Genomic DNA, 144,179 nt, shown 5'->3' on the forward strand with positions numbered 1-144,179 from the left:
CGCCCCTATTTCGTCCCTTCAACATTCGGTAGGCTTCAATGAGATGGCCTCGCATTCTTCTGAATTCCAGTGAGTACAGGCGCAAAGCTGTCAAATCTCCTCATATGTTAAACAATTAATTCCGGAAATCATTCTCGTGGGTCTCCTCTGGAGTCTCTCCAACGACAACACATCGTCTCTGAGATATGGGGCCAGAAACTGTTGGCAATACTCCATTTGTGTCCTGACTAGTGCCTTATCCAGGCTCAAGATTACCTTCTTGCTTTTATATTCATAGGGCGACGTTGGACAATGTTGATCTGCAGAGGGATCTTGGAATCCGGGTTCACAACTCCCAGATACTGGTTCCACTGTCAGGCAGTTATGTTGCAGTTGTATAAATCTCTAGTTTAATCACATCTGGAGAATTGCATTTTAATATAGGGACAATGCGGAAATTTTGAATGGTGAGTGGAAGAGGCTGAACAGGATACGGCCTGGACAAATGAGACTGGATAATCTCGGGGATTTTTGTCTGGAGCGGCAGAGGCGGAGGGAGGTCTGACAGAAGATGTTAGGAACATGAGAGGCACAGATAGGTCATTCGGTATTTTCTGTCCTACAAGGAGGAACTGTCTAAGAGCAAAGGGTGGACACTAAGTCATTGGTACATTTTTGCATTGCTTATGTATTTTGCAATTTAGTGTAATTTTTATATCTTTTCACGACACTGCTGTTGTAAAAGAAACACATTATATCAGATAGTGATGTTAATCCTGATATTTTAAAAGAAATGTCCGCTGCAAGCTTTGGTTTTGTGGGTATCTGGAATGAGCTACTGGGATGGTGGTGGAGTCAGATGCGATTGACGGTATTAGATACCACATGTATGTGTGGAGAATGGAGAGATATGGATCTTGTGTTGGCGGAAGGGATGGTGGTGGAGTCTGATGCGATTGACGGTATTAGATGCCACATGTATGTGTGTAGAATGGAGATGTGGATCTTGTGTAGGCGGAAGGGATGGTGGTGGAGTCAGATGTGATTGACGGTATTAGATGCCACATGTATGTATGGAGAATGGAGGGATGCGGACGTTGTGTGGGCCGAAGGGATGGTGGTGGAGTCAGATGCGATTGACGGTATTAGATACCACATGTATGTATGGAGAATGGAGGGATGGGGACCTTGTGTAGGCGGAAGGGATGGTGGTGGAGTCAGATGCGATTGACGGTATTAGATGCCACATGTATGTGTGGAGAATGGAGGTATGCGGACCTTGTGTAGGCGGAAGGGATGGTGGTGGAGTCAGATGCGATTGACGGTATTAGATGCCACATGTATATGTGGAGAATGGAGGGATGGGGACTTTGTGTAGGCGGAAGGGATGGTGGTGGAGTCAGATGCGATTGGCGATATTAGATACCACATGTATATGTGGAGAATGGAGGGATGTAGATCTTGTGTAGGCGGAAGTGATGGTGGTGGTCTCAGATGCGATTGACGGTATTAGATACCACATGAATGTCTGGGGAATGGAGGGATGCGGACCTTGTGTAAGCAGAAGGGATGGTGGTGGATTACTGGCGTATTGCTCATGTGGTTTCATTGTTTAAAAAGGGTTCTAAGAGTAAAGCTAGAAATTATAGGCCTGTCAGTTTGACGTTAGTGGTGGGCAAAATAATGGAAAGTATTCTTAGAGATGGTATATGTATTTATCTGGATAGATAGGTTCTGATTAGGAACTGTCAACATGGATTTGTGCGTGGAAGGTCATGTTTGACAAATCTTATTGTATGTTTTGAAGAGGTTACGAAGAAAGTTGACGAGGGTAAAGCAGTGGATGTTGTCTATATAGACTTCAGTAAGGCCTTCGACAAGGTTCCGCACAGAAGGTTAATTAGGAAGGTTCAGGTTTAGGAAGCAAAATGGATTCAACAGTGGTTGGGTGGGTGATGCCAGAGAGTAGTGGTGGATAACCGTTTGTCAGTTTGACGCCGGTGACTAGTGTTGTGCCTCAGTAATCTGTACTTGGTCCAATATTGTTTGTCATATTCATTAATGATCCGGATGATGGGGTGGTAAATTGGATTAGTAAGTATGCAGATGATACTAAGTCAGGCGGCGTTGTGGATAATGAGGTTTCCAAAGCTTGCAGAGAGATTTAGACCAGTTATAAGAGTGGGCTGAAAGATGGCAGATGGAGGTTGATGCTGATAAGTGTGAGGTGCTACATTTTAGTAGGACTAATCAAAATACATCATACTTGGTAAATGGTAGGGCATTTAAGAATGCAGTAGAACAGAGTGATCTAGGAATAATGGTCATAGTTCTGTTACGTACACGTGACACGTGACAGTGGTACCCTTGTCACGTGACTGGGGTTGAAGCTATACTGGATTTGAGGTAATGGTCTTGTGATGGTGGAGTGATGTCATTTTCCCGCCAGTAGAGGTCATGTGACAGGTTTTTTTTAACAGGGTATAAAAGGAAGACCCACCCTGTCAGGTGGGGCAATTCGTGGCGGGATTTGCCAAGCTGACTTCATGTCACTGTGTGATTTAATGTGATGACGCAGTTTAGTTAAAAAATGAAGTTTTATATAATGCCTAAAGTTTAAAAGGTCATTGCCAACAGTTTCTTTGCTGGTTGAGAGTGAAGATAAGAATTTGGAAGATAAAGATCGAGGAGAATCGATTTTCGACGGTGGATTGGTTTCGACTTTATTTGATCCTCATTCGGAAGGATTCCGTTGACTATTCTTGCTGTTAATCCCTGGGTTTGACCAGAAAGGATTTGTGAATAGTGTGGAAGGAAGGTCAGTGCCTTTAAGCCGTTATATTTCATAAGATTCGACGTGGGAAAGTTCGACGCCGGGGATCGAAGGACGACGACGTGGAAGAGAATTTAAATCGCCTTTTAAAAAGTCTCTCCTTTTAAATGGACTGTGAGCTTTTGAACTTTCGGCACACCGCTTTAAAGAACTGTTTTTTTTTTCAATACCGCTTTAAAGACTGTTTGAACATGCAGCGCTATTAAGAACTGTGAATGTGTCGCACAGCAGCTGAGTTCCGGTTACGTTTGGGTTTGCTAACTTTTGAGGGGGTTTGTTTCAGTGTTTAATAAAAGTGTTATTTGTTATAAAAACCCTTGCCTAACTCATATATATTTATTGTTGCCTGAATACGTAACAGTTCCATGAAGGTGGAATTTCATGTGGATAGGGTGGTGAAGAAAGCTTTTGGTATGCTGGCCTTTATAAATCAGAGCTTTGAGTACAGGAGTTGGGATATAATGTTAAAATTGTACAAGGCATTGGTAAAGGTAAATTTGGAGTATTGTGTACAGTTCTGGTCACCGAATTGTAGGAAGGATGTCAACAAAATAGAGGGAGTTCAGAGGAGATTTATAGAATGTTAATTGGGTTTGAACACCTGAGTTACAGAGCAATGTTGAACAAGTTAGGTCTTTTATTTTGCAGCGTAGAAGGTTGACGGGGCACTTGATAGAGGTATTTAAAATTATGTGGGGAATAGATAGAGTTGACGTGGATAGGCTTTTTTTTTCCATGAGAGTTGGGGAGATTCAAACAAGAGGACATGGATTGAGAGTTAGGGGGCAAAAGTTTAGGGGTAACACGAGGGGGAACTTCAGTATTCAGAGAGTGGTAGCTGTGTGGAACGAGCTTCCACGAGAAGTGGGAGAGGCAGTTTCAATATTGTCATTTAAATTAATATTGGATAGGTATACGGATAGGAAAGGAATGGAGGGTTATGGGCTGTGTGCAGGTCGGCGGGATTAGGTGAGGGGAAGCGTTCGGCACGGACTAGAAGGGCCGAGATGGCCTGTTTCCGTGCTGTAATTGTTATATGATTGTATGATTTCTCCCTTATTTTTCGCCCAGAACAATCAAACGGTCCAGAAAGGTTGACTCTTTCATTCCCTGTTCAACCTCCTCAGAGTTAAGCCCATGATATTGCTGTATCTCTTACAAACAATGCAATGCTATATAGTTCCCCGAACCAGTGTCCGCACATCCCTCTGTTGTCCTCGCCAAGTGTTCTCAGTAGCCAAGCCGTCACGACAAAGCGCTAATGTTGTCTGCTAGCTACTCTTTGACACAAACACACCCACACAAGAAAGGGACAGGCACACACGCGAACGCATATAAACACTCGGAGATGCAGACAAACAAAGATACATTAATAATGAACACATTATGAACTTCGAACTTTTTAAGATGGAGGCAGCTGTTTGGGAGTGCAAATTTATTTCAGACACTGCAAAGAATTGTGTGTATCGGCGGATTTGAGAATGCACACAGACTGGGGTGCCTTTGTATTTAGGGGTGTGATGAATCTCAACATTGTTTCATTTATAGATACTTTAATAACAAATACACTTTGAACTGTGTTCCTGCTATTTGATTTAAGGTGGAGGCAGCTTTTTTGTGGTTTGTTTGAAGTGATTCTTGCTCTGGGATAATCTAATGAGCAGGTGGAGTTGTCAGCAGGTTTGGGGTGCGCACGGAACTGGGTATGTAGGTGGATTTGGGAGTGTCGGCAGGTTTGGGGTGCGCACGGATCTGGGTATGTAGGTGGATTTGGGAGTGTCGGCAGGTTTGGGGTGCGCACGGATCTGGGTATGTAGGTGGATTTGGGAGAGTCGGCAGGTGCGGGGTGCGCACGGATTTGGGGATACACACTGATTTGGGAGTGAACACTGAGTTGTGGTTTGCATTCGGGTTTGCGGGTGTGCACAGTTTTGGGAGAACACGCAGATTTGCAGATTACCGCAGATCTGGGAATCCCGGTGGATTCGGAGGTTTTCGAATCTCAAGGTTGTTTCATTGATACAAACTTTAGTAATAAATGCAACCAGAACCTTAACCTCAGTTCTTGCTATTTTTTAGGGTGGAGGCAGATATTTTGAGACTGTCTGAAATGATCCCTTCTTTTAGATAATGTAACTTGCATGTGGGAGCGTCAACAGGTTTGGGATGCGCACTGATCTGGGTATCTCGGTAAATTGGAGGTGTCTACTGTTTCGGCGTGGTCACGGATTTGGGGGTGCACACAGATTTGAGGAAGGCGCAGACTTAGGGATGTTTTGGTGAATATGGGGGTACACAGCGATTTGATGATGTGAGCAGATATCGGGGTTTGTCAGCGAATATGATGATCCGTGGATTTGGGAGACCCACTGCTGAAGGGATAAAGATGGGTTTGGTGAGGTGCGAAGATTTAATGGGATATAAGTGATTATACGACGAATATGCATGTGGACATGTGTTAGCAATTTAAATTTTGTTCTTCCTATTTTCAAGGCGGAAGCAGTTATTTTGTAAACTGGTTGAAGTGGATCCTGCTCGGTGAGAGTGTAATGTGTAGGTGTGCGCACGGAATTGGTTTACGCATGGATTTGCGGATGTGCGTATATTTCGGGACCTTTCGGTGAATCTGGGGTTGCATACGGATTTGGCAGCGAATGTTGCTTTGCAGATGTGCACAGATTTAGGGGTATGTCAGAGAATGTGTGAGTACACTGGAATGTTCGGTTGCCAGTTGCTTTTGGGGTGCACACTGATTTGAGGGTTGATTGAGGTTTTGACAGTGAGCACCGATTTGTGAGTGCACACTGATTTGCACAGAGTTGGGGGTGTTGGCGGATTCGGGGGTGACCACTGGCTTGGGGGAGCCGGTGGATTTGGAGGTGTGTCAGAACTCAGGGTTGTTCCGTTTTTAATGCAATAACAATTAACTCAATATGTACTTTGACCTCTGTTCTTGTTTTTTTTAATGGAGATAGATATTTTGTGAACTGTTTGATATGATTCTCGCTCCAAGATAATCTAATTTGCGTCTGCAGGTGTCTGCTGAAATGGAGTTGTGACGAGTCTCAAGGTTGTTTTATTTCTGACAGAGAAATTGAAATTTTGAAAGTTTGAAATTTGACCTGTGTTTTTGCTTTGTTACGGTTTAGCAGCCATTTTCTGAAGCGTTTGAAAGGAGTGTTCGAGAATCAGGCAGGGACAAGCAGAGACACAGACACAAAAACACACTGACGCACACTAACACACACGCACACACACACACACACACACACACACACACACACACACACACACACACACACACACACACACACACACACAGACACACTAACACTCATAGACGCACACGCGCTCACACACACACTCAAAGCTGAAAATTTCTTATTTGCTTCTCCAGCTCTCAGCCGTCTTCTTTGATACATACGTAGTGACATGATTAAAACAGACCCCTCCCCCACTAGACTGCTCAATTTCATGGCATGTGTTCGGGTTGGGGATGGGTCCTGGATGAGCATCCAAATGATCTGCGTTTGACTAAGTCACTGAAGCAATTGCAGGATTTAGTGTGTCTGAAATTGTGTTTATTCATCAACACAAACAGACATTTTCTTCTAGGCCCTCTCGGGAAGGTCCCACAAACACAAACTGCATCAAGAGTTTATACTCTGGAGGAGAATGGTAACAGTAGGTGATTCAGTAGAATTTCAGAAGCACAATTACATAATTTACTTCAATATTCTGTGCCAGACAACTGGTTCCTTTGAAGTACATATTTCCAGTGGAAGCATATTTAATTGATGAGACACCTCGGACGGTTCAGTCACCTTTGTTGTAGCAAACTAACTCCACACATGATCTAAATATTATTCATTAATTTAATCATAATCTGTCATCGCAGGGATTGTACCTGTCTGACGTAATTGGTTTGTAACTAATTTTAAAACCTTTATTTTTAAATCTGTTAAGATCTGTCCCAGTGGGATTGCTAAATGCCTTTAAAAACCCCAGACATGTGGTGCCATAACATTTCATTCCGAGAGATCGCCTGTCGCACAAAGAGACAAACTCTGGCCAGAGAAAATGTCTGCAGTGTACGATCGATACAAGAGTGTGGAGAAAATATTGTACGTGTTCATTGCCGTCATTGGAGTTCCTGGTGAGTGAGCAGAGCATATCACGTTCGTTATTCCTGGGTTTTCTGAGCCTGTTTAAGATAATGTTACAAGCTTACAACCTGATCATCACTGCACAAATATCCATCAGAGTTATCGACCCTGTCAATTTCACATTCTGAATTTTCATATTTAATAACAAGTCGAACGTACTCTATGTTTCTCCTCTAACTCACGGGATCGAATAGAACGCTGTTCATGCCTTGAATGACACCTTGTCCAGAAATGTCCCAGTGCTGGGGCTAGCGATCTCTCCGGGAAGTTGTGACTGGGAGATGTTTGCATTCTGAAGTAGACTTTTCCTAAGTTATTGACCAGAGGGAAACCCTAGTCCTGTGCTTCACATCTCCCTGTGGAGTCGGTCACAGTCGGATCCCACTGTCTGTTGGTCAATAATTGTGTCTGATCACCTGAGCCAGAGTTCACGGATCTGCTGCCGTGTGTTATCGAATTAAACTGCGCTGCAGAATTAATCCATTAACGGAGCAACTCAGCCACAGGTCACTATGTTGTTCCTTCTTTCCCTCTGAAACCCGTCATTAATCGGGGCAGCTGTTCGTCTTGAAGGAGGCTCTCGACCCGAAAGAAAGATAATTCAATTCCATGGATGCTGCCTGACCTGCTGAGTTCCTCCAGTTTAGTGTGTGTTGCTCCTCTCTGTATCCCGTCTCGGCCTCATCCGATGCTGATTTTCCAGAGTCCTGGTCAGTCACAGTTAATTCAGTAAAACCGGCCCGATCAGCGAGTGGAATGGGGATCAGCACCGATCGCTGATGTTCTTGAAGATCTTTTTTTTTATTGCCAACGATTCCCCACACATTGTCTTATCTCCACACTGTGAAAGACGGGTCAGAGACATTTCTGGTGTCAGATTAGCAGCCGTTTACAGACTCTAGCCTCCCGAGTTCTTGGCTAAAGCCCGATCCTATGTCAATTCCCGGACAATGTTTAAAGTAATGCCCAGTGTCTGTTCTCTCTCTCCAGTGAACTTACTGGCGATTGTGATCCTGTCCCGGGGAAAGTGTGGCCTCTCTACCTGCACCACTCGCTACCTGGTGGCCATGGCAGCGGCCGATCTACTGACCATTGTCACCGAGGTCATTTTGGTTCGAATAAGATTCTTTTACTTCCCGTGGTGTTTTCTGAGCATCACCCCTGTTATCGATGTTCTGAGCTTCACAGCTACACGATGTTCTGTCTGGTTCACCGTTACTTTCACCTTTGATCGGTTTGTCGCCATTTGCTGCCAGAATCTGAAAACAAGATATTGCACCGGGAAAACTGCGGCTGTGGTTCTAACAGCAACCGGCTTACTGTTCTGTCTGCAAAACGTTCCTCGATACTTCACACAAGAACCCTGGATGATCATCGACAATGTACCGTGGTTCTGTATTAACAAGGACCATTATTACAGTGAACCCTGGTGGGTGGGATATGACTGGCTCGATACGGTTTTAACTCCGTTCCTCCCTTTCGCTGTAATCCTGCTGCTGAACGCTCTGACAGTCAGACACATTTTAGTGGCCAGTCGGGTTCGTAAGGGGCTGAAGGGTCAGAACAAGGGGGAGAACCGCAGTGACCCGGAGATGGAGAGCAGGAGGAGGTCTGTGGTTTTACTCTTCACCATCTCCGGCAGCTTCATCCTCCTGTGGGTGACAACCGTTGTAAATTTCATATATTATCAGGTCTCGGGAATAGGAAGCGATTTCAACGATTCTGAATGGGTCTTTCACAACGTCGGGTATTTCCTGATGAATTGCAGCTGCTGCACGAACACATTTATTTACGCGGTGACTCAGTCGAAATTCAGGGAGCAAGCGATCAGCGCGGTGAAATATCCCGTCACTTCGATGCTTCAGTTGACAGAGTTTCCAGTGCGGGCTCCAGCTCCTCAGATTCAGCGCCTGATCTCCCAACTGTTATTCCCGGGCGGATTGTCCCATCGACCGGCAGTCCGGGACGTTAAGAAAGTGTGTGAGTCGGGAGGGGCAAAGCACCGTCCAAGAAAGTCAGAACCTCATTCTTCCTGCCAGATGCCAGAACTACTCCGGAATACCGCCCGCACATCCGTCTGCGGATATGTCCATCTATTCCCATTCCGCTCACCAACTTCACTGTCAGACATTCCCATAAGTCGGCGCGGGTCGAATCAGATGCTCATTTAATAACCCAATCTGAATCACAGCAGTCTCCGCCATCTCGTTTAATAATTGGTAAAATTTAGACAGTAGAACTTAAAGTCGTATTCCCGTTAGCAACTGGACTGGACTGGGGTCTAGAGACTGGGAAATAATAGAGAACTGCTTCTGTCTTCTAATGAAAGCTAAATTACCCCCAACCAATTTCTATAGATTATACGTAATGAAACACAATACTGCCAATTAAATTAAAGTCACCCCCATGACAGAAGAAAGTGGTTAAATGAAATCGACTAAGCCCCCCAAAATTGCAATGAAGCTTGTATGATTTCTTTCCGGATATGCTTCACCCTGAAATGGCCTGTGTTCAACCTTTCCATAATGAAAAAGTCTACACAATCCAGAAACATGTTTTGGAACAGGACAAAATGAATAATTAAGTTTAGTAAGTCATGGCGATATAATTCATTCCCTTCTTGGTTCACCCATAAACCATAAACTTACATGTTTCCAGTCTAGTTCATGTCAATATAATTCCGTCCGTTCTTGTTTTACCCCTTTCTCCCCATACACCCAACACGTTTATGTATTCTGTAAAGGTGTACCCATTTTCCCATCAGTCTTTCCATAAGCTCCTAATTCTCAACATACATAACTCTGAACTTCTGAATTGTTAAGTGAACGGTCTTTATCCACAGTTGAACTTTGGTAACTTACAGTCAACCCACTCATTCCCCTCAATACCTCTGTGTTCAGGGACCTATAAAACGAAAATATATAAACAAGTACTTGAATATGAATTAATGCCTGGTGAGTTTCCAACAGTAAATCTGACCGGCCGCTAGAATAACGTGTTTAAGTATCATCAAAACATAAAAGTAATCTGAATAATTATAACGTTACGTGCGAAGAAATTTCTCCACCAACCTTAAGCCTAAAATGATGGCAACCAAATCTGCTGTATATACTGATAAATGGTTGCAAAGTAATTTCTCTATCATTGTCTATACTTCAGGCATAAAAACGGGCTACTCCAACATGCCCAGTTAAATTTTCTTTCGTTCCATCTGTAAAAAATGTTAAAAACTTGGCATGATTTGTGTAACGCTTACGGCTATCGGCTTGTATTTGTCTCGGGGGAAAATCGGTCCACCCGCCAAATCGCGTCTCCCGTTTGCGTAGATGCTTTGTAATGCACACTGAACAAACTCGCACATACAATATCAGACAGCACACAACATACGTTTTGCAGATTGCTCTTCATCAACCTTACTGAAACTAGGTAATTAATAGTGATACAATATAAAAAAAAGAAAATGGCGCCAAAACGTTTTTAGAGTTCAATCAGTTCGAGCACAACCATTGGAGCTCAGTTATTGAAACCTTCCGTTCACCATTCGATCTTCTCCGACCTCGTCGACCCGCTGCCTGGGTCCAACCTGGGACCAAAGTGTCCAGCACGTCCTTCCTCTTCGGTTCTCCTCCCGAAAATCCCGCGCACTGACTCCAGGTTCCCACACAAACAGATAGAACAACATCGCTTCCAGTGGTTAGTTCCTCCGTTATCAATAATTATAACCCAAACATTTCAACTAAGCAGAGCATTACCAAATCAGTTACCTCCAAAAAAGCCATTTCATTATAACGTTACAGAGAAACCATTTTATATATGCAGTTAACAGTTAACATTGCATTTAATAATCTGAGAACCTTGCAGTCTCCTTCCACTGATCTCCCGGCAATAGTTGGGAGAACTTCACCTTCCTGTCAAACCTTCTCTTATTTCCCCGATTGTGCTCGGCGTCCGCCTCCCTATCCAGCTCATAAGCTCTTTGTAGTGCTTTCTTCATATCAGACACATACTTCAAGTAGGCTCAGGCGATTCTTTAGCTGTATCCGTCCCAAAAGAGAGGTCAATGGACAAACTTGCCTTGCGCTCAAACATCAAATAGTACGGCGAGTATCCAGTAGCTTCATTTCGGGTACAGTTGTAACAGTGAACCAGATGCCCAATATGTTGACTCCATCGTCTATTTTTGCTAATCTCCAGAGTTCCCAGCATGTCTAGCAGCGTCCGATTAAACCTCTCCGGCTGGGGATCGCCCTGCGGATGACAGGGCGTAGTCCTCGATTTCTCAACCCCCAAAATACCCAGTAGCTCGTAGATGAGCTTACTCTCAAAATCTCGTCCCTGGTCACTATGTATCCGCCGGAGAAGGACACAATGCACAAAATTATTCTCTCATAGCACTTTTGCCACCGCAGTCGCCCTTTGATCCTTGGTAGGGAAAGCTTGAGCATACCTGGTGTAGTGGTTTTTGAAGACTAAGATATTCGCCGTATTGCTGGCATCGGGATCTATGGCCAAGAAATCCAGACATACCAGGTCCAACTGCCCCTCACTTTGCAAGTGTGACAATGGAGCAGCCTGCACAGGCAGCGTCTTCCGCCGTATGTAGCGAATTTAAGACTGGCAATACTGTTCCACCTCCGTCTTCATTCAGGTCAGGTAAAACCAGTCTGAGCAATCCATAGATCTGCTCCACACCCAAATGTCCAGAATGATCGTGCAGGGACGTCCACACAATCTTCCGATACTTCTCAGGCAGGGGGTTGCTCCGAGGGTGACGTTACCCGATATAAAACTTGTTTTCTCAACTTCATCTGAGGCCATTGCCTCAATAACGGAGGCACTGAAGCGTGTTCCGTCTTCTCAGTCCACGCCACATCCCCCTTTTCCACCGCGCACCAAACAGCGCCAATCCCTGGGTCATCTCGCTGAGCAGATGCCACTTCCCCCGGACTTAATTCCCCCGGACAACTGCTTAGTCTGCAGTGCAGTCAGGTCACAGTAAACTGCGGTTAGAGCGTCATCAGAAGCCCCCAGTGGGTCCACTGCTCGCTCCGCCCTCTCCGTTTCCTCGGCCTTCACGGTGACAGCAAACTGACACATAGCTTTCACCCCAGGGTCGGAAATGCCCTCCCACTCCTCGTCCGTCTCCTGTTCCCCATGCTCCCGTCGTGACAAAGCATACGTATCTACATTCCTACTCCCCGGCCAGTACTTCAGGCTGAAATCATATACCGACAAAGCTGCCAACCACCGATGGCCTGTAGCATCCAGTTTCTCCAAAGTCAGGATATAAGTAAATGGGTTGTTGTCCGTTCTCACCTCAAACCTGGCTCAGGAAAGATAGTCACTCAGCTTATCCACCACTGCCCAAATCAACGCCAGGAACTCCAACTTATGTGTGGCATAATTTCTCTCGGATGGGCGACAAACTCCGGCTGACAAACGCGACAGGTCTCAAACCGGTGCCCTGGCCCTGATACAAGACGGCCCCTAACCCCTCTCGGCTGGTGTCGTGTGTGTACATAGGGTAATCGGGAGTCCGCAAAAGCCAGCACCGGTGCGTGGGTCAGCAACTCTTTCAGCGATTTAGAAGCCTCCTCACATTTTGTATCCCACCTCTGTCCGAAGGGCTCCGACAGTTCGAGATGGGTAGACCGATCATAGCATACGATCCTGTGGGAGACCCGTTTGTTCAGGAAAGATTGCGAGCAACGTTCGGAAGTTGAGGTGGGCGTTTAAGCTGACCGATGGCCTAGCGCACGAGTGACTGAGGAGTTTAAGATGAACTCCAAATCGTGCACATTCGGCTGTTTGATTAGAATAGGCCCTTCTTGGTTATCCTTCACTAACCCTTTAGTTCAGATTCATAATTATAATTAATTTAATCGTATATTTCATGGCACTAATTTGTAACAGGGCAGGATACACACTAACAGATATTTGGGGTGTGAGAGCGCCTCAATCTCTCAAGTTTGGCGGGGCTGGTGGTTGCCTTCCCCCTGGGTAAGTCAGTGCATTTCTAGCTCAGTTGCAATTTCTGTTCCGTCCACAAAAAATGGAAAGAACATGTCATAGCTGTAAATCTGCCAAGAGCAGGCTGTCCTAAAAACGGAGAGGTCGTCCAAGAATTGGACAAGTGATGGAGGACACCAAGAGACGTGTGAGAGACCTTAGGAGCAGTTACAAGCTTCGGTGGCTAGGATTTGAGAGATTGCAATTACAACTGCTGCCCGCATGCTTCTCCAATTTTCTTGCTTTTCCATAACCTTTTCACACAGTTGCTTGGAGCCTTCAGGGTTTATGGTGTAGTGTTTGCCAGAGCACTGACTGCATTTGGACCTGCCCGATACAGGTGTATTCTTACTATAGTCAATTGAAACATTCTGACTGCACATGGTGATCTCCAGCTAGCTAATGATGTGTCTTCTAAAACTGGTTTGCTGCGCCAGTGATGAACTGGTGCATCATATTAAAGGGGGTGAATACTTACACGATCAACTATTTTGTGTTTTATCGCTTTGTAGATATCAGATTTCTCTTTGAAACAAAGGAGTCTTTTCCCGTTGATCAGTGTCAAAAAAGCCAAATTAAATCCACTATGATTCAATGTTGTAAAACAATAAAACATGAAAACCCAAGGGGGGGGGGTGGGAATAAATAATTTATTAGGCTCTGTACCAGTGAATGAGAAGTTGTCCTTAATCCTGGTTGTGCATGATCTCACTCCATTTTGTCTGCTGCCTAATGAAAGTTGTGAGAAGAGAGAATGATAGGGGTGTGAGGTGCCTTTGATTATGCTAACTGCTTTCCCAAGGTATCAGGAAATGCAGACGGAGTCAAGGGACGGGAGGTACCTTTTTTGTGACAGACTAGAATGTGTTCACAAAGTCCTACTCTGATATGACTTCACAAATTGCCACACCTCACTCTTCTGGACTGAATACCATTGATCATTCCTCAGCCTACTCCCCAGACTGATCAGGAATCCCTTGTATCAGAATCAGGTTTATTACCAACGGCAGGTGTTGTGAAATTTGTTAACTTAACAGCAGCAGTTCAATTCAAAACATGATAATATAGAAAGGAGAAAAAAGTGAATCAATAACCGTAAGTATATATGCATATTGAATAGATGTAAAATAGTGCAAATATATAAATAATATGTATTTAAAAAGTGTTCATGAGTTCAATACCTATTTATGAATTGTATGGCAGAGGGGAGGAAGCTGTTCCTGAATTACTGAGTGTGTGCCTTCAGGCTTGTGTACCTCCTTCCTGACCATAACAATGAGAAGAGGACATCTCCTGGTTGATGGGGGCCCTGCATCACGGACGTCACCATTCTGAAGCATCACTCCCCGAAGATGTCTTGGGTACTGACTGATTTTACAACGTTCGACAGCTTCTTCCGGTCCTGTTCAGTAGCCTCCCTCACCCATCCCACACCCAGCAGACAGCGATGCGGCCTTGTTAGAATTCTCTCCACGGTACATTTATACAGTTTTTTGAGTGATTCAGTTCAGAATCCAAATCTCTTCAAACTCCTAATGCAAAATAAACACTGATTTGTCTTCTTTATAGCTGCATTGTTATTTTGGCAGCATGTTAGATCCTTGGACATTTTGATTCCCAGGAACTTGAAAGTGTTCACTCTCTCCAATTCTGTTCAGTCTTTCAGGACTGGTTCACGTTCCCATGTCTTACTCTTGTAATTGTTAAGGCCTTCTTCATTGTATTAGTTTGACGACTGTGATAGGAATATACGGTCAGCTCCGCAGTTTCGTGATCTGTTGTGGATAGAAGGGGAATTTTTATGGATTTGCCAGGATCTAGCAGAGGTGCAATGAGAGAGTCTTTAAAGAGCATGAACAAATGGCAAGTCGGAGTTTATTTATGTGTGATTGCAAGTGTCCAGGAGAAGCATGTTCCTGTTGGGGTGAAGGATCACCTGGGAAATTTAGGGAACCTTGACCAACAAGAGATATAAATGCCTTGGTGAAGAAATAAAGGAAGCATACACTAGTGCAGGCGATCTGGATCGGGTAAATCAATGTTTCAGTATACGCTTAAGATGGACACCAGGTTGACGAAACAATATAATGTGATATATGTGATATATATAGAACCAAGAGGTTCTATAGCTATATTAATAGTAACAGTGTGGCAAGGGAGAGAGGCCCCACAGAGATCAGCAGGGTTCCTGTGCCTTGAGCCACAGGAAATTAGTGTGATCATGAATCAATTAACGAATAATTCTACTTATTGCTTACTGAGTACAGTATCATGGTTGCTCAATGGATAATGGAAACTAGTGGAGTTGCTTTGGAGGACATTCATATTACCAGCGAGCAGTTATTTGCAGCTTACAGTGCATTAAGGTGGATAAATCCTCAGAGCCTGACCAACTGTTTTGTGGAAGTCTGGAGAAAACTGTGGAGGCTTTTCTGAAGATATTTACTTCATCATTATCTACTGTGGGTTGTCCCAATGACCGTGCAAACACAGAAAAGCTTTTGCATTGTTTACAAGACTTGTCAAGGACAAGCCACGATACTACAGGCCAGTCAGTGTGACATCTGTCGTGGGGAAGTGACTGGAGGTATTTCCGACTGGACAGGACAAGCCAGCATTTTGATAGACAGAGTCAGATTAGCGGGTGTGAGCATGGCTTTTTGGCGTAAAGTTGTAATTGATGAATCTCCCAGAGATTTCTGAAGAAATAAATAAAACTGTTTCTCAGAATGGAAGCTGGCGATTAGTGATGTGCTACAGGGGGTAGAGCTGGAAGTCTTGTTATTCATTATTGTAATAAATTATTGGTATGCAAATGCACAACTTTGTCGGCGTGGATTGTCCGGAACTACCTGCTCACACCATCCCGTCAGGCAGTATGTTCCGAATTGTAACCTTCCTCTGAGTGAAAGAGGAAAGTCTTCCTGAGGTCCCGCTTTAAAAGGTACTCCTCTTCCTAAACCTCATGTTGTACATACCTCGGTCTGAAATCAGCGAAAAAGTTTCTTCATTCCAATTGATCCATGCCTACCAAAGCTAGTAACAATTTGCATACATGTGGCCCATATCCCTCTAACCAGTCCTATCCATGAACCTGTTGGAATGTCTTTTAATCCAGTATTTGAACACACCTCTGCCTGTTTCTTTGGTATCTGTTTCCACATAACTATCACCTTCCGTGCACCAAATATTGTCCCTCATGTCACCTTAACATCTCTTTCCAGTCACCTTCATTCTCTGCTCTACACTCTCTGTTTTGCTGAAGGTTCTCTCCAGTCTTCAGTGTTCTTTCCCTACCACATGCTTCTTATTATTGCAGTGAAACCCTCTGGGTGCCTTCAGATCCAGGAATCCGTGAATCAGCCGTCCTTGCCCTTCTATGTTTCAGGAATACAGTGAACCGGAACTTTCAGAACTTCACACTGAAATGACACCCATTTCCCAAAGATGGATTTACCTGCAGGTAACATCTCCACATATACATTTGACAGATCGTGTCTATGATAATGAAATGTGCCTTAATTTCTGTACTGTTCTTAACTTTCTGTTTCTTTCCAGTTTAATGTCATTCCTCCTATAAATGGATTACCAGAACTGTGCACAATACTTTCTGGTCTGAACAATGACATACATTTACAACAAGAAGACCAGGTCCCAGACTGATTCGAAACATCCTGAATATTGTGCTGACTTATCTCAAAGTCCTCTTCCACTTACATCCACCTCCTTGTCCTATACTGACTAGGACTATCAATGTACTGTCAGTAGGCTCAACGTTCCCATGATATCTCTTTAATTTGCTATAAGAGTTGTTCCTCAGTCTCCCATTAGCTACTGAGAGATTTACTGTAAAATTCCAGCAATGTGGTTGCGATTTTATTTAATTCTAAAGTCTACTCACAAAACCTCATGTGAAGTATCATCTGAGACATCCTCCCTCAGTGATGAACTCCTTGGTTAAAAATGAAACATTCCCTCCTCCCCATATTGTTCATCCCTCCCTGTCACATGTGAGCCGTCTAAACCTGGAGTGAGGAGGTTCAAGAGTTGTCCGTCTTTCACTCAGAGTCAGAAATATGCACAGGACAGAAACTCAGCCATACTAACCAAGATGTGCATCAGTGAGTCCCATTTATCTGTGTTTGGTCCATATCTCTCTAAACCTCTCTGATCCATGTACCTGTCCGAATGTCTGTTAAACAGTGTAATTATGTTCTCCTGTACAGCTTCCTCTGACAGCTCGTAACATATACCCACCACCCTCCGTGTGGAAGAAGTTGCCCCTCGTCCCCTTTGAATCTTTTTTTCTTTCATATTACCAAACGATTCTGCCTTTATTCATTTCTTAATCACATTCTTCCTATTAGTGAGCGATCAGAATTGCATACAATACATTGTGGTCTCACCAGTGACCTGTACAGTTATCACATTAGATCCCATCTCCCGTACTCCAAACTCTGATGAATGTCTTGCTCACCAGCCTGTCTACATTTTCAGAGAACGATGCATCCTTGTTCCCTCTGTTGCCCAACACCCATGAGGACTTGACTCATTGCCACAGATACACATGTCGGTGCGCCTGGTTAAATATTTTTCTGTCACTGAGACTCACTCAGACATTGACGGTGCAGTATAGGTACAGCATAGTATATGAAGAGTACAGTATATGTCTTGGCTGAACACAACACCAAATTAAACTAAATCTCTTCTGTCTCTTCAATGCCACTATCATATCTGCTTCCACCACTCCCCATCGCAATCCATACCACGTTCCACAACACGTTAAATAAAACCAATCTAGTACTTACACTGCACATCATCTTTAAAGTATCACCCTGTCACTTTAAAGGAAAGCATTCTCGAATTTGACATGTCCACCATCGGAAAATGACTGACTGTTCACCTAATCTACACCTCACAAAGCTTTGTGAAATTCTGACAGGACATTGTAATATCATATTTAGTTTCGATCACCCTGTTACGGGAAAGATGCAGTTCAGCTGAAATCAGGACAGAGAAGCTTACAAGGTCAATGTTGGTACACAAACGAGTGAGTGATGAAGAGAAGTTGAGCAGTTTTCGGGTTGTTTTCTTCACAATTTGGGAGAATGAAGGTATGATTATTGACGTGTATGAATAATTAGGGTCACAGATAGGGTGGGTGCACTGACATATTTTAACAGGGAAAGTGGAATCTGGAATTAGAGCGCTCTAGATCGTGAGAGGACAAAGATCAAATGAAAATCTGACAGGCAATTTCTTACAGCCAGACGGCGGTCAGTATATGGAAACAACTGCCGGAGGAAGTGGTTGAGGCAGGTACATTTAGAAGATTCAAAAGCTATTAGACCTGGATACAGTTGGGAAAGGTTTATTTTAGCCAGGCATAGATGCAACTTAAATGGGAGCTTTGCTTGGCTGGATCCGATTGACTGAAAGTCCTATTTCCATGCAGCGTGATGCTACAAATCTAAACCATGAGGACTCTGGTTGATGACTTCTCTCAATGGCTTACTACTTATTTACAGATCACAGAATCCAGCATCTTACCAACAATAGATGAGACATCAGCAGTTACAGTGACAGACTCTTGCCTTCTCCCATTCTGGAACAATTGACACACATTTGAGATTTTCCACTTCATTGAAACCTTCCTCGAGCACAGTGAGCTGTGAAAAGCCTCAGCTTGGTTATTCAGTTTCTCTCCAGCAAATTCCTGTAAAACCATTGTGTGCAGGTCGTTGGGACCTGGTGACGTTTACTGTTAGTTCCATTAGTTTTTCTCTCATGACTATGATTGTAAATTATTGCACTCTGCTGAAAAGTGAACAATGTTCACAGTGTTGAGTTTAACACTGCAATTTCCATTTCAGTTTCTGACCTTGAGTCGCTTATTGTTGTTTGCTGAAGTATTCTCAGTCCACTGGGCTACCTCTAGCCCTTCGCATTTTCTGTGTTCTAGTCTTTAATATTTCCCTTAATCTCATTTTTGACCAGAGATGCTTCATTTTTCTCCTGAATCCTTCTGTCTAATTGATATTAATGTCTGATGAGCGTTTAAATATCTGCCATTGCTTATCAACTAACCTGTCCCTGACCTATTTACCCCATTCAAATACATCTGAAATGGCTTGTTCCTGGGTAAGTTCGGTAAAATAATTCTGTCTGAAACAGTCCCTGACGACTCTACATATTTCTCTTCCGCGGCATCTCTCTAGTTTGACCAGTTATATCAATACAGATCTCAAATTCAACAATGATAATCACACAGTTCCGTTCGTAACTCCCTTTGATCATTTACCCTCTCGTGCTCTGTCTCATGAAGCGGCAATGGATGAGGGTGTACAGACCACTCGCTCCCATGTTGTCTTACCCTGCTGTTCATTGTCTCTACATGCTTGTCGCCACTCACCATCCCATGGTGCACATGGCCGCCCTCCTTTTTGACTTTTACTGATTAGTGTGGATCATTGTTGGTTAGTTAGTTAAGCCCATCACTTCCATTGCAGCACAGGCCACCGACAGTAGATCACCAGAGACCTCTTTGCTGTGCCTGAATTTCAAATTGTCCCCAGGTGCAGCCCGTCTTCGTGGTGGATCGATCCTCTCCCAGGGGTGAGGTCTCAGGAGCTTCTGTAGTTCTGGGTTTTTGTGGGATTGGTTTGCTGAGGATGGGATGTCCAACTCTCCTCCATTTCCAGCCGGGATTCGGACCGTCCATGGACAGTGCTGGAACATGTAATATGTTGAAACACTGAGATCCCTCTTCCGGTCAGCCTGCAATCATCTCCCTGCAATAGTTGTACAATCAAACACGTTTCTCACAGTGCGGTTCCTGCATTCATTCAGCCTAAGTATGCTGTTTATAATTCTGTATACCTCTGTCAAATCGCCGTCATTCCCATACCAGCCATGGAATAAAATCCAGGCAATAAGGGTTAAATGAATTGAGATCATCCTTGATCTTGCTCACCAAGGAGATTTCAGGTTCGCCCTTTTTGGATTTTCTAATCACCTGTTTGAGCAATCTTCTGCTATTCAGTGCGGATCTAGTCCGATTTTAGCTTCCAGAACCTCTTTAATTGTGCTGTAGAAGGCTCCAGATGCACAGATCTGTTTGTATATTCGGCTCCGCCCCGTGACTGTATTTTCATTTTCTCCTCACTGTTTTACACTGAAACCAACTGTACGCTTGCCCAACAGTTGCCGTGTGTGAGAGAGTTTTTCTAGAGTGCAGTGTTTCAATTCTGTTGCACATATACCGGTGGAAATTAGTGGCTCTGTTAAAATGTAGGGGGAGCAGGAAGTTGAGGGGCCACTGTCTGCAGTCTGTCACTCTGACTCTGTCTCATCCTCTTCCCAAGTCGTTCTCTCTGCTCCTCAATCGGGCAGTTCGAGGTGCTGTGTGTAAAAGACGACGGCAGCAGTCAGTTTGTCACAGAGCAGCGACCTGAAACATGTAGAGCGCAAGGAGGCAAAGGACTGGGCAAGGGTGGAGCCAGGCCTCATAAAGTGCTCTGTGATAACACCGAGGGTATCGCTAAGCAGCCATCTGCCACTTGGCCCTACTGGCACATTTCAGGCTGCAGGAGTACATGCTGAGGGACACACTGAAACTTGGTTCAGCCACGGCGGGGGTGTTCTGCTACTGGAGAGGGAGGGGCCTGGTTGGGTGAGAAAGCCTCTCAATTATTTCAGTTGTAAATCGGCATAGAGTGTGACATGAGTGGCAGCAGTTCTACTGATTGATGGGTAGTAACGTAATAGAACACTACTCACAGCATTGAACTTGAATGGAAAGAATGAAATGGCTTTGCATGGTTTATTCTTGTATCATTTGTTATGAGTCAAGATCACTTGTTAATGATCTGTACCCGACTGTGCAGCTGTAGAATGATGTGAGTATAGATGTTCATAGTCCAGCTCTCTTCAGCCTCCACAGAAAGTCATATTGATCTGTGTTGTAATCCATTTGTCACTCTGTGGCCTTCTTCCCCAAATGATCAGGATCTCCCTGTAATCCAGATAACCTTCTTCACCGTCAACAGCATGTCTGAACTTACTGATCAAGTCTTGTGCATTTGCATACAAGTAATTTCTTGAAATAGGGAACAACAAGGCTTCCAGCTCTCTCCCCTGTAGCACATCACTAATCACCAGTCTCCGTTCTGAGAAACAGTTTTATTAACCTCCAAGAATCTGTGAAAGATGAAGCAACCACAACTTTCCAAACACTTGCGAATCAGACTCTTTCCATCAAAATACTGGTTGGTCCTGTCCATCAGAAACCCCTCCAGTAAGTTTCCCATAACTGATGTTAGGTTGACTGGCCTGTAGTTCCCTGGCTTGTCCTTGACACATCTTTTAAACAATGCAAAGCCATTTCTGTGGGCAACTACCAAGAAAATAGCTTCGGAAGGACCTCCACAACTTTCTCCAGACTTGCACAAAGCAATTGGTCAGGCCCTGATGATTTATCCACCTTAATGCTCTGTAAGCCTGCAAACAACTGCTCTCTGGTAATATGAATGTCCTCCAAAGCAGCTCCACTAACTTCCATTATCCATTGAGAAAACATGACATTGTATTCGGTAAACACCAAGTCAACATATTCATTTACTGATTCATGATCCCACCCATTCCCTGTGGCTCAAGACACGGGGACCCTGCTGTTCTCTGTGGTGGGGGGGGGGGTTCCCTCTCCTGAGCCACACTGTTATTCTTAATACAGTTATACACTTTGTATTTCCCTGACATGCCAGATCCACCTCTTAACATTGCTTTGTCCTCCTGGTTTCCCTGTTAAGAGCATCAATAATAATTTTTGTTCTTTTTGACCGAATCTGACATCCTACACCCTGTATATGCTTCCTCTATTTCTCGACCAGAGCCTTCATATCTCTCATTGACCAAGCTTCATTGAACTTGCCAGGTTACCCTTCAGACTAACAGGGAAGTCCGTCTCCTGGAAACTTGATATCACACTCATAAAATACTCCCACTTGTCCTTTGTTCATGTTCCTTCCTGCACTCTCCCTCCTCCAGAAACATTCACCTTTTGTGCAGAATAGATCCCTAAACTGTGGAGTTGATGTACATTCCCATCACTATCTTCAAACTAATAGAAATAATGAAAAGGCATTAACAATTACAAGGGTAAGACGTGGCAACACAAACCAATCCTCATGCAGGGGATCAGACATAGAGAGAGTGAGCAATTTCAGGTTGCTGGGAGTCAAGCTGTCTGAGGATCTAATCTGGTTCCAAAATAACAATGCAGCTATAAAGAAGACGTGACAGTGGTTCTGTTTCATTAGGAGTTTGAAGTGATTTGGTATCTCAACTGAAATACTCAAAAGCTTCCATAAAGGTACCACGGAGACCATTCTGACAGGCTGCATCCCTGGCGGGTGGGGGTGGGTGGGGGACCGAAAGAAGGTACTGAAATTGATAAAGTCAGTACCCATGACATCTTCAATTAGCGGTGCCTCAGAAAGGCGACGTCTGTAATGAAGGACACCCATCACATCGGACAAGCCTTCTTCTCATTGTTATTGTTACGGAGGAGGTACAGGAGCCTGAAGGCACACACTCAGTGATTCTTGATCAGCTTCTTCCCCTCTGCCATATGATTTCTAGATGGACATTGAATCTACGAACACTACCTCACCTTTTTAGTCTATTATTTCTTTATTTTTCACTGATTCGATATGCATAAATGCTTACTGTTATTGATTTACTTGTTTTTGTTTTCTTTTCAATATTATCAAGTGTAGCATTGAATTGCTGTCGTCCATTCAACAGATCTCACGACACATGCCGGTGATAATAAACCTGATTCTGATTTTGATTCTGATAAAAGGGGTTCTTGAACAGCCTGGGGAGTAAGCTGAGGAATGGTAAATGGTGTTCAGTCCTGATGAGTGAGGAGTGACAATATGTGAAGTCATAACAGAGGAGGACATTGTGAACACAGCTCAGTCTGTCACAATAACGTGCCTCCCTTCCATTGACCATCTGCATTCGCTGCTGCCCCGGGAAAGCAGTTAACATCATCAAAGACCCTTCCCAGCCCTGTCATTCTCCCTTCTCACACCTTCTATTGGGCGGCAGACAAAAAGCAGTAAGAACACACAACACCAGGATCAGGGACAACCTCTGCCCCACTGTTACAGTGCCTCATATGCATCGGCCCTCGGAAGTTTTCATGTGTTATTGTTTTACAACCTTTAATCGCTGTGGATATAATTTGGCTTATTTGACACTGATCAACAGAAAAAGAGTCTTATGTGTCAAAGTGAAAACAGATATCTACAACGTGATGAAACGCAATAATTGATTGCATAAGTATTTAACCCCTTTAACATGACACATCAAATTAACACTGGTACAGCGAATTTGGTTTAGAAGACACATAATTAGTTAAATTGAGATCACCGTGGGCAGGCAGGAGGTTTCAACTGACTGTACTAAAAATGCACCTGCAACTGGCAAGCCCAATTTCCATTTGTCCTGGCAAGAACCACACCATGAAGGCTGAAGACCCCCAGAAAGTGCATGAATGATTATTGAAAGCAAGAAAATTGTCGAAGCACCCAGGCAACAGTTATTGTATGCACAGTCTCTCCTATCTCAGCCACTGAAGCCTGTAACTCCTCCCGAGTTATCACGGGTCGCTTGATGGCCTCCATCACTAGTCCCCTTCTTACACAATCTCTCAGTACTTGGGGACACCTTGCTATTGACAGATTTACCTCTGTATCATATTCTTTCTATTTTTTTGATGATTGACTTAACTGTACTTCAAGGAATATTCAGTGGCTTGGAAATTTTTTTGCATCGATCTAAGAATACAGCCCAAAGGCGCACCTGTATTGAAAGTCAAAGGGGTGGAGGTGAGCGAGCCCATTCTTACCACCTTCTGATGATCTGACGGGAAGTCGAGGATCCAGCTGCACAAGTCACAAGTCGCTTTTATTGCCATTTCGACCATAACTGCTGGTACAGTGCATAGTAAAAATGAGACAACATTTTTCAGGACCATGGTGTTACATGACACAGTACAAAAACTAGACTGAACTACGTAAAAAAAAACAGAGAAAGCTACACTAGGATACATACCTGCACAGGACTGCATAAAGTGCACAAAAACAGTGCAGGCATTACAATAAATAATAAACAGGACAATAGGGCAAGGTGTCAGGCCGAGGTCTCTGAGATTCCTGTCGAGCCTGGATGGAATTATGCTCTTGAATGTTGAACTGTAGTCCAAGAACAGCATTCTCACAGAAGCATCCTTCTTCTCCAGATGTGTACGGTCGGGTTGCAGAGCAGTGCCTATTGCATCGTCTGGCGATCGGTTGTGTCAGTAGGTGAACTCCTGCGAGTCCAGGCCGAGAACCACCAATCACTCCTCAAACATTAACCTTTATTTTCACCAATCAATCACATGAATTTCTTTGGACCCTTTCTTTTCTGAGATTTCGTGCCCATAACTGCTCACAACACTCGGTGTGGTCTGACCGATGCCTGTTGAACCTCAGCATTACATTTTGCTTTTGTCTACTTGTCCTCTTGAAATTAATGCTGACGTTTGATATTTCCTTCTTACCACTAACTCAGACTGCAAGGTATCCTTTAGAAATCCTGCAGGAGGACTCCCAAGTCTCTTTGCACCTCTGTTTATTGAATGCTTGACCAGTTTAGAAAATGTCCCACACCATTACTGCTTATGTGCATGACCATACAGTTCCCCATTCTATCTGCCACTTCTTTGTCCATTCTCACAATCTGTCTGTTCCTCTGCAGATTCCCTGCTTCCTCAAAACTACCTAACCCCCACCTATCTTCGAATTGTCTGCAAACCTGGATGCAAAGCCATTCATTCTGTCACCCAAATCACTGACCTGCGTCATGAAAAGAAGCGATCCAGCTGTCCCAAGCACCAGTCACACCCGAGTTCATCCACCTGACCTGTCAAGCCGCTTGCATCGAAGTAAATGCAGTTTAAACGAACTGTCTTTTCACTCTTTTGTCTGTGCTCCCGTCTATCCTGTTCACTAAATTTGCTCTAATTGGCGACAGTATTACCTTCTGCTCAGGGCCACTCGGACTGCCACTCCCTGTACACTATTCTGAGCGTCTCTCGCAAATCTACAGGATATTGCCCCCCTCCCCCAGTTCAGGTGAAATCCATCTCTTGTGTACAAGTCTCCCTACCACAGACGAAACTGCAGGGATCCAAGAACTTCAATCTTTCCCCTGCCTCAGACCCTCAGTCACATATTGATCTGAATCATCGTTCTATTTTTATCCTCACCGATATGTGGCACGGCGTGTAATCTGGAGATTACTGCTCTGAAAGTTGTGCTTTTTAAGTTCTCTCCTAATACCCTCTATTCACTTTGTAGAAGCTCAACCCTCTCTTTACCATGTTATATTTGTTAAGGCATTTGATAAGATTCCTCATGTAAGGAGGCATGGAATCCAAGGAGACTTTGCTTTGTGGATCCAGAATAGGCTTTTCCCACAGAAGGCAAATTGTGGTTGTCGATGTTTCATATTCTGCTTGCTGGTCGGTGACCTGTGGTTTGCCCCAGGGATCTATTACGGGACCCATCCTCTTTGCGATTTTTATAAATGCCCTGGATGAAGAAGTAGAAGGGTGGGTTAGTAGGTTTGCTGATGATACCAAGGTTAGGGTTGTTGTGAATAGTCTGGACGGCTGTCAGTGTTTAAACCGGACATTTATAGGATGCAGAACTGGGCTGTGAAGTAGTAGATGAACTTTAACCCAGATAAGTGTGAAATAGTTAATTTGGTATGTCCAATCTGAGGACAGAATATAATGTAAATGGTATGTTTAGGCAGTGTAGAAGTTCTGAGGGAGCTTGGGTTCGCTTTCAGTAGGACACTCAAAGCTACAGTGCAGATTGACAGTGTTGGTGAGAAGGCTCCACGGCTGAAAAGGTTGACAAGAGGGGGCATAGTTTTAAGGTGCTTGGACATAGGTACCGAGGGGATGTCAGAGGTAAGTTTTTCCACACAGAGGGTGCTGAGTGTGGGGAATGCACTGCCGGTGGTGGTGGTGGAAGCGGATACAATGGGGTATTATAAGAGCATCTACGGCAGGTAATTAGATATTAGTCCGCACTATTGTTCCTTTTACCGAAAGGCATTATCAGACACTGTATTCCATCTGCCACATTTTTTTCTTCTTCTTCCAACTTCTCTAAGTCCTGCTGCAAACCCACTGCTCCCTCAGCACTACCTACCCCTTCACCTATCTTCACATCATCCGCAAACTTCGCCACAAACCTTTCAATTCGATGATCTAAACCCTTGATAAACAATGTGAAAAGTAGTGGTCCCAAAACGGACCCCGGAGGAATAGCACTAGTCACTGGCAGCCAACCAGAAAAGACCCCTTTAATTCTCACTCGCTGCCTCAGACCTATCGTCCAATCCGCTATCCATGCCAGAATCTTTCCTGTACCGCTATAGGATTTTATCTTATTAAGCAGCCTAATATGTGGCACCTTATGAAAGGCCTTCTGAAAGTCCAAGTAAATGACATCCTCTGCCTCTCCTTTGTACACTCTGCTTGTTACTTCCTGAAAGAATTCTAACAGATTTGTCAAGGAACATTTCGCTTCATAGAAATCAGGCTGATTGTAACTTATTTTGTCATTACTTTCCAAGTACCTGGAAACCTCATCCTTAATAAGACTCCAACACTTCCCCAACCATTGAGGTCAGGATAACTGGCCTCTCCTGTCCGTTCTTTTGACTTTCTCCCTTCTTAAGAAGTGGAGTGACATTTGCAATCCTCCTGTCCCCTCGGACCATGAACAGAATCAAAGATCATGACCAATGCATCCGGTATCTCTTCAGCAACCTCTCTCAGGAATCTGAGATGTCGTCCCTCTGGTCCCCGTGGCTTATCCACCTCAGGACCTCTGAGTTTTCCGAGCACCTTTTCCTTTTTATTGGGAATGACAGTCACTCCTGCTCCCTGACCTCTGGAAAGTAGGTAGTATCTTCTACAGTGAGGGTAGATGCAAAGTAACGAATGCATCTATCTGCTATTTTTGTCCCACAATGCTACCTCGCCAGCATCATTTGACAGTAGTTCAATATCAACTCTCAACTCTCTTTTACTCTTTATAGTTTCAAAAAAATCTTTCCGAGTCCTGATTTATTGGCATGCCTGTCAATTTGAGAACTTCTTCCTCTGTGCAGCCTAGGTCTCCAGCACCTTGTGAACTGTTCCCGGAAACTTCAGCCATTTCTGCTCCGCTGTAATCCCTGCTGGTATCCTCCTCCAATCCTCCTGGGCAAGGTCATTTTCAACGCCTCTGTAAATCCACTTATTCCATTAGGATGAGGATATATCTGAGTTGTGTTTCACCCTCTCAAACTGCAATATGAATTCAATCGTAGTATGATCACAGCCTCCTCAGGGTTCCTTTACATAAAGCTCCCTTAATGAGATTCAGACTATTATATAACACCCAATCTAAAGATAGCCTTTTTCCGAGCAGGCACAAGCACAAGCTGCTCTAAAAAGCCATCTCGTAGCAACTCAACAAATTTATTCTCTTCCGATTCAAAATCAAACTGATTCTCCTAATCCCCTTGCATATTGATGTTCCCCACTACAACTGTGTCATTATTCTTATTCTCAGAATCAGAATCAGGTTTATTATCACCGGCATGTGACGTGAAATTTGTTACCTTAGCAGCAGCAGCAGTTCAATGCAATCCCCAACAGTAGTGGCCCGGAAGAAGAACGGACTTGAGGAGCGGACATTACCAGATCCCGATGGGTGAGGCCGACAAAGAGAAGACGGTATTTATATGCCCTCTGGGGTATTTTCCAGTTCGAAAGTATGTCCCAGGGCATATCGAGAGCCCCTGCCACCTTCCAGAGGGTCATGGAGATGACGGTGGGGGATATGAACTTGCCTGAAGTGTTGGTGTATTTGGATGATTTGGTAGTGTTTGGAGCCACCTTGGAAGAACGGGAAGCGAGGCTACTGAAGGTGCTATGTCGGCAGGATGGGAAGGGTTAAAACTCTCCCTGGATAAGTGCCAGTTCTGCAAGATGACTGTTAGCTATGTTGGACACATAATCTCGCGGGATGGATTAGCGACAGACCCGGATAAAATAGAATCGGTGACTACGTGGGCAAGGCCCCGGACTGTGAGCGCTCTGCGCTCGTTCTCGGGGTTCTGTGGTTATTATCGGAGATTCGTGAAGGGCTACGCCAAAGTGAGTCACCCCTTGAACCAGCTTCTGCGTGGTTACCCTCCCATGGGGAAGAAAGGAAGAGAGGGACGGGAGGTTGGAGAATATCTCGAACTGTCGGAGCCCTTTGGACAGAGGTAGGACACGAAATGTGAGGAGGCTTCTAAATCGCTGAAAGAGTTGCTGACCCAGGCACCGAAGCTGGTTTTTGCTGACCCCAATTACCCTGTGTACTACACACGACACCAGCCGAGAGGGATTAGGGGCCGTCTTGTTTCAGGGCCAGGGCACCGGGTTGAGACCTGTCGCGTTTGTCAGTCGGAGTTTGTCGCCCTCCGATAGAAACTCTCCCACCCATAAGTTGGAGTTCCTGAGTTGAAGTGGGCAGAGGTGGATCAGCTGACTGACTATCTCTCCGGAGCCAGGTTTGTGGTGAGGACGGAAAACAACTCAGTACTTATATCCTGATTGCCGCGAAATTGGATGCTACAGGCCATCGGAGATGGCGGCCTTGTCGGTATCTGATCTCAGCCTGAAGAACCGGCCGGAGAACAGGAATGTCGATGCGGATGCTTTGTCACGACGGGAGCATGAGGAACAGGAGACAGACGAGGAGTGGGAGAGCATTCCTGCTCCTGGGGTGAAAGCCATGTGTCAGTTTGCTATCAGCGTGAAGGCCAAGGAAAAGGAGAGACCGGAGCGAGCAGTGGACCCATTGGGGGCTTCTGATGACGCCCTACCCCCAGTTTACTGTGACCTGACTGCACTGAAGACAAAGCAGTTTCTGGAATTAAGCCCGCGGGAAGTGGCAGCTGCTCAGCGAGATGACCCGCGCATTGGCGCTGTTTGGTGCGCGGTGGAAAAGGGAGATGTGGCGTGGGCGGAGAAGATGAAACACGCTTCAGTGCCTCCGTTATTGAGGGAATGGCCTCAGTTGAAGTTGACGAAACAAGTTTTATATCGGGTAACGTCACCCCGGGCCACCCTCCTGCCCGAGAAGTATCGGAAGATTGTGTTGAAGGCCCCGCACGATGATACTGGACATTCGGGGGTGGAGTAGATCTATGGATCGGTCAAAGACAGGTTTTACTGGCCCCGAATGAAGGCGGAGGTGGAAGAGTATTGCCAGTCGTGCATTCGCTGCATACGCCGGCAGACGCTGCCTGTGCAGGCTGCTCCGTTGTCACACTGGCAAAGTGAGGGGCCGTTGGACCTGGTGTGTATGGATTTCTTGGCCATGGAACCCGATGCCAGCAATACGGCGAATGTCTTAGTCATCACAGACCACTACACCAGGTATGTTCAAGCGTTCCCTCCCAAGGAGCAAAGGGCGACTACGGTGGCGAAAGTGCTATGGGAGAAGTATTTTGTTTATTATGGCCTTCCCCGGCGGATTCATAGTGATCAGGGACGAGACTTTGAGAGTAAGCTCATCTACGAGCTATTGGGTATGTTGGGGGTTGAGAAATCGAGAGCTACGCCCTGTCATCCGCAGGGCGATCCCCAGCCGCAGAGATTTAATCGGACGCTGCTAGACATGCTGGGAACACTTGAAATTAGCAAAAAAGTCCCGATGCAGTCAATATATTGGACATCTGGTTCACTGTTACTACTGCACCCGATATGAAGCTACCGGATACTCGTCCGACTATTTGATGTTTGGGCGCGAGGCAAGGTTGCCCATTGACCTATGTTTTGGGACGGATGCGTATGAAGTATCGCCGAAACCCTACTTGAAATAGTGTCTGATATGAAGAAAGCATTACAAAGACTTTATGAGCTGGCTAGGGAGGCGGCCGCCGAGCAGAATAGGGGAAATAAGAGGAGGTATGACAAGAAGGTGAAGTTCTCCCAACTACTGCCGGGAGATCGAGTCCTCATAAGGAATTTGTGACTAACTGGGAAACACAAGCCGGCTGATCGCTGGTCGGGCACGCCCTGTGTAGTAGAGAGTCAGATGCGAAATCTACCGGATTTTCCGGATGAGGCCCAAGGATGGGAGGGGGCCCGAAAAGATTCTCCATCGGAATCACCTGATGCTCCCGGGGCGAGATGTACAGGCAGAGCTGGAGCCCGAGGTGCCGGCTGCGCCTTGTACCAGGTTCTCTGCGTCCACGCAGGGTGGAGGAAGAGCCCACACCGGGAGAGTCGGTCCCAGGCCCAGTCCCTGTGAGGGATACTGACTCGGAGGATGATGACTCGGACGATCGGTACATGCTGCCGTTCGCTGATGCCCCCGTGATGGAGGGGGAGGCACCTGGTCCTTCTCCCACTGGGTTAGACGGAGTAAGGGGGGCTAGTGGTGGACTGTTGGGGTTACCACATGGCGTTGGAATAAAGGATGTGGGGTCCAAGCAAGAAATAGTGGTTCCGAGGTGCATTGGGGTTTGGGTGACCGCTCGCAGGTGGGATCGCCTCGTAGTTCCCATGGGTCTCCCGTATTGTCCGAGGTGGAGGAGTTAGAAGAAGGAGTGCGCAGGCTCAGAGAAGCAGGCACCCCCCGGACAGGTTGGCCTATGTGGCACCTGGGGAGCAGGGTGTGAGATCCACTGTTTTGGGGAGTTATGCAACTGCTTTTTGCCATTGGATTGGGAGGTGTGTTCTACAGGAGAGTCTGGCGAATTATCTGAACGTCATGATGGCATGACTTAATTCTGTGGGAGGAGAATGAGCGTTTCTCAGATTATTAACTGTAATGTTAACTGTTAACTGTTATAAAGTGGGTCCTCTGTAGCGTTATAATGAAACGACTTTGTAGGTAACTGATTTGGTAATGCTCTGTTTAGTTGAAATGTTTGGGTTATAATTATTGATAACGGAGGAACTAACCACTGGAAGCGATGTTGTTCTCTCTGTATGTGTGGGAGCCTGGAGTCAGTGCGCGGGTTTTTCGGGAGGAGAACCGAAGAGGAAGGACGTGCTGGACCCTTTTGGTCCCAGGTTTCCCCAGGCGGCGGGTCGAGAAGGTCGGAGAAGATCGAATGATGAACAGAAAGCTTCGATATTTGAACTCCAACGGTTGTGCTCGAACTGATTGAACTCTGATATGTCGGCGCCTTTTTTCTTTTCTTTATATATTGTATCGCTATTAATTACCTAGTTCCAGTAAGGTTTATAAAGAGTGATCTGTAAAACGTACATTGTGTGCTGTCTGATATTGTATGAGCGAGTTTGTACCAGTGTGCATTACACAGCATCTACAGAAACGGGAGACACGGTTTGGCGGGTGGATAGCCGATAGACACAAGCGTTATACTAACCATGCCAGGTTTTAACATTTTTATAGATGGAACGAAAGATAATTTAACTGGGAATGCTGGAGTAGCCCATTTTGGGGCTTGAACTATAGACAATGATAGAAAAATTACTTTGCAACCATTTCTCAGTATTTTCAGCAGAAATGGTTGCCATCATTTTAAGCTGAAATTTGGTGGAAAAATGTCTTCACACGTAGCGTTATAATTGTTCAGATTACTTTTATGTTTTGATGACTCTTAAACACGTTATTCTAGCAGTCGGTCAGATTTACTGTTGGAAACTCACCAGGCATTAATTCATATTCGAGTACTTGTTTATATATTTTCTTCTTATAAGTCCCAGCACACGGAGGTATTGAGGCGAAGGAATGGGTTGATTGTAAGTTACAAAAGTTCAACTGTAGATAAAGACACTTCACTTAACAAATCAGAAGTTCAGAATTAAGCATGTTGAGAATAAGGAGCTTATGGAAATACTGATGGGAAAATGGGTACACCTTTACAGAATACATAAACGTGTTGGGTGTATGGGGAGAAAGGGGTAAAACAGGAACGGACGGAATTATATTGACACGAACTACAATGGGAACATGAAGGTGCTGGGTTTATGGGAGAAACAAGAAGGGAAGAAATTTTATCCCCATGACTTACTAAGCTTAATTATTCCTTTTGTCATGTTGCAAAACATGCTTCCGGATTGAGAATTTTTTTTCCCATTATGAACCGATTGAACACAGGGCATTTTTGGGTGAAGCATATCAGGAAATAAATCATGCAGGCTTCATTGCAATTTTGGGGGGCTTGATTGATTTCATTTAACCGTTTTCTTAAGTCATGGGGTGACTTTAAATAAATTCGCAGTGTTGTGTTTCTTTACGTATAATCGATAGGATTTGTTGCGGCTAATTTAGCTTTCATTAGAAGATAGAAGCAGTGAGGATTTTATTTCCCAATTCTGTACACCACAGTCCAGTCCAGTTGATAACGTGAATGCGCCTTTAAGTTGGAGTGTCTTAATTTAGCCAATTATTAAACGAGATGGCGGAGGCTGGTGTGATTCACATTGGGTTAGTAAATGAGCATCTGACTCGCCCCGCGCCGTCTTGTGGGAATGTCTGACAGTGAAGTTGGTGACCGGAATGGGAATAGATGGACATATCCGCAGACGAATGTGCGGGCGGCATTCCGGAGTAGTTCTTTGTCTGGCATCTGGCGGGAAGAATGAGGTTCTGACTCTCTTGGACGGTGCTTTGCCCCTCCTCACACACACACTATCTTAACGTCCCGGACTGCCGGTCGATGGGAAAGTCCGCCCGGGAATAACACCTGGGAGATCAGGCGGTGAATCTGAGGAGCTGGAGCCCGGACTGGAAACTCTGCCGCCGCCTCTGGCGACTACTCAGGATGCGGCGCCATTAATCAACTGAAGCATCGAAGTGACGGGATATTTCACCGCGCTGATTGCCTGCTCCCTGAATTTCGACTGAGTTACCGCGTAAATAAATGTGTTTGTGCAGCAGCTGAAATTCATCAGGAAATAACCGAAGTACAGAAAGATCAATTCAGAATCATTGAAATTGTGTCCTTTTCTTGAGACCTGATAATATATGAAATTTCCAACTATTGTCATCCACAGGAGGATGAAGCTGCCGGAGAGGGTGAAGAGTAAAACCACAGACCTCCTCCTGCTCTCCATCTCCGGGTCACTGCGGTTCTCCCCCTTGCTCTGACCTTTCAGCCCCTTACGGAGCCGACTGGCCACTAAAATGTGCCTGACCGTCAGAGCGTTGAGCAGCAGGATCCCAGCGAAAGGAAGTAACGGAGTTAAAACTGTATCAAGCCAGTCATATGCTACCCACCCGGGGTCAGTGAAATAATTGTCCATGATCATACAGAACCACGGTACATTGTCGATGATCACTCTGGGTTCCTGTAAGAAGTATCGGGGAACATTTCTCAGACAGGACAGTACGCCGGTTGTTGTTAGAACCACAGCCGCAGTTTTCCCGGTGCAAAATTTTGTTTTCAGTTTCTGGCAGCAAATGGCGACAAACCGGTCAAAGGAGAAAGCGACGGTGAACCAGACAGAACAGTGTGTGGCTGAGTACATCAGTACAGCAATAACACTGCACACAGGGGTGATGCCTAGAAAACTCCGCGGGAAGTAATATACCCTGATTCGATTCAAAATGACCCCGATGACAATGGTCAGTAGATCCGCCGCTGCCATGGCCACCAGGTAGCGAGTAGTGCAAGTAGAGAGGCCACACTTTCCCCGAGACAGGATCACAATCGCCAGTAAATTTACTGGAGAGAGAGAACAGACAGTGGGCATTACTGAAAATATTTTAAAGGAATTAACATGGTATCGGGCTTTGGCTAAATACTCGGGAGTGCTAGAGTCTGTAAACGGCTGCTAATCTAACACCAGAAATGGGTCGCACTGTCTCTGACCTGTCTTCTTCAGTATGGAGATAAGACGATGTGTGGGGAATCCTCGACGATAAAAGCGATCTGAATGAACAACACCGATCGGTGCTAATCCCCATTCCAATCGCTGATGGGGCCGGTTTCACTGAATTAACTGTGACTGACCAGGACTCCGGAAAGTCAGCATCTGATGAGGCCGAGAAGGGATACAGAGAGGAGCAACACACACAAAACTGGAGGAACTCAACATGTCAGGCAGCATCCGTGGAATTGAATCAGCTTTCGTTTCAGATCGAGACCCTCCTCAGGACGAAGCGCTGCCCCGATTTATGACGGATTTCAGAGGGAAAGAAGGAACCACGTAGTGACCTGTGGCTGAATCGCTCCGTTAATGGATTAATTCTGCAGCGCAGTTTAATTCGATAACACACGGCAGCAGATCCGTGAACACTGGTTCAGGTGATCAGACCCGATAACTGACCAACAGACAGCGGGATCCGACTGTGACAGTCTCCACAGGGAGACGTGAAGCACAAGACTAAGGTCACCCTCTGATCAATAACTTGGGAAAAGTGTACTTCAGAATACAAACATCTCCCAGTAACAACTTCCCGGACAGATTCCTGGCCCCAGCACTGGGACATCTCTGGATAAGCTGTCATTCAAGGCAAGAACAGCGTTCAATTAGATCCCGTGAGTTAGAGGAGAAAAATAAGCTTAGTTCCACTTGTTATTAAATCTGAAAGTTCAGAGTGTGAAATTGACAGGATCGATATCTCGGATGGATATTTGTGCAGTGATGATCAGGTTGTAAGCTTGTAACATTATCTTAAACAGGCTCAGAAAACCCAGAAATAACGAACATGAAATGTTCTGCTCACTCACCTGGAACTCCAATGACGGCAATGAAAATGTACAATATTTTCTCCACACTGATATACTTTTCGAACATTGCAGCCATTTTCTCTGGCCAGTGATTTGTCTCTTTGTGCGACAGGCGATCTCTCGGAATGAAATGTTAAGGCAGCACATGACTGGGGCTTTTAAAGCCATTCAGCAATTCCACAGGGACAGATTTCAACAGATTGAAAAATAAAGGTTTTAAAATTATTTACAAACCAATTGCGTCAGACAAGTACAATCCCTGAGATGACAGATTGAGATTAAATTAATGAATAATATTTAGATAATTTGTGGGAGTTAGTTTGTTACAACAAAGTGACTGAACCGTCCGAGGTGTCTTATCAATTAAATTTGCTTCCACTGTAAATATGTACTTCAAAGGAACCATTTGTCGGACACAGAATATTGAAGTAAATTATGTCATTGTGCCTGTGAAATTGTTCGGAATCACCTGCTGTTACCATTCTCCTCAAGAGTATAAACTCTTGATGTAGTTTGTGGTTGTGGGACTCTACTGAGAGGCCTCGAAGAAAATGTCTGTTTGTGTTGATGATTAAACACAATTTCATATCCACTAAATCCTCCATCTGCTTCAGTGACTTAGTCACACACAGATCATTTTGGTGCTCATCCAGGACCCATCCCTAACCCGAACGCATGCCATGAAATTGAGCAGTCTAGTGGGGGGAGGGGTATGTTTTAATCATGTCACTCCGTAGGTGTCACAGAACACGGTGCGAAAGTGTTTGTGTGTGTGTGTGTGTGTGTGTGTGTGTGTGTGTGTGTGTGTGTGTTTCTGTGTGTCTTTCTGTCTGTCTATGAATGTTATTGTGCGTCAGTGTCTTTTTGTGTCTGTGTCTCTGCTTGTCCCTGCCTGACTATACACGTGCCTGTACACCTTCAATTCAGTTTATCCCCCTTGGTTCAGCCCCTTCCCATCTGTCTCCGCAATGCAGATGTTCTCGAACTCTCATTTCAAACGCTTCACAAAATGGCTGCTGAATCGTAACAAAGCAAGAACGGAGGGCAGATTTCAAATTGCATTTATTATTAATGTATGTAGAAATAAAACAACCTTGAGACTCGTCACAGCTCCATTTCGGCAGACAGCCCCACATGCACATTAGGTTATCCCGAAGCAAGAATCATTTCGAACAGTTCACAAAATAGCTGTCTCCATAAATTCCTTTATAAACGGAACAACACTGAGTTTTGACACACCTCCAAATCCACCGGCTCCCCCAAGCCAGTGCTCACCCCCGAATCCGCCAACACCCCCAATCCTACATCACTCATATGAAACATATACCTCCCACGCCCTCCTCATCCAGCCGAAAGGCTTTATCTGCTGTCGCTTCCGCAGGACACGGATTTACTCAACTTCCGGTGACTCTGATTCACTGTCAAACCCTCATCGGAGAGAGTGGGAGAGGGCGAGGGGGAGTATCAGGCCTTTGGGAAGAGGGAGAAACAGTTGAGGGAATTGGGAAGGGGAGAGGGAGGAGGGAGACTAAGGGATGACGAGATGTGGGGAGAGATAAGTGTGCAGGAGGAGGAGAGATAGAGTGGGTAAAGAACTCGGGGTAGTTGAGAAGCAGGAGATACTGGGAGAGATGTAGAAACAGGGCTGAGTTGAACCGGACAGGAGAGAAAATTCACTCTCACCCTCTCCATCTCCCTATCTGTCTCCGTTTCTCACTCCCCCTCCTCTCTCTCTCTCCACCTCTCTGTCTCACTGTGTCTCTCTCTGTCTCTCTCTCGCTCTCTCTCCTCCTCTCTCTGTCACTCTCTCTCTCACTCTCAGTGTACTATAAATGCACGGATGGAGGAAAGGATATGCAGTCTGGGAGAAAGGCGGAGCTGGGGTCACTGAACGAAGCCAATGCCGATACAATCAATTGCTGACTCGGTCAGTTTCACTCCTCCCTCTCCATCTCCGTCTAACTCTTTCCCCTCTCTCCGTGGCCGAAGGACAGATGTGACAGTGGTGAGGAGAGAAAGAGAGTGAGGGAGAGAAGGAGAGCGGGAACAGGGGTGGGATAGGGAGGGAGGGAAGGAGAGAGGGAGAAAGGAAGGAGTGGACTAGCATGGAGGTGGGAGAGATGGAGAGGGCCGGAGCGGAGGAGAGTGTGGGAGAGTAACAGAGGGGAGAGGTTTGTGTGTGTGTGTGAGAGAGAGAGTGAAAAAAGGGTGAGAGAGAGAGAGACTGCAATGAACAGTCGGGGTGAGAGAGGGACAGAGGGAGTGAGAGTGCGTGGGAGAGATGGGTAAGAATGGAGGAAGGGAGAGAGGTGCAGGAAATGGGGAAAAGAAAGGGACAGAGAGGAGGAGGTGTAACGGAGAACAACACACACAAAATGCTGGAGGAACTCAGCAGGTCAGGCAACCACTGTGGAAAATAATAAAGAGTGGACGTGTCGGACTGAGATCAGCAAGATGAGAGGATTCGATCAGTGGGGAGTGGGAACTTCCCGAGGATGCTGCGGGATTGTTTGTTAGATTACAGTAAGTGAGAAGTACAATACATAATGAAAAACGCAATCACAAGTCTAAAACAAAGAGTGACAGAATTGATGAAGGAACGAGTGATACGAACAATCTACTAAACAAGTGTAAACAGAGCACAGAATCACTGATACAGTCACAAGTCTCACCCCCATTGTGCCGGTCAGAGACTCCGGTTTCCGATGACGGCCTTGGAGACTCTGAAAGTCATTACGACCAATCGCATTTCCGGTCCGAAGGCAGAAATCCAACACTGATACAATTTTTAAACAACTGGCACTTCATTTTCCACCTTAGCGGACGAGTCATTTGCAAAACTAAAGTTAACCCTTTCTGAATTGGTGGTGGATAGGGAGGATTTTATATTGATGTGGTCCGATTATTCTTGGAAACATTTTCAGGCAAGTTTTACTTTGCCGGTTGAAAAATGCGGCTCATCTCCAGAAAATACTCCGTCACGTTCCATCATAGCTCACATCTGCATGTTCAAGGTCTCATCGATCTAAAGAATGAAGACTTTACGATCTCATGTTTCACATTATTTTAACTGACATTCTTGTTCATTGTAAGTACTGTGAGTGGACAACTCACTTCCAAATATAACCGTCATTTAACCATCTGAGAGAGGGTGTGGGAGGGTGGGTGAGAAGGGGAGAGTAGGGGAGAGGGATGAGGGTGGTGAGGGGGGAGGGAAAGGAAACGGGAAGGGGAGAGGAAGAGGGGGTGAGAGTAAAAGAACGGGGAGAGAGGTTTTAACAGTAGGAGTGGGGTATACTGGAGAGGAAAACGTGAAGCAGAGAGTTGGGAGAGGGGGGAGAATGTGGGGGAGTGTGGGGAGAGAGTTGAGGAAGTTGAGTGACAGAAGAGAGGGGAGGGAGAGAGAGAGAAGAGAATGGTAAGGAGTGAAAGCGAGGTTTTGTAGGCAAGAGAGTGGGGAGGGGGAGGGACAGAAATGGATGGGTATGGAGTGGGAGGTGCCTCACCTCATCTTTGACTTCATGACGGATCCTGCTTTTCCTTTTGCTAAGGCAGACGTTGATGGACTTTCGATCGGTCAGGGCATGAAAGGATACGCAGCGAAGGCAGGAAAATGGGGCTGGGAGGAAAAATGGATTTACCATGATGAAGTGGCAGAGCAGTTTTGATGGGCCAAATGGCCTAATTCTGCTTCTGTCTCTCATGGTCTTATGGTCCAAGAGCAGCCTCCCATTCAATGAGAGCAAGAGCAATGAACTGGTTCTGGACTTTGGAGGAGGAAACAGGAACCCATGAGGCAATCCTCATCGGGGATCAAAGGTGGAGACGTTCAGCAACTTTAAATTCCACAGTGTTAACATTTCAGAGGATCTGTCCCGAGCCCGGGACACAAGTGCAATTACAAGAATGTAGGAACTGTCTGTCCTTGCTTAGAAGCTTGCGTGGATTCAGAATGACATCTAAAACCCTGACAAACTTCGACAGATGTGTGGTGGGGAGCATGTTCAGTGGTTGCATCATGGCCTGGTATGGAAACACCAAAGCCCTTGAAAGGAAAATCCTACTAGAAATAGTGGATATCGCCCAGTACATCACGGGTAAAACTCCCCTCACAACTGAGCACATCTCTGCGGAGTGCTGTCGCAGGAAATCAGCATCCATCATCAAGGACCCCCACCACCCAGGCCATGCTCTCTTCTCAATGCTGCCATCTATTGGTCAAATGATGCAAGAGATCCTGAGATAAACAAGTCCCAAAAACGCTTAATACTTAGTTCATCCCAATTCTTAAAAACTTTGTCAGTCATGGAAGGGTTAAAAAAATAATTAAGGAGAATGGGAGATGATAATGAAAAATTTGCTAAACCAAAAAAATTTCTAAATTGAGACCAGATCCTTAAACTTTGCTATTCCCACAACCAATGGACACATTATAATGGTTCTTGAGTTTACTGAATTTACAATATAATCAAATCCCAGGATTATACATGGTGACATGTCTATACTTTGATAACAAATTTACTTTACACATTTTAAATTGTACATTTCAATTTGTAAATAACTCTGAAACACAAGAGCGGGTTGTGAGCTCAGTCTGCTGGGTAAATTATTTTGTTCTGATCTGAATGGTCGGCCGAACACTGTGACCCATCTTTCGAGGCACATCAATTACTGGAAATATTCCTGAATTGAACTGGAAAGCCTCAAATACTCTGTCTCTCTGCTCAAGCATGCGAATACGCGTACAAACACACACACGCGCTTCAAAACGTCGGCAATCATACCAGTGCCCAAAAATACCAGGGTGACCTGCCTCACCAACTATCGCCCAGTTTCGCTCACTACTGTGATGAAGTGCTTTGAGGGGTTGGTCATGGTCAATCAACTCCTGTCTGTGTGCAGGGACCCACTGCAATTTGCCAATCGCCACAATCTGTCAACAATTCTCACTGGCTCACACTCGGCCTCAGATCACCTGGACAATAGCAATACACAAGTCAGGCTGCTGATTACAGCTCAGCGTTCAACAAAATCAGACCCTCAATTGTAATCAACAAGCTCCAAAACCTGGGCCTCTGTACCTCCTTCTGAAACTGGATCCTCACCAGGAGACCACAGTCTGTGTGGATCAGAAATAACATCTCCTCCTTGCTGACAATCAACACCGGCACACCTCAACGATGCGTGCTCAGCCCACTGCTCTACTCTCTCTACACCCACGTCTGTGTGTCTAGGCTCATCTATAAACTTGCCGATGACACAACTATTGTTGCTGGAATTTCAGACGGTGACGTGGAGGAGTACAGGAGTGAGAATGATCAGCAAGTTAAGTGGTGTCACGGCAACAACCTTGCTCTCAGCATCATGAAGACAAAGGAATTGATTGTGGATTCAGGAAGGGGAAGTCGAGGGAACACACACCAGTCCTCATCGTGGGATCAGAAGTGAAAAGGGTGAGCAGTTTCCATTTCCTGCCTGTCAACATCTCTGAGGGACTATCCTGGGCCCAACATATTGATGCAGTTACAATGAAGGCACAACATCGGCTATATTTCATTCGCAGATTGAGAGGAATCGGTCTGTCACTAAAGACACTTGCAAATTTCTACAGATGTACTGTGGAGATCATTCTAACTGGTTGCATCACTGCCTGGTGTGGAGAGGCCACTGCACAGGATCGGAAAATGCTGCAGAAAGTTGTAAACTCAGCCAGCTCCTTCATGGGCACTGGACTCCACAGCATCCAGGACACATTCAAAAGATGATGCCACAAAAAGGTGGCATCCGTCATTAAGGATCTCCATCACCCAGGACATACCTTCTTCCCATTGCTACGATCAAGGAGGATGTACAGGGCCCTGGAGACACACTCACTGATTCAGGAACAGCTTCTTCCCTCTGCCATCTGATATATGAATAGACAATGAACCCATGAACTCTTCCTAAGGATTTTCCCTCCCGTTTTGCACTAACGTTTAAATTTAATTTATAAATACTTACTGTAATTTATACTTTTTATTGCTATGCATTGCAGTGTACTGCTGTCACAAAACAACAAACTTCACCACATACGCCGGTGATATTAAACCTGATTCCGATACACAAACACACACAGCTGGGCTCAGACATACAACACTCCCACATTCCTCCCTTTGTGACACCCTGCTTGCTCCGTGGCCCCCGGTATGTAGCTCAAACTGTTGCAACACCTGCCCTTTAAATTCATGGCTGAGGCTGTGTTGTGTCTGTTCACTGTTTGAGTTCGATATTAAATGAAGAGCATTGAATGGGAAGGAAGGTTTGAATACAAGAATAAAGATCTCCTCTGAAGGTATATGGGGTCCTGGTCAGAGCGTAAATGGAACCCTGTGCACAGGTCTGGTCTCCCTCCCGGAGTCAGCCTGTGGGATGAAGGAATGAAGAGATTTCCCAGATTGATTTAGGAGGTGAGGTAGTGTCCTCGGAGAGATTATACTGACCGGGCCTGTCTCAAAATTAGAGAAATAAAAGGCCGTCTGACTGAGACAGACACAGTCTCACAGGGTATTGACAGGATAGAGGCAGGAGTGATGTTTCCTTTGGCTGTGGTGAGGAATGGGGGTCACTGAATCCGAGTTCACCTCAGCAGAACTGAGATGAGGAGAAATTTTCTCACCCAGAGGGCAGTGAATCTTTGGAATTTTCTCCACAAGATTTTTAAATTCGAAGGACAAATTTTGGGGCTCTGCAATACTGGGAACGATGCGCGAAAGTGGCGCGGAGGTCAAACATCAGGCATGTTCAGAGTGAAAGGCAGAACAGACACAAAGGGCCGAATGGCCTGCTCCTGTTTCCTTTTTATAAAGTCCGAGTTTACCTTTGCGCCTGGTTCTCCCTTGACCTTCACCCTGTCCTTTTGCACAGGGGAGCGCTCACAGCACCGGAGTTCCATCGGCAGCCGCTGCGGGCCAGCTCCCGTATCCCAGCAGCAGGAGACAGGTCTGGGAGGAAACTCCGGACAATAGGCCGGGGAAAGACCGGATACCCTCTGTGTGGCTGAAACATCTCACGGAATCTCCGCCCGAATCTTCACCTCCGCCATCGGAAGGATTCAAAACTCCGGCCGCTGTTGCAGCCTTTACACGGGGAGCTGCTCCCAATCTCGGGTCTCTCACTGGGTCCACTCGGGTCTCTCACTCGGGTCTCTCACCGGTTCCAAATTTCGGTCCGCTCAGCGTCCCGCCCACTGACACTCCTCAGCCAATGGAGGCAAGAGTCTCCAGGCGGTGTTCTCTGATTGGCTGTGAGTGTATCCGAGGGCAGGCTGCTACCGGGAGCTGGAGATGTCAGTCACGGTTTGTTCTCAGAATCAAAGCAAGTTCCCCGAGGCTCAAAGTTCAAAGTAAATTTTATTATTTTTTTTTTTTAAATTAATTTTTATTAAGCACAAACAAAAACAAAAACACTAAGCATATGCTAACAAAGCCAGGGAATCACACAAAAGCAGCAACAAATATATAACTATTAACTTTAAATATACAAATAAACAAGGAAATCCGCTCTAAATATTGTTGGACAGAAGGAACTGTATCTAAGAGGAGTCACAAAATAGGAACATTTACAGAGATAACCCTAAACGTTCACAGTCTTTACAGCTTTCTGGTTATGGGAAGTTTTCAGAGTATAAATGTATAGTTTGAAGTCTGATGTAAAAATCTAAATGAAGGTTTCTTATTGCTGTGATTGCATTTATGGATATAAAATTTGCTGCAAATTAACAAAAGATTTATGATAAAGAAATTATCCCTATGAGATTTGGTGTTATTCGTAAACCCAAATAAGACATTTTGAAAACAAAAAGTAAAATCCATATTAATATATTGATCTATAAATTGACAAACAACAACCCAAAATGTTTTAACACATTCACAATCCTGAAACAGATGAAATAAATCCTCTGGATATAAACCACAAAATGAACAGTTAGTTTCAATATCAGAATTAAACCATGCCAAATAAACATAGATGGAGAATATCTATGCATAATTTTAAATAAGCCCCAAATACTGCTCCACCTCAGATTCCCCAAGCGACTATTCCAAAAACTAACAGAGTACATATAAGTCGCCACATACAACTCCTACAAACATACAGAGCAAAGCTACAGAACGGTAACTATATCTGGATCACTGAAACATCAGCCAGAGTGCAGAAGACAACAAACTTCACCAATGCAAATAAACAACGAGAACATGAAATAACCGCAGCGGCTGCCTAAAGATGTCCGGTGCTCTCAGCGCTCCCTGTTCAATCTGACAGGACAAGAAACAGTGAGGCGCAAAGGTAAACTCGTGTTTCAGAAAATAAAAAATAGAGAGGGCGTGGCCATTCGGCCCCTTGCGCCTCTTCTGCCCTTCACTCAGAACATGCTTGACTTTTGACCTCAGCACCACTTTCCTGCAACTTCCCATCACCGCTGAGCCCCAGGATATGTCTATTCAATTTAGAAACCTTGTGGAGATAATTGCAATGATTCACTGCACTCTGGGTGATGAAATTTCTCCTCATCTCAGTCCTGCTGAGTTGTCCTCGGATTTTGAGTCTGTGACCGCTGGTTCCACACCTTATGGGAAACATCATTCCAGCCCTTTCGCTGTAAATATCCTGTGAGATTGTATTTCTCTAATTCTGAGACTGGAATGTGATCTGTCTCAGTCAAACCACCTCTTATTTCACTCATTTGGAGACAGTCCCAGTACGATGATTTGTTGTGGGAGCATGTCTATGGACAAGTGATGGCAGTTATCCTGTATTGTTCCACAGACTGATGGCTGAGGGGTAGTAACTGTTCCTGACCCTGGTGGGGCGAGTCCTGAGGCTCTTGTACCTTCTACCTGATTACAGCATTGAGAAAAGAGCCTGCCTGTGTGGTGAGCCTCATCGCAGCCGCCTGTATCACCGTCCCCTCTAGCCTGCCCTATCCGGGACCAAAGGGATTGTGGAGAATAAATATGGTACGCTGTCGAGTATCACTGTGATCCGTCCCCTCTGGCCTGCCCTATCCGGGACCAAAGGGATTGTGGAGAGTAAATGTGGTACTCTGTTGAGTATCACTGTGATCCGTCCCCTCTGGCCCGTCGTATCTGGGACCAAAGGGATTGTGGAGAGTAAATGTGGTACTCAGTCGAGTATCGCAGTGATCCGTCCCCTCTGGCCTGCCCTATCCGGGACCAAAGGGATTGTGGATAGTAAATGTGGTACTCTGTCGAGTATGACTGTGATCCGTCCCCTCTGGCCTGCCCTATCCGGGACCAAAGGGATTGTGGAGAGTAAATGTGGTACTCTGTCGAGTATCACTGTGATCAGTCCTCTCTGGCCTACCCTATCCGGGACCAAAGGGATGGTGGAGAGTAAATGTGGTACTCTGTCGAGTATCACTGTGCTCAGTCCCCTCTGGCCTGTCCTATCCGGGACCAAAGGGATTGTGGAGAGTAAATGTGGTACTCTGTCGAGTATCACTGTGATCCGTCCCCTCTGGCCTGCCCTATCTGGGACCAAAGGGATTGTGGAGAGTAAATGTGGTACTCTGTCGAGTATCACTGTGATCCGTCCCCTCTGGCCTGCCCTATCCGGAACCAAAGGGATTGTGGAGAGTAAATGTGGTACTCTGTCGAGTATGACTGTGATCCGTCCCCTCTGGCCTGCACTATCCGGGACCAAAGGGATTGTGGAGAGTAAATGTGGTACTCTGTCGATTATTACAGTGATCTGTCGCCTCTGGCCTGCCCTATCCGTGACCAAAGGGATTGTGGAGAGTTAATGTGGTACTCTGTCCAGTATCACTGTGATCCGTCCCCTCTGGCCTGCCCTATCCGGGACAAAAGGGATTGTGGATAGTAAATGTGGTACTCTGTCGAGTATCACTGTGATCCACCCCTCTGGACTGCCCTATCTGGGACCAAAGGGATTGTACAGAGTAAATGTGGTTCTCTGTCGAGTATCACTGTGATCCACCCCTCTGGCCTGCCCTATCTGGGACCAAAGGGATGTGGAGAGTAAATGTGGTACTCTGTCAAGTATTACTGTGGTCCAGGCTCTCTCCCTGCCCCTTATTATTCTTGTCTGTGATTGCAGTGTGACAATCTCTGGCCCAATGTCCCCCATTTCTACAAACCCCGTTTCTGTCCTTAGCCAAGTGTCCTCTTCATCTGCACCGTCCGCACGATCCTGCCACCCATTCTGGGTTCTTCGTCGGGGCCCGAACTGCATCTCCTCACTACCTGTTCTCTGTGCACACTCTCGCTTTTCCCCAGTACCTTTAAAGAGTCAATTGCGCTCCCTATTCATCAGAATTTATGTCACCATGGGGCCAGGTCTGACACAGCGAATTGAGATTAGTTAACTTAAAGGAGTGGGCAGGCTTGTGTCTGAGACAGTTTAGAAAAGTCTGCACTGCCAGCTGGACATACTGCTCTGTCCAGGGGTTTGCCGGCATTGGACTCTCACGTATCCTTAAAACGAGCTATAAAGTACGCAAGGGATTCTCCTTTTTTCTGTAGTTCTCGGGTAAATTCACCAAAATCCGCATGCAGTCGGGCTCTCATTCAAATAAGTTCCCTCACCTCAGTGACCCACCGTTCCATGGCTTGTATTACATCCGCCCCTCTGGTGGCTCCCGGTCACCTTCAGCCATCTGCCTGGGAAAGGGGAACCCACTCCCTGTCCCTGCCCGAGAGGTTCCATATATAACCCTGAGGAGTGGCACGTCCCCGGGCAGGGTCGGGAAAGGGGAACCCACTCCCTGTCCCTGTCCAAGAGGTTCCATATATAACCCTGAGGAGTGGCACAAGTCCCCGGGCAGCATCTGGAAAGGGGAACCCTCTCCCTGTCCCTGGCCGAGAGGTTCCATATATAACCCTGAGGAGTGGCACGTCCCCGGGCAGGGTCGGGAAAGGGGAACCCACTCCCTGTCCCTGTCCGAGAGGTTCGATATATAACCCTGAGGAGCGGCACGTCCCCGGGCAGGGTCGGGAAAGGGGAACCCACTCCCTGTCCCTGTCCGAGAGGTTCCATATATAACCCTGAGGAGCGGCACAAGTCCCCGGGCAGAGTCTGGAAAGGGGAACCCACTCCCTGTCCCTGTCCGAGAGGTTCCATATAAAACCCTGCGGAGTGGCACAAGTCCCCGGGCAGGGTCTGGAAAGGGGAACCCACTCCCTGTCCATGTCCGAGAGGTTCCACATATAACCCTGAGGAGTGGCACAAGTCCCCGGGCAGGGTCTGGAAAGGGGAACCCACTCCCTGTCCCTGTCCGAGAGGTTCCATATAAAACCCTGCGGAGTGGCACAGGTCCCCGGGCAGGGTCTGGAAAGGGGAATCCACCCCCTGTCCCTGCACGAGAGGTTCCATATATAACACTGAGGAGTGGCACAAGTCCCCGGGCTGGGTCTGGAAAGGGGAACCTACTCCCTGTCCCTGTCCGAGAGGTTCCATATATAACCCTGAGGAGTGGCACAATTCCCCGGGCAGGGTCTGGAAAGGGGATCCTACTCCCTGTCCCTGTCCGAGAGGTTCCATATATAACCCTGAGGAGTGGCACAAGTCCCCGGGCTGGGTCTGGAAAGGGGAACCCACTCCCTGTCCCTGTCCGAGAGGTTCCATATATAACCCTGAGGAGCGGCACAAGCCCCCGGGCAGGGTCTGGAAAGGGGAATCCACTCCCTGTCCCTGTCCGAGAGGTTCCATATATAACCCTGAGGAGTGCAGGCAAGTCCCCGGCAGGGTTTGGAAAGGGGAACCCACTCCCTGTCCCTGTCCGAGAGGTTCCATATATAACCCTGAGGAGTGGCACAAGTCCCCGACAGGGTCTGGAAAGGGGAACCCACTCCCTTTTTCAATTAATTCAGGTAAAGCCCCTGGTCCGGATGGTTATACTGCTGAATTTTTAAAATCCTTTTCTTCTATACTCGCTCCTTGGCTTTGTACAATTTTTAAAGGTGCGTTAACTGTAGGTAAATAAGCACAATCTTTTTATGATGCCTCCATTTCTCCAATTCTTAAAAAAGATAAGACCCCACTGAATGTGCATCCTATCGGCCAATATCCTTGCTGAATACAGATTCTAAGATTTTTACCAAACTTTTGGCCACTAGATTAGAAAATGCATTACCTCAAATTATCTCAGAAGATCAGACCAGATTTATTAAAAACTGTTATTCATCTTTTAACATTAGAAAATTAATTAATATAATTTATACTTCTTCATCTAAAATACCAGAATGTCATTCCCTTAGATGCTGAAAAAGCGTTCGATAGAGTTGAATGGCTATATTTATTTAATACGTTGCAGAATTTTAATTTTAGCTTGAAATTTATATCATGTATTAAATTAATGTATTATGAACCTTTGGCTTCAGTTCTTACCAATAATCAAAGATCTCCTTTTTTTCAGTTGTCCCGTGGTACGAGGCAAGGCTGCCCTTTAAGTCCTCCATTATTTGACATTGCTTTGGAACCTTTAGCCATTGCCATTCGTGAATCACCTAATATTTTTGGTATTACTCGTGGGTAAGGGACTTATAAGTTATCATTATATGCTGATGATTTGTTACTATACATATCTGACCCTGAGAGATCTATTCCTGATATTTCATCCTTGCTTGCTCAGTTTAGTAGCTTTTCTGGCTACAAACTGAATTTTAATAAGAGTGAATTATTTCCATTAAATATGCAAGTTCCAATTTATAAACACTTACCATTTAAAGTTGTCACAGATCATTTTACTTATTTGGGTATTAAAATTACCAAGAAACATAAGGGTTTATTTAAAGTTAATTTTTTACCTTTAATTGAACAAATCAAGCAACTTGTTACCAGGTGGTCCCCATTATCTCTGTCATTGGTTGGTCGAATTAATACTATCAAGATGATAGTGTTACCCAAATTTTTATATTTATTCCAAGCATTACCAATTTTTATTCTTAAATCTTTTTTTTGATATTATTGACTCCAAAATATCCTCGTATGTGTGGCAGAGTAAAAATCCTAGATTAAGTAAAAAATATTTACAGAAGCCTAAGAAGGAAGGTGGTTTTGCATTGCCAAACCTGAGAATTTACTATTGGGCAGTTAATATTCAATATTTAATATTTTGGACACAGGAATTGGTCATAGTACCTTGCCCACAATGGGTAAATCTGGAGTGTAAATCTGTACAAGACTTCTCATTGTTTTCTATTTTAGGATCTTCGCTTCCTTTTGCTTTATCTAAACCGAATAAAGAAATAATTAATCCTATAGTTAAACATACATTAAGAATATGGTTTCAGTTTCGTAAATTCTTTGGCTTGAATAATCAAGCCCTATTATATCTAACTTCTTTTTCCAGCCCTCTTTTATGGACCAAGCCTTTGTGCTATGGAAAACAAAAGGTATAACATGTTTTCGTGATCTATATTTAGATTACAGTTTTATGTCCTTTGAACAGCTATACAACCTAAAAACAATTTTTTTTAGATACTTGCAAGTTAGAAATTTCTTGAATGTTAGTATTTTCTGAAATTATGTCCAATGGACATTACAGAAAAAATTCTAGCTCTGAATCCTTGCCAGAAGGGTTAAGTAGCCATCATTTATCATACGATCATGAAAATACAGCTAGGAGTATCAGAAATAATTCAGAAGGAATGGGAAAAAGAACGTCACTGTCTTATACCCACAGAGCAGTGGGAGAAAATTTTACAATTAGTCAATTCTTCTTTTATTTGTGCTAAACATGCCTAATACAATTTAAGTTTGTACATAGGGCTCACATGTCCAAGGATAAACTCGCTCGATTTTATTCTTATGTTAATCCAACCAGTGACAGATGTCATTCTGAAGTCACATCATTGACCCACATGTTCTGGTCTTGCCCCTGTTTGCAAAATTATTGGAAAGATATTTTTGGTATTATTTCAACAGTTCTGAATATCAAATTGCAACCGCATCCTATTACTGCAACTTCCGGTTTACCGATGGTGGATAATAGTCCTTTATTCCCCCTCAGCCCGGCGGATGATTGCATTTGTTACATTAATGGCTAGAAGATCTATCCTATTGAATTGGAAAGAAATTAATCCTCCAACTATATTTCAGTGGTTTTCTCGAGTTTAGAAAAAATTACAAGTGTTGTCTTTGACCCTTTAGTTAAATATGAAGAAACGTGGAGACCATTTATTCAACATTTTCATATGAGCTAAACTGACTTTCCCTAAACCTTACTTTTATTGTCCTTAATTATTTGGATGGAGGTGCGGAGTTATTGACGCTACTGTGTATAATTGATATAATGCAATGTCCCATGTCGGTTAGGATTTTTTTCATTTTTTGGGGGGGGAGGGTTTCTTATTTTCTCCATTTTTTGTAACCACTATGAGTTTGGGAGGTTATTATCATCTATTTGTATTTATACCTTAACCTATTAATTATGTACTCTCAAGCTCTTTGTATTCATGTTTCATTTATGTTTGTTTAGAATCAATAAAAAGATTTAAAAAGGACTACTCTGAGGAAAGGGTGGAATAGGCGCAACGGGCCGAGTGGCCAGGCATGCTCCTGTTACTTATTTTCTAAAGTCTGAGCTTACCTTTGCGCCTGGTTCTCCCTTGACCTTCAGCCTGTCCTTTTGCACAGGGGAGCGGTGAGAGCTCCGGAGATCCATCGGCAGCCGCTGCGGGCCAGCTCCCGTATCCCAGCAGCAGGAGACAGGACTGGGAGGAAACTCCGGACAATAGGCCCCGATCCACGGCGGGGAAAGACCGGGCACCCTCTGTGAGGGTGAAACATCTCACGGAATCTCCGCCCGAATCTGCATCTCCGCCATCGGAAGGATTCAAAACTCCGGCCGCTGTTGCAGCCTTTACCCGGGGAGCTGCTCCCAATCTCGGGTCTCGGGCCATAGTGGGGTGTGTCAGGAATGGACAGGAGGAGGAGTATAGGAAACTGATACAGGACTTTGTGATATGGTGCAACTCAAACTACCTGCGTCTCAATATCACCAAGACCAAGGAGATGGTGGTGGACTTTAGGAGATCTAGGCCTCATATGGAGCCAGTGATCATTAATGGAGAATGTGTGGAGCAGGTTAAGACCTACAAGTATCTGGGAGTACAGTTAGACGAGAAGCTAGACTGGACTGCCAACACAGATGCCTTGTGCAGGAAGGCACAGAGTCGAATGTACTTCCTAAGAAGGTTGGCGTCATTCAATGTCTGTAGTGAGATGCTGAAGATGTTCTATAGGTCAGTTGTGGAGAGCGCCCTCTTCTTTGTGGTGGCGTGTTGGGGAGGAAGCATTAAGAAGAGGGACGCCTCACGTCTTAATAAGCTGGTAAGGAAGGCGGGCTCTGTCGTGGGCAAAGTACTGGAGAGTTTAACATCGGTAGCTGAGCGAAGGGCGCTGAGTAGGCTACGGTCAATTATGGATAACTCTGAACATCCTCTACATAGCACCATCCTGAGACAGAGAAGCAGTTTCAGCGACAGGTTACTATCGATGCAATGCTCCTCAGACAGGATGAAGAGGTCAATACTCCCCAATGCCATTAGGCTTTACAATTCTACCGCCAGGACTTAAGAACTTTTTGAAGCTATTATTAATGCTTTTTGAGATGGTGATTTAGATGCATATCATATTTTTTTTACTGAGTTAAGTATTGTATGTAATTAGTTTTGCTACAACAAGTGTATGGGACATTGGAAAAAAGTTGAATTTCCCCATGGGGATGAATAAAGTATCTATCTATCTATCTATCTATCTATCTATCTATCTATCTATCTATCTATCTATCTATCTATGTATCTATCTATCTATCTATCTATCTATATATCTATCTATCTATCTATCTATCTATCTATCACCGGGTCCACTCGTTCCCGATTCCAAACTTCGGTCCGCTCAGCGTCCCGCCCACTGACACTCCTCAGCCAATGGAGGCAAGTGTCTCCAGGCGGTGTTCTCTGATTGGCTGAGTGTATGTCCGAGGGCGGGCTGCTGCCGGGAGTTGGAGATGTCAGTCACTGTTTGTTCTCAGAATCAAAGCAAGTTCCCCGAGGCTTAAAGTTCAAAGTACATTTTATTATTTTTAAATTTTTTAAATTTTTATTAAACACAATCAAAAACAGAAACACTAAACATATGCTAACAAAGCAAAGGGAGTCACACAAAAGCAGCAACAAATATATAACTATTAACTTTAAATATACAAATAAACAAGGAAATCCACTCTAGATACTGTTGGACAGAAGGAACTGTATCTAAGAGGAGTCACAAAACAGGAACATTTACAGAGATAACCCAAAACGTTGACAAATTTGTACAGTCTTTACAGCCTTCTGGCTATGGGAAGTTTTCAGAGTATAAAAGTATAGTTTGAAGTCTGACATCAAAATATAAATGGTTTTTTATTGCTGTGATTGCATTTATGGATATAAAATTTGCTGTAAATTAACAAAAGATAAAGAAATTATCCCTATGAGATTTGGTGTTATTAGTAAACCCAAATAAGACATTTTGAAAACAAAAAGTAAAATCCATATTAATATATTGATCTATATATTGACAAACAACAACCCAAAATGTTTTAACACATTCACAATCCTGAAACAGATGAAATAAATCCTCTGGATATAAACCACAAAATGAACAGTTAGTTTCAATATCAGAATTAACCCTTGTCAAATAAACACTGTTTGGATAATATCTATGTCTAATTTTAAATAAGCCCCAAATACTCCTCCACTTCAGATTCCCCAAGCGACTATTCCAAAAACTAACAGACTACATATAAGTCACCACATACAACTCCTACAAACATACAGAGCAAAGCTACAGAATGGTAACTATACCTGGATCACTGAAAGATCAACCAGAGTGCAGAAGACAACAAACTTCGCCAATGCAAATAAACAAATAGAACATGAAATAACCGCAGCGGCTGCCGATAGATGTCCGGTGCTCTCAGCGCTCCCTGTTCAATCTGACAGGACAAGAAACAGTGAGGCGCAAAGGTAAACTCATGTTTCAGAAAATCAGAAATAGAGAAGGCGTGGCCATTCGGCCCCTTGCGCCTCTTCTGCCCTTCACTCAGAACATGCTTGACTTTTGACCTCAGCACCACTTTCCTGCAACTTCCCATCACCGCTGAGCCCCAGGATATGTCTATTCAATTTAGAAACCTTGTGGAGATAATTGCAATGATTCACTGCACTCTGGGTGAAGAAATTTCTCCTCATCTCAGACCTGCTGAGTTGTCCTCGGATTTTGAGTCTGTGAGCGCAGGTTCCACACCTTATGGGAAACATCATTCCAGCCCTTCCGCTGTAAATATCCTGTGAGATTGAATTTATCTAATTCTGAGACAGGAATGCAATCTGTCTCAGTCAAAGCACCTCTTATTTCACTCATGTTGAGACAGTCCCAGTACGATGATTTGTTGTGGGAGCATCCCTATGGATAGCAAGTGAGTGCAGTTATCCTGTATTGTTCCACAGACTGATGGCTGAGGGGTAGTAACTGTTCCTGACCCTGGTGGGGCGAGACCTGAGGCTCTTGTACCTTCTACCTGATTACAGCAGTGAGAAAAGAGCCTGCCTGTGTGGCGAGCCTGATCATAGCCGCCTGTATCGCCGTCCCTTCTGGCCTGCCCTATCCGGGACCAAAGGGATTGTGGAGAGTAAATGTGGTACTCTGTCGAGTATTACTGTGATCCGTCCCCTCTGGCCTGCCCTATCCGGGACCAAAGGGATTGTGGAGAGTACATGTGGTACTCTGTCGAGTATCACTGTGGTCCGTCCCCTCTGGCCTGCCCTATCCGGGACCAAAGGGATTGTGGAGAGTAAATGTGGTACTCTGTCGAGTATCACTGTGATCACTCCCCTCTGGCCTGCCCTATCGGGGACCAAAGGGATTGTGAAGAGTAAATGTGGTACTCCGTCGAGTATCACTGTGATCACTCCCCTCTGGCCTGCCCTATCCGCGGACCAAATGGATTGTGGAAAGTAAATGTGGTACTCTGTCGAGTATCACTGTGATCACTCCCCTCTGGCCTGCCCTATCCGGGACCAAAGGGATTGTGGAGAGTAAATGTGGTACTCTATCGAGTATCACTGTGATCCGTCCCCTCTGGCCTGCCTTATCCGGGACCAAAGGGATTGTGGAGAGTAAATGTGGTACTCTGTTGAGTATCACTGTGATCCGCCCCCTCTGGCCTGCCCTATCCGGGACCAAAGGGATTGTGGAGAGTAAATGTGGTACTCTGTCGAGTATCACTGTGATCCGTCCCCTCTGGCCTGCCCTATCCGGGACCAAAGGGATTGTGGAGAGTAAATGTGGTACTCTGTCGAGTATCACTGTGATCCGTCCCCTCTGGCCTGCTCTATCCGGGACCAAAGGGATTGTGGAGAGTAAATGTGGTACTCTGTCGAGTATCACTGTGATCGGTCCACTCTGGCCTCTCTTATCCGGGACCAAAGGGAATCTGGAGAGTAAATGTGCTACTCTGTCGAGTATCACTGTGATCCGTTCCTTCTGGCCTGCCCTAACCAGGACCAAAGGGATTCTGGAGAGTAAATGTGGTACTCTGTCGAGTATCACTGTGATCCGTCCCCTCTGGCCTGCCCTATCCGGGTCCAAAGGGATTGTGGAGAGTAAATGTGGTACTCTGTCGAGTATCACTATCATCCAGTCTCTCTTCCTGCCTCTTATTATTCTTGCCTGTGATTGCAATGCGACAATCTCTGGCCCAATGTTCCCTCTTTCTAGAAACCCCATTTATGTCCTTAGCCAAGTGTCCTCTTCATCTGCACCGTCCGCACGATCCTGCCACCCGATCTGGGTTTTTTGTCAGGACCCGTACTCCATCGCCTCACTACCCCCAGTCCCTTTAAAGAGTCAATTGCGCTCCATATTCATCAGAATTTATGTCACCTGGGGCCAGGTCTGACACAGCTAATTGAGATTAGTTAACTTAAACTAGTGGGCAGGCTTGAGTCTGAGACAGTTTAGAAAAGTCTGCACTGCCAGCTGGACATACTGATCTGTCCAGGGGTTTGCCGGCATTGGACTCTCACGTATCCTTAAAACGCGCTATAAAGTACGCAAGGGATTCTCCTTTTTTCTGTAGTTATAGGGTAAATTCACCAAAATCCGCGTGCAGTCGGGCTGTCATTGAAATGGGTTCCCTTACCTCAGCGACCCACCGTGCCATGGCTTGTATTACATCAGCCCCTCTGGTGGCTCCCGGTCACCTTCGGCCGTCTGCCTGGGAAAGGGGAACCCACTCCCTGTCCCTGCCCGAGAGGTTCCATATATAACCCTGAGGAGTGGCACAAGTCCCCGGGCATGGTCTGGAAAGGGGAACCCACTCCCTGTCCCTGCCCGAGAGGTTCCATATATAACCCTGAGGAGTGGCACGTCCCCGGGCAGCGTCTGGAAAAGGGAACCCACTCCCTGTCCCTGCCCGAGAGGTTCCATATGTATCCCTGAGGAGTGGCACAAGTCCCCGGGCATGGTCTGGAAAGGGGTACCCACTCCCTGTCTCTGCCCGAGAGGTTCCATATATAACCCTGAGGAGTGGCACGTCCCCGGGCAGGGTCTGGAAAGGGGAACCCACTCCCTGTCCCTGCCCGAGAGGTTGCATATAAAAAATGTTTAAATCCTTTTCTTCTATACTCGCTCCTTGGCTTTGTAAAATTTTTAAAGATGCGTTAACCGTAGGTAAATAACCACAATCTTTTTATGATGCCTCCATTTCTCCAATTCTTAAAAAAGATAAAGACCCCACTGAATGTGCATCCTATCGGCCAATATCCTTGCTGAATGCGGATTCTAAGATTTTTACCAGAATTTTGCCCACGAGATTAGAAAATGTATTACCTCAAATTATCTCTGAAGATCAGATCGGATTTATTAAAAACTGTGATTCATCTTTTAACATTAGAAAATTTATTAATATAATTTATACTTCTTCATCTAAAATACCAGAATATCATTTCCTTAGATGCTGAAAAAGCATTCGATAGAGTTGAATGGCCATATTTATTTAATACGTAGTAGAATTTTAATTTCAGCTTGAAATTTATATCATGGATTAAATTAGTCTATTATAATCCTTTTGCTTCAGTTCTTACCAATAATCAAAGATCTCCTTTTTTCAGTTGTCCCGTGGTACGAGGCAAGGCTGCCCTTTAAGTCCTCTATTATTTGACATTGCTTTGGAACCTCTAGCCGTTGCCATTCGTGAATCACCTAATATTTTTGGTATTACCCGTGGGTAAGGGACTTATAAGTTATCATTGTATGCTGATGATTTGTTACTATACATATCTGACCCTGAGAGATCTATTCCTGATATTTCATCCTTGCTTGCTCAGTTTAGTAGCTTTTATAGCTACAAACTGAATTTTAATAAGAGTGAATTATTTCCATTAAATATGCAAGTTCCAATTTATAAACACTTACCATTTAAAGTTGTCACAGATCATTTTACTTATTTGGGTATTAAAATTACCAAGAAACATAAGGGTTTATTTAAAGTTAATTTTTTACCTTTAATTGAACAAATCAAGCAACTTGTTACCAGGTGGTCCCCATTATCTCTGTCATTGGTTGGTCGAATTAATACTATCAAGATGATAGTATTACCCAAATTTTTATATTTATTCCGAGCATTACCAATTTTTATTCCTAAATCTTTTTTTGATATTATTGACTCCAAAATATCCTCGTATGTGTGGCAGAGTAAAAATCCGAGATTATGTAAAAAATATTTACAGAAGCCTAAGAAAGAAGGTGGTTTTGCTTTGCCAAACCTGAGATTTTACTATTGGGCAGTTAATATTCAGTATTTAATATTTTGGACACAAGAATCGGTCATAGTACCTTGCCCACAATGGGTAAATTTGGACTGTAAATCTGTACAAGACTTCTCATTGTTTTCTATTTTAGGATCTCCGCTTCCTTTTGCTTTATCTAAACCGAATAAACAAATAACTAATCCTATAGTTAAACATGCATTAAGAATATGGTTTCAATTTCGTAAATTCTTTGGCTTGAATAATCAAGCCCTATTATATCTAACTTCTTTTTCCAGCCCTCTTTTATGGACCAAGCCTTTGTGTTATGGAAAACGAAAGGTATAACATGTTTTCGTGATCTATTTTTAGATAACAGTTTTATGTCCTTTGAACAGCTGTCCAGCCTAAAAACCATTTTTTTTAGATACTTGCAAGTTAGAAATTTCTTGAATGTTAGTATTTTCTGAAATTATGACCAGTGGACATTACAGAAAAAATTCTAGCTCTCAATCCTTGCCAGAAGCGTTAAGTAGCCATCATTTATCATATGATCATGAAAATACAGCCAGGAGTATCAGAAATAATTCAGAAGGAATGGGAAAAAGAACTTCACTGTCTTATACCCACAGAGCAGTGGGAGAAAATTTTACAATTAGTCAATTCCTCTTCTATTTGTGCTAAACATGCCTAACACTATTTAAGGTTGTTCATAGGGCTCACATGTCCAAGGATAAACTCGCTCGATTTTATTCTTATGTTAATCCAACCAGTGAGAGATGTCATTCTGAAGTTGCTTCATTGACCCACATGTTCTGGTCTTGCCCCTGTTTGCAAAATTATTGGAAAGATCTTTTTGGTATTATTTCAACAGTTCTGAATATCAAATTGCAACCGCATCCTATTACTGCAATTTTCAGTTTACCAAAGGTGGATAATAGTCGTTTATCCCCCCTCAGCCCGGCGGATGATTGCATTTGTTATATTAATGGCTAGAAGATCTATCCTATTGAACTGGAAAGAAATTAATCCTCCAACTATATTTCAGTGGTTTTCTCAAACTATTTCTTGTTCGAGTTTAGAAAAATTAGAAGTGTTGTCTTTGACCCTTCAGTTAAATATGAAGAAACTTGGAGACCATTTATTCAACATTTTCATATGAGCTAAACTGACTTTTCCTAAACCTTACTTTTATATAATGCAATGGCCCATGTCGGTTAGGTTTTTTTTCATTTTGGGGGGGGGGAGTTTTCTTATTTTCTCCATTTTTTGTAACCACTATGAGTTTGGGAGGTTAATATCATCTATTTGTATTTATACTTTAACCTATTAATTATTTACCCTGAAGCTCTTTGTATTTATGTTTGTTTAAAATCAATAAAAATATTTAAAAAGGACTATTCTGAGGAAAGGGCGGAATAGGCGCAACGGGCCGAGTGGCCAGGCATGCTCCTGTTACTTATTTTCTAAAGCACGAGTATACCTTTGCGCCTTGTTCTCCCTTGGTTTTCAGCCGTTCGGATTGCACAGGGGAGCGGTGAGAGCTCCGGAGATCCATCGGCAGCCGCTGCGGGGCAGCTCCCGTCTCCCAGCAGGAAGGGACGAGTCTGGGAGACAACTCCAGACAACAGGCCCCGATCCTCGGCGGGGAAAGGCCGGGCTCCCTCCGTGTAGCTGAAACATCTCACGGAATCTCCGCCAGTCTTCGAAAGGATTCAAGACCCGCCGGTGGTGCAGCTCAAACCCGAGGCGCAGCTCCCGGTCTCCGGCCTCACTCGGTCCCGGTCCCAAACTCCGGCCGGGCCGGGCCGGGCGCTCAGCGTCCCGCCCACTGACACCCCTCAGCCAATGGGAGCATCCGTCTCCCAGCACTGGTCGCTGATTGGCTGTGTGTGTGTGAGAACGGCCTGCTGCTGGGAGCTGGAGATGTCAGTCACAGTTTGTTCTCAGAATTAAAGCAAGTTTCCCGAAACTCAAATTTCAAAGTAAATCTTATTATCAGAGTCCAGATAAGTCACCACATACAACCCCGAGAAGCATTTTCCTGCGGACATACTTAGAAAAAATATAGAATAGTGACCATAACAGAAGCAGGCAGTGAAAGATCAGCCAGAGTGCTGAAGGTAACAAACTGTGCAAATGCAAATATGGAGAAACTGGATAAATAACAAGAGCATGAAATAACCGCAGCGGCTGCTGATGGATCTCCGGAGCTCTCACCGCTCCCCTGTGCAATCCGACAGGATGAAGGCCAAGGGAGAACAAGGCGCAAAGGTCAACTCGTGATTTAGAAAATAAGAAACAGGAACAGACGTTGCCATTCGGCCCGTTGCGCTGTTCTGCCCCTCACTCAGAACATGGCTGATCTTTGACCCCAGCGCCACTTTCCTGCAACGTTCCCAACATCGCCAACACCCTAAATATGACAGTTTAATTTAGGAAACTTGTGGAGAAAACTCCAAATATTCACCGCAATGTGTTGGGGAAATTTCTCCTCATCTCAGTCCTGCTGAGGTGATCTCGGATTTTGAGTCTGTGATCACTGGTTCCACTGCCCAGCCAGGAGAAACATCATTCCTGCCCCTACCCTGTAAATACCCTGTGAGACTGTGTCTGTCTCAATCAGGAAGCTTCTCCATGTGAACCTTGTGTTAATGAAATTGGTGACAGTTCTTTCAGACCAGCAGCTTTGAACACAAGAACACCAGGCAGTGGTCAGCACGGAATGTCCTGCAGTTACTGCAGGAGAAGGACTGGATGGACACAGTGGAGTGGTTCCCTGAGCAGACAGTCCAGACCATCTGGCAGAATGCCTCCTCACCAGATCTCACCAACTGGCAGCAACACCTCACCTGTCTGACGGCGAGAGGGCCCCTCCCAGTCTGACCCTTGCTGCATGCCCGGAGATCACTCCCACAGCGCGCTGCCCCGAGATTACTGCAGTGGAGACGAGAGGGGCCCTCCCAGTCTGATCCTTGCTGCATGCCCGGAGATCACTCCCACAGCGCGCAGTGGAGACGAGACGGTCACTCGCCTCTTTGCGGAATGTGGGCTGGCGAAGATATGTGGAGAAAGATGCAAGGGCCTGTGCCACAGCAGCTGCGTGACAGAAGGCTCACTGATCCTCGGGCTGTTCCCAGGACGTGCAGGAAAACGGACAGCGAGTGCTGCTGGAAGACCATCAACTCGGGGAAAGACGCTCGAACTTATTGGCCTGCCATCACATCGAGATGTCCGGAGAGCAGCGGTTCCCAACCTGGGGTCCACGGTTACTGGTATTGGTCTTTGGCATTAAAAAAAAGTTTGCGAAGCCCAGTCGTACAGGAATGCTGCCGACTGACACATTCCAGACTACAGGGACACCATTGGAACTACAGGGATCCTCTACACTAGACAGGGAGTGGCCGGGTTGGCTGAGGAAGCCTCACAGTTATTGTAGTAGTGAACCACCCCAGGGGACACATAGCTTCTCCTTTCAGCGCAGGACTTCAATCGTCTTCCAGGGGAAGGTCCTTCCGACCGCAGGGATGAGGCCTTTGGAGATTCAGCTGACGTTTTTGTCGCAATGGGTTTTTAAGAGATGGGGTTGGTAGCCATACGGCCGACCGTCCTCCGCTCGTAGCCGGGCTTAGACAGTCCATGGACGCGTTTTCTTATCTGTTGCCTGTTTAATGTGTTTTTGATCCCACACTAAACATAGAAATGGCCAGAATTTCCACTGAACACATCCAGCAGCAGAATGTTCATTCTCTGAGACTGCTGCGCGCGTAGTGGACAATCGCGGTACTGCAGGGGATCAGCAGCTCCCCGAAAGTGAAAGCATTCTGAATCAGGAAGTGCTGGGAGTTAACATGGCTTCGAAAGGACCGGTCGAGAGTTTGAGCGAGGAGGTAATTTGTCCCGTCTGCCTGGATTTCTTCATCGATCCGGTTATACTGGAGTGTGGACACAACTTTTGTCGCTCTTGTATTACACGTTGTTGGGAAAGGGAGGAGAGAAACTCCTGCCCGGAATGTAGAGAGGTGTTTGCTGACCGCACCCTCAGGGTAAATCGGGCCTTAGCAAATCTGACACAAAAAGTTCGAAATCTAAACCTGAATCGGAAAGGGAAGGAAAGTAAACGTCACTGCGAGGAACATGAGGAAGAACTGAAGCTGTTTTGTGAAACGGACAAGACACTGATCTGTCTGATCTGTAGAGACGCGCAGGAACACAGAGAGCACCGCTTCAAGCCGATTAAAGAAGCTGTTAAAATCTACAAGGTAAAACTAACCGGAATTTGATCTTCACTCTATCCTCCATTCTTCTGCCTGGGAACACAGGAACCTCCACATCGAACATATCATTCCCCGCAACTTTCACCATCTCCAACGGGATTCTACCACAAAACACATCTCTCCCTCCAACAGCCCAGACCCGCCACTCCCCACAACTCTTCGCGCTATGTAAGGATCGTTCTCTACGTACTGTTACTCCCTTATCCACTCGCTCCTCCGCACTGGTCTCTCTCCTGGCACTGACACCTGCTACTGGGACAGGCGCTGTATCAGACTCCTAACCTGCTCCCTCGTCACCATTCAGGGCTGTAAACAACCCAGTTCCTACCGTTTCTTCCAAAGTCGATAGTCGTCTCGTATTAGATTCCTTCTTCTCCAGCCCTTTACCTCATCCACCTGTCCCCTCTCAGCTTCTCACCTCATCACCCTCCCCCACGTTCCCCCTCACGTTGTCTCACCCGTCACCTGTCAGCTGGTTCTCATCCGCCACCTTTTTATTCTGGCTTCTGTCCCATTCCTTTCCAGTCCCAATGAAGGGTCTCATCCCGAAACACCGTCTGTTTTTTTTTCCCCTGAATAGATGCTGCCTGACTCACTGAGTTCCTCCGGCATTTTGTGTGATAATCGGGTTTGATCACCTGTTTCTTTTGATGCATCTTTGTTTCTATTTCCTTCGCTCTCTGACTTCCAGGATCAGCTAAAATCTTCCTTAGACTCTCTCACAAAAAAGAAATCAGACTTCCAGGAAAAGGAGCAGCAACAGAAAGAGAAGATTTCTGGAGTTCGGGTGAGGCTTCCTGAGCGGAATTTCTGTTATTACTGTCGAGTTTTGTTCCCTTTAATGCAGAATAACCGAGTATCGCAGCTCCAGTGACCTGGGTTCGATCCTGACCTCTACTGCTGTCTGTGTGGAGTTTGCATGCTCTCCCTGTGGCCATGACAGTTTCAGACACATCCCAAGGACATGCTGGATGATTGGTTAATTACAATTAACCCTGTAAAGGTGGGGAGCGTGTGCGTGAAGCAGATGGGAGTTTATGGGTCAATAAGTGAGAATAGGTTTCAGGAAAACATGAGGGAATGGTGTTGATGGGAATGCACCCAGAATTAGCATGGACTCCAATAGACCGAACTTAATGACAAAAGGAAACAAAACACAGCAATGCAGTATGTAAACCTTCACCTTTCCTTCAACAGGAACAGTCACACAGCCTACAGTCCCACATCACAACCCAGTTTGCTGAACTGCGCCAGATCATCACTGAGAAAGAGCAGAGCTTACTCAGGGATCTCAGGAAAGAAGAGAAGAGGATTCTCAATCCAATGGTGAAAAATCTTCGGGAGATTCAGGAGAATATAAGGATTATTCAGGAGGAAATCATTAAGTTAAAGGAACAGATGGATCAGAAAGACAGTGTGATGTTTCTCAAGGTGAGGGATTATATTTCAATTTGTTTCTGTCAAAGGGCACTACATGAACAGTGGTATATTTGAAGTAAACACAGCACAGAGGCCAATTCTAACTAATCAATTGCCGCTGCTGGTGACCTCACACAAGTTGATATACTTGCATGATGCACCCTCCAATCACTCCAATAATGACATTTCAAAATGTCCAAGATACGCTTTCAGTCCTTCATTAGCAAAATACAATCTTGGAGCGATGAAACTTCAGGGTAATTCATTGTAAAGTAAGCTGCAACACAGCGGTCAAGAACAGAATGACATCCGCCCGTCCCCAGCTCAAAACTGCCCAGAACAAAGTACAGATACGTAACTTTTTCCCTTCGCTTTTACCACGTCCCCACTCACGTGACGAGTTACCATAATAATCACGTAACACAGAATACAATGCAAACGGAAAACAGATGCGTTGCTCCTACACACAGCATTTACAAATGGCAGTAAACTGTTTCTCACCCGACAATTGATACAACTATTCAGGGTTGTTGTCCCATGATAATAAGATTATTAAGGGACTGGACACGCTGGAGGCAGGAAGCATGTTCCCGCTGATGGGTGAGTCCAGAACTAGAGGCCACAGATTAAGAATAAGGGGTAGGCCATTTAGAACAGTGATGCAGAAAAACTTTTTCACCCAGAGAGTGGTGGATATGTGGAATGCTCTGCCCCAGAAGGCAGTGGAGGCCAAGTCTCTGGATGCATTCAAGAGAGAGTTAGATAGAGCTCTTATAGATAGCGGGGTCAAGAGATATGGGGAGAGGGTAGGAACGGGGTACCGATTGAGTATGATCAGCCATGATCACAGTGAATGGCGGTGCTGGCTAGAAGGGCCGAATGGCATACACCTGCACCTATTGTCTATTGTCCCACAACTGGACTTCCACAACTTCTGGACATCCCAGGACAGAATGAAAATTTCTCTGAAATTGTTTACTCTGATCATAACACAGAGCTGCTGACTGTGTCCTTAATTCTACATTAAATATCCTCTAAAACACCCATTAACACCCAGTTCCAGTCACAGGCTGTGAGTGTGTCTGGTGCGGTTGGTGTGAGGGTCTCTCTGTCAATCAATGAGAACAAAGAATGTGACCCACACATCAGACTTATCCTCCATATCCGGTTTCCATCAGATTAGGGAATCTTTCACTGTCTCTTTATTTTTTGGATAAATTTCAAATGGGATTATATCCCATTCTCCATAAACAGGCCATTCGGTCCATCTTCTGTTAGTTTTCCTGCTTCACAATCCTCCTGCCACCTACTCACCGCACCCAGCAACAGTGCCCGAACTCCCTGGACCCTCACGTGTTTATCCAGTTCCCCATTACAGTCAGTCTTCGCTGTTCCATTTCAGCCACTCCTGTGGCACAGAGTTCCACATCCTCCTCACTAAATTTCCAGTGGAATTTGTTAAAATCCATCTGGAATTACATCTCCCCACAAGTCTCCCCATAAATAGAGGTACTTCCTCCACCCGCATACAATCACATACATCACTGATCAGAAATGCCTCCATCCTATCACACTGACGTCATATCCAGATGAAAATGCACAGCCTGTCCTGTCTTCCCTATAAGTTTCATCCTGTCAGTAATGGTCTGACATTCAGAAACTTTCCCTGTAATTTACCCCGTGGTTCTGTATTGTCCGTGTGTGTGAGCGACTGTGGGAGTGGGAATTTTCAACACCTTGTAATGATTTAGATGGAATTCAGGATGTGGACTGTAAGTCCAAGTCTAATCAGATTTGTGTTTTATTTATTTCAGGAGGAAGCTCGTCGGAACAGAAGGTAGGACATGGTCTTTACTGAAACCCTGAATGGATTTGTAAAATAGTTCAGAATAGCAATTTATAACCAGCAGTTTAATATTTACAGGATTAATGATGAAGTCCAGGAATTGTCAGTGACAGATGAGACCCTAACGGTTGAAAAATTTGATCACCCCTATTTGTTGATAACAGTGCTGAGAGAAACGCTTGATGCTATTAATCGAGGTAAAACTTACAAAGATCCATTTCTCCTTGTTTACGAAGCTCAATTTAGTTCTAATTAGATGCAAAGATTGTCTGTAATACTGGGCTGAAGGGGAACTGAAGTTTATTTCACATCAACCCCACCGACTGGGAGGCATCACTGTCACATGGTCAGCTGGAGATGTCAGACCCCTGGACACACCAGCACAGGGTCAGAATACAACCAATACACGGGACTGTCAAATGAACCACTGTGTGTCAATCCCAGGCAAATGCACTAACACACCAGGACATGAGTTTGGATCTACCAGAGGAGCTGGGAATGTAATACTGATGATAATATTGTAGGGAATAAAAGCAGGTATTAATGTGGTGTTACGTACCCGTGACACGTGACAGTGGTACCCTTGTCCCGTGACTGGGGTTGAAGTTATACTGGACATGAGGTAATGGTGGAGTGATGTCATTTTCCCGCCAGTAGAGGTCATGTGACAGGTTTTTTCTACAGGGTATAAAAGGGAGACCCACCCTGTCAGGTGGGGCAGTTCGTGGCTGGATTTGCCAAGATGACTTCATATCACTGTGTGATTTAATGTGATGACGCAGTTTAGTTAAAAATGAAGTTTTATATGATGCCTAAAGTTTAAAAGGTCAGAGCCAACGGTTTCTTTGCTGATGGAGAGTGAAGTTTGGAAGACAAATCGAGAAGAATCGATTTTCGACGATGGATTGACTTCGACCTTGTGTGATCCTCATTCGGAAGGATTTCGTTTACTATTCTCACGATAGTCTCCGCTGGAAAAAGCGGGAGATTGAGAATATTGTGGAAGGAAGGTCAGTCATTTTAAGTTGTTATATTTAATAAAATTCGACGTGGGAGTTCGACGCTGGGAATCGAAGGACATCGACGTGGAAGAGAATTTAAATCGTTTTAAAAAGTCTCTCCTTTTAAAAGTACCGTGAGCTTTTGAACTGTCGGCATATCACTTTTAAGAACTGAGTTCTTTTCAAATACCGCTTTAAAGACTGTTTGGGACTGCAACGCTATTAAGGACTGTTTGAGCAGCTGCCAGCAGCTGAGCTCGGACCATTGTTTGGGTTTGTTTACATTTGAAGGGGGTTTGTTATCAGTGTTTAATAAACGTGTTATTTGTTATAAGACCCTTCGTCTAACTCATCTATAATTATTGTTGCCTGAATACGTAACATAATTATGGGGGCTACGTTCGGAATTGAATTATTTGAGTTTAAAAAGTTTTTTGAATTTTGAGTCGGTGTTTTGGTAACGGGGATTGCTCGATTTTTTTTTTTGTTTGATTGGCTTGTGAGTGGTATTCGGCAATGATGAATATTGATGAGTTTCTGGATTCGCCAGACGCGGATTTGTTAGCGAAGGCGAAAAAAACTGAAGTTTCTGAAAAGGCTAATCGGTTGCATCTTAAAGGGATTTTGCCAACTACGTCAAAAGCTGTAATACAGAGAAAGATCGCATCACATTTTGTGGCTTCGGGTCATTTTGAAGAATCGATTTTAGAATCGTTTCCAATAAGTAATCTTGAGATGCAGTTGCAAATTGAACAAATGATGTTAGAAAGGTGTAAATTTGAAGCTGAGCAAAAGCAGAGAGATTTTGAATATGCAATGGCTAAATTAAGGTCTGTAGAACAGTCTGCTGATTCTAAAAAACCGTTTGTTGCTAGCCAAGAAATTAAATTGGTCCCTCCATTTAGTGAAACAGAAGTGGAGAGATATTTTCAACATTTTGAAACTATTGCTCGGATGTCAGAGTGGCCGAAAGATAAATGGTCAGTGTTATTACAGAGTGTAATCAAAGGCAAGGCACGACACGTTTACACAGCTTTAACTGCTGTGCAAGCATTAGATTATGATATTGTGAAAGAAAATATTCTCAAATCGTATGAATTGGTCCCAGAAGCGTATAGGGAAAGATTCAGGAGTTTGAAAAAGTCTGTGGAAAAGACTTATGTGGAATTTGCCTATGATAAAGCTATGTGTTTTGAGAGATGGGTTTCTTCTAAAAATGTAAATGAGGACTATGATACATTGAGAGAGCTGATTTTAATGGAGGAATTTAAAAGAAGCATTCCTGTTGAAGTAAGGACCTACTTAAATGAGAGGGATACTGATAAATTGCAGGACTGTGCTAGATTAGCTGATGAGTATGTTTTAATCCATAAGAATAAATTTCCTCAGGGTAGAATTTTTAAGAGGAAAAATAATATGGAGACTCAAGGTAAATCAGAAATTAAATTAGAGGTTAATGAGAGAGGTAAGGAGGAAGGAAAACCTGTGAAGGAAAGACAGTTTGGTCTTATTTGTAACTATTGTAAGAAGCCTGGCCATGTAATAGCTAACTGTTTCAAATTGAAAAAGAAAGAGAAGGAAGCAGTTCCGGATGCTTGTGTGCAACATACTAAAGCACCTGTAAAGTTACAGGGTTTGGTAAACACAAATGAGGATTTGTTAGAGTCTGACAAAGTTAGAAAGGGATATGATCATTTTATAACTGAAGGGTTTGTATCCTTGAAAGAAGGATCTACTCTGGTGCCAATAAAAATTCTTAGGGATACTGGAGCTTCTCAATCACTGATGTTAGATAGTGTGTTGTAGTTTAATGAAGAGAGTGATACTGGTGAGGTAAATTACATAAGAGGTGTTGGAAGTGATTTTATGCCTGTACATTTACATGAAGTAAATTTAGAGTCAGGGTTAGTTACAGGATTTGTTAAGGTAGGATTACAGCATAGCTTACCTGTGAAGGGTATTTCTTTATTGTTAGGTAATGACTTGGCAGGTGGACAAGTTTTTCCTGAAGTGCATTTGACAATGGAGTCAGAGGAACCAGAGGTGAATTCTAACACAGATTTTTCTTGTGTTGTGACTAGAGCTATGGCTAAAAAGATTGATGTGCAAAATGAGGTTGTTACTCATGACTGTTCAACTCAGGATTTGAGTTTTGAGGATGTGTCAGAAACTTTCTTACCTTCGTTGTTTGAACAAGGTTCTGGGAGTAAGTCTGACTATGAAGATTTATCTCTGTCTCGGAAGGAGATGATAGCAGAGCAGAATAGAGATCCTGAGATTGTAAAATTAAGGGAACAAGCTTTACTAGGTAGTGAAATTGCGAAGGTGTCAGTAGGATATTACTTGGAAAAAGGAGTGTTGATGAGGAAGTGGAGGTCGCCTACAATTCCTGCAAGTGAGGAATGGAATGTTGTTTACCAGGTAGTTGTTCCTAAAGTTTATCGGAATGAGATTTTGACTTTAGCTCATAGTGTGCCTTTAGGTGGACATCAAGGGGTAAGGAAAACTGTGGACAAGATTTTAAAACATTTTTACTGGCCTGGTTTAAGAAAAGATGTGGCGATGTTTTGTAAGACGTGCCATACTTGTCAGATTGTGGGTAAGCCAAATCAGGTTACACCAGTAGCTCCATTACAACCTATTCCAGCATTTGGTGAACCGTTTTCTAAAGTTATTGTAGATTGTGTTGGTCCATTACCAAAGACAAAAACTGGTTATCAGTATTTGTTGACTATCATGTGTACTTCGTCTAGGTTTCCAGAGGCAGTACCACTTAGGAATATAAAAGCTAAAACTGTGACGAAGGCTCTTATAAAATTCTTTACTTATTTTGGATTGCCTAAGGAAATACAAACTGATCAAGGTAGTAATTTTATGTCTGGATTGTTTCAACAGATAGTTTATAAATTGGGAGCTAAGCAAATTACTTCGTCTGCATACCATCCAGAATCGCAAGGTGCTTTGGAGAGGTTTCATTCTACTCTCAAGAATATGATTAGGACATATTGTGTGGAGAATGAAGGTGACTGGGATGAGAGTATAAGCTTACTTTTATTTGCAGTAAGGGAATCGGTACAGGAATCTTTAGGTTTTAGTCCATTTGAACTTGTGTTTGGGCATAGAGTTAGAGGACCTTTAGCTTTATTGAAGGAACAGTGGATTAGTAAGGAAGTGCATACTAATTTGTTGGACTATGTTTTGAAATTTAAGGACAGGTTACATAGAGCTTGTAGCTTAGCCAAGGAAAATTTAAAGTTGGCTCAGGAGAAAATGAAGACTTGGTATGATAAGGAAGCTAGGATGAGGATGTTTAAGCCTGGAGATAAGGTGTTGGTTTTTTTCCCAGTGCAGACCAATCCTTTACAAGCTAGATTTCATGGGCCTTATGAAATTGTGTCTAGAGTTAATGATGTGGATTATGTAATAAAAACTCCAGATCGTAGAAGGTCAACACAACTTTGCCACATAAATATGATTAAACCATATTTTGAGAAACAATCTGATACTGTGACTGTTGTGGTTAGTGAGAATGAGTTGGATTTAACTGGGAACATGATAGATGATTCATCTGACTTTCATTCTAAATCTAACATTGTTTCTGTTAGGTTACCTAATTCGATTATTTTGGAAAATATGGATGAGAAATTAGCACATTTACAGCTAGAGCAGAAACAACAGATGAAGGAATTGATTTTTAAGTATAAGGATTTGTTTCCAGATGTTCCGAGAAGGACTACTATAGCTTCACATGATGTAGATGTTGGAGATGCCAAACCTATTAAACAACATCCATATAGGATGAACATGGAAAAATGTGAACTTGCTGAGAAAGAAATTGGATACATGTTAGAGAATGATATTATTAGACATTCTAACTCGAATTGGAGTTCGCCATGTGTTATGGTGCCAAAACCTGATGGTAGTATTAGGTTTTGTACGGACTATAGAAAGGTGAATGCTGTAACGAAAACAGATGCATATCCAATTCCTAGAGTAGATGATTGTGTAGATAAAGTTGGAAAAGCAAAGTTCCTTACAAAGATTGATTTATTGAAAGGGTATTGGTGTGTTCCACTAACGGACAGAGGTAGAGAGATTTCTGCATTTGTAACTCCATCTGGGTTATATGAGTATAATGTTCTTCCATTTGGGATGAAGAATGCCCCAGGTACTTTTCAGAGGATGATTAATTCTGTGATTCAGGGATTGAAAGATACTGATGCTTATATTGATGATTTGGTGACAGGAAATTATACTTGGGAAGCACACATTATTGCGGTGGAGAAATTGTTTGAAAAGCTTTCAAAAGCTAACTTGACTACTAATTTAGCCAAGAGTGAATTTGGACATGCTACTGTGACTTACCTTGCTTATGTTGTAGGTCAAAGTAAGGTAGCTCCTGTTCAGGCAAAAGTTCAGGCAATTTTAGAAATTCCCACTCCGACGGGGAAAAAAACTCTCAGAAGGTTTTTGGGAATGGTAGGATATTATCGAAAATTTTGTAAGAATTTTGCTAATGTTGCCCTTCCATTAACTAACCTTCTGCAGAAGAATGTAAAGTTTGTATGGACAGTGTTTTGTCAGGAAGCATTTGAAAAATTGAAAACAATGGTATGTGAACAACCTGTGCTTAAGGCACCTGACTTTGAAAAACCTTTTTCATTAGCTGTGGATGCTAGTGATGAAGCTGCGGGAGCAGTATTGATGCAAAGGAATGAGGGTGATGAGGTTGATCATCCAGTAGCTTACTTTTCTAAGAAATTTAATAAGCATCAAAGAAACTATTCAACAATAGAAAAAGAATTGTTATCTCTTGTTTTAGCTTTGGAATATTTTGAGGTATATGTTGGTACAACTCAAAAACCACTTATTGTTTACACTGATCATAATCCGTTGGTTTTTCTGAGTAAGATGAAAAACAAAAACAGAAGATTGTTAAATTGGAGTTTGATGTTACAAGAGTACAATATTGTGATAACTCATATTAAAGGTAAAGATAATGTGGTTGCTGATTGTCTATCTCGATGTTGAATGTACAATGTTTTTTTTTGGAGTGGTTTTTTTTTATTGTAACACTCCTACTGTATTGTATATTGTGTATGTTATATAATTTATACCTTTGTTTTTTTGGGGTTTTTTTTTTGTAAGTAATTGTTAAAATTTTTGTTCTTGACAGACCAAAACTGTTTTTTTTTTGGAGGGAGGTGTTACGTACCCGTGACACGTGACAGTGGTACCCTTGTCCCGTGACTGGGGTTGAAGTTATACTGGACATGAGGTAATGGTGGAGTGATGTCATTTTCCCGCCAGTAGAGGTCATGTGACAGGTTTTTTCTACAGGGTATAAAAGGGAGACCCACCCTGTCAGGTGGGGCAGTTCGTGGCTGGATTTGCCAAGATGACTTCATATCACTGTGTGATTTAATGTGATGACGCAGTTTAGTTAAAAATGAAGTTTTGTTAATGCCTAAAGTTTAAAAGGTCAGAGCCAACGGTTTCTTTGCCAAGGGAGAGTGAAGTTTGGAAGACAAATTGAGAAGAATCGATTTTCGATGGATTGACTTCGACCTTGTGTGATCCTCATTCGGAAGGATTTCGTTTACTATTCTCACGATAGTCTCCGCTGGAAAAAGCGGGAGATTGAGAATATTGTGGAAGGAAGGTCAGTCACTTTAAGTTGTTATATTTAATAAAATTCGACGTGGGAGTTCGACGCTGGGAATCGAAGAACATCGACGTGGAAGAGAATTTAAATCGCTTTAAAAAGTCTCTCCTTTTAAAAGTACCGTGAGCTTTTGAACTGTCGGCATATCGTTCTTTGAACTGTTTTCATTCGGCAATTCGCTTTAGAGAACTGAGTTCTTTTCAATACTGCTTTAAAGACTGTTTGGGACTGCAACGCTATTAAGAACTGTTTGATTCAGCTGCCAGCAGCTGGTTTCGGGTCATTGTTTGGGTTTGTTTACTTTTGAAGGGGGTTTGTTATCAGTGTTTAATAAACGTGTTATTCGTTATAAAACCCCTTGCCTAACTCATCTATATTATTGTTGCCCGAATACGTAACAATATTAATTGCTAAATGCAGCCTCCATACACTTAAATTCAAATTTCTACCTCTAATCCAGAAAGCTTCTTCAGCTGTACATAGTAATTTAACCACGCATTCTCAGAGAAAACAGCATTAATCAAAATATTATACAATAAAGAGTTGCAAATACTGCCTTGTGGGATACCATTCTCGATCCCATAGAAACTAGAATGTATCTTTCCTACCTTTACTTGCAGAGACCGTCCAAATTAAAATAAACTCAGAAAAGATGATACAATCCCCCCTCCTGATGTCCATAATTTAATCAAAAGCCCTTCCTTCCGTAAATATCATCTGCCTTTTCAATATTAAAAACACTGCTATTACAACTTTATTTAACAGCACTTCAACAGTATCAGTATCGTCTTCCAAACATAAGACTCTACTTAATGTCATTCTACCCTTCCTAAACCCACTCGGATAAAACGATACATCACCTCCCTCTTCCAAAACATAATGCTAGATTAACAAACGTCCCATAAGTTTGTTAACGATATAGGTCCATAACTAGAAGGATCAGTGGGGAGCTATATTGTTAACGTCTCATATATGTGGTTAAAATTAAACACTTTAATGCCCCTACTCATTGAATGAATTAATTCTACTACAGATGCCACATACGATCCATTCACTGCCACATTCACGATCCGCTCACTGTGCTGTTCCGATCCAATTGAACTAGCGTTTCATGTTTTACTAATGTTGCAACACACATCTCCTTAAACCATTCTGAGACAGGTTTAACATTGCATTAGCGAATTGGTCTACAGTAGCAGTGTCGGGAAAAGGTAGAAAAGTACACGGAATTACAAACTAAATAAATAGTACATAAACAAGGACTAATGAGGCCGTATTCCTCTGTTCACCTTAAACGCTCGCCCTCTAGTGTTAGACATTTGCTCCTCAGGCTGTCTACGCTTTTTGTGCCTCTCATATTCCTATAAACCTCGGCCCGCCTCCCTCAGCCTTTACCATTGCCGAGAAAATATCTCCAGATTGTCCAGTCTCTCATTACCCTGCCGTGTCCTCGTAAACCTTTTGTAATCACATTTCAAAACCTCCATATTTTTCCAAAAGTGGAATGCAGTACTCCAGAAGCAATTCAACTAGAGATTTATAAAACTGTAAAATAACTAACTGATACTGGAACTGTGCGCTTCCACTACAAAATACAAGGAGGCCCTACATCGCCTTGAACAACACACCATCGTGTGTACCCATTTCAGGGAGTTATAAATTAGGATCCCAAGATCCATTTGTATATCCAGAGAACAATCTCGTCCCATGGCACAAGACCCTCAAATTCTCCCACCAAATAGAGAATCTCTTATGCAGTTTTCCAGCGTAAAATATCATTTTATATGTAACTCTAACCAGAACTGAACGACTCCCTTCCCTTTCAGAATTGACATAAGCCCTTAGGCCCAACTCTTCCATGCCTACCTGTTGCCCACCTAAACTAATTCCACCTGCCAGCGTTTGACCCATCTCCTACGGGACAGGAATTAGCTTGAATGTACGTCGCTGTCACATGGACACATGGGCTGAAGGATCCTTTCCCTGCTCTGAGTGTCAATGACTAAACATTTCTCGTCCTGTTCTTACCCACAACATCTTTTCAATTTGTATAAGTACAGGACCACTAAGGAGGTCGTGTTTAGTCAGTTAACGGGGGTTATTTCCGCACAGCCTGGCGGGATACAATTCAGATTATTGGGAGAGGCAGGAAATGAAATTACAGTGGACTTTACCAACATGTTTGAGTTGTATCTAGCCACAATGAAGATACCCGGAGAGCGGGAATAAATGTTATTCTCTTAATTAAGAACTGGAATGGATAATACTGGAGTAATGTAGACTGGTGAGTCTCATGTCCGGGGTAGGCAAGTTACTGCAGAGTATTCTTAGCGATAGAATATAGACTCATTGAACCCCACAACAATAAACTGTTCCGATTATCGTAAATAGCCCTCTGGCACTTCCAATTCTCTGGCCTAGTTTTCATGTTTTCTGGCCTAGTCTCATCGACCTGCACCAGGAACAGAGCCTTTCATTTCCCTCCCATCCATGTACCATTCCAAATGTCTGATTGAATATACTTGGTCAGCTCGCCCGGCATTACCTTGTGCCCCACCTCTCCAGCATCATTTTCCAGTGATCCGGTACTCGCTCCCGCTTCTATTTTAATCACCTTATTGAGTACACAGATAGTGATTAGTGATACCTGTGAGGCAACTTTTAGGGATCTAAGGACCCCTTTATCACCTTATTGAGTACACAGATTGTGATGTGAAGTTGAAGTTGAAGTGTTAGGGAGGATACACTTGGTGTATTGTGCGCAGTTCTGGTCACCTATCAACAGGAAAATATCAGTGAGGTTGAAAATTGCAGCGAATCTTTATGATGATGCTCCCAGGTCTTGCGGATCTGAGTTTCACAGAAAGATTCAATCGGTCCAGTCACACCCAAACAGAGGCTTTTAACCCTCAGGGGCAAATGAAAGGTGTAAAGGTGGATCAATCACCTGGACCAGGTGGTGTACACTGCAGGGTTCTGAAAGAGGTGGCTGAAGAGACTGTGGAGGAATTACTAATGGTATTTCAGGAATCAAGTGATTCTGGCAAGTTTCGGAAGGAATGGAGAATTGGAAATATTCCTCCGCTCGTCAGGAAGGGAGAGAGGAGGAAGAAAAGAAATTATAGGCCTGTTTGTCTGCTCGCAGTGGTTGGGAAGATGTTGGAGTCGTGGAGAATAAAGGGAACCTTTTCTGGTTGGTGCCGGTAAATAGTGGTGTTCCACAGGGTCTCTGTTGGGACCGATGCTTTTCACGTTATATGTCAATGAGTTGGATGACGGAATTGATAGGTTTGTGGTCAACGTTTCTGCATGTTGCAAAGATAAATGGAGAGGCAGATAGCTTAGAGGAAGTAGAGGGGCTACAGAAAGAGTTAGACAGATTAGAAGAAAGGGCAAAAAGTGGCAGATGGAATATATTGTGAAAACTGTGCAGTCATTGTTAAAATAAGTAGTAGGGTAGACCATTTACCTGATGGACAGAACATTATAAAAAATATTATGAGGCGCAGTGAGACTTAGGAGTCCTTGTGTATGATTCTATGAAGATTAATTTGCAGATTGAGACGGTCATCAGGAAGGCAAATACGGTATTAACATTCACTTCGAGAGGACGAGAAGATAAAACCAATGTTGTAATACTGAAGTTTCATAAAGCACTGGTGATGCCTCACTTGGAGTAATCTGATCAGTTTTAGACCTCTTATCTTAGAAAGGGTGTGCTGACATTTGAGAGGGTTCAAAAGAGGTTCGCATAAATGATTCCTGGATTGAAAGCCTTGTCATATTAAGAGCCAATGTGGCTCTTCATTTGGTTTAAATCATGTGTAGAATCACGTGAACTTGTGAAGCCCAATGTTGCAAAAGCTCAATTTACGACCAGCTCGAGAGCACAGCCTACAAACAAAGACACACACACACACACACACACACACACACACACACACACACACACACACACACACACACACACACACACACACACACACACACACACACACACACACACCGACACTGTCCACTGTCACATCTGCCTCACCAGGTCTCACTCTGTTCTGTGTTAGTTCAATATTCGGTTGGTTTCAATGTGATTTCTTCCTCATTTTTCTAAACTTAACGAGTACAGGCCTAGAGTCATCAAACGCTCCTCATATGTTCATTCTTTTATTCCCCGTTCAACCTCCTCAAATGTATTGCGCAGTGTTACGAAATGTAAAGTTTCAGAAATGAACCAGCAGCAATAGATTACACATGGAGTCTGGTTTTGATGTTAAAACCACTGTCTTTATTAGTAACTACTTGTAATATAGTAACTTAACCAAGATAAACAAATGTTAACAATGTTCTGTGTATATATGTGTAAATATAACTCCCAGCTAATGAGCTTGGAGGAATAACGCTCAGAGTCTTGAAATGGTAAAGTAGGAAAGTTCAGTCATCCACGGAATAAATGATGGGAAGAGATATTCGCAATGCACTTTGTACTGGAGAGAGAAGGCAAGTACCAAGTATTCCACAGGTTCCACGCTGGGAAAACAAGGTAACAGCCGCCGTAGATCTTGTCCGTCATCGTTCCAAATCCACATACGAATTATCACCGAATGACTCCAGCTTTCGGACATGTAAGACTAGTCGCTTCTTGTCCGCCTTTAATTTCTCCCTTTTCCGATTTAAACTTTGAAATTTCAACTTTACTCATTCAGATCAGATATAATTATGGCCACTCTCAGAAGCTCCAAAAGAAATCCGGACCCGAGCAATGGGAAGCCCAAGAAAACTGACGAATTCTCGGAGGAACCCCCCCCCCCCCCCGCCCCCGGGTAAAGAGACTAGAATCTCAAATCAGCAATATCAGTATTGAGATAACTCAACTAAAAGAGAAATTCGAAGGAAAAGTCGACTCTTTGAGCATCGATCTTAAAGAAGTCAGTCGAAATACTGTGGACCTTTCTTCACGTTTGGAAAAAGCAAAAACAACGGATCGTTGATCTCGAAGCTCGATCCCGTCGGAACAATATTCGATTTGTTGGATAAAAAGAGAAATCAGAATCGGCTGACACACTGGATTATTTCGCAAAACTGTTTCAGTCTTTATTTCCGGAGGTTTGTTAACAGCCTTCAGATATCGAAATGACTCATAGAATCGGCACTTTAAGATTTTTGTAAAAACAGACATGCTACGTTGCGTTTTCTCCGTTTCAGAGATAAAGACCGTATTATTACGCTTGTGAGAAAAAAAGACTCTTTCAATATCAGAATTCAGACATTCGTTTCTATGAAGATTTTCCACGCGAAATGGTTAAAAAGCAGGCTGGATTTGCAAATGCTATGAAATCAGCGTTTGAAAAATAAGCTTTTTCCATTCCTTCAATATCCAGCGAAATTGAGGCTCATTGTTAAAAAGTCTGGTTTTCATTTCTTTGATGATCCACTTGATGCATTGTGTTTTATTAATTCTTTATCCGACGCATCCGATGAGGAAACTGAAGCTTGAATGATTTATAATGGTTTGATTGTCTCACGGTGTAAAGAGTGATGAGGTTGAAAGATTTGATGGTTACAGAAGTCTTTACTTTAAAATCCATTTTTTATCTCTGAATAAGTCTGGTTTGGATGACTTCAATTTCAGAAGACATAGAGGGAGAGCTGTTGATCGTCTGTAATAAGTTTGAACCATTTATATTTTTTTCTGCAGCATTTAAATAAATCAACTGTTTTTTTTTTTGCTTCGTATGCTTTTGAAACGATTTTTTTTTAAAGCAGATATTTGGATTTCTTTATGTTTTAAAGATAGACCGGACAATTTAAAGATGGCGATTGTTGTTCTTCTGTGCAAATATTTCAAGATTTGCTTTGGATGTGTTTTTCTTCCCTTATCTAACGTTATGAAGGTTACTTTCAATTGAAGGTCGTTTTGTTATAGAAGTAAGACACTTTCCTTCCCAGTTAATTATATTGAGATATAACGTCGACTGTAATGAGCTTTATGTTCGGTAGAGGGAGACAGAGATATTTTTTTCTTTTTTTTTACTTAGGTCGGCGGAGTTTGCATTTGCATTCGCGTCTACGCCTTTCTTGGGGCTTGCGTCGATTGATTTCGACTTGTTTCTGGGCTTTGTAGTTCGGGTGGGATTTTTTTTTCATTTTTTCTCCCCATTATGGAATCCGGAGCATACGCCAATTATTTTTATTGTTGTTCATCTCCGCCATTTTCGACTATCCTATCCTGACATGCGTCTAACTATTGTTTTTAGACACAAAGTTCCATGATGATATCTAAGCAGCTAAATGTTTTAACTTAGAATGTTCGTGGTTGGAATCATCCTATTAAACGTAAGAAAACGTTTAAAGTTATTAACCGATTCCAGCCTGATATATTTTTTGCTCAAGAGACGCATATCAGGTTATGTGATAAAAATCGATTTTTTAAATTTTGAGAGGGTCCTCGGTTTCATGCAATTTCCCAGAGTAAAACTAGAGGTGTTTCTATTTTTATTGATTCCAATATTCCTTTTAACCAGGAGGATATTATAAATGATATCAATGTTAGATTTCTGATTGTTAAAGAACAATTTGTAATAGAAAAATTGTTTTGGTTAATATTTATGGACCAAATGTTGACGATCCCTCATTTTTTGAAACTGTTTTTGCGTTATTACCTGATTTAAATGAATATATGTTATTAATGGTTGGAGATCTTAATACTTGTCTAAATCCTTTAATGTATAAGTCATCATCCAAATATCAACTCCCTAATCGTTCTGCATCACTTATTAATTCTTTTTAATTGATTACGGTTTAATTGAGATCTGTAGGCATATGCATCCTAGTGATAGAGAATACTCTTTTTTCTCACATGTTCATAATAAACATTCGAGAATCGACTATTTTATAGTTGACACTCGACTTTTATTCAATGTTCAGAAATGTTAGTATGATGAGATCATTATTTCTGATCATGCTCCTTTAAACTTAATATTTGAATTGAAAGATATTGTTTCTACCGGACTATTTTGGCGTTTACCTGAACATTTATTACAAAGTTCAGAATTTGTTGAGTTTATCGATGCTCAGATAAAATACTTTTTTTTTTACTCTTTAATAATATAGGAAACGTCTCTCAGTTAGTAATTTGGAATACATTAAAAGCTTATTTAAGTGGTCAAATTATTTTGTATATAACTAAACTGAAGAAACAAACAAGAACGGAATTAGATAAAATCTCTGAACAAATTAAATAATTAGATAACATTAATTCAATCTCGCCAAATGCTGCTTCATTTAAAAGAAGAGTAGAATTACAATCACAGCATAATTTATTATTAACATATCCTATTGAAGGATATTTGCTTAAATTGAAAAGTCAATTTTATACCTTTGGGGATAAAAATAATAAGCTCTTAGCTTCTCAATTAAGAGCAGATAGAGCTAAAAGACGAATCTTAAAGATCCGTAAAAATAATGGAGATATAGTAAGTAACCATGAGGACATTAATAATACTTTTCAAGATTTTTACTCTGATCTTTATAGATCTCAATCTCCTGCAGACTCCTCTAAAGTGAAGGCTTTTTTTACATGAGATTAAATTTCCACAAATTTCGCTTGAAGATCAACAGATGCTTGATGTTCCAATTACCGAATTATGCATGAAATTCAGAAAGCTATTTTATCAATGCAATCAGGTAATGCTCCTGGACTTGATAGTTATTCAGAGGGAACAGAAAAAATTGAAAGATTACTTGCTCCGGATCTTTTAGAAATATTTCACGAATCCTTTGATGAGGGTAATTTACCTTCTTCTTTTTATGAAGCATCTATTTCCTTAATTCTTAAAAAAAAAGATTATTTCTATGGATCAACCCGGTTTTATTAAAGGCCGTTATTCTTTGTCTAACGTTCGGAGATTGATGAATATTATATTCGCCTCAGGCTCGCTCAGCTCGTTCTCGTCTAGGGGGAGCAGCCTTCGGCCCCGCCAAACTGGGTAATCAGCTGGTGTGGATGCTGTGCGATGTCCCCGCCTCGCCCAAAAACAGACAGTACACCATATGCGATTAAATGAGTACAATTTAAAAAGGTTACTATAACTAAGTCATTAATAACGATACAGTATATATGAAGGGAAAAAAAAGAAAATGCGCCAAATTTATCAAAGTCCAAACCACTTCGTGCGCAACCGTTGGAGCTCAATTACTGAAGTCTTCTGGCCACCATTCGATCCCCTCCGAACTCCTCGACTTGCAGCTCAGGACCACCCGAAGTGGTCAAACAAGCACATCTATCTTCGTCTCCTCTCCTCGGGGTACCTCCTGGCCTCGGACCCCCCCCCCCTTGGAGTCGGTTCCTCGCCCCGTTTACAGCATCGCGTCCTCTCTGTCTCACCCCCTCGCGCCGATCTCCCCAAAAGTCCGCCGACAATAGCTTACAGACTCAGAAGAAAGAACAACATTAATCCCAATTGGTTAACACAAGAATACATTTCTCGTTATCAGTAAATTTTAACCCAAACAAGATTCCAGCACTCTCTCGCAACAAAGAAGCATTCCTACCTTTAACAAAACAATGAAGCCATTTTGATTCCATACACAGTAACAAAGAAAAAGAAGAAATCCCCTTTACACATACAAAATGCTGAATGAACTCAGCAGGTCAGCCTCCATCCATGGTGAAGAATAAAGCGGCGACGTTTCGACTCGAGACCCTTCAGCAGGACGGGAAATAAGGGGGAAGTCACCGTAGGAAGAAGGTGGATGGAATGAGTCCAAGCTAGCAGTTAAAGGATGAGACAGTTCAGGGTAAAGGTGGGATAATTGGAGAGTGGAATGAAGTGAGAAGCTGGGAGATAATAGGTGCAAAAGGCAAAAGGTTGAAGAATGGGAAAGGGGAGTGGAGAAAGAGAAGGGGAGGTGACGACAGAGGCGAAACATAGGTGAAGTGAAGAGATGAGGCAAGAGGGAATCCAGACGGGGAATGATAAAAATAAAACAGAAGGAAGGGGAATTTAAAAATCACTGGATTAACAGAATCAGTGTTTATTCCTACTGGTGTCTAATCAGTAATTTTACTCATCGGGCATGAGAGAAGAGGGTGAAACGTCATGTCGAAATGGGAATGGGTCATAAAATTCAAATGGTCGAACAGTGTGAAATCCTTTATATTATGAATGGGGCAAAGGAGCTGCTCAAAGCGGTCCCCCAAACTATGTCAGTCTCACCGATGTAGAGATGCCTGCAATGGAACTACCTAATATAATAGATGGCACCGATAGATTGGACAATGTGAAGTGTTCCCTCACCTGGGAATATTGTTTGGGGGCCTGAATGGGCAGGGGTAGCACTGCTGGTATACGTGCCAGAAGGGAAATCAGTGGGTAGGGAAGAGTTGCCGAAGGAATCACAGAGAGAGTGGTCCCACTAGAAAACGAAGCGTGGTGCGGGAGAGGGGAAGTAAATATACGATTGGTGGGAGAATAGGCGGAAGTGATGGAGAATGACGTGCTGGATGCAGAAGCTCATGGAGTGGCAGGTAAGTACAAGGTAAACTGCATTCCTGTTAGGCAGACGCGAAGATGTGTTCAAGACGGGTGGCAGTGACATGGAGAAGATGCGAGTAAGGGCAACAACAATGGTAGCGGAAGGGTAACCCCATTCATTGAAGAAAGGGTCCCGAAGGAATTGCAATCAACGCAGGTCCATGACTGACAAATCGTTCTCTGTATCAATTACTCAGTCAATAAATCATGTTGGTGAATATTGTTCTCACTACCAGAAACTGAGAGCAAAATGAGTGAGTCTCCTCCAGCCAGTGCTTGACGCAAGGAGTAGACGAAGCGAAAAGGAATCTCGGAACATCTCTGTTGACGGAAGAAGAAGTTTCTGTCTACAGAGCGTCGGTTTCAGTTAACCAGCAAACTTCGGAGTGATCCTGTGAGTTCTCCTGTACCCGGATATCAGATCGCCCAGTCGCATTGGCTTCCGGTTCATAATGTGGTCAGTATTCACGGGGGTTGATTAATTAGTCTTGTGTTCCCTCCTTCGGTATAGACAACAAAAGAGATCTGCGGAAGGCAGAAAAGCCACCCGGACCAGATGGTGCACAAACCAGGGGAATGAAAGAGGCGGCTGAAGAGATCGCGGAAGCATTAATAATGATCTTTTCAGGATCGCTGGAGACTGCAATGTCTCCGGAAGACAGGAAAATTACAAATGTCATTCCACTCTCCAGGAAGGGACAGGGGCAGGAGAAATGAAACATAGGCTAGTTAGTCTGCCCTCAGTGTGTGGAAAGCTGCTGGGGACGATGATGCAGGGTGAGGTCTCTGATCACTTGAAGGCACATGATAAAATAGGCCGTAGGCAGCAGAGTTTTCTCAAGGGAAAATCTTACCTGAAAACCTTTTGGAATTCGCTGCAGAAATGACAAGCAGCACAGACCGAGGTGAGTCGGTGAATGTGCGCTTGATGCTCAGAATGTCTACGGCAAAGTGTCACGCGTGTGGCCTCTTAACAAGCCATGCGATCGCGGTAATGCAGAAAAGATTCGAGCATGGATAACACATCGGCTAACTGGCAGGAGGCAAAGCTGGAGAATACAGGAAGCCTGTTCTCGTTAGCTGCAAGTGTCCAATTGTGTTCATAGGGGTCTGTGGCGGAGTCAATTCTTTTTACGTTGCATATCAATGATCTGGATGATGGAATTGATGGTTTTGTTGCAACGGTTGCAGACGATCTGTAGATACATGGAGGGGCAGGTAGTTTTTTGGAGGTGGACAGGCTGAAGAAGGACTTGAACAGAGAACTGGCAAAGAATTGACAGATGGAATACATATCGGGAAGTTTATGGTCATGCACTTTGTTGGAAGAAATGAAAAGTTTGATCATTTTCTAAATGGAGAGAAGATGCAAAACTATCGAGTCGCAAAGGGACCTGGCAGCTCTTGGGCAGGATTTCGTCAGGGTTAATATGCAGTTTGTGCCTGTGCTGAAGTAGGCAAACGGGATGTTAACCTTCGTTTCAGGAACACTAGAATATAAAAGAAAGGATGTAATGCTGAGACTTTAGAAGCACTCGTGAGGTTTCACTTCCTGTAAGTGAGTAGGTCCCGGTACACTGTCTTAGAAAGAATGTGCTGAACTGGAGAGGGTTCAAAGGAGGTTCCCGAAAATGATCTCTAGTCAGCGGAATTCAGAAGTATGAATGCTGCCCTAATGGAAACCTGTTGAATGGTGAAAGGGCTCAATAGAGTGGATGTGGAGAGGATGTTTCCTGTGGTGGTCGAGTCTATGATCAGAAGACACAGTACCAGAAAGGAAGGGTTTCCTTTTAGAATGGAGATACGGAGGAGTTTCTGCAGCCAGAGAGTGGGGAATCTGTGGAATTCTTTGTCGCAGGGAGCTGTGAGGACTAGTCTTTATGTATATTTAAGACAGAGTTGACATATTTTTAATTGGTAAGGGGCATGAATGATATGGTGAGAAGGGAGTAGAATTTTGGTCGCAAGATATCATGGCACCAGTCATGATAAAATGGCGGAGCCTACTCGATGGGAAAAAGGCCTACTTCTTCCCCTATATCTTGGAGTCTTTTGATCCAACTGATAAGCTCAGAGGAGCATGTTTCAAGTTTTTTATGGTCATAAGACTACATGATATACAACGAGAAAGAGGCTATTCGGACCATCGAGTCTGCTCCGCCATTCAATCATGGGCTGATCCAATTCTTCCAGTTCCCCCCCCCCCCACTCCCCTGCCTTGGCTAATTAAGAACCTATCTATATCTGCCTTAAATGCCCCCAATGACTTACACTCTACAACAAATTCTACCGATTTACCACCCTCTGACTGAAGTGCTCTCTCCGCATCTCTGTTCTAAATGGACGTCCTTCAATCCTGAAGCCGTGCCCTCTTGTCCTAGACTCCCCTACCATGGGTAATAACTTTGCCATATCTAATCTTTTCAAGCCGTTTAGCATTCGTAAAGTTTCTTTAAGATCCCCTTCATTCTCCTGAAGTTCAGGGAATACACCCCAGCGCTGACAGACGTCACCCATACGGTAACCCTTTCAGTCCTGGAATTATTCTCGTGAATCTTCTCTGAACCCTGTCCAATGTCATTATTTCCTCCTTTACAAAATACGGAGCCCAAAACTGCACACAATACTCCAAGTGTGGTCACACGAGAACCTTATAGAGCCTCAGCATGACATCCCTGCTCTTATATCCTATACCTCTAAAAATAAATGCTAACATTGCATTCCCCTTCTTCACAGCCGGCTCAACCTGGAGGTTAACCTTTAGGGTATCCTGCACATGGATTCACAATTTCCCTTTACAATTCTGAAATTTGAAGTCTCTCTAAATAGCTATCATTTATAAACAGTTAATGAATGCTCGCATGTCGCCTCATGATAGGGTTCAACGCACCAGGGAAATAGAACTTCAACATTCACTTTCAGGTGATTAATGGAGTCAAATTTATTATCTAGTTAGTAATTCATCTATCGGTGCACGCCTTTCGTCAATTCAGTTTAAGATAGTACACAGGGCCCATATGTCCAAAGATAAATTGGTGCATGTTTTTATTTTCTCTAATATAAGCCCTATTTGTGACAGATGTAACGCAGAGGTGGCTACTCTGACTCATATGTTTTGGTGCTGTGTAAGCTTAAATAATTTTTGGAGCGATGCGTTTATAATACTATCCAATGTTATAGATGTGGATGTTCAACCCAATTCACTTACGACAATTTTTGAGATTATTCCAGAGGAGCAGGTAGAGGTTCTGCTTCCACTCAACATGTGATGGCCTTTTCAACTTTACTGGCTGGGAGAGCTATCTTGTTATACTGGAAAGATTCTAATCCCCATACTGTTTTTATTGGCTCTCCTCCATTGTGTCATGTTTCAGTTTGGACAGAATTAGAAGCCGGACGTTTAAATGCATCTTTTAATTTTGAGCAAGTCTGACGACCCTTCATTCAATTTTTCATATGATTGATTGATTTATTTATTGATTGATTGATTTATTTATTGATTGATTGATTTATTTATCTATTTATTTATCTATTTATTTATTTATTTATCTATCTATCTATCTATCTATCTATCTATCTATCTATCTATCTATCTATCTATCTATCTATCTATTTATTTATTTATTTATTTATTCGTCCATTTATTTATTTATTTATTTATTTATCTGTCTATCTATCTATCTATCTATTTATTTATTTATCTATCTATCTATCTATCTATCTATCTATTTATTTATTTATTTATTATCTATCTATCTATCTATCTATCTTTATTCTCTTTAGGGAAAATCCTTATCTGCGAAGTTTCGGAGGTGACTGGAAGGATGTTTTCTCTCTTTCCCTTTCTTCTAATTTTATCCTCAAATGGACTGCCCAACCTTTCTTTTCTTTTCCTTTTTTGTTCCTTTTTTTTGCTCCAGTTTAGTTTAGTGTTTTTTTCCGATTATTAAATAAAATTTCCAATTTTTTTTTACGATTTGTTAAAAGGAGTTTCTTGATTATATTGTATATTTAACAGCGTAACATTATACTGATCTGATTTTGACAATATATGCGTACTTTGTATTATCTGTTTGCTAAAATTTCTCCTCTGATTTATACATTTTTGCTGGAAAATCAATAAAACGATTGAAAAATGAAATGAAGTCTCTCTCCATCGAAATAATCGCCCGGTTGTTTATTTCTTCCAACGAAGTGTATGGCCAAACATTTTCGAAGTTTGTATTGCATTTGCCACCTCTTTGCCAGTTCCCTAAAATATCTAAGTGTCTCTGCAAACTTTCTATTTCCTCAACATTTCCCGCTCTTCCACCTATCTCTGTACTATCGGAAAATTTAGCCACAAGTCCATTAATCGCATAGTCCAAATTATTGACATACATTGTGTTATGACCCCAGCCCACTCCTTTCTGAGATTCGCAAGAGCCCTAGTCAAGGGGGGGTCAAATGACCCAAGAGAGAGAGGGAGACCTGCTGAAGACCACGTTCCCCCGGGAAGCAGAATAAAGCGACTCTTTGACTATTGTCTCATGAAGACCACGTGTAAAGCCCTCGGGCAAAGTGGGCTGGTTGAGAGAGAGATTGACACCGGCGATCCCGGGAGGAAGTATAAAGGAGGGTCGGGGGGGGGGGGGGTGGACGACCCCGTGAGACGCACCAGAAGAGACGCTAGAAATCCTGCGACAGCGTTTTGAGAGCGACAGCCGGTGGTGGGGTTCGTGTGCGTCTTTTCCTTGCCTGGGATTGGCGACCCCACAACGGAAGAACGGCTTAGCTACAGGGGAGGTCACAGATGAGCGTTCATTCCCCCAACGAGGCTCCGACAAACCGAACGCCTCCAGGTTGGAAAACCGGTCGGGTAACTGTTTCATCCCATCTCTCTCTCTCTCTCTTTCTAACAAAAGTGCACCAACGCGACACCACAACGACGGCAGCTGGTGGAACTGCAGTGACCGCAAAAGACTTTTAGATATCCAGTAAACAATATAGATCTACATTAGCCCTACACAACGATAGAACTTATTTCTGATTGATTATTACTATACCTGTGCTTTAGATTGAGTTGTGACGACGTATATGATCTGAATGTTTTGTATTAACCATACGTTTGTACCCCTTTATAAATAAAAACGTTTGAAAATAGCAGCATCAGGCTTCAGCGGACCTATCTATCTTTGCTGATAAGTCACCCGGTTACTGGGGAACTTAACAAGTGGGAGCTCGTCCGGGATTTGAAACCAAAGGGGAGGGTCAGTGAATCGGGCTGTAAGTCCAAACTTAAATCTGGTTACGCAGGTAGCCAGACAGGAAACCAGCAAAGATGGATGTGTGTGAATTTCTGAGAAACTCGACTGTAGAGGCGCTAGGGATGGCCACCAAATTAGACTTGTTAAATCTGGCAAAGGGGTTAGGCCTCGCAGAGGTGAGGTCATCAATGAAAAAGCAGGAAGTGCGAGGGGTCATAAATCAGCATTACATTGAAAAGGAGGTGTTTGCAGCTGAGGATTTGGAAAATATCCGCGAAAAGAGATTAGCGAGTGGGACAGATCAGGTAGAGTCGGAGAAAGTAAGGTTGGACCATGATCTTAAAGTAAAGCAGCTAGAAGCAGCTGAAAAGGCTGAGGAACGGGCTACAAAGGAAAAGGAAAAGGAAAGGGAGCAGGTGTTCAAACTAAAGGAATTAGAGATGAAACGAGGTCATGAGCTCTAGCTAAGGCATCTAGAAGCAGAAGCAGACGAGAAAGAGAAACAAAGGAGCCATGAATTGGAGCTGGACAGGGGAAAGCAAGAGCGAAGAGCTCAAGGGCAAGAGAGAGAGGAGGGGTTTGATGTTAGTCGGACGTTGAGGTTGGTCCCCCCGTTCGAGGAGACGGATGTTGATAGTTATTTCTTGCTTTTTGAGAAGGTGGCAGTGAATCAGAAGTGGCCCAGAGAGCAGTGGGTGGCGTTGTTACACAGTGTGTTACGAGGGAAAGCACAGCGGGCATATGCCGCGTTGCCCCCAGAAGGGAAAGGGAATTATGATCAAGTAAAGGAGGCCATTCTCCGAGGTTACGAGTTAGTACCTGAGGCGTATAGACAAAGGTTCCGAAATTTAAGAAAAGGATGGAATCAAACGTATAACGAGCTAGCCCATGAGAAGGGTGTGCTCTTGGACCGTTGGTGCACCGCGGAAAAGGTGGCCGAAATTATGGGCGTCTCAGGGAGTTATTTTTGATTGAGGAATTTAAAGGTTGTGTTCCGGAAGAGATCCGGATGTATTTGAATGAGAGGACGAATCAGTCCATCTCAGAAATTGCTAGGTTCGCAGATGAATATGCCCTAATCCACAAGACAAAGTTTTCCTTGCCAAAAAGTTCCCAGAGAGACCGTGGGAACGGTAGAGAAAGTCCGCCGGCTGAGGCGATGATCCCGCTGGGAGCTAGTAGTAAAATTGAGGAGGAGAGGCAAGACGGCAGGAGAGGTCCTGGCTTGACCTGTTTTAATTGTGGAACGGTGGATCATATTGCATCTAAATGCTTTGCTCCGAGAAAGGAGCCAGAGAGAGGGAAAGCAGCGATCCCTATCGGGTGTGCAGTGGTAATCAGAAAATCGGCAAGAGGGTCCCAGGGGAGCAGAGAGCGCGAGGGGTCGGAGATTTATATGTCACACGGAACCGTGTCTGTGAGGAAGGGGGACCCGCCAATTCCCGTACGAATTTGGAGAGACACGGGGGCGGAGCTATCATTAATTAGCCGTAACGTATTACAATTCGGACCTCCGATGGGCGAGGTAGCCCTGAGAGGAATAGGAAAAGGGATAGAAAGGGTGTCTTTGCGTAGGGTCATTTTGGATTGTGAGCTGGTGTATGGATCAGTTGAAATGGGGGTGCCATCAGAATTCCCGAGAACTGACGTGGATGTCCTCCTTGGGAACGATTTAGCAGGAGGAAAAGTTTGGTTGGCCATGACTATGACCCGCCGACCGGTGCGTGTTGAGGCCCCGCCCATAGAGTCCCCGAGCTATCCCGCATGCGCGGACACTCGCAGCCTGTCGAGAGCGGCAGCTGAGAACGAGAGCAGTTTAAAATTGGCCAGTTTTGATTTGGCCGAGACGTCTTTACCGACCCTGTGCCACGAGGGCTTCGAGGGTGGTAAAACGAGGAATAGTAACGTAAAAGGGGGTAAGGGAGAGAAGGTAGAACTGCCCTTAGCGAAGAAAAAGGTCCTAGAGGTAGGAAATAAAGATGAGAAACAGATAAAGCTGTTAAAAGGTCCAGGGTTGGACATGGATGATCTGTCTGGTTTGGCAGGACTGTTTGAAGAAGCTGAAAATTCTAAAGGTGTTCCCGATAATGAAATGAGGGCAGTCCTAGATGAAAAGGATGCCATTACCTTGAAGAAGTCTGCTGGGTTGACAGATGAAGTTGTTTCAGCCCGCGGGGTTGAGTTTACTCCGGAAGTGAGTTGCCCAGAGAGGAACTGGGAGGACTGGGGGAAGTTAGAATGTGAAAAGAGTACGGGTATTGAAAGCCTGGAAGAGGCCAATGCCCCGTTTGAGTGTGTCCAAAACGGAGATGCACGTGGTCCCGAACCTAGTCACGGAGCTCAGAAAAAGTCTGAGGTATTTGACTCAGCTGGACGAGACGGCCGTCCTTTTGGATCAGATAGACTTGGTTCGGGGAAGAAAGGGTTAACTTTGGGAAGTGTGAGTTCCCCGATGGTTGTGCTGAAGGGGGTGTTCAGAGTTAATGTGGAGTTTACGAATGGGGAGATAACTGTTGTTGTGGAGGAGAACGGTAAATCTGTAGTTCCCAAATCGAATGAAAAAAAAAATAAAGTCTAGATTGATGCCTGCGCATCGATTACAGGTTGATTTGGAATGTAAAGGTGCCCCACACGCTATTGTTATTCAAGAAAGCGCTGTGAGGAAGCCAAAATTTAAATGCAGCCGGAGAAAAAGGTTCGAACTGAAACACATCAGCCTGCATGGTCTTGACAAAAGGGTTAACTACCTGTGGAGCATTAAAGAATTGGGTGGAAAATTCCCATGATGGACTAGGTTGGGGACACGGAGTTAAGAGAATAACCCTCGGGGAAAGGAAAGGCGGGAGAGTACCTCGCCAAATTACTCAAGTTCCCCAAGGGGGGACTCTCCGGAAAAGAGGCGATGTTTAATAGTAAATGCCATTTTTAAACAGCAACGCCGGTTGTACGGGTTTGCGCCAAAGCCTGTGCCTAATAAAGACAACCCCTTTGGAGACCTGCCGGTGAAATAACACGACCGAAAAGATTAGTATTTGTATAAACTTTTGTAGATGCACCTAAGCTAAGATCACACCTCCTTAGTTTTGTTGTTGAAGAAAATAAATAAATAGGTGGTTATTGAGCTGAAGTTTGATGCTACCAGACTTAAGTACGGTACGCGATGTTAAGATATTAAATAAAAGGGACACTGTAATTGTTAACTGTTTAGATACTGACTTGAATGTATAACGGTAGTACTCTGTGAACAGAGGAGCTTCTGTATTGTGTTAGAAAAAAAAATCCTATAAGACTCTGTACCAACTTGCTTTTAACCGCTGGTAAAAAACTTTTAAGAGGGGAGATGTTATGACCCCAGCCCCCTCCTTTGTGAGATTCGCAAGAGCCCTAGTCAAGGGGGGGGGGGGGGTGTCAAATGACCCAAGAGTGAGAGGGAGACGTGCTGAAGACCTCATTCCCCCGGGAAGCAGAATAAAGCGACTCGTTGACTATTTTCTCATGAAGACTACGTGTAAAGCCCTCGGGCAAAGTGGGCTGGTTGAGAGGGAGATTGACACCCGCGATCCCGTGAGGAAGTATAAAGGAGGGTCTGGGGGGGAGGACCCCTTGAGACGCACCAGAAGACGCGTTTGAGATCCTGTGACAGCGTTTTGATAGCGACAGCCGGTGGTGGGATTCGTGTGCGTCTTTTCCTTGCCTGGGATTAGCGACCCCACAACGGAAGAACGGCTTAGCTACAGGGGAGGCCACAGATGAGCGTTCATTCCCCCAACGAGGCTACGACAAACCGAACGCCTCCAGGTTGGAAAACCGGTCGGGTAACTGTTTCATCCCATCTCTCTCTCTCTTTCTAACAAAAGTGCACCAACGCGACACCACAACGACGGCAGCTGGTGGAACTGCAGTGACCGCAAAGACTTTTAGATATCCAATAAACAATATAGATCTACATTACCCCTAGACAACGATAGAGCTTATTTATGATTGATTATTACTATACCTGTGCTTTAGATTGAGTTGGGACGACGTATATGATCTGAATGTTTTGTATTAACCATACGTTTTTGCCCCTTTATAAATGAAAACGTTTGAAAATAGTAGCATCAGGCTTCAACTGACCTATCTATCTTTGCTGATAAGTCACCCGGTTACTGGGGAACGTAACAAGTGCAAAAACCAACGGTCCCAAAACTGAGCTCTGTGGAACTCCACTGGTAAAGGGCAGCCAGCCAGAACAAGGATCACATTACTCCCAAGCTCTGCTTTCTGCTGATCAGCCAAAGCTCCATCCATGCTGTTTACTCCCTTGTAATACCATAGGCTCTAATATTGCTAGGCAGCCTCATGTGCTGCACTTTGTCAAAGGCTTTCTGAAAATTCAAATACACAACATCTACTGCATCTCCTTTGTCCACCCTGCTTGGAAACTGTAGTAAGTTAGTCAAGAAGGATTTTTCTTCCAGGAAACCATGCTGACTTTGGCCTATCTTGTGCGCCTCCAGGTATTCCATAACCTCATCCCTAACAACGGATTCCAAAATCTTCCCAATCACTGATGTCAGGCTAAAAGTCCATAGTTGCCTTTCTGCTTTTTGCCTTCTTAACTGGCAGAGTAACATTCGCAATTTTCGAGAAATCCGGTACAATGCCGGAATCCATCGGAATCCATCCCTCCGCAATCTCCAAATGACCAAAGCATATCAACTGTCAATGACCAAAGCATGACAATTGTCAAGCAGCTCGCATTAATGCATTTCAAAGCGTCAGCATTACTTAAGTACAAAGACCAAGCCCCTGCTGATCACGCCACATTCGTGACTGGGAAGTATAAAGGGATCCTTGTTACGTCGCGATTCCGGACTATTCTGGCACGGAAATGTTACTGAGATGGGGAGAACATCTAAATCATTCTACAACTAGTATATTGCATTTACCGTCTGATGTTGATATTCAGAGACAGTAATATGAAACATAAATGCTGTAGAAGCCGAGGCAATAATGATGAATTTCGGATTAGGCAATAATATATTTTTATATATTATGTATGTTTTAATACAATGCAGATATTTTGTCAACAGTTTGCCCACTGCACGAATCAGTTTAATTCCTGTTCAAATACTCAGATACCCTGTAATCAGCCATAGTTTATTGAATTTTTATGACATCCCAGTCAGGTCTTTCCATGAAGATATTAATAAGTTGATCCCTGTTCCTTAATACCCGCTGATGACTGGAGAGTGAGATTCTGAAATAGCAATGGCTTGAAACTCAAATCAAATGCTCTTCCAAATCGGTGAGATTCATTCCTGTTCGTCGATAGATAGATAAATAGATAGATAGATAGATAGATAGATAGATAGATAGATAGATAGATAGATAGATAGATAGATAGATAGATAGATAGATAGATAGATAGATAGATACTTTATTCATCCCCATGGGGAAATTCAACTTTTTTCCAATGTCCCATACACTTGTTGTAGCAAAACTAATTACATACATTACTTAACTCAGTAAAACATATGATACGCATCTAAATCACTATCTCAAAAAGCATTAATAATAGCTTTTAAAAAGTTCTTAAGTCCTGGCGGTTGAATTGTAAAGCCTAATGGCATTGGGGAGTATTGACCTCTTCATCCTGTCTGAGGAGCATTGCATCGACAGTAACCAGTCGCTGAAACTGCTTCTCTGTCTCTGGATGGTGCTATGTAGAGGATGTTCAGAGTTTTCCATAATTGACCGTAGCCTACTCAGCGCCCTTCGCTCAGCTACCGATGTTAAACCCTCCAGTACTTTGCCCACGACAGAGCCCGCCTTCCTTACCAGCTTATTAAGACGTGAGGCGTCCCTCTTCTTAATGCTTCCTCCCCAACACGCCACCACAAAGAAGAGGGCGCTCTCCACAACTGACCTATAGAACATCTTCAGCATCTCACTACAGACATTGAATGACGCCAACCTTCTAAGGAAGTACAGTCGACTCTGTGCCTTCCTGCACAAGGCATCTGTGTTGGCAGTCCAGTCTAGCTTCTCGTCTAACTGTACACCCAGATACTTGTAGGTCTTAACCTGCTCCACACATTCTCCATTAATGATCACTGGCTCCATATGAGGCCTAGATCTCCTAAAGTCCACCACCATCTCCTTGGTCTTGGTGATATTGAGACGCAGGTAGTTTGAGTTGCACCATATCACAAAGTCCTGTATCAGTTTCCTATACTCCTCCTCCTGTCCATTCCTGACACACCCCACTATGGCCGTGTCATCAGCGAACTTCTGCACATGGCAGGACTCCGAGTTATATTGGAAGTCTGATGTGTACAGGGTGAACAGGACCGGAGAGAGTCCGGTTCCCTGCGGCTCTCCTGTGCTGCTGACCACCGTGTCAGACCTACAGTCTCCCAACCGCACATATTGAGGTCTATCTGTCAAGTAGTCCACTATCCAATCCACCATGTGAGAGTCTACCCCCATCTCCGTTAGTTTGTGCCATACGATCTTGGGCTGGATGGTGTTAAAGGCACTAGAGAAGTCAAGGAATGTAATCCTCACAGCACAACTGACCCCATCTAGGTGAGAGAGTGATTTGTGCAGCAAATACGTGATAGCATCCTCTTAGATACGGTGTAATCAAATACAATGGATTGAAATTTCACGATATCCGAGTGAATTACATTCCTTGATGATAATAATAATTTAAACACTGTTGCATTATTTCCGCAAATCGTTTGAACAGTGAGATACCAAAACATGGTCGCCTGAAGCTCAAATAAAATACTATTCTAAGTAATCGTTTTGAAGTTTTGAAGTTGCAAGAAGGAATAATTGTGTTTGCATTTTATTTGTAAATCCTTCCCGTTGCTACAAGCAGATACTTTACGCCATTCTTCAGCTCCTCCCTGAATTTTCTCTGTGTCAGGCCATAGATACACGTGTTGGTGCAGCAACTGAGAGAAGACAACATAAACCCACATACCTGTAGGATGAATGACGGTGAGCTGAAATATCTGTCGGTGTAGAAATAATTTTCGGATTGCCAGTTCACAGAATACACAGCACAGGGCATCCAAAATAATATGAAATTGGCTAAAAGTGCGAACAACAGTATCATAGACTTTCTCCGGTTTGCTATCTCCGGATCATTACAATTTTCACTGTTTTTTCGAAGTACCTGGCGAACTCTATTTGTCGCTATGATACGTTTGACGGTTGAAACATTAAAGAGCACAATTAAACATATTGGTAGTAACGGTGTTAAGATGATGTCAAATACCTCGTAGGCTTTCCACAGGGGTGATGTGAAGTATTCAGCCACGGGGACACAAAGCCATCGATCCACTGCAAAGTAATATGGAATGGCCTGGGCACAACACGCCGCACTCACTGTTGCTACCACCACAGTCGCTGTTCTCTCGGTGCAATATCGGTTCCGCAGCTTCTCACAGCAAATGGCGACGCACCGATCAAAAGTGAAAGCCACCGTCAACCAAACAGGACAGTCCAAGCTTGCGATACTCAGGATCAGTAGCAGAGAACACGTCGGAGTTACGAACAAGAAATTAGCAAATAAATAGATATAATTTATCCTCTGTAGTATAATAACAATGATAACCACCATCAGATCGGCCACCGCCATGGCCACAAGGTAGAGAGTGATGCACTTGGACAGGCCGCACTTCCCGCGGGACAGGATCACAATCGCCGTTAAATTAACTGAAATAAATTATTAAAACATACCATCGGTAACCGCAGAATGATTCGTGTGACTTAATTTGCCTACTGTGAGTAATAGTCGAATGGGCCATAGTTTGGTGTCAGGGTATCATTCCACTTAATACACGATTTACATCTCGCCAGTTTCGCATCCAGCAGTTAATCCTCAGGCGGCTCTGTTATGTAGTTAGTAACGGGCCGTGTCCCAGTCAGGGAAGGCGAGGTTTTCAAGAGCTGTCCCTAATAGGAAAGCGTCTTGCGGAAAGCGGCACGGATGGCGGACAGATTGATTTTAATTTCAGACGATATTACGTAATTACAATTCTTTAAAAGCGATCATTTAATTGGCTTCATAATTACATCGAATAAAGATCATGAATGCATTTTAAATCCACATTCACACGCTACGCTCTCTGTCAGAACAAGGGACGTACCAGCGATGTGTCCTGAATACTAAATGCCCACGAAAAGAGAGATGCCAAACTTGCGAATGGGCACCACGGGTGAGCTAAACAGAGCTTTGCCGAGACAGTTGTGATCAGTGAATTAATCGTGGGAAATGCGCATGCTCATAAAAATCAAAATGAATTTGAAAGCAATGCCCGAACATTAAATACCGCACATTGAATAATAATTGTTGGGATCGTTAAAAAGAAAATGAGAAAGGGGGAAGCCACTGAACGGGAGGTTAATACAACAGGACACACATGATACTCCTCACTTCAGCAGACAGTCGCGCTGGAAAGGACAAAGTGATGGAGTAATGGCCGCAGCCGCTGGTTTGAGGAGAATCCTATTCTTCTTTGGAGAAACAGATAAATAATTGTCCGACAGACTACTCTGAAAAATCATATTTCATCTGCAAAGCTGCATTTTCTCCGCTATCGGGGGGGACCCATGAGAAAGAGTCACGTTCGCTGATTGAACATCAATGGCAGATACCAAGGTAACTTCACTGAAACATTCAGGATCGAGGTACCTCGGAGGGTTGGCCAAATTTAATGTAATTTCAGAACAAATAGAAAAGGGCGCGGGACCGTTCTACCATTTAATTATTTCACTGAATAATACTGCAGAGGTTATGTATTAATTTGGATTTTAAACCTAAACCATGTGGAGCATAAATAGACGATATATATATATATATATATATATATAATATTCCTTCAGCTTATGATGACAGGGGAGGAAGAAGAAATTTAACATGGGGAGATGCGGGAACAGCTGATAATACTTTGGGATTTAATAACTGACGTGCATCGCGTCTCCTCGTCCCTACAGTGAATTTTATGAGAGGAATTGTGCCGGGAAAGCCGGACGTCAGAGGAAGATATTACGTCACAGGGCAGGCTCAGCGTTGACCGGATCTGGTAAGTCAGTACTGTCGCTATCAGGATGTTACGCGAAGCGATATCTTTGCAAACTGATCTGATGAAGTCCTGCTGAAGGGTCTCCTCGAACATTTCTTCCTCTAAATAAATGCTGCCTGTTGGACTGAGTTTCGCCGGCATTGTGGGTGCGGTAGTCTCGGTCTGCGCGTTTTGTAAGCACACTTGAACATTTCTGGCATACAGTTGTGTCCACGATGGTATAAAACTGTATCAAACACCTAAATAATATATCAGGGTAAGATTAAACATATTAATTAACGAGAATTACAAGTAGAATTATAATTAGAGTAAAGGTTTCTTTTCACCGTCCAATGCACTGAACCGCAAATGCAACAATGAATCAAGATTCTTTTAGTCTACGATACCCCGAGAGTAACACAAACACATAACATTACCCGGAATTCCGAGGGCAGCAAGCACCGGGTAGTAAACTCTGACGACGTTGAAAACTGCGGGGTATCCCATTTTCTACGTGAAGCAGCGATCGGTTGCACAAAATGTCCCAAATGTCTGCATGCTCTGATTCAAAGAGTTCTTATACACCAGTCGTAACCGCGCTTAAATCACTTAGTGCTCCCATTCGTCTGATTAGACACAATCCAATGAACAAACACGCAGTGTAACTACTTATTGAGTCATTGTCGTTTATATTTAGCTCTTCAAAGAGAATTAGAATGACATTCATTTAATCCTGTTTCGAAACATATTCCGTGGAGAGGGTTAGTGCAGCTCTGGTTTGCAATGCCCGAATCGTGCATGGAAAGACATAAAAACAACGGAGTCGCCGCAGTGGCGACTTTCATTTTCCCTGGGACTACATTAGTGCCCAACACATGTCCTTTGACGTTACCCGTCTGACCTCAAGCTCATGGCCTATGATATGAAACCCTTTATCTCTCGGAGAATGACAGCTATTCGCTCCCCAATCTATGACTCTCAGGGTCTCATAAACTGGTATCAGGAGCTTTCCCCAGCTTTCCCTGCTCCAGAGCCCGTCATGGCATGTGCTTTCTCAGTCACTCCATCAACATGGGAGTCAATTTCAGTCGGATACAGAGTTGGACGCGAAGGTTTCTCTGTACGTCAAATTGTTTAAAGTCGTATCATTAGCGGTGTTTTGTCTCTTATCATTTGGTTTTCAAAGATGCAATGACACAGACTTGTTCTCAATAAACCCATCTGGTGATTCTCTCTCCACATCCGCAAGGGAAATATATCCTGCTGTATCCCTTCTAAACAATCCATAATGCCACCAATCGTTGTATCATCGACAGACAGAGCATTCCACCCACACACAGGGCACGAGAACATCTGCAGCTGCTGGAAATCCAACCAACGCACACACACAATGCTGGAGGAACTCAGCAGGCCAGGCAGTGACTACGGAAAAGAGAAAACATTGAACGTTTCTGTCAGGACAGAAGTGCAACCACCCATATCTTCATGCAAGTCACAGACATGCAGAGCGAATATCTCCAATCAAGTATTATACTCTCGATTGAATGGTGAAAAACACACTTTTGAAACCTAACAAGTGAAGAGAGCATGTTGTTACATGAAGTTCAATTGCATGGGTGAAGCAGTAGCTGATTTGCAGGAATCAAAGAGCAGGAACACAGGGAGCATTTTCTGGCTGATACCGCTGATTACAGGGCTGATTCCGACAGGGGTTTGTGTTAGGATCGTTTCTTTTTACATTATATGTCAATACTGTGGCTGAAATCCTGTCATTTCACATTTCCCCCTCCCCCCCACTACTTAAATCTCTTCCTTTTGTTTAGTCCTGACGAAGGGTCTCAGCCTGAAACGTCGACAGCGCTTCTCCCTATAGATGCTGCCTAGCCTGCTGCGTTCCACCAGCATTTTGTGTGTGTTGTTGTTTGAATTTCCAGCATTTGCAGATTTCCTCGTGTTTGCTGAAATCCTTGATGGCTTTGTGGTCAAGTGGGTAGACTTTAGAAAGTTTGAGGAGGCAGAGAGCCGTGGAAGGACAGATACCGGTGAGGAGAATGGACAAAGAAGTGACGGATGAAATACATTGTCGGGAAGTGGATGACCAAATATCCAACAACAACTGAGGTGCTGAGGGACTTGGAAGTCCAAGTGCAGGATTCTCTAAAGCTTTGTTGCAGGTTGAGTCAGTCGTGACGAAGGCAAACGCGATCCTCCATTAATTTCAGGAAGATTAGAATATAAATGCAAGGATTAAATGGTGAGGCTTTATAAAACACTGCTGAGGTTTCACGTCAGGCGTTGTGAACCGTTTCGATACAGTCATCTTCGAAAGGATGTGCTGAAACAGGAGAAGTTTCAAAGGCCATTCACGAAAATGACTCCGGGACTGAAGGACGTGTCATATGAAGAGCCTTTGATGGCTCTGTGAGATCATCGGTTCCGGGAATGGAAGTAGAAATGAAGAGCACATATTACATGATGTCAGAATGAAATGTTCAGAGGGACCTGGGTGTTCTTGTATAGAAATAACTGCAGATACAGCAGGGAATTGGATGGCCAAACAGAATTGTTTTGTGGTGCAGGATGGTTGAAATACGATGGCAGAAATGTCTCGCAGGGACAATATCAGAATGGCTGATCAGTTATCCCTCTCAGTGCCGTTCTTATGCCTCCTCCCCTGAATATCAGGAACCTACGAACTTCCGCTTTATATATAGAACACAAGAAAATCTACAGATGCTGGAATCCAAGCAACACAGGTCCCGATGAAGGGTCTCGGCCTGATCTCCCTAAAACCTATAAGGATCGAGTTGATGTCAGGAGGATGTTTCCTATCATGGATGACTGGAGGGCTGTCCATTGTGAATAGAGATGAGGAGGAATTCCTTTAGCCCCAGGATAGTGAGTCTGCCACAGGCAGCAGTGGACGGTAAAAAATTGAGCATATCTAAGGCGGAGCAACAAACACATATTGCTGGAGGAACTTAGCAGGCCACGGAGAATCTATGGAAAACAGTAAACAGTCGACGATTCAGGCTGAACCCCTTCATCAGGACCTGTGTTGCTCAAAGGTCCCTACAAATTCTTCACTGTTCTAATTATGGACTGCCGGCCATGGGGTTGTGGAAAATAGGACAAAGGGATCCTTATCTTATTCTCAGATGATGATGAGAGGGCGTATTGGAGCGAGTTGCGCCAACTAGTGGAGTGGTGTCGCAACAACAACCTCCCACTCAACATCAGTAAGATGAAAGAAATGATTGTGGAGTTCAGAAAGGGTAAGACGACCGTTCACATACCAATCCTCGTAGAGGGATCAGAAGTGGAGAGACTGAACAGTTTCAAGCTCCTGGGTGTCAAGATCTCTAAGGATCTAACCTGGTCCCAGCATACCGATGCTGTTATAACGAAGGCAAGACATCGGCTACACTTCATTAGCAGTTTGAAGGGATTTGGAATGTCAACAAATACTCTCAAAAACTTCCATAGATGTACCGCGGAGGGCATTCTGAGAGGCTGCATCACTGTCTGGTATGGGGGTGGAGGTGGGGGTTGGTGGGTGGTGCACAGGAACGAAGAAGCTGCAGAAAACTTTAACCTTAGTCGACTGCAGCTTCGGTACTAGCCTACAAATTACCCAGGACATCTTCAAGGAGTGGTGTCTCAGAAAGGCAGCGTCCACTATTAACCTCCATCACCCAGGAGTTGCCCTAGCCTCACTGTTACCATCAGGTAGAAAATACAAAAGACTGAATACACAAACTCAGCGATTCAGGAACAGCTACTTCCCCTCTTCCTAAATGGACATTGAACCCTTGGACACTACTTCACTTTTATATATATATATAATCTATTCAATATACAGTACCTATACTGTAAAATTATTATTTATTATTATTTTTATTGCTTTGTTTTTTACTTCGATGTTATGGACTGCTGCTTAGTTAACACATTTCACGACACATGCCGGTGATAATAAACCTGTTTCAGATTCTGATTCCCCCATTTCAGACTTCACACTCACAAATGAATCCTGAAATTGAACGAAGGGCCTGTTCCTGTGCTGTACTGTTCTATGTTCTCTGTTCCCTGTTCAGAAGAGTGAGGGGAGATCTCAGGGAAACACAACATTCTTTCAGGGCTCAGCAGGCAGGATTAAAAGAGAATGGATCCCTTGCCTGAGGAGTGAAGGACTGGGTAGTGGGGGATGGCTGGTGGTGGGAGTCCGTGGAGTCTCGTCATACAGTTAATTTAAAGTCACACAGCCATTCGTTGTAAAGTATAGAATTTTTGCCCTTTGGCCTATCAACTCTGTGCTGGCCTATTTACCCACCTATATTCAACCTAATGGTTGACATTAGGTCAGTCTCCTTCTGTGTCTTGCCTGTTACAGTGTCAGTCCCAGTGTATTTTAAACAGAGGACTGAAGGCAGTCCTTCAGGGAGTCGGTGCTGGTGTCGCGGTTGTTTGTCATTCATATTAATGATTTGGGTGAGAATGTAGGTGACATAGATAGTAGGTTTGTGGATGACACTAACATTCACGGTACAGTGAACAACGAAGAGGGATCTCTATGTTTAGAGATCAACTTGATCGACTCTAGAGTTGGGTGGAGTGACATGTTGAAAAATAGATCTTTGCAGGTACGTGGATAAGAAAGGTGGAAAGGAATAACTGGTAAATGAGACTAGCTCAAGTTGGTTGACAAGAGCTGCCCGAGACTCCCCTCACTTCCTGGGACCGCGCTGTCCGAGTGTTCCCACAATCCCGGATATTCTCTAATTCTCTGCTTTCTTCCCCACCACTCCAGCCTCTGTCACCCTGGATGTGGAAATGGCGAGTCCGTGGCTAGAACTTTCTGAGATTCGGAAGAGTGTGAGATGGACAGATAACAGGAGGGAAATCCCTGATATCAGGAAGAGATTCACAGACTGAGCTTGTGTGCTGGGATCTTGCACGAGGATTAATAAGTCCCCCTGCACCTCCGGTATTTCAATTTTCTCACCAGTTAAATAATAACTCGCATTATTTTGACCAAAATGCATTAATATACATTTCCCATCACTGTATTCATTCTGCCACTTTTTAACCAATCTTCCAATTCGTCTAAGTTCTGCTGCAATTGCATTGCTTCCTCAGCACTACCTACTCCTCCACCTATCTTCATACCATACGCAAACTTTGCCACAAAGCCATCAATTCCATTATCTAAACTGTTGACAAATTATGTGAGAAGTAGCCTCATGTGTAGTACCTTATCAAAGTCCTTCTGAAAATCCAAGTAAATTATATCCACCGCTCCTTTTCAGTTCCTCAAAGCCCTCTAAAGGATTTTTTGGGCACGATTTCCTTTTACAGTATCAATGCTGGCATTGAATTAGTTCAACATTAGTCTCCAAATACCTTGTCACCTCATCCTCGATAAAAGACTACAATACTATATTAGATTATTACCAATGCATCCATTATCTCTTCAGCATCCTCTATTGGGAGTCTGCGATCAAGTCCATCCGGTCCAGATGACTTGTCCACGTTAAGACCTTTGAGGACGTCTACCACTTTTTCATTTGTAATACCAAAGTCAATCACTTCTTCTTCTTCTTCTTCTTCTTCTTCTTCTTCTTCTTCTTCTTCTTCTTCTTCTTCTTCTTCTTCTTCTTCTTCTTCTTCTTCTTCTTCTTCTTCTTCTTCTTTCCATTGAAATCCGATGACGATGTCCACTCCTTTAACGGTGAGATTTTTGATGACTATACAGTCCTATCCTGGACCCACAAGTTCTATTGCAGGTGGAACATGTATATGTGGTAGTGGTGGCAACCATGGCTGCATTTCTCCTGGCTCTCTTCTGCTGTCTTCTGGTTGTTCCTTCCATCTCCAGAATACGAACCCCGTCCCTACACGGCTGTCGCCAAGTATTACGGTCAGCAGCAACATCCTCCCGATCCTCGGGTCTGACCTTTCACTTCCTTAAAGCGTTCTTCATCTGATCCTTACAGCGCTTCTTCGGTCTTCCAGCTGAGTGTCGACCATGATGTAGCTGGCCGTATAACAATCTGCGGAGTCACCCACATGGGGGCATGCTTATCACGTGACTCTGGGTGATCATGGCCTCAATACTTCTGCAGTTGGTCTTCACAAGTATTTCAGTGTGAGGCACCCGCTCTCGCAAGGTAATTCCCCGGATGCACTAGAGGCAGCTTATGTGGCAGTGCTCCAAGGACTTGATGTGACGGCTGTAGGTAACCCAAGCTTCAAAGCTATAAAGGAGGGTGGTGATACAGACCGCTTGGTGTACAGCTACCTTTGTGGAGGGACGAAGCATCCTGTTCTGAAAGACTCTCCGCCTAAATCCTCCAAAGGCAGCTGATGCCTGTTTAATGGCGGAGGATGTTAACAAATTTATTGGGACAGCCAAACGTGAGAAGGACATCCCATAAGAGCTTTCTTTGCACAATGTCGAATGCTTTGGAGAGGTCGACAAAGGTCATAAATAGGTCATGATGTTGCTCCCTGCACTTTTCGTGAAGCTGCCGGGCTGTGAAGATCATGTCGATCGCGCTCCTGTTCTTCCGAAACCCACACTGCGATTCAGGCAGCATTGACTCGGTGATGTTACTGCTGAGTGTCTGAAGTATCACCTTACCCAGGACCTTTCCAGCAACAGAAAGGAGTGATACGCCCCTACTATTGCCGCAGATGCCCTTGTCACCCTTATTCTTATAAATGACAACGATGTTTTCATTTCTCCATTGCTGTGGGATGTTCTCGTCAGTCCAGGCCTTGGTGATGTACTGGTTTAGGGTGCGCATACACATGTACCCTCCGTTCTTCAGTAACTCAGCAGGGATATTGTCAGTGTCAGGGGACTTGTTGTTCTTAAGGGAATGGACAGCTGTTAGAATCTCCTGGAAGGTTGGTGGTAGACTGAGGTCGTGGATAGGAGAAAGTTCAGGCAGTTGGTCCGGGATTATGGGGTCTGCGTCAGAATCCTGATTAAGCAGGACGTTAAAATGTTCAGCCCACCTCAGCAGAATGGTATTCTGATTCTTCAGAATTTTTAATCCATCTTCTGCTTTCAGGGGAGTAACGCATCGATTTATTGGGCGAAGATGGCTTTGAGAGCATTGTAAAAATTATGCATGTCATTGTTATCGGTAAAGGACTGAATTTCATCTGCGTTTTCAGTCCACCACTCAATTTGTATGACCCGTATTGCCCTTTGCACTTCCCTCCGAGCTGCCGGCCAATGCTGGTGGATGATGGGTTGTCTAAAGTTGCCCGGTGTGCTTTGTGCTTGCCCTTGAGCAAGTTGTGGGTGGCGTCTGAGTTGACGTCATACCAGTCTTGATGGTTCCTGTTCTTATGGCCGATGGATTGGGCTGCAGCCTCATAGAGCGCAGAGCTGAATAGATCCATTGTTGTTCCATGGTATTTTGTGAGTTCGGACAAGGTTCCAGCTCTCTTAGTTTCTCAGCTATGATGCGTCGAAACTCACATCTTGCTTCTGTGGTTCTCAGGCGGTTGCCATTTAGCCGTTTTTTTAATTGTGTTTTTGCAGCCGCAAGGGGTGCCGCACTTTCATATGGGGCTTGGCCACAATCATACGGTGGTCAGTCCAGCACTCTGCACCTCTCGTGGCACGGGTGATGAGAACATCCCTGATGCCACTACGTCTCATAATGATGAAGTCGATCATGTGCCAATGTTTAGAGCGCGGGTACATCCACGAGGTCTTGAATTTTGCCTTCTGCTGGAAGATGATGTTGGTTATGGTAAGGTTATGCTCAGAGCAAAGAGCAAGCAGCTTCATGCCATTTGAATTTACATTGCCAAAACCATGCACATCTCCAAATCTGTGTGCACCCCCAAAGACGAGTGACCCAGTACATGCTCAATAGATTATCCTAGTAAAAGAAACATTTCAAATAGTTCACAATACAGCTTACTCCACATTAAAAGTAGCAAGAACAATTTTTCAACGTTCAAAGTGCATTCATTATTAAAGTATCTAAACACGGAACAACCTTGATATTTGCCATTACCCCAAAAATTCACCAGCATCCAGAAATCAGTGTACACCCCCAAATCAGTACTCACCCCAAATCCGTGGGCACTTACAACATTCCTCACTTACGCATGATATTATCTCAGAGGAAAAATAATTTCAAACAGTTCACGAATTAGCAGCTCCCAACTTAAAATCAGAGTCAAACAAACACAAATGTAAAGTGCTTTTATTGATGGAGCCAGTTTGTGGTAGTCCACCGTGGATCGTTGAATATTATTTTTGAAAGATTTGATCCCCAACTTGGCACATTTGACTCTTTTTAATTATTCTGGGCCCACTTTAATTTGTTACCGTTCTTTTCTCTGCCAAGTATTTAGTTAAGTAAGCTTAGCTATCAATTGTATATCGTATGCATTCTGCTCTGTAACAACAGCAACTCACACAGTGGCAGTTCACTGAAGAAGGGCACCCCTGTGGCAAATCGCAGTTGGAGTTATTTCATATGCCGTGGAACTGGCTATCACGTTGTGTGTGATTAGGGTAATCTACCCGTGTGTCGACCCTTGCCTGGGTGGTAGATCCCTTGAAGAGGGTCCCCTGTGTGATAAGCTACTGTTGGTGATAATCCATACGTGGATTCTGTTTGAGCATCCTTTGCCCACCACTTTGGGATGCTCCCTAGCTTTATTCGGGTGTGGTACCACTTGTGTTGAAAGGATATTCTTTGAAGATCACTGTCGGTGATACTTCGTGTGTGTGGAGTGGTACAACTTCGGAGATAAAACCTACTGCTATTGTTATTTTGTATTGCTGTCGCCGAATCTGTGGAATATCGACGTAATTCCCTTCTCACAACATTCGCCTTTGGATTACAAACATCTCGCATTAATTAACCTGTACATTTGAACTGAACCTTCTTACCACACCATCGTAAGACTGTATCACTTACCACCTAAGCTTGAAGAAGTTTTGAGATTTATATATTTACACGTTTATATGCATTGCACCGTTAACTCTTGATTTACAAGGTTTAAGTTACTATATGACGTAGTTACTAATAAAATAGTGTTTGTTAACAGCAGGACCAGACTCCGAGTGTGTTCTGTTGCTGCTGATACTGTAACAGGGTTGCGTGTACGTTACACAACACAGAACCCTAAAGAACACCAGTTGTCACCGGCAGCCCAACATTCTTTGTTGCCACTCTTTAGAACATGAAACACATAACATAGATCTCCTACAGCACAATACAGGCCTTTGGCCCCATAATGTTGTGCCAATCATGTACTTACTTAGAAATTACCTGAGCTTACCCATAGTCCTGTGTTTGTCTAAGCTCCATGTACCTATCCAGGAGTCTCTGAAAAGACCTGCTCTTTTCCTGCTTCCAATCAAACATTGCTTTACCCGTGCTAGAATTCGCCCAGTGATATCATTTGCTCGCAGATTGTGAAGCAGCTTTAGGTGTGGTACCTTGTAAAAGCTGGTCTGAAAATTCAAGTACACAGCAATAAACGATTGTCCTTTGTCCATGCTGCTTGTTATTTCTCAAAAGGATGACAACAGATTTGTCAGGCAACGTTTTCCCTCGAAGAAGCCACTTCCTCTGTGTTCTATGTTATCATTGCCTCCAAACAACCTGGAGCCATAGCATTAACAGTTGACGCCATTCATCCTCCCAACGAATAAACTCAGACGAACTGGCCTACAGGTTCCTTTCATGTACCTCTCCCCCTTCTTGAAGTGTGGCGGGACATTTGTGATTTTCCAGTCCTCGAACCATTCCAGAATCGAATGATTATTCAAAGATATTCAAGAATGCCTCACAGTGTCTTCATCCACCTCTTTCAGAATACTGGTATGTGCTTCATCAGGTCGAGGAGAATTAAATACCTTCTGACCTTTCAGCTTTCCCAGAACCTTTTCTCTGGTTATGGTAACTTCTCACGCTTCATGAAATCAAACACATGAAACTTCCACCGTTACAGCCAGTGTCTTCCACAGTGAAGACTTATTCAGATCATCCACCAGTTCCTCGTTCCCTTTTATTACCTTTCCAGCACGGTTTACCAGCGGTCGTATATACACTGTTGGGTATTTTACACTTTTTGTATCATCTAACGTCCCATTATATTTTGCTAAATTATATGTCTTCTTTTTTAATTGTTGAATTTGAATTCACTTGTAAGCCGTGGTTCTGTCATCCTGTCTTTAGAATACGTTTTCCTCTTTCTGATGTATATATCCTGTGCTTTCTGAATTTCCTCCACAAATTTCAGCCATGGTTTCTCTGCCATCAGATCTGCCAGTGCCCTTTTGCAATCAATTCTGGCACAACTCTTTTCTTGGGCCTCTGTGATTTCCTTTACTAAACTATAACACTGACACATCTGACTTTAACTTCTCCTTCACGAATATCAGGGTGAATATAAACATATTCTGATCACCTGCTCACACAGCTTCTTCTACTTCAACCTCGCTAATCAATTTCGCATCTTTGCAGAACACCCAGTCCAGAATAGATGAATTTCACAATGCCACCTCACCCTCAGCATTATCGCTACCGTTTCCACACCCGTCACATCCATCAATCTGAAGTACTGCACCCTGTACCAGTTTGTCACCCACGCCAAATTACCCTCTGCTTACCTTCACTTTCAAGTGAGGCAGGCAGTAATCCGAAGATTATCACACTGGGGGCCGCTTTCTCAGCGTTCCGCCAAGCTCCCTAAAAACTCTCTTCAGTATCCCCTCATCCTGACTACCTCTATCACTGGTACAATGTGACTGCTCACCCTCGCCCTTGAGAATGCCGTGTACACGAACCGAGCCAACCTGATCCTGGCAGCAGGGAGGCAACTTACCATCCGTGTGCACCCACAGGACCTCGACTCTGTTCCTCTGACTAACGAAACTCCTATCAACAGTACACTTCACCTCGCTGCATTTCTGAGGTAGAGGACCAAACTCAGTGCTAGTGACCAGCTCACTCTGGCTCCCCTCTAATGTTCGACCCCCTTAATAGTATCTAAACTTGCACTGTATACTCATTATTGAGGGGAATGGCCAGAGGTGTACTCTCCACAGGCTGTGCTCCGAGTAGTTACCCAGTTACCTGACTACCTCCCTCTCACTCCAGTCTACCACCTCCCCATGCTCTCGTACGTCATCTCAGGAGCTGCAGCTTGTTAAACTCCTGGTTCAGAAGTGTTTATCTGAGAGACTGGACGTCTCTCCCACATCCTACACACAGTAGGAAACACTGCTGGAGCCATTCTCTCTAATCTACTGTGATCAAGCCTTCGAGGAAATGTTCAAATGAGTACAGAGAGTGAGTAGTTTACGGGACAATCTACCTCACCAAATCTTCCCTAAGAATGATGAACCGAAGCATTCTAAAGAATGAACACAAGGAAATCTGCAGATGCTGGAAATTCAAACAACACACACAAAATGCTGGTGAAACTCAGCAGGCCAAGCAGCATCTAGAGGAAGAAGCACTGTCGACGTCCTGACGAAGGGGCTCGGCCCGAAACGTCGACAGTGCTTCTCCTACAGATGCTGCCTGGCCTGCTGTGTGTGTCATTCTAAAGAATGGATCACTCCGAGAATGGCTGCGCTTGCACTTCAACTATTTTTATTGGCCCTTTCAAGTGAATCCCTCTGGATCCATTTCAGTCGAGGCCACCCCTCAACTCGGAATAACTGCGTGTTGTTACAGGGTTCCGTGTATGTAACACTGTGACAGAGTCACTGCAGTAATTGGAGGGTTTAGTGGATATGAAAGCGTTTCTTTATCACCATAAACGGACGTTTCTTTGTTTTTTTAACGGGTGGAGATCCTCTCCGTAGAGTCTGCCGAACAGAAACTACATAAAAAGTTTGTACTCTTGATGCGAATGGTAGTAGCAGATGATGCAATTCATTTTCATAAGATACAATGGTATACTTTTCTTCAATATCCTGTGTCGTACAAATGGTTCCTTTGAAGTATATATTTACAGTGGAAGGACATTTAATTGATCAACATCTCGGAAGGTTCAGACACCTTTGCTTGGGACAAACTAACTCCCGCAAAGAGTCTCAGTGCTGTTGAGAGGAGAGTATCCGGATGCTGAGTGTTACTGTTGCGAGGTTTGACCCACAGGCAATGCAGCTTGAAGAATCATGTGTCGGCAGGTGGGATCCCATTCAATGGGCGTCATGTTTGACATCGACACCGTGGGCGAAGTGTCGGTCTCGATGCTTTATCTGTTCCATGACGGGTGGAGACGGAAGGCAGCAGCTTTTCCATTCTCACAGCAGACATTTCTCTCAATGGTAAGGGCCGTGTGCATGTTTCTGACCCAAGACAAAGTTTCCTGACCTCACACAACCGGAACTGAGAGATAAGGTTACATGTGTAAGGGCCGTGTGCATGTTTCTGACCCAGGACAAAGTTTCCTGACCTCATACAACCGGGACTGAGAGGTAAGGTTACATGTGTAAGGACCGTGTGCATGTTTCTGACCCAGGACAAAGTTTCCTGACCTCACACAACCGGGACTGAGGTAAGGTTACATGTGTAAGGACCGTGTGCATGTTTCTGACCCAGGACAAAGTTTCCTGACCTCACACAACCGGAACTGAGAGATAAGGTTACAGTCAGATGAGCTGCGATCACAGTTGCTGGGGAATCAGAGTGGAGCGGCCGTTTTACATTCAGAGCACCTCCTCAACCGACGGACAACATTCCGAGCAACACAACATCAGGTGGACATCTGTGTCTGATTGTGTTTGGAATAACATCCTCTTTGTTGGAAGAAGGCCGCTCACAGTTTGTGCCGCTCAGTACCATTACACTTTGCATTGTTTGCAGAGTCACAATTAATTCCCCAAATTAAACTCAGTCTGTCACCGCGGGGGTTGCACTTGTCTGACGTACGCGTTTTGTGAATAATTTATAAACTTAGTGTTAACTCTGTTGAAATCTGTCCCTATGGAGTCTCCAATGGGTTTAAAAACCCCGGGCATGTGTTCCTTCAGCATTTCCAGTAACACAGGGAGACAAATCACTGGGCAGAGAAAATGCCTGCAATGCTGGATAGGTACGAGAGTGTGGAGAAAGTATTGCACGTGTTCATTGCGGTCATTGGAGTTCCTGGTGAGTATTGCAGAGCATTTCATGTTTGAAATTTAAATGTGTTAATCGTGTGAACGTTTATGATGATTTTACAATCTTCCCGCTTGATGATTTTTGAACAAGTATCTCTCAGCGAAATCTACCCTAGCGATTCATATTTAATAACAAACAAAACTAAATATGTCTCTCCGCTAACTCACTGGATCAATTAGAAGGTTGCCCGTGTCTCTAATGACACCTTTTCCAGAGAGGTACTTGTGTTGGGGGCAGACAGATGTCCGGGGAGGTGTGACTGGGAGAGTTACACGTCCTGAGGTTCACTGTTTCTGAGTTCACGATCCGAGTGAACCCTCGGTTCTGTGTTTCATGTCTCCCTGTGGGGGCTGTCACCGTTGGATTCAACGTCCTGTTGGTCAGTAATATAGTCTGGTCACCTAAACCATTGTCCACGGATCTGCGGAGGTTTGAATTGCACTATTGACTGTTTATCAGGGATTGATCAGATTGAAACGGCTGGGAAGAGGCAGTTCTCCGGGAAGGTGTCCGGAAGGTGTAACGGTAGGAGTTTTAGAGGGACAATGTCACCATTTTTGCCAGTGCTGGGAAGAGGCAGCTCTCCGAGAAGGTGCAACTGGAGGGTTTTTAGTGGGATTTTGCGCAGATTTATTCCAGTGCTGGGGAGAGGCAACTCTCCGGAAAGTTGTAACTGTAGGTGTCTCAAAGGGACATTGTCACCATTTGTACCAGTGCCGGGAAGAGGCAGCGCTCCGGGAAGGTGCATCTGGATGGGTTTTAGTGGGACTTGTTCAGATTTGTACCAGTACAGGGGACAAACGGCACTGCAGGGACGTTTTCATGACAACTTGTCCAGCGTTGTCCAGTGTCAATAACTGGGTCGGAACACCTGAACCGTTATCTACGTGTCTGCTGCCGTTTATTGTCGAATGGAACCACTCAGTAGAATTCATACATCAACGGAACCGCTCAACCCCAAGTCATTATGTTGTCCCTGCTTTCCCTCTCCGACCGTCGTAAACTGGGGCATCGATTCCTGCTGCTGAAAAGTCTCGGCCTGAAACGTTCAGTGTTTGTTCAATCCCATACACACGTTGACATTATCCCCGACGATTAACTACACGTCGTCTTCATCTTATCTCAACACTGAAGTAGACAGATTAGAGAAAATGTGTCCCATCCTTGATATTAAATTAGCAGCCGTTCACCCCTCACCGAACCTCGTCTTCATTTGACACCAGATCCTATGGTAATTCCCAGAGAATTTGTTCAGTCATGTGCCCTGTTCTCTCTCTCTCTCTCTCTCTCTCTCTCTCTCTCTCTCTCTCTCTCTCTCTCTCTCTCTCTCTCTCTCTCTCTCTCTCTCTCTCTCCCCGCCCCCCTCCCCTTTGTCTCCCTCTCTCCATCCAGTGAATTTACTGGCGATTGTGATCCTGTCCCGGGGAAAGTGCGGCCTCTCTACCTGCACCACTCGCTACCTGGTGGCCATGGCAGCGGCGGATCTACTAACCATTGTAACGACGGGTATTTTAACTCGAATCAAAGGGTATTACTTCCCGTGGAGTTTTCTGAGCATCACCCCGGTGTGCAGTGTTATCGATGTTCTGAAGTTCACAGCTACAGACTGTTCTGTCTGGTTCACCGTCACTTTCACCTTTGATCGGTTTGTCGCCATTTGCTGCCAGAAACTGAAAACAGAATATTGCACCGGGAAAACTGCGGCTGTGATTCTAACAACAACCGGCGTACTGTTCTGTCTGAAAAATGTTCCCCGCTATTTCACGCAGAAACCCAGAGAGATCATCGGCAAAGTACCGTGGCTATGTATAATCATAGAGAATTATTTTACTGATGCCGGATGGGTCGGATATGATTGGCTCGATACGGTTTTAACTCCGTTTCATCCTTTCGCAGTGATTCTGCTGCTCAACGCTCTGACAGTCAAACACATTGTAGTGGCGAGTCGGGTCCGTAAGGGGTTGAAGGGTCAGAGCAAGGGGGAGAACCGCAGTGACCCGGAGATGGAGAGCAGGAGGAGGTCTGTGGTTTTACTCTTCACCATCTCCGGCAGCTTCATCCTCCTGTGGATGACAATGGTTGTAAATTTCATATATTATCAGGTCTCAGGAAAAGGAGACGATTTCACTGATTCCGAATGGATCTTTCACTACGTCGGAGCTTTACTGATGATTTGCAGCTGCTGCACGAACACATTTATTTACGCGGTGACACAGTCGAAATTCAGGGAGCAGGTGATCAGCGCGGTGAAATATCCCGTCACCTCGGTGCTTCAATTAATGAATAAACCCAGGTCCTGAGTACAAGGCAAAGGCGGCGGCAGTGTCCTCAGTCCAGGCTCCAGCTCCTCACATTCGCCGCCTGACCTCCCAGGTGTTATTCCCTTCCCTTACTATCCCATCGACCGACAACTACGGGGACATTGTGATAGATTATGATATTGTGTGTGTGTGTGTGTGTGTGTGTGTGTGTGTGTGTGTGTGTGTGTGTGTGTGTGTGTGTGTGTGTGTGTGTGTGTGTGTGTGTGTGTGTGTGTGTGTGTGTGTGTGTGTGTGTTTTGGGACCGGCTGGTGGCGTCGCGGCATCAGCGCTGGACTCCGGAGCGAAGGGTCCCGAGTTCCAATCCAGCCGGCTCCCTTGCTCCCGGCTCCTTGGGTTGAGCGTCGAGCAACTCGTTTAAAAAAAAACCTGGGGATTGCAACATGATGAGCAATCACCAAAAAGCTGCCTTCAGCATCGCACCCGTGAGACAATGTGCCATGCTGGCGACGCAATATCTCCTTTCTGATACCATCAGCATTGGCCTTTCTCCAATTTAGAATCTCAAACCGCGGACCAGGTCGAACTCTTTGCACATGCGCTGTGAAACTAATGCCGCTTTGATCACTAGTCCCAGCACGACCATTGTCACCTTCCCTGCCGCATTCCCAATAGCAGACCACTGAGCCGCACCCTCTCCAGCTAGAGTTATTTCAATATTTGTAATGAAATTGAATGCAACTGGGTAACTGACTGACCTGCTAGATCTCAGTCAACGATCTGCTCCAGAATGGTCGGTGGATATGCCAAATAATTCCCATTCACACCCAGTGCGACAGTCAATCTCTCCAGTCTTCATCTTCCCCTTGAATTATTGTCCAACGTGAAGTTTTACGGCGTGGTTTAGATACATAAACTTGTCTATTGGTGAAAAGTCACTTCGCTCCACCTGAATCACCACCGTCGTCACTCTCGATGACTGATATTCATGTTAGCCAATCATCGCGTAACTTCTCATTGACACTCGGGTACTTCAGCCAGTGATAGCAAAAGAGACAAATCTGGTCACCACGCCATCGCCATGGCGGAGTTCAGCTAGTGCGCCACTAGCCGGCCACAGAGATCGCAGAGTCAGTTTAGGGCATATGAGACGGGAATGTGCAGGATTTGGAGGTCAGATTAAGGTATATGAGATGGGAATGTGCAGGAGTTGGAGGTGAGATTAGGGTATATGAGACGGGAATGTGCTAGAGTTGGAGGTCATATTAGGGTACATGAGACGGGAATGTGCAGGAGTTGGAGGTCAGATTAGGGTATATGAGACGGGAATGTGCAAGAGTTGGAGGTCATATTAGGGTATATGAGACGAGAATGTGCAGGAGTTGGAGGTCAGATAAATGTTTGTGAGACAGGAATGTGGGACGTTAGAGTTTAGGTTAGATCTGAAAGACAGGGATTTAGCATGTTAGAAGCAACTTTAAGGTTGAACCACAGGGATGTGGAGAGATAGGGGTCGGATTAGGGTTTAAATACAAATATGAGTGGGAGATAGAGCTCACATGAAGGTTAAAAGACTGCGATGGGTGAGATTTGGAGGTCAGATTAGTGTTTGTGAGACAAAGATGTGGGGAGGTTATTGATCAGATGAGGGTTGAAATACGGGGTTGTGAGGTATTTAGAGGTCACTTTAGAGTTGAGAGACTATGTGCCTGAGATAGTGGTCAAATTAGGGTTGCAATACAGGGATGGGTGGAGTTAGAGGTCGGACTGGGGTCTGAGTACAGACTTAGGGACAAGGTTTCCTCTACGTTTTTATCAGATAGCTCTACTGTTCCAAGAAATATATTTTTGAAAATCTTGGAAACAGCGTCGCAGTTTGAGTGGAAGAGAGTTCCATGGAATTTTCGGTCCGAAACCCTACGACAGGACTGACTAAAAGATGAGGCGTAGATTTCAACAGTGGCGGGAGGAAAGGGGAAGAAACACGGGGTGAATCCTGACAGAGCGAGGAAGCTGATTGGTGAAAGAGATAGGAGGTGGTGGAAGAAAGAATGGAGGTGGGAGGCGATGGGCGGGCAAGAAAATGTGAGAGAGGAAAAGGGGGATTGGGACTACTGAAGAAGAGGGCGCGGGGCCATTAACGGAAGTTTGAGAACCCGGTATTCATCCCATTGGGCTGGAGTCTAGGTGTTGTTCCTACAATCTTATTCGACCTCACACGAAAGAAGAGGAGGCCATGGCTGGACAAATAGGAATGGGATCGGGAAGTCGAATGCAAACAGGTGGCCTCTGGGAGATGTTGCTTTTTCCGGCGGACGGAAAGTAGATACCAAGCGGTCTCCCAATATACATTCGGTCTCACCGATATACAGGAGCACCGGACACTGTATATGACTCCAAAAGACTCACAGGTGAAGTGTCACCTCACCTGGAAGGAGTTGTTTAGTCCCTATGAGAGAGGATGTGTAGTGGCGTGTGTAGCCCTTGTTCCGTTGCAAGGATAAGTGCCTGGAGGGAAATCGGTGGGGAGGGACGAATGGACAAAGGAGTCGCGTAGGGAGCGATACCTGCGGAAAGCAGAACGTTGTGGGTGTTGGGGAGGGGGAAGAAAAGGTGTTCTTAATGATGGGATCCCGTTGGTGGTGGCGCATATAACAGAAAATCATGTGCTAGACGCGGAAGCTGGTGGGGTGGTAGCCTCCTGTCCGATGGCATACAGAGCAGTTTCTCAAAATTTTGGTAATTACCCCACACTCCCACTCCTTTACCCCCATCTCCAATCTCCTTTACCCTCTCTCACCTTGTATCCTTGCCCGCTCCTCGCCTCCTTCTGGTGCTCCCTCCCCCCACCCCCGAGTTTTCATTCTTCCATGGTCCTCTGTCTCTTTCACCAATCAGCTTCCGAGATCTTTACTTCATCCCCCCCACCCTTCAGGTTTCACCGGTCGCCTTCTGTTTCACTCTCCCCTCCCCCACCTTTTAAATCTACTCCTCCGCTTTATCCTCCGGTCCTGTCGAAGGGTTTCGGCCCGAAACTTCGTTTGTACTCTTTTCCATAGAAGCTTCTTGGCCTACTGAGTTCCACCAGCATGTTCTGTGTGTTGCTCCGATTTCCAGCATCTGAAGATTTTCGTTGTTTGTGATTGGCACTTTAAATGTATTTTTCTTTTGTTTTTTGTAACATGCATACCATGAAAGTTTAGAACAGAAATTGAAACATCACATCCTTTTGATTTTACTTATTAATTGAAGAGTTAAACAAAATACGGCAGAACAAAGACAATATTCAACAGTTTATAAACCTTTATCCCATCTGCGTTTATTACAAATCCATTGTCTATAAATGCTGTCCGGATTAATTTCTCATCCAGATGAAAGATACGTCCGAATCCTTATCAGCTCCACCAGATGTTTCCAGCCCAGTCTGTTTCTGTATTTATATTTAATTGACTGAATCCACGTTTGCAGTCAGCACGAGAAGGTTGTAATGTTCCACCAATGCAAATAAGAATTGCGCTTAGCGTAGGAGTATAAAGATTTAAAGTGTCTTTTTCCAGGGAATGGTGCATACCTGGAACGAGTTGCCCGGTCACGGTAACTAAAGCAAACGCATTCGGAACAAGGAACAGTGAACAGTACACCACAGGAATTAAACTGGTAATGAAATGCCCCAATAAACCAATTCTTTCTTCCAGCATAATGTCCATAACCGTCCGTTTCCTGCACATACATTTCAAAAAACATACTGAATACCTCTATTCTAATTGCCTCGACACAGCACAGTTTGTGTGTTCCCGGCATTCCACCATTCTCCGTGCAAAAGAAAATTACTGCCCCGCACATCAACTTTGAAATGATCATGTCTCACTTTCAATGCATCCCCTCTGATATGAAACACTTCAACGCTCTCAGAAACGGTACTGGCCGTAGGTAGGCTTCCGTCAGTCTCGATAGACCATGGATTTGCGCCTTGGAAAGTTTCCAGGGCGCAAGACTGGGCAAGGGTTTTTTTGTGGGAAACTTGCCCAAGCTGCAAGTCTCCCCTCTTCACGTGGTCCGAAGGAAGGGCTTTAGGACCCATACAGCTTGGCACCGGTGTCGTCCCAGATCAGTGTGTGGTTAAGTGCCTTGATCAAGGACACACACGGAGCCTCATCCAGTGCTCAAACTAGCGACCTTCAGATCACTCGACGAATGCCTGAACCACTTGGCCAAGCGCCAACACACTCTATATGTCCACCTCATAGGATTATAGACTTCCCACAGATCGTCTCAGCCTCCACCACTCCATTGAAAAACACAATTTATCCCAGCACTCCTGGTGACACACACTCTAATACAAACAGCATTCTGGTCAACTCTCCAAAGCAAAAACATCCATCCTGTAATGGGCGACCAGACTGAATGCAATTAGCCAGATACGGTCTCAGCGGTGTTATAAAAAAACACAAAATGCTGGCAGAACTCAGCAGGCCAGACAGCATCTATGGTAGGAGGGAGTGACGACGTTTCGGGCCGAAACCCTTCATCAGGAGTGAAGTAACATGGGATGGTCGAGGGGGGATAAGAAGTGGGGGGAGAGATGAAGTAGAGAGCTGGGAAGTGATAGGCTGGAGGGAAATGGGCTAGGGGGAAGGTGGAGAATATGGGAAATAAAAGAGAAGGTAAGATAGGGCTGGGGGGAGATTTTAGTGAGGGGGGTAAAAGAGAGAGAAAGAGAACCAGACTAAAATTATAGACAGGGATGGGGTAAGGGGGTGGGGTCAGGGGTATCAACGGAGGTCTGTGAGTTGAATGTTCATGCCGGCAGGTAGGAGGCTACCTAGGCGGGAGAGAAGATATTGCTCAATCAACCTGCGTGTGGCCTCATCTTGACGGTAGAGGAGGCCATGGACAGACATGTCGGAGTGGGAGTGGTCTGTGGAATTGAAGTGTGTGGACACAGGGAGATCCCGCCACTGCTGGAGGACTGAGCGCCGGTGTTCGGCGAAACGGTCTCCCAGTCTGCGGCGGGTCTCCCCAGTGTATAAATGGCCACATCGGGAGCACCGGATAAAGTATATCACCCCAGTTGACTCGCAGGTGAAGTGGTGACTCACCTGAAAGGACTGTCTGGGGCCTGAGATGGTGGTGAGGGAAGAAGTGTGGGGGCAGGTGTAGCACTTCTTCCGTTTACAGGGATAAGTGCCTGGAGGGAGGTCTCGGTGGGGAGGGATGGGGGATTGAATGGACAAGGGAGTCACGTAGGAAGCGATCACTGCGGAAAGCCGAGAGTGGAGGGGGGGGGGGTGGGGAGGGGAAGATGTGGCTGGTGGTGGGATCCCGTAGGAGGTGGCGAAAGTTACGGAGGATTATACGTTGGATCTGTAGGCTGGTAGGGTGATAGATGAGGACCAGGTGTCTATCACCAGCTCTATCCCTGGTGGGCTGGCGAGGTGATGGGGTGAGGGCAGAGCTGCGTGAAATACGAGAGACGCGCCGGAGGGCAGAATTGACCTATGCAGCCACATTCAGGGAGCAATGGGCTTGGACCCCAAGATCCCTCTGGTCATCAACACGGTTCAGAGGCCGGCCATTAACAGTACATTTGATCTACCACAATGCAATACCTCAAATCAAGCTGGGATAAGCTCCACCTGCAATTTCACCGCCTATGTTTACAGTGATCTAAATATCTCTGTGCCCTTTGCTATAACACCGCCACTCTACACACCATCTAAAAGTCTACTAACCCACCCACCTACATTTCCATGTACGTCATTTATATATACTGTTACAAGTCACAGCTTCATCGCCACCTTCGCTTTCTCCACGTACGAGAAGGATTTGTATTCAAACTCGAACCCTCCGTCACATCAGTGCGGAATGGAACGGGTTCTCTCTACTCCCTGTACAGATCCCTGTCAAACACCTCCAGTCGCAGACCTTCAGTCAAAATAAATCCCATCGAACACTACTCACTGCCTTCAATGGGAAAACTATTTCTGAATCCAAATGGCCAGTTCACTGTGGATCCCCTGCATCATGATCTGGGATAAGCCTCCACTGCGGTACTTTGTCAACAACCTTACTAACCTCCATGTGGGCAACATCAGCAACTCTGTCTTCATGAATTATCTTCATCACCTCCTCGCGAAACTCGGCAAAGATAGTAAGATACTGCTTGCAGCGAACAAGGTCGTTTATAACACTGAGAGGCAGAGGGGGTGATAGACTCAACATACAGATATGTAATTACATCCCAAGGTTCAGGACACAGAACAATGGGCGGTATGAAAATAAGATGATTATGCAGTTTAACATCTGGTTAACGAGTTGCTGTTGAAGGGAAAGCATAAGATGACTGGATCATTGGGTTCACTTACACGGAACATGAGACATGTACAGGAGAGATGATTTTCGCTTGAAATGGAAGGGGACCGATATCCTAGGGGAAAGACGGGAAAACCTGTAGATGCTGGAAATCGACAGCAACACATACAAAATGCTGAATGAACTCAGCAGACAAGACAGCATCAGTGGAGACGACTGAACAGTCGATATTTAAGGACAGGATCGTCCATCGGGACTAGAAACAGGGGTTAGAAGTTGGAGCAAGAAGCTGCCGGTGTATAGGGAGAAGTACAAGGCGGTTGGTGATTGGTGAAACAGGATGAGGGGGAGGGGTGAAGTAAAGAGCTGGGAAGTTGCTTGGTGAAAGAGATAAAGGGCTGGACATGGGGGATTCCGACAGTAGAGGCGAGAAGATCATAAAAGAAAGGAGATGGGGAGGAGCACCAGAGGGAGGAGTTGGGCAGGAAAGGCGCTGAGGTAAGAACGAGAAATGGGAATGGAGGAATGGTGAAGGGGCTGAAGCCAATTACCGGAAGTTGGAGAAATCGAAGTTCATGCCATCAGATTGGAGCTACCCAGGCGGAATTGAAGGCGTTGCTCCTCCGCCCTGAGTGTGGCCTCATTGTGACAGTAGAGGAGGCCATGGGCTGACTTGTCAGAATGGACATGGAACTATAATTGAAATTGGTGGCCAACGGGAGCTCCCGCTTTATTTTCCTGGCAAACGAACTGTGAGAGTTCTGCAAAACAGTTCCCAGTCTACCACAGATCTCACCGATCTACAGGAGGCAACACCGGGAACGCTGAATACAGTAGATGACCCTCAGCAAAATCATCTCCCAGTCTACCACAGATCTCACCGGTATACAGGAGGCAACACCGGGAACGCTGAATACAGTAGATGACCCCAAGAGACTCACAGGTAACATGTCGCCTCAACGGGAAGCTGTTTGGGGACCTGAGGAGTGGAGGTGTAGGGGCAAGTATGGCACATGTTCCACCTGCATGTGCAAGTATTAAGAGGGAGTCCAGTGGAGAAGGACGAATGGACAAGGAACCCGCATAGGGAGCGATCCCCAAGGGAGGCAGAATGTAGAGGTGGGGGGGGGGGGTACGTGCTTGATACTGATATCCCCTTGAGAATGGCGGAAATTACAGGATTTATGTGCTGGACTCGTAGGCCAATGTGTGGTAGGTGAGAACTAGCGAAACCCTATCTCCGTTTGGGTAGCGAGAGGATGGAGTGCGCGAACTGGAAGTGATGCGGGTGAGTGCAGCGTTGATAGTGGAGGAAGAAAAGCCCGTTTCTTTAAAGGAGGAGAAACTCTCATTAGTTCTGGAATGAAAAGCCTCATCCAGAGAGCTGGGATGGGATTTTTACAAGTGACGCTGTGGGGGGAGGTGTAGTCCAGGGGGCTGTGAGAATCACTGAAATTATAAAGAAGTCCTGTCGGGAAGTTTTGCCATTGCTCCGTGGTGCGGTTTAAACTGGAGTTTCAGGGGAATGCGAACCAGAGGGCCAGAACAGTTACTGGAGAGTTTGTGGACACAGATGTCGGTAAAACCTCAGACAATCTGAGGAATCAAAAGATTGAGCGCACACCTACAGTCCTAAGCTGCGTATATTTCAATGCAAGACGTGTCGTAGGAAAGACAGAAGAGCCCAGATCATCGATCAACACTTGGAATTATGACATTGCAGCCATTAGTCAGACTGAGTTTCAGGAGGCCAGGAATGGCACCTCAATGCTCCGGTATTTCGTTGTTGCAGACGCGACAGAGCTGGCGGGAGTAAAGGGGGAGAGGTGGTGTTACTAGTCATGGAAAATGTCACAGCGGTTCTCGGTCAGGACAGACTGGAAAACTCAGTAGTGAGGCGCTATTGGTGGAACTGAGAAACCAGGAACGTTTGACGATGTTAACGGGATTACACTACAGACAGCACCGAACAGTCCGAGGGATTTCCAGGAAAGAAAATGGAGAGAGATCAGAGATTCCTGCAAGAAAGATGTTTGTGACAGAGGGTGTTTTTAAATTTTCACTTATTAACTGCAGCTCCCATAACGGTGAAAGGTGAAACGTTCAAGAGGATCATGACGGCTTGTGTTTTGAGACACTTTCCTGTTACTCTATCACATCTTTCTGTGTCCCCGTCAGGCCATAATTTACCAAATGTTTGCAGCTCCTTGTAACAGTACAGGGCATTCACTGGTTAGTGGGACAGAATGTCGATTGTGTGCTCCAGAATGAAACTCCGGAAAGATGTGTTGAAACTCGTGGGCCAGGGTCAGAGGTCGAACTTCACAGGTGACAGAAGTGTATGTTGGGAAGAATTTGCATCTAGTGATCACTTTACAGGATATTTACAAAGACAGATTGGTAAAAAGGCTCGAAGTTTCATTGGGGAACACAGTCACCGCCAACCACAATCTGTTCCAGCTGCTACCATCTGGGAAACGGTACCGCAGCAAAAAAAGCCAGGACCATAAGGCTCCGGGACAGCGGCTTCTACCAGGCCATCAGATTGATTAAACACGAGGAAATCTGCAGATGCTGGAAATTCAAACAACAACACACACAAAATGCTGGTGGAACACAGAAGGCTAGGCAGCATCTATAGGGAGAAGCGCTATCGACCTTTCGGGCCGAGACCCTTCGTCAGGACTAAACGAAAGGAAAGATAGCAAGAGATTTGAAAGTAGTGGGGGGAGGGGGAAATGTGAAATGATAGGAGAAGACCGGAGGGGGTGGGATGAAGCTAAGAGTTGTAAAGGTGATCGGCGAAAGTGATACAGAGCTGGAGAAGGGAATGGATCATGGGCAGGAGGCCTCAGGAGAAAGAAAGGAGGGGGAGCACTAGAGGGAGATGGAGAACAGGCAAAAGAATAAGTCTGTTAGGGATGGGGTAAGAAGGAGAGGAGGGGCATTAACGGAAGTTAGAGAAGTCCATGTTCATGCCATCAGGTTGGAGGCTACCCAGCCGGTATATAAGGTGTTGTTCCTCCAACCTGAGGAGGCCGTGGATAGACATATCAGAATGGCAATGGGACGTGGAATTAAAATGTGTGGCCACTGGGCGATCCTGCTTTTTCTGGCGGACGGAGCGTAGGCGTTCAGCGAAACGGTCTCCCAGACTGCGTCGGGTCTCACCAATATATAAAAGGCCACACCGGGAGTACCGGACGCAGTATACCACACCGGTAGACTCACAGGTGAAATGTCGCCTCACCTGGAAGGACTCTCTGGGACCCTGAATGGTGGTGAGGGAGGAAGTGTAAGAGCAGGTGTAGCCCTTGTTCCGATTACAAGGATAAGTGCCAGGAGGGAGAACGGTGGAAAGGGATGGGGGGGGGGGGGAACGAGTGGGAAAGGGAGTCGCGTAGGGAGCGATCCCAGCGAAAAGCAGAAAGGGGGAAGGGAAAAATGTGTTTGGTAGTGTGACCCCATTGGAGGCGGCGGAAGTTACGAAGAGTTTCACGTTGGACCTGGAGGCTAGTGGGATGGTAGGTAAGGACAAGGGGATTCCTATCCCGAGTGGGGTGGCGGGTGGATGGAGTGAGGGCAGATGTGCGGGAAATGGGAGAGATGCGCTTAAGAGCAGAGTTGATGGCGGACGAAGGGAAGCCCCTTTGTTTAAAAAAGGAAGACATCTCCTTAGTCCTGGAATGAAAAGCCTCATCCTGAGAGCAAATGCGGCGGAGACGGAGGAATTGTGAGAAGGGGATAGCATTTTTGCAAGAGACAGGGTGGGAAGAGGAATAATCCAGATAGCTGTGAGAGTCTGTAGGCTTATAGTAGATATCACTAGATAGGCCGTCTCCAGAGATGGAGACAGAAAGATGAAGAAAGGGGAGAGAGATGTCGGAAAAGGACCAGGTAAATTTGAGGGCAGGGTGAAAGTTGGAGGCAAAGTTACTGAAGTCGACGAGCTCAGCACGCGTGCAAGAGGCAGCGCCAATGCAGTCGTCGATGTAGCGAAGGAAAAGGGGGGGGGGATGGATACCGGTATAGACTTGGAACACGGACTGTTCCACAAAGCCAACAAAAAGACAGGCACAACTGGGACCCATGCGGGTGCCCATGGCTGCACCCTTGGTTTGGAGGAAGTGGAAGGAGCCAAAGGAAAAATTATTGAGAGTAAGAACTAATTCCGCTAGACGGAGGAGAGTGGTGGTGGAGGGGAATTGGTTAGGTCTGGAATCCAAAAAAAACAAAGCGAAGAGCTTCGGGACCATCTCGGTGCGGCATGGAGTTATATAGGGACTGGACGTCCATGGTGAAAGTAAGGCGGTGGGGGCCAGGGAACTTAAAATCAATGAAAAAATTCAAAGCATGAGAAGTGTCAAGAACATAGGTAGGAAGAGATTGAATAAGGGGTATATGACAGTGTCAAGGTCCACTGAAATCATTTCTGCATACCTTTAACATAATGATGATGATATACACAACTGGTCCACGGATTGAAATTCTAGATTGGAAGAAGACTAATTTCGATGTCATAGAAAGAGTTCAGGCTGGTGTTGACTCAGTTAGGATCCTTTGTAAGTGCGGCACTTTCAGATGTGAAGTATTGAGAGTACAGGGCGTGTAGGTTCCTGTCGGAATAAATCGCATTACTTTTGGGAATCTTGATTTAGAAGGATGTTGAGGGTCTCTTTAAGAACAAGAAAGAGTCATATCAGGCATCGACACCTAGGATTAAATGACTGTCTTGTGAAGTATAAGAAATGCATGCAATATTTAAGAGATAATTGGGTCGGACTAAATGAGGGCATGAGTTGTATCGAGCGGTCATGGTAAAGGAGAATCCCAAGGACCTCTGTAGATATATAAAGAGCAAAATGATTGCAAGGGACACAAATGGTGCCCTTGAGGATCAGAATGATCATGCAATAATGGAGCCGAAAGAGATGGGGAAGATCTTAAACGATACTTTCCATCTGTTTTTGCTTGGGTGATAGACACATGAACGAAGGGAATGGGCCAAAAACAGCCCTGAGTTCATGGACAATATACAGATTACAAAGGTAGAGGTTTTTGCCAACCTGACGCAAATTAGGGGTTAAGAATGTCTAGGCCCAGATTGGGTTTCCCCTCGCTTCTTGTGGGTGGCTAGTGTAGCAATTGCATGGGCACTGGCAGAGGTATTCAAAATGCTGGGGCTTTACTCTCATTAGTCAAGAAGGGTTCTGAGAATAACCCGGGAAATTAGAGGAGGTGAATCTGACATCAGTCGTGGGTATCTCATTGGAAGACATTCTAAGGGACAGCATACTGGATGTAAGTACACGTATTTCAATAGCAATGTGGTAAACTGCCTTTGCAAATGACACCTTGATTTGCAGGTGTAAACGGGCTGCAAAATGGCAGATGGAATTCAATTCAGGCACGTGTGAGATGTTACATTTTGCGAAAACCAGGCAAGGTAGCAGTTGAGTGAATGACATGGAATTGAGGTGTGCTGGAGAACAGAGGGATCTGGGAAGATCCATAATTCCTGGAGAGAATCATAATGCGGGATGTTGGCACATTGGCCTTCATAAGACCATGTGAAGAGACACAGCGGCGCTTAGTATGTCAAGACCTGGATTCATTTACTTGAACCTCGTTTGAAATCTGTCAAATGTCAGCACATCCTTTCTTAGTTGAGGGTCCCACAACTGCTCACAATACTCCATGTGCGGTCTAAGCAGTTCTCTATAAAACCTCAACATTGTATCCTTGCGTTTATATAGCAGTTCCAGCGAAATGAATGCTGACTTCACATTTGCCTTCCTCACCACCGACTCGACCTGCAAATTAGAATTTAGTGAATCTTGCACGGGAGCTCTCAAGTCCCTTTGCGCCTCAAATTTTGAATTTCCTCTTCATCCGCAAAATAGTCGAAACTTTTATTCCAAATTTCATGGCCGCTCTACGTTCTCAAAACTACCTGCCCCTCCCCATACATTTAGATCCACCACAACCTTGGACACAAAGCCAACTATTCCATCCCCCATGTCATTGACATATAATGTAATAAATAAGCTGTCCCAACACACACCCTTGTTGTACAGTACAGTTACCGGCAGCCAACCAACAAAAAACAACCAAACCTTTCTTTCCACTCTTTGCCTCCTGCCAAACGACCAATGCATTATCCATGCTGTAATAACATCTGCACTTAACTTGTTAAGCGGCCTCATGTCAATTGCCTTTTCAAAATCCGTGCACAACATCCAGCGATTCTTTTTTGTCGATTATGCTTATTATTTCTTCTAAGAATTCCAATAGATTTATCAGGCAAGTGTGTTCCTTCAGTAAGCCATGCAGCCTGAGGCCTATATTATCATGTGCCTCCAGGTACCATGAAACCACTTCCTAAGCAATCAACCGGAACATCACCCCAACCACTGAGGTCAGACGAACTGGCCTTTAATTTCCTTTCTCCCACCACTCTCCTTTCCTTGAAGATTGAAGTGACAGTTGTAATTTTCCCAACTTCCGGAGCCATTCCAGAATCTAGTGTTCCTGAAATATCATTTCTAATGCCTCCACAATCTCGTCAGCCACTTCTTTCAGCACTCTGGGGTGTTCACATTAAGGTCCAGGCGACTATTATTCACCTTTAGGACTTTCAGATCCCAGGAACCTTTCCCTTAGTAATGGCAACTTCTCACGCATCTGCCTCCTGACACAGTCGATCTTCTGGCATAATGCTGGTGTCTCCCACAGTGAAGCTTGGTCCCAAACACCTGTTCAGTTCGTCTGCCATTTCCTTCTTCACAATTGCTACCTCTCCAGCATTAATTTCCAGAGGTTCAATATACACTCTCGCTTCTCATTTAGTCACATTATTAATACCAAGAATTGAGATTTTATGTTGAAGTTGCATAGGGCGTTAGTGAGGATTAAATTCTAAACTACGGAATTCTGCTGCTATGTGTCTTATGGTCACTATCCACCACAAGGGGCACTTCCTGGTGGTCGAACGTTTTAAATCCGCTTCCCATTCTCGTTCCGACGTGTTGATCGAAGGCCTCCACTTGTGTCAAGATGACAGAGTGAAGGAGGAACACTTTATATTCCATCTGGGTACCCTCCAACCTGGTGGCATGAATATCGTTTTCTCCTTCTGGTAAACAGAGACCCGTCCCCCTCTATTCCCCACTCTGAGTTTTTGCTTCTGTAGTTAGATGCTGGCTGTGCTGTGAGTTCCTGCAGCGTTTCGTGTGAATTGCTTTGGATTTCCAGCATCTGCAGGCTTTCTCTCGTTCGATCCACATTTCCCTGTGCGTGACCAGACGATAAAGTGCGCATGCGCAAAACGGACTGACAGTTCGGGAAAGCAGCGCATGCGTATTGTGGCCAAAGGTCTCAGAATTGGCAGCAGGGTGGAGCGGGACTCCAGGCAGAAATTTTATCGGTACCCACGACCGAGATACACGTACTATGATCTCCGGACACACTGTGGCTCCGCACCCCAGGACAGTCCCGATCCTTTCCCTCTCTCTCAGTCGCAAGATCCGGAAACAGGCCGCGGGTAACCTAGATGAGCGAAAGCGCTGGTGCCTTTTTGTGACGCATGCGCATCACTGCGACCGAAGCAGAGAGACAGGTTTCTGATTCGTGGGGTTTACTGGGTAAAGGGGCAGGCATGGCTGATATCAGCGATTTACCCATCAGTTAGTATGGCGTGTTTGGAAGAACAGAAGAAAGGGAAGGAGAGCGGATGAATCTCACAAACGCTGCTGAGCTCCACATATTTAAATCCAAATACTGTATTAGGAACTTGGAGCAAAAGTAGTACTGAGTTAAGTACGGATGGTGTTTGCTTTCAAGTCCGTGAAAATGTCAACTAATGTTGAATAAAAAAGCAACAACGTCCTTCCATCAGCTTTAGATCTTGAGAGATGCACTTTTGCTCTGTCTCCTCTTTTGCCGGACCTTTCTACCACTGATAGCATGTTTCTCTCTCTGGGTACAGAACGATAGCAAGTACCTTTTCCTGAGTAACTGGTGACCTGCAGCTTTCACATCACAGAAGTGCATCGATGAGTTCACCACCATCAGTCACCTGTGGGGAACAGGTTTCCATGGTAATTGGAAAGTATCCATCATTACCCATGTAATATCACAGGCTTTTTACAGTGCTGTGAGAAAGGACCAGAAGTTGAAATGTTACTAATGTTTTTAATGTTTTTTAAATAGGTGTGTGGACTGACCATCGGTCTGAACAGGAAATTACTGCACAAACGAAAAACCGCAAAGCACTTTAAATTGACTTTCCATCTGTACGGCAAGAAAGGCAATCGGTGCAGAGCATTTCCCTTTCGTGGGCAGCAACTCAACAGCGGAGCTGTGAGGGAATAGTGAATAATACAAACCCAGAGAATCAAACCGAGCCACACGAAAGTGTCCCATTCTTACACAGACAGGAAGACTGTCCAGTTACCGAAGACATGAATGGGAGGAAAATGACTTCTTCCACCGACTTGGGTAGAACGTCACTGTAACACGGAGGGATTCATCAGCCATCCAAACTGAAGGTTCATCAGCGAATTTACCCTGGGACGATGCCATTCACCTGCTCCGTTTGTGGGAAGGGATTCACTCGGTCATTTGACCGACTGACTCACCAGCGAATACACACTGGTGAGAGGCCATTCATCTGCACTGAATGTGGGAAGGGATTCACTCGGTCGTCTGACCTATTGATACACCAGCGAATTCACACTGGGGAGAGGCCGTTCACCTGCTCTGATTGTGGGAAGGGATTCACTCAGTCATCTGACCTACTGACACACCAGCGTATTCACAGTGGGGAGAAGCCATTTACTTGCTCAAACTGTGGGAAGGGTTTTAAACAGTCATCTCAACTGAAGGTACACAAGCAAATTCACACTGGCGAGAGGCCGTTCACCTGCTCAGAGGGCGGGAAGGGATTCACCCAGTCATCAAACCTACAGATGCACAAGCAAGTTCACACGGGGGAGAAGCTATTCACCTGCTCAGGATTCACGCACTCAACCACACTACAGACACACCACGTGCGTTCATGCTGGGGAGAGGCCGTTCACCTGATCTGAATGTGAGACAATTCACTCGGTAATCCACACTACAGACACACCAGCGTGTTCATGCTGGGCAGAGACCATTCACCTGATCTGAATGTGAGAAGATTCACTCGGTCATCCACACTACAGACACACCAGCGTGTTCATGCTGGGGAGAGGCCGTTCACCTGATCTGAATGTGAGCAGATTCACTCAGTCATCCAGCCTTGTGGTGCACTACAGATTTCACACTGGCAAGAAGGTTTAAATAATTTGCGTACCAGATATTTAATCTCCACATTTGCTGAAACCGAAGTTAAAATCGAAACTCTACTTTGGGATGAACAACACCAGTAATTAAATACTTTACTCCCTGCTCATTTCAATGTTGTGGGTCGTTTTCACTGCTTCTAAAGGACTACGTGTCACACCGCTGTGTTAGAATACACCCCCGTCCTCCAGATTCTGAAAGCAGTATGGGGAACCATACGTTGGATGTTCAGTTAGAAACCAGAGACGGGTTAGCAGAGGGCAGATTTTTGGCTCTGGACAGTAGTCGGCGTAAGAGCATCTGATGAGGAGCAGGGATACAGGTGAGAGGGAGAGAGACAATGAAAGACAGAGCATCAACATTTGGACTCTGATTATTTGCATTCTGGCTTCTTCCCCCTTCCTTTCCAGTCCCGATGAAGGGTCTTGACACAAAGAGTCAAACATTTATTCCCCTCCATTCATGTTGCCTGACCTTATGTGGTCTAACATTTCATGGGTGTTGCTCTGGGTTTCGAACGTATGCAGAATCACCTATGTTTATGATTCCCCAAGTGTGGTTTCAACAGTGTCCTAAGCAACTGCACCATAACAGCCAACCCGTTACTCTCAGTGCCCTGATTTATGAGGGTGAGGGGGCCAAAAGCTTTCTTCAGTACCCTGTCAGGTTTTGACCCAAGTTTCAGTAAGCCATGGATGTGTACTCCAAGGTTTTACTGCCCTGCAATACTCCGCAAGACTGTCCCATTCACTACGGAAGTCCACCCTGAACTTGACGTCCCAAAATGCAACATCCTGGACTGGTCAGAAGTAAATTCCAGTTGCCAGTCCTCAGCCCATGTACTCAGCTGGTCAAGATTGCCCTGAAATTTTTGATAACCTGTTTGACTGTCGACTATACCACCTATTCCAGTGTCATCTGCAAACTTACTAAACCTGTCTTGTCTATTCTCCTCCCTTCTGGATTTTTGCATCTGCCACGTACCAGTAGGAACAGGATGATTTGGCAGATTAATGCATGGCTGAGAAGCTGGCGCAGGGGACAGGGATTCAAGATCTTGGATCATTGGGATCTCTCCTGTTCAAAAGTGATGGGTTACTCCTGAAACCGAGGGGAGCCAATATTCTCATGGGCAGTTTGTGAGAGCCATTGGGGATGGTTTGAAATAATCCGGCAGGGGGCGGGTGGGAAACTCATGGTAGGATGGATGCTAAAAAAGCAAAGTTGGTGTGCAGTCAGACTGTCACGAAGGCATAATTATGATAGGACATAATTGCAGCGAGCAGGGTGAGTATCAGGGCATTCGGGATGCAAAATCAAAAAGGGTCGCAAATAACATACTCAATGTGTGATATTGCAATGTGCAGAGTTTAAGAAATGAGGATGATCATGTTGCACTGTTGCGGATTGTCAGGTATGATGTTGTGGTCATCACTGAATCGTGCTGAACAATGGTTGTAGTTGGAAGCTGAATGTCCACGGTTACTCGTAATGGAGGGATTGGAAGGAAGGCAGAGAGGACGGCATGGATATGCTGGTATAGAATTTCATCAGATCTGTAGTAGGATGTGACGTAGGATCGGAAGATGTCAAATGCTTGTGGGTTAAGTTCAGAAGCCATAAGTGTAAAAGAAGCCTGATGGCAGTTATATACAGGCTTCACAACAGTATCTGGGATGTGGACTGCAGATTACAACAGGAAATAGAAAAGGTGTGTCAAAGGGGAAATGTAATGATAGTCATGGGAGATTTCAACATGCAGGTCGATTGGGAAAATCAGGTTGGAAATGGATGTCAAGAGAGTGAGTTTATTGACTGCCTATGAGATGGCTTTTTACAGAAGATTGGTGTTGAGCCTACTTGGGGATAAACAATATTTAACTGGGTGTTATGTAATGAACCGGGAGTGAATAAAGAGTTTAAGGTAAAATAACTATTAGGAGGCAGTGATCACAATATGATTGACTTCAGCTTGAAATTTGACAGGGAGAAAGTGAAGTCTGATGTTGCAGTATCTCAGTGAAGTAAAATAAATTACAGTGGTATGAGAGAGGAGTTGCCAAATAAATTGGAAGGAAATGCTGGAAGTGATGACAGCAGAGCAACAATGGAATGTGATTCTGGGGGAAATGAGGAAGGTGCAGGATAGATATATTCCAAACATTATGAATTACTCAATTACAGTCTCCACGGCACGCTGCTGGTTAGAAGTCTACAATCAGAGGAATAACCTTCCACCTTTATCATCTGTTTTCTACCATCAATCCAATTGTGTATCAGTTTAGTCAGCTATCCCTGGATTCCCTGTGACCTCTACCTCCAGAGCTGTCCACCAGTGGGCAAAATACATTTTCTATCAAGCTGTGTATACTATTTACAATCTTGAAATTGGGCTCCTTACAGGCCGTCACAACACAAAGAAACCCTGTGGAAGCCTTTCAAAAAAAAACCAAAACTGTCAAACACCTTCTGTACAGAAAAATATAAAATTGCTCAAACAATAGCAGTGAGCAAAGAGCATTCAGAACTGAAGTTCAAGGAAGTGAGTCCACAGACATAAAGCCAGGTGCTGCTGTAGGAGCCCGTTAGTTGCAGGGCACAGACTTCGTTCAGCACAGGGAAGAGTAAAACTAAACACTGGCCCGTCCCTCACCTCCAACTCTAATTGCTGGCGTTTTCTATTAGGCCCATTGCTTAAGTTATCCAAATCCCCGGTCATTTCTTGCTCTCAGATCTGCGCCATGCTGGTACGCTGCGATCTCGAGCCTATACCCGCTGCTTCACCTTTCCAATTCTGGTCCACGTGTTCAGATACTAAACTGAAGAAAGGTCAATTTTAACGCTGTGAGCAAAGATATGGAAAGTGAAAGACTGGGACACGTGGTTTTCCTGCAAATATGTGAAGTTTTGAGAGTGAAAAGCTTGCATGTGTCTGTCAGGAAAAAAAAAGATAAGATAACTGTTTTAGGGAATATAGGCTTTGAAGAGGTGTTGAGGCCCTGGTTATGAAGAACGGAGGTGCGTCATAGCTGTAGGCAGGTTGTAACAAATGAGGGATGTTTGCAGTAGAAGGCATGCAAGAGGCCGCTTTAAAGTATCCAGGTATCTAAACGAAGGCGTGGTGTATCCCTGTTAGGGTAATTCCGGAGTGATGGTATACTGTATAGCAAATGTGAATTTCAACAGGAACCAGTCTTCAGACCTGAGTATCAATTGTTGATGAGTTTAAAATGCAGACCAGAACAATAGTGTTCCTGGACAGACTGGCTGATCGCAAGCAAAGAAACACTCCATCGTCCTGAGACGCTGCAAATTCATGAATGCAGCCCAGAGTCAGCGGCGATTCAAATTCATTCTCGGTGACATGAGTGTTGCAGTGGTGATTGCGGTGTTTGAAAAGTGTATGTAATTCAAAGGAAGCATTATGAAAACATTGTAAATGTAAAACAGTCCTGCTGATCTTCAGCATATAAAGATGTCGTGTAATATTGGTTCGGGCAGGTCTTAACTCCAAAGGGTGTTTGATTCCTTTTGCTGAATAATGACTTCTATATCCACAAGGTTCAGTGATTTCATTCGGTCTCAATAGCCCGAGGAAAGGTGAATCCTGAGCGACTCCACAGATACGTTAAGAGCAACGAGGTTGCAAAGGAGAGAAGTGCAAGAGCAGATCGGTAATCAATTTCTGGAGACGAGAGAGATAGGGGAGACCGTAGATAGTTTTTTTTTGCATTTGTATTTAATTAGGAGATGAACACAGGGTGTATAGAAGTTCGACAAAACGGCATCATCTTCATGAACCACCTACAGATTATGGGGGTGGGGTAGGGTCTTTGGTGTGTTGAGGCAAATGAGGGTGTACGAATACCCAGGGCCTGACAAACTGTTCCCTAAGGCCCAGTGGGGGGCCAACAGTGGCAGAAGTATTTAAATTAGAGCATCGAACACTACAGCACATGAACAGGCCATTCGGCCCGCAGTGTGGTGCTCAACCAGCTACAGAGCAAATCAAAAGCACCCAAACACTATTCCCTCCGACCTACACCACATCCATATACCCCATCCTCCTTTCATCTACGTTCCTGTCCAAACTCCCCTTAAAATCCTCTTATATATTTGTTTCTAACATCATACCATGCATTCATGGCTCTCTGAGTAAAAACATCCCTCATATCAAACTTCAACATACCTTCTCTCAGGCTCAATACATGGCCTGTGGCATTAGACATTCAAACCCCGGGATACGGATACTCTCTATCCACACCCTCTATGTCTCTCACGTTCAATACATGCCCTGTGGTGTTAGACATTCAAACCCCGGGATACGGATACTCTCTATCCACACCCTCTATGCCTCTCACGTTCAATACATGGCCTGTGGTATTAGACATTACAAACCCGGGATACGGATACTCTCTATCCACACCCTCTATGTCTCTCACGTTCAATACATGGCCTGTGGTATTAGACATTACAATCCCGGGATACGGATACTCTCTGTCCACACCCTCTATGTCTCTCACGTTCAATACATGGCCTGTGGTATTAGACATTACAATCCCGGGATACTGATACTCTCTATCCACACCCACTGTGTCTCTCACGTTCAATACATGGCCTGTGGTATTAGACATTACAATCCCGGGATACGGATACTCTCTATCCACACCCTCTATGTCTCTCACGTTCAATGCATGGCCTGTGGTATTAGACATTACAATCCCGGGATACGGATACTCTCTATCCACACCCTCTATGTCTCTCACGTTCAATACATGGCCCGTGGTGTTAGACATTACAATCCCGGGATACGGATACTCTCTATCCACACCCTCTATGCCTCTCACGTTCAATACATGGCCCGTGGTATTAGATATTACAATCCCAGGATACGGATACTGTCTATCCACACCCTCTATGTCTCTCGTGATCTTCTAAACCTCTCTCTGGTTTCCCCTCAGCCCCCGCCGGAGAAACCAACACAATTTATCCTTATCTACGTGTGTATCCACTTCCAAAAAGTGATGATCTTCGATCCCCAGGTCTGTCTGCTCAGCAGCTCTGTTAATGATCGTGTGCTTAACTGTCTCCTTGCATTTGCCCGCCTGAGGTGCAACACCTCACATTTATCTGGTTCGATCTCCAGCTGCCATTTCTTAGCCCGCATCTGCAACTGATGCTGTATTGCTTGCCAGTCCTCGGCGCCGTACACAACTCCGCCCTTGTACATTTTCATCCAGGCATTTGTATGCATTACAACCAGCAGAGGTCCCAGCACAGATCACTGCGGAACTCCGCTTGTTAGAGACCTCCAGCCCAAATGTCCATCACTGCCCTCTGCCTTCAGTACGCAAGCCAGTTCTGAATCCCAACAGCCAAATTGCCGTGGATCCCATGCATGTGCATCTTCTAGATTTACCTCCCATGGGGGACTTTGTCAAGCCCCTTACTTAAATCCGTGCAGACAACATCCACTGCCCTGCCCTCATCCATCTCTCTCCTCACCTTGTCAAATAAAAAAAAAATCCTAATGCACACTACAATTATCCTTAGTGACCAGAGGGTTGGAGAATTGTGTTTTCTGTTTGAGAAAGGTTCTAAAAGTAAACCAGGAAGTTATAGGCCGGAAAGCCTGATATCAATGGCGGTAAAGTAATTGGAAGATATTGTAAGGGACCGGATGTATTAGTGTTTGGATCGATATGGACTGATTGGGATCGGCATGGGTTTATGTATGGTACCACTCTGTGCTTTGCGTGGAAACTTAAAGAAGGCGTTGCGGTTCATATTCTCTACATGGCATTTAGCGTGACGTCTGACATGGTCCCGCAAGGGCGTTTGGTCAACAAGCTTGTCACTGAGCTTTCCAGGTGGGTTTAGACATGAGCTTTGTGGGAGAAGCCAGAGGTTGTTGGTAGATATTCCGCTCTCTGACTGGTGGGATCGGATCTGGCTCTGGTGTTCATTGTCATCTGTATGTCCTGTACATTTCTCCAGCTGTTTTAACAAAGAACCAAAATCACAGGTTGGGAAGATGGGATTGTTGGATAATGCGAGATGGCGCACTGGCACGTTCTCCGAAACCCCACTTTGTTCTGCCTGTGACTAGTTGATTTTAGGTCTCACATTTCAATAAAGTCCAAGGACTCTGTTAGTTCATCAATATATTAAAGAAAATTAATCGGATGTGTTTGCCGTTGTTGCAGAGGAATCAAAAGGCAATTTGACTGGGAATGATCGTGTGGCTGCTATTTGTGTCCGAATTTAGAAAAAACAACTTACCAACCATTTATCAGTACAAACCGCAGAATATGTTGCCATCATGTTAGGCTTACACTGAGTGGAGGAAATTTGTCCATGTAAATTTGTAATGTGTTCAGATGCCTCTTTCGGTTCTGATGAATTTTAAAACGGGTCGGTCAGTCTGGAACTAGCTGGACACCAGCAGTCGGTCAGAGTTACTGTTGGAAACTCATCAAACATTATTTCATACGCAAAGTATTAGTTTACACGTGCGTGGGACCCTGCACATGGAGGTACTGAGGGGAATGAGCGGGTTGACTGTTCAGATACAAAAGCGGTTAAAAGTTCAACTGTGGATCAAGACCTCCCACTTTGCAAAGCAGAACCTGTTTCAGGGTTTGCAGGGTTAAGAATTAGCGGCTTATGGTAAATCTAGTGGGATACTGGGCACAAGCGGAGACACCTCTACAGAATACCTAACAGTGTTGGGTTCATGGGAGAAGAGAGTAAAAACAAGAAGGGAAGGAATTATATTGATACGAACAAATTGGCCAGACTATAATGAATTATTCCTGACGTCGTGTTGGAAAACTTCATACTAGGTCGTGTGGATTTTGTCATTATGAAGCATTTGAACACAGACTATTTCAGGGTGAAGCTGATCAGTTAGATAGAAGTCACATGCGGATTTCATTACCTTTCATTTCAGTTGTGCGAAGGAGTTTAATTTGGTCCACTGTATTGGGTTCCATTTGCTACAATCTACAGGATTTTCGGGGGTATTTTGGAATTCATTAGAAAAAAAAGAGCAGTGAGGGTTTTATTTCCCATTTCTCTGCAACATATTCCAGTCCAGTTAGTGGCGGGGACGCACGCTAATTTGGAGTATCAACATTCATGTTTCGAAAGCCCGCCCTGTTTATTCACGTTAGCCAATCATTCAGGGGGAGGGTGGAAACTGGTGTGCTTGACATTGGATTATCCAACCAGCATCAGACTAGAACTCCCACTGTCTTGTGGGAAATTCGGACTGTGAGGATGGTGGGCGGGAATAGGCATAGATGGACATGTCCACAAACCAATGGGTGGCTGGGAATCCAGAGTAGTTCGTTGACTGACATCTGACGAGTTCAGGACGATGCTTTTCCCCTCCCCAGAAACACACTATCCTAATGTCCCAGACCTGCCGGTCCATGGGACAGTCGGCTCTGAAATAACAACTGGGAGATCAGGCGGTGAAGTGAGGAACTGGCGGCCGAATTTGGGATATTGCGGCCGTCTCCGGCTTGTGCCAGGTCGTGGCTTTATTAATAAAATGAAGCACTGAGGGGACAGAATATTTCACCGCCCTAATTACCTGCTCCCTGAATTTTGACTGAGTCACAGCGTAAATAAATGTGTTCGTGCAGCAGCTGAAATCACTCAGCAAAACCCCGACGGAGAGAAAGATCCATTCAGAATCATTAAAATTGTGTCCTTTCCCTAAAACCTGATAATATATGAAATTTACAACCAGTGTCATCCACAGGAGGATGAAGTTGCCGGAGAGGGTGAAGAGTAAAATCACAGACCTCCTCCTGCTCTCCATCTCCGGGTCACTGCGGTTCTCCCCCTTGCTCTGACCCTTCAGCCCCTTACGGACCCGACTGGCCACTAAAATGTGCCTGACTGTCAGAGCGTTGAGCAGCAGGATCCCAGCGAAAGGGAGGAACGGAGTTAAAACCATATCGACCCAGTCATAACTCACCCAACCAGGGTCAGTAAAAGCATTGTCCAGGAGATCACAGAGCCACGGTACATTGTCGATGATCTCTCTGGGTTCCCACATGAAGTACTGGGGAATGTTTCTCAGACAGGACAGTACGCCGGTTGTTGTTAGAACCACAGCCGCAGTTTTCCCGGTGCAATATTTTGTTTTCAGCTTCTGGCAGCAAATGGCGACAAACCGGTCAAAGGTGAAAGCGACGGTGAACCAGACAGAACAGTGTGTGGCTGTGTAGCTCAGTACATCGATAACACTGCACACAGGGGTGATGCCCAGAAATCTCCACCGGAAGTAATACACATTGATTCGATGCAAAATGACCTCGATGACAATGGTCAGTAGATCCGCCGCTGCCATGGCCACCAGGTAGCGAGTGGTGCAGGTAGAGAGGCCGCACTTTCCCCGGGACAGGATCACAATCGCCACTAAATTCACTGTGTGGGGGGGAAGGGAGAGAGAGAGGGAGTGAGAGAGATAACAGACACTGGGCATTAGAGACCCCATTCCTCAAGGGATCGGGTTTCAGCTAAAGATTAGAAGTGGTGGAGTCCGTGAACGGTTGCTAATCTAACATCAGACACGGGTCACATTGTCTCTGACCTGCCTTCTTTAGTGTGGAGATTAGGCGATGTGTGGACAATCGTGGGCTATAAAAGTGATCTGCATGAGCAACAACGATCGGTGCTGATCCCGATTCCATTCGCTGAGGGCCGAGAAGGGATACAGAGGGGAGCAACACACAGAACATACTGGAGGGATTCAGCACGTCCGGCAGCGTACATGGAATTGAACAAACTTTGATTTGGGGCCGACACTTTTCTACAGGACGAAGCGGTGCCCCAATTTACGACGCGTCTCAGAGGGAAAGCAGGAACAACTTAGTAACCTGAGGCTGAGTGACTCCGTTAATGGATTAATTCCACAGCGCAGTTCAATTCGATAACTCTCATCAGCAGACCAGTGGACACCGGTTCAGGTGATCAGACCCAGTTATTGACCGACAGGCAGTGAGATCCGACTGTGACAGACTCCACAGGGAGACATGAAACACAGGACCAGGGTTTCTCTCTGATCAATAACTCAGAAACAGTGAACTTTACAATGTAAACCCGTCCCAGTCACAGCTTGCGGGAGAGCTGCCTGTCCCCACACTGGGACAACTCCGGACAAGGTGTCATTGAAGGCAAGAACAACGTTCGAGTCGATCCCGTGAGTTAGATGAGAGACAGGAGTTTAGTACCGCTTGTCATTAAATATGAAAAAATCAGAGTGTTGAACTGACAGGATCAATATCTCTGACGGTTATTTGTACTATGATCATCAAGTTAGAAGCTTGTCAAATGATCATAAACAGATTAACGTGGTTAACACACAGAAATACCAAACATGAATTGCTCTGCTCACTCACCAGGAACTCCAATGACGGCGATGAACACGTACAATATTTTCTCCACACTTCTGTACCTATCGAACATAGCAGGCATTTTCTCTGTCCAGTGACCTGTACCCTCTGTGCTACAGGCGATCTCTCGGAATGAAATGTTAAGGCAGCACATGCCTGGGGTTTTAAATACCATTAATCGACTCCACAGAGACACAATTCAACAGATTTAAAAATAACTCTTTTTAAATTATTTACAAACCAATTACTTCAGGCAGGTGCAATCCCCGTGGTGACAGATTGCGATTAAATTAATTAACTAGCGCAATGTTTGGATTGTTCGTGTGAATTAGTTTTTCCCAAACGGTGACTGTACCTTCAGTGGTGTCTTTTCAATTAAATGTGCTTCCACTCTAAATAGGTAGTTTAAAGGAGTCATTTGGGAGAGAAAGAATATTGAAGTAAATTATGTCATTGTAGTTTGTAAAGTTGTATTGAATCACCTACTGTTACCATTCTCCTCCAGAGTATAAACACTTGGATTAGTTTGTGTTTGGGGGACTCTAACAAGGGGGTCGCCAAGAAAAGATCTGCTTGTGATGGTGAATAAACACTTTCAGAACCCTGACAGAACCCTCCGCATCTTCAATGACTTAGTCACAGTCAAAACATTTCGGTTTTCGTCCAGGACCCACCCTTAACCCTAATACATGATCATAAAGTCTAGTAGGGGGTTGAGTATGTTTCAATCATATCTCCACGTATGTGTTAAAGAACACGGCTGAGCGCTGGAGAGACGGATAAGAAAGTGCAGTTCTGTGTAGCGTGTTTCTGTGACTCTGTGTGGATCGACCCATTGTCTCTCCCTGACCCTGCCTGACTATACACGTATCCATAGGCCTCGAGTTCAATTTATCCCCTCGGTTCAGTCCCTTCCCGTCTGTCCTCGCAAACTGCACATGCTCTCGAACTCTCATTACAAACACTTCACAAAATGGCTGCCTGAACCATAAAAATAAAGAGCAGAGGTCAAAGTTCAAATTGCATTCATGATTAATCTGTGTACAAATGAAACAACATTGAGATTCGTCAGAGCAACAAATCAGCAGACACAATTGCACATTGGATCATCTCAGCAAAATTATTTCAAATAGTTCACAAACCGGCTGCCTCCAACTTAGAAAATGGCAAGAACAAGCTTCAACGTTCAAAATGCATTTATCATTAAATTATCTCTAAATAAAACAAGTCTGATAGTCGTCACTCCTCCAAATCCTCAGAACCCTGAAATGCATACACATCCGCAATGTGTGCTCCAAAACCACCGAACCCCCAAAATCCGTATGCACCCTTAAATCCGCCGACATTCCCAAATCTCTGCACACACTCAAATTCTCACCGACACACACCCCAAATCCGTGTGCAACTAAGTTAATGTATGCCCTCAATCCGCGTGCATCCCAATATTAGCTGGCAAACACCCATTCCTGTCCACATTCCCAAATCCCTGTTCATCCACCATATTCTCCAAAGCACTCCTAAATCAGTACATATTCTAAAATCCGTCTGCACCCCCGAATCCGCTGCGCACCCGAACCCACTGATTTTCCCACATGCACATTAGATTATCCCAGCGCAAGAATCATTTCAAATAGTTCACAAAAGGACTGCTTACATTTTTTTTAAAACAGCAAGTACAGAGATCAAAGTTCATATCGCGTTTATCTTTTTAAAAAAACAACCTTGTGATTCGACACATCTCCAAATCCAACAGCTCCTCAAAGTCAGTGTTCACCGCCAAATCCGCCAACACACCCAACTCTGCATATATCAGCAAATCCGTGTACACCCATAAATCTCTGCTGACCGGCAAACCCTCATTCAAACCTCAAATCAGTGTGCAACCCCGAAGCAACTGAGACCCGGAGCTGGCTCTGTTGTTCATTGTCATCTGTATGTCGTGTGCATTTCTCCAGGTCTGTCAACAAAGAACCAGAAACACAGAGTGGATCTGTTCAGAGTCATGCTTACTGCGAGCTGTAATGAGAAGCATCTCCACTCTCCATGGCGAGAGATCGCTTCTGCTTTGCAGCTTACGAAGTTTGCTGGTCAATACAAATTGTCAGTCTGTGCTTTGGCTGTCATCTGTTCTGCCGGTGGCTGCTCCAGTGCATATCAACCTCCTCTCAGTAACACAGTGAACAGTGATCAATTACATGTTGCCTGTCAAGTACACACTCAGCATATAGCAAAGAACTGTGGGATCTTACAGGTTCCATTCTATTACATGACAAAGTTTCGAATATATTTTGCACAATCCCGCCTTTGAGTCAGCACAATCTTCTTTTCCGAGTCCGCATCAAAGGATTCCCATTTTCAATACCCTCTCCTTAGTCCTACACAAAATTACAAGATGGTGACTGCCAATATTATAATACCAGTAGTCCTTCCATAATGCAGGGCAGCAGTCCACCTTCCCAGACGGCCGACAGCTTCCTGGGAGTTGTAATGATGGAAATGGTCTCCTTCTTCCTTCAGCTTCTCGGTGCCCTCACGGATGTGATCTGTTACGTGAATTATATTCTCCTGATTCATCATGTGCGTACGTGCTACGGTCTTGGCCAATCAGGACACACGTGGCCCCTTTCCCCATGAAAACAAAGTCCAAGCCATTCGGAATTGCAATGCCACTTTACGAACCGTCACCGATTTCGCCAACAATTTAGATATTGCTTGTAGGGTTTGTTCGAGAGTATAAGTAATTTCATTTGCTAACTTTTCCAATGCTGCTGCCATGTTAATGAGCTCCGGAGCTGCCTTGCTGATCTCCTTGGCAAGTGTCACATTCCCTGTGAGGTTAAGAATGCATTGAGTTCAGGAGCCGATAGGTAACGGTACAGCTATATAGGACCCTGGGCAGACTCCACTTGGAGCGCTTTGCTCACCTCACCACAGGAATGATGTGAAACTATAGAAAGGGTGCAGAGGAGATCCACAAGGATGTTGTCTTGGTTGTGGAGCATGGCTTGGAGCAGGGGTGTCAAACTCATTTTAGGTCACGGGCCGGATTGAGCAAAATGCAGCTTCATGCGGGCCGGATCAGTTGGACGCCTGCGAACGCCATAGGCGTTTGATTACTGGGGCCAGCTTTAATCGTAATTAGATATTATCTCGCGGGCCAAAGATAATTCCACCGCGGGCCGGATTTGGCCCGCGGGCCTTGAGTTTGACATATATGGCTTGGAGAATAGGTTGAGTGAACTTGGCCTTTACTCCTTAGAGCGACGGAGGATGAGAGGTAACCTGATGGATGTGCATAATGTGATGAGAGACATTGATCGTGTGGATAGTCAGAGGCTTTTTCCCAGGGCTGAAATGGCTTTCAGGAGAGGCCATAGTTTTAAGGTGCTTGGAAGAAGGTGCAAAGGAGATGTCAGGGGTAAGTATTTTTTTTAAGCAGAGTCTGGTGAGTGCGTGGAATAAGCTGCCAGCGATGGTGGTGGAGACGGATACAATAGGGTCTTTTAAGAGACTCCTGGTTAGTTGCACGGAGCTAGAAAAATAGAGGGCAATTGGTAACTGGTGTTAATTTCTAAAGTAATTACATGTTCGGCATTGCATTATCGGTCGAAAGGCCGATAATGTGCTGTAGGTTTTCTATCTTTGCACGTTTCTATGAGGACATCACTAAGTCTTTTTAACCTTGGTTAACATTGTTGAGTTGGGGCCAATCATTCTCTACAACACTCGTTTTCAAATTTCTATCTTTATCCAGACAAAGTGACATTCTGACTGTACTGATAAGGGAATGAAAGGGGTCTATGTTTCCAAGTCCCATCAGCCCTGTGCTAGAACCCAAACATATCCTGGCCTGAGGACCTGGACCAGTTAAAGTAACAGTTCACCTGTATTTCATTGAAGATCACAGTTAAACGGGACACATCCATTTCTACATGTGCCAGGACACCCATACAAACTCAGCAGCTTGAATGTTTGTGGCGACCACATCCGTCCGGGAAAGGACAAGAGCTAATCCAACCGACACCATTCGGTCTCTCAGTGGTTTTATCCTTTTCCCGTCGTCAAGCACCTTCTTGCAGTGAGAGGCGTGAATCCACGACGGCCTTTCTCTCACCATGATTAGTGACCAGCAATACCGGAAATGGTACTTCAAACCGAGGCTCCAAACACATCTCCCTTTTAAATGTCCGCACCACCACGTAGTCACCGGTTCACTGTGGTAGCATTTGACGGTCTCTACAGTTTGCTGGGCCTCTCTTACCTGCTGATGATATTTAGTGATTTTTTCAGGCGATACGATAATTGAACATGCTCTCATCCAAGTGGTGTACACGCACTTGTTTAATTCCTGATGGCGCATCAGACGGCAGTCCCGTTGTGGGGACAGCCCAATGGTTCCATTGGCAGTGGCTTCTGTAGCCATCAGAGCCAAAAGCAACTCCTATTTCCACTTTAGTCTCATTTCCTCACAAATCTTCCTAAGTATATCCTTAATGATTCCGTTCATATTTTCGACTCGTACCGCTGACTGTGGATGGGAGCGACAATGGAAATTTTGACCCGCTTGTTAGGCTTTGCATCCATCTTCAATGACTTTACCAGTGAAATGAGTACCGTTGTCACTGGATAGTTTCCAGGGGATTCCAGATCGCGGGTTACTTCCTTTAACAAACATTTCGTTGCTGCAGCTGCATCATTTTTTTTCTACAAACAAATGCTTCAGCCCATCGTGAGAGCACGTAAATGATGTCTAATACATTCTTATACCCAAAGTGGGAGATGTCATCAGGACCAACTGCGTAGGTCGCTTGCCTCTGACACCACAAGGGTGGACCTAACAATACCTGCACAATCTAAAATCCATCGTCTACAATATCAGATATCATTCTTAGAAAGTGTTTCAGTTCTCTGTGAGTCTTTAACAGATATCTTAATCAATGGCCTCCTGTCCTGGGATAGGGTATATCCTAGATAAGTAACTTCTGGTTGTAGAAACTAATTTCTGCTTTGATACTTTTTGAACTTTCATAGCTAGCTTATGTAGAAGATAGAGGGAGCCCTGACCACAAGTTTCCTTACTTGGGTGGTCAACAGGGCGTCATCTACGTACTGTATTAGATTGGTGCCAACCAGAAAATTCCTTACCTTTTTTTCGTTTGCAATTTACATGACAAAACACTGATTGCATCAAACCTATTTTCCAAGAAAACACAAACTCAGAACAAATACGTCAAAAGTCTTGAACATCTTTTCTGCTCTATAAAAGGAAAACATCTTGTTAGTTAAGCAACTTTTAGGATTGCTCTCCAATTATTCCAATCTAACCAAAACTGACTCCAAATAAAGTGTTGGGTCTGTTGTCGGGAAGAAAGCGATGTGTTTCAAGACAGAAGTGAATTGATACTGGACATCATGGTCAAGGTGAGACGATCAGAGCCAGGGATTTTAAAGTTTTTGATGAGCAAACAGACAGACAGACAGACTCTCTCTCTCTCTCTCTCTCTCTCTCTCTCTCTCTCTCTCTCTCTCTCTCTCTCTCTCTCTCTCTCTCTCTCTCTCTCTCTCTCTCTCTCTCTCTCCCTCTCTCTCTCTCCCTCTCTTACGGACACTCTCATCTGGCCACTTTTCACACCTAAATTCTGACCTTTCTAAAGCGTTTAAATTTGCTTTAAGCACTTTGTCTGCTCTCCAGTGTTGTGTTCATTTTTTATGTGCCGATTTCTGAATTACATTCAGCGTAATTTTTTATTCACTGCACTCTTTCTCCAGTCGTTCCCCCTCGGGCTTAGCTACTTGGGTGCTTCCTCCTGTTTAATGTTTCCTTTAGCCAGCTTTTCACAGTGGAACTGAAACTGGTACATCCATACTACTCAATGCCTATAAACCAGTCAGCCCCTCGATGCTGCTGAACGGACTGGGCCCGAAACACCGGCTGTACACTGTTCCATCGATATTGCTTGGCATGCCGAGTTCCTCCAGCATTTTGTGTGTGTAGTTTCTCTGTCAGGATCAGTGAAAGATGCATCCTATCGTATCTCCCACTGACCTTTTACTTCACATCCCACTGAATCCCTGATCAGTGACTTCACTGCTTCTGCGTCACAGCGTCCTGTGTGGTTCAAACCTTCTGTAATGTCACTCGGCTGGCACTGAAACTTCTATTTACTTTTCTTGTTTTACAGGCAATAAATAACTACCGCCTCTCTCTGATGAACAATCATTTAGTGCGATCCAGACAATGATCTACACTTCCATGTATCACTGACACTATCCTTTAAATTATTCTGACGTTATACTATATGTAATTATATAATTATATATATAATTAAACATTTTCTATTTTCTAATTATGAGTTATAATTGAAATTTTTATTATATTTACTTCGATTTGAACTTCAGGGAGCGCGAAACGCAGAAACAATTATCACTGTGATTATTGTACACTCTAGTATCAATAGTTTGGTGACAATAAAGTATAGTAAAGTATAAAGTACTGACTCGAGCCTTGAAGCCTCGGGAACACCAGTATTCCGAGGTCTGACCCGGAACAAAAAGTAATCACTAAAGGTGAACAGGAACTGACAATTCGGCGATCATTATCCCCAGACAAACAAATTGGAACCTCCACATTTTGTTGGGTACTTTTCGCCAGGTCTTAGACCTAAGTACCAGAAAAAAACAACGTTCAACAGTGCACTTATTACTTAGAGGGAGAAAGGCATCTCAACTCCTCAGAATAGATGGATCTTCTACCGCTTACAAAGTTCGCTTTTATACAAGTGTTCAGGCTATTCTGGGTGTCAGCTCCTCTACTTACCGACTGCAATACTTTTATTCAAGGACACGCAATGTGGAGACCTTTCCAGTTCCACAATGAACAATGATCAGAACATCACATGCCTCCTTCCACTCCCTCACTCAGCAGACAGCAAAGCACTCTGGGATTATGCAGGGTCCATTTATCACATAACAAGATTAAATACCTTAAAAATCCGAACGTTTCGAATATATTTCAATTGTACTCAACTTCCACACATGAGTGTCAATTAAATTCATTTACAATAACCGTATCTTCTATTTCCCAAAGTGTTGTGCTGAATGTGGCCAGGTTTAAGGTGGTTAACAAGGGGTCCAGCTGCACCATCCAACCATGTGGTGAACACACATTCAACTTGGACTCCCCATAGGTAACTCTGGATACAAGTCGTGGCTTTTCATCAGCACCATGAGCATTACATTGCAGGCAACACAATTGACCTTCCAGGGGCAATGGGCCATTGTTACATCTTGACATGTCCCGACCCATCTGGGTTGTGGGCAATCAATGGCAAAATAATCTTCATGACCGGAATTGTATCATTTCTTTGGGGATCCAGTATTCATAACGGGGGAACATTGATATTCCAACCCAGCCATTAGGCGGCGCTGTTGAGCTCATCCTGATCGGTCACTCCCACCCCCGTCTCCCTTCAGTCTGCCACTGCACACCTTGTTCTGTTATAGGGTCGTTTCAGAACCCTATTTCCCCTTACCCTCCTCTGTACCTTTCTCCCTCAATCCCTTTTCCCTCATTCACATCATCCTTCTGAGATCCCATGCTTCAGCATGTGTGGGGTTTGAATGATCAATCATTTCACACACCCTTCTGCTCTCCTCGGTACTGTGCGATACCAAGTTCCTCGGCCAGTTCCTACTCTGTCACGGAGTCCAATTCTGCGTATCCAAAGTAGGACCCAAAACACTCGGGAAAACCGGCCACAACCTCGTCACAAACATAGAAGGTTCCCCACTTTCCACTGTCTGCAGTTATGCAAAATCTCCACTGTCACCTCTATTAGTCCAGCAGCTTCTAATGGTGCCTTCTGTACATCACCCCGTGTCCCCTGGGCGGGTGCCTGTTCCTCCGGCAGGGCTGAAGGGAAAGCTGAAGTTAGACAGAGAAGGGTTAGCTTCCCCTCCTCCGTTTCATATAAACCGTGAGTTACCCTGTCTGCTGAATGCACTGGGAAAGTTTCCGAGAATCATATCTCATTCACAGCTCCAGCACTCAATTGGGCCAAGTCAAAAGGGACGGAATACCGTGTCACACACGCCCCACACCCCCGGCTCTGGTGTGTCCTGCAGTCCCTCCATTACTACAGGCGCCATTGGGGCACTGAGTGCTGAAGGTTCCACCCACTCTCGGAAAAACCTGCTGGGAGGTGGGCCACTTCCACAATAATCCTGGGTTTTATACTGTTAGTCCCGGAGTGCAGGGACAAAGGATAGCAGACGTGGCTGTTCCTCATGGAGACCGACTGTAGTGGGTTCCCGGCACGGCCAGCATGGAGGTTGCTGTCGGTGCTGGGCCTTGATGAAAGGAGCAAGAAGCAAGCAGCTGGCAGGATGGGGGAGGAAGCAGAAAGAGCCCCTGACTGGGTATGGAGCTGGAGAGAGGGGTTGAGCTGGAGGTCAGGAACAGATGGGCAGTGACATGGCCCTCACTTCTGATCCAGCAGCTGGACAGTGTAGTGGTTAAGGGTTGAAACACTCTATGAAGGTTGGGCATTACCTGACCATATCTGCCCCTGGACAAAGGCTACGTACGATTACCTCATCAGGTGACTGAAGAGAGCAACCCGGTGTGTGATACAAGCGTCGCTTCATCACCCCAGTCTGCATCACCATCATCGTCCGTCCTCGCACATATCACTCCTCTCCGAGCTGAGAGTTCACTTTGCAGATTTTCCATCTGTTTTAAACACTTGCGATCAGCGCAGCCTTTCCTCTCAGCTGCCGATTTCTTCATGACATTCATAACAGCCGTAAATCCTGACCCTGACTTTTCCTTTCTCTAATTCTGTATCAGCCTGTTTATACTCTTCTTCAGTTTTCTCATGTTCTCTTGTTAACGCTTCACACTGAGCCTGAAACTGACTCATGTGGATCAAATTCACCTGAACCTGCTCCGTCAGAATTTCTAACTCTTCCCTACACTTACACAATTCCTCCGCCAGTTTCAGTTTTTTCTCTCTTCACTTCCATTAGATCATCCAACAAACATCACATTATAACATTTTTAATCCCTTATAATTTCTTTAATTTATTTTCATATTTTCCTGAATTCTTCCTCCAGAGTCCCTGACCCTCGACTCTCAAACTTTCCTAACAGCTCCTCATAATCTGACCATTTCCTTCATAATTAACCATGAAAGTAATCTCTAAAATCCTCTGAATCCCTGGTTTCTTCCTGTCCTTTCCCGTTCACAGTTTAATATCCTAACCTACTGTGTGGTTCAACTCGACACCAGGGTCCCAGACCACTTTTCTGTCTTTTCGAGTGCACCCCAGGGCGCGAAAATGTGTTCACCGTTCATCAACTGAGATCAGTTTGGAAACTCACCAGTCAACTCTTAATTAATCAAATTCAAGTTCAATTTAATCAAATTCCTGCACAAACAACAAAGTAACTATGTTGATCTCTGACCAAAAACTTAAAACATGAATTCCACTGTTCCCTCTGTAGTAATACACACCCTGGCCACTTCTCAAATTCGCAACACTGAAACAGTGGATCCCATTTTGTCCAAACGATCGATCATTTCTTCTCCTGTCTCTTCCATGGGGTTTCTTCCTTGTGAGGGCTAGTCTCAGGAGTTATCACAGCTTTGTATTTGGAACTCTTGTTAAGAAACTCTGATAAGAAACTCTTATCAGTTCAGAGGATGCATGTAATTCTTGTTGGCTGAAGTTCATCAGGTTGTTGATTGACAGATTTCCACTGGATGTAGTCCAAAGGCTACACAACGTCTTGCCAAAGGTGACTTCTTTTGATCTCTTCAGCTCTGGTTCAGATACTCGGCAGAAATATCGAGATTCCTTCTGCAAACCTGCCACTGTAAACAATACACACCTTATCTCAGAGTGACTTCAGGTTCAGAGATAACGAGATTCCTTCTGCAAACCTGCCACTGTACATAATAAACACCTTATCTCAGAGTGACTTCAGGTTCAGAGAGAACGAGATTACTTCTGCAAACCTGCCACTGTACATAATACACACCTTA

At 44.6% G+C, this 144,179-nt stretch overlaps 1 protein-coding gene across 1 annotated transcript; it reads left to right on the plus strand.

Annotated features, from left to right (window-relative positions):
* Positions 1 to 30,289: 30,289 nt before the first annotated feature.
* Positions 30,290 to 80,074, plus strand: LOC140722599 (uncharacterized). Its single transcript, XM_073037307.1, has 7 exons — positions 30,290 to 30,523; positions 59,942 to 60,064; positions 60,588 to 60,683; positions 61,094 to 61,327; positions 63,130 to 63,152; positions 63,240 to 63,358; positions 79,869 to 80,074. The coding sequence occupies exons 1-7, from the start codon at positions 30,290 to 30,292 to the stop codon at positions 80,072 to 80,074; spliced, it is 1,035 nt and encodes a 344-aa protein (XP_072893408.1).
* Positions 80,075 to 144,179: the final 64,105 nt, after the last annotated feature.

This window comes from Hemitrygon akajei, unplaced genomic scaffold (assembly GCF_048418815.1).
Source record: "Hemitrygon akajei unplaced genomic scaffold, sHemAka1.3 Scf000081, whole genome shotgun sequence".
NCBI lineage: Eukaryota > Metazoa > Chordata > Chondrichthyes > Myliobatiformes > Dasyatidae > Hemitrygon > Hemitrygon akajei.

What these genes read in the sequence shown, in the direction of transcription:
- LOC140722599 (XM_073037307.1), top strand. Translation starts at nt 30,290, where the DNA reads ATGTACAGGCAGAGCTGGAGCCCGAGGTGCCGGCTGCGCCTTGTACCA. An exon ending in CTCCCACTGGGTTAGACGGA is followed by an intron (nt 30,524 to 59,941) that starts GTAAGGGGGGCT and finishes CTGGGAACACAG; the next exon opens with GAACCTCCACATCGAACATA. An exon ending in AGAAGATTTCTGGAGTTCGG is followed by an intron (nt 60,684 to 61,093) that starts GTGAGGCTTCCT and finishes TTCCTTCAACAG; the next exon opens with GAACAGTCACACAGCCTACA.